General features: G+C 42.2%; 4 protein-coding genes across 6 annotated transcripts in view; 2 read left to right on the top strand and 2 right to left on the bottom strand.

The window, feature by feature from the left end:
• TCP11L2 (t-complex 11 like 2) overlaps positions 1-19,576 on the bottom strand; it is a 27,063-nt gene extending 7,487 nt beyond the window's left edge. The window contains exons 1-7 of one of the 2 annotated variants that reach the window (XM_063447236.1): positions 19,254-19,575; positions 16,832-16,973; positions 13,350-13,505; positions 11,588-11,720; positions 7,970-8,090; positions 7,173-7,393; positions 1,588-1,724 (exon numbers count right to left, since the gene is read on the bottom strand). In XM_063447236.1, the coding sequence (XP_063303306.1) occupies positions 1,588-1,724; positions 7,173-7,393; positions 7,970-8,090; positions 11,588-11,720; positions 13,350-13,491 (754 nt within the window). In that variant the 5' untranslated portion in view covers positions 13,492-13,505; positions 16,832-16,973; positions 19,254-19,575. Of the gene's footprint in view, positions 1-1,587; positions 1,725-7,172; positions 7,394-7,969; positions 8,091-11,587; positions 11,721-13,349; positions 13,506-16,831; positions 16,974-19,253 lie in introns of both variants that reach the window. The other variant, XM_063447238.1, reaches the window with a different exon arrangement.
• Positions 19,577-35,174: 15,598 nt separating this feature from the next.
• Positions 35,175-47,990, top strand: ACTR6 (actin related protein 6). Its single transcript, XM_063445192.1, has 12 exons — positions 35,175-35,339; positions 35,799-35,989; positions 38,059-38,176; positions 38,656-38,724; positions 39,367-39,490; positions 40,068-40,203; positions 40,292-40,348; positions 43,441-43,539; positions 43,622-43,700; positions 44,218-44,389; positions 46,959-47,097; positions 47,749-47,990. Exons 2-12 carry the CDS (start codon positions 35,823-35,825, stop codon positions 47,876-47,878), a joined length of 1,290 nt encoding a protein of 429 aa, XP_063301262.1. The 5' UTR covers positions 35,175-35,339; positions 35,799-35,822; the 3' UTR covers positions 47,879-47,990.
• Positions 47,991-63,312: 15,322 nt separating this feature from the next.
• On the bottom strand, positions 63,313-94,289 carry DEPDC4 (DEP domain containing 4). The gene is made up of 9 exons (XM_063445191.1): positions 94,195-94,289; positions 90,921-91,308; positions 90,157-90,305; positions 87,650-87,830; positions 74,535-74,761; positions 69,467-69,609; positions 68,802-68,927; positions 64,411-64,489; positions 63,313-63,526 (listed from the first exon to the last, which is right to left on the bottom strand). The coding sequence occupies exons 1-9, from the start codon at positions 94,262-94,264 to the stop codon at positions 63,333-63,335; spliced, it is 1,557 nt and encodes a 518-aa protein (XP_063301261.1). The 5' UTR covers positions 94,265-94,289; the 3' UTR covers positions 63,313-63,332.
• A 729-nt stretch (positions 94,290-95,018) lies between these two features.
• SCYL2 (SCY1 like pseudokinase 2) lies at positions 95,019-140,070 on the top strand. 2 transcript variants are annotated; one of them, XM_063447235.1, is made up of 18 exons: positions 95,019-95,115; positions 109,853-110,048; positions 111,114-111,271; positions 112,322-112,466; positions 113,787-113,936; positions 115,493-115,714; positions 117,710-117,826; positions 118,498-118,623; positions 119,888-120,064; positions 121,413-121,535; positions 122,820-122,933; positions 124,571-124,703; positions 126,010-126,128; positions 132,114-132,214; positions 134,071-134,134; positions 136,400-136,492; positions 138,035-138,154; positions 138,943-140,070. In XM_063447235.1, exons 2-18 carry the CDS (start codon positions 109,872-109,874, stop codon positions 139,585-139,587), a joined length of 2,784 nt encoding a protein of 927 aa, XP_063303305.1. In that variant the 5' UTR covers positions 95,019-95,115; positions 109,853-109,871; the 3' UTR covers positions 139,588-140,070. The 2 variants fall into 2 exon arrangements, with proteins under 2 accessions (XP_063303305.1, XP_063303304.1); XM_063447234.1 differs by having other exon boundaries at positions 119,888-120,076.
• Positions 140,071-144,179: the final 4,109 nt, after the last annotated feature.

Here is a 144,179-nt window from a genome sequence, read left to right as displayed (position 1 = left end):
TCTTTCCGCTTTATTGAAGCAAAATTAAGCATTTACATACAAAAGCAATTGTAATTCTGATATTTCAGTTTAGCAGATAGCTCCTTTTTTGTTTACGCATGGCAATCCCACAAGGATTAGGGAGCTATCTACTAAACAGCTCCCTAATTGGTTACCCTTTAATAAAGCAATCCCACAAGTGTACCAATTTAGGGAGTTATCTGCTTAACAGAGCAAAATTTAGTTGGCGCATGGATCGGAAATTTATTTGTCCGAATGAAATTCCGAAACAAAAAGAATATCCGAATTTCATCTGAAAACAAATGAACATTGGGGGTATGTGGCTGTTATCCCTACAGGATAAGAGAGTTAAAGCCATTGTTGCCTTCTGCTTCCAAGCACAAGTGTGTCCTGTGCAATTCTCACACAGTGTGGCTCTCTACCTCCATTACAAGGTAGTGGTGAGCAATTCTCAATCAGTGGAATTCCCTCCTTTCACTACCAGGAAGTGCTAAGCAATTCACATCCAGTAGTGCTCCCTCCATCTAGCAGCAGGTAGTGCTGAGCAATTCACATCCAGTAGTGCTCCCTCCATCTAGCACCGAGGAGTGCTGAGCAATTCACATCCAGTAGTGCTCCCTCCATCTAGCACCAAGGAGTGCTCAGCAATTCACATCCAGTAGTGCTCCCTCCATCTAGCAACAGGGAGTGCTGAGCAATTCACATCCAGTAGTGCTCCCTTCATCTAGCACCAAGGAGTGCTCAGCAATTCACATCCAGTAGTGCTCCCTTCATCTAGCACAAGGGGGTTCTGAGCAATTCACATCCAGTAGTGCTCCCTCCATCTAGCAGCAGGGAGTGCTACGCAATTCACATCCAGTAGTGCTCCCTCCATCTAGCACAAGGGGGTTCTGAGCAATTCACATCCAGTAGTGCTCCCTCCATCTAGCAGCAGGGAGTGCTAAGCAATTCACATCCAGTAGTGCTCCCTCCATCTAGTACAAGGGGGTTCTGAGCAATTCACATCCAGTAGTGCTCCCTCCATCTAGCAGCAGGGAGTGCTAAGCAATTCACATCCAGTAGTGCTCCCTCCATCTAGTACAAGGGGGTTCTGAGCAATTCACATCCAGTAGTGCTCCCTCCATCTAGCAGCAGGGAGTGCTAAGCAATTCACATCCAGTAGTGCTCCCTCCATCTAGTACAAGGGGGTTCTGAGCAATTCACATACAGTAGTGCTCCCTCCATCTAGCACCAGGGAGTGCTGAGCAATTCGCATCCAGTAGTGTTCCCTCCCGCACCACCAAAGGCTGTACAATAGTTACAATAGTTCCATCACGCCCCTCTCTCTCCTCAGCACCAGCAAGCTGTGTAGGTAGCTGGGAGACATGGGACAGATGGAAAACGCATGGGATTCAGGTGTTGGACAGATGGAAAGATCAGAATATGTCCTTTGTCCAGCCTGCAGACATTATATGCTTAATGTGTTCCCTTTCACTTGACTTTGGTATTATTGGACTAAAAGCACACCTTCAGAAAGAGAATTGCCTCTGAAAAGAAAAGCTCTAGAACACATCTTATAACACATTAGTTATGGAACAATCGGATTACCTGGTGTTTTTTCAAGTATCTCCTGAAACTTTACTCTTTCATATTCTACCAACTGCCGCTGAAGTTGTGGTCTTATGTTGGTGATAGTATAGTTAACCATATCCATTTTCATGAGGTCCAAAACATGAAAAACATCCCTTAAAAGAAAACAACAAGGTGTCATTAGGTACTGTGACATTAGGTATAGAATAGACAAAAACTGGTGGAATGGAAATACAAATAAAAATACAATTTAGGTTAAAAAAAATTTAAATAAAAAAAATGACAGTATAATGCAGAAAATTGTTTTATTTCTTTAAAATGCAGAAAGTATAATGCAATTTAATTAGAGAAAGAAAAACAAAAACCTAACAACAACATTTGGGATCTGTTGGCAATCTTATACTTAAAAAAAGGAAATACAAACCTTGATAGCATGTGACTTGTCACAAACTTTGTTAATATATCTCAGTTTAAAATTGTTTTAGAATAAGAAATGTTCAAGCCTGCTGACGGGTCTTTACAGAGATGTTTTTAACTCCAAATACAAAATGGACTCACATTTCTAGGTTACACTTATCACCAGGGCCGGTGCAAGGATTTTTGCCGCCCTAGGCAAAAACAATTTTGCCGCCCCCCCCCATATGTCCTGCCCACCATGTGACATCACAATGCCCCGCCCATATGCTCTGCCATATGGGCCAACGCCAGTCTTCACAAAGTGTCTTTTATCTGAAAAGACAGTGTGTTTACATTAAAAAGCCTACAGGCACAGGCTATAGACACCAGAACCACTACATTATGCTGTAGTGCTTCTGGTGACTATAGTATCCATTTAATGTGAGGTAAATTAGAGATTAGTGGCACTAATAATATATTGGATTGCCTACTTACCACCAGATGAGGACAAGAGGCTGATGATGGGCTCAGTCTGGCTCCACAGGTCTGGTGTAGAAGAGACTCTCTGGAGACTGTTTTTAACAGTGCTCACAGCAATTAACGAACAGGAAGCAGCTCCATTTTTTTAGGGCCCCTTACACAGCTCAAGGTCTGGGCCCCCAGGGGGCATACGCCTACAATGCCCACCCATAAATCCACCTACATGGCCCATCCATGAGTTGGGGATGTTTTATGTGTGCAATTTGTGTAAGGGATGTAGTGTGTTTATAGGGGATGTAGTGTGTGTTTGCGTGTAAGGAATGCATTGTATGTTTCTGTGTGTGTGTGTGTGTGTGTGTGTGTAAAGGGTGCAAGGTTTGTTTCTGTGTATGTAATTGAATGCAGTGTGTGTCTGTAAGGGGTGCATTAATTATGTAAGAGAACGTAAGGGATGAATTGTGTGTTTTGGGTGTGTCTGTGTGTGAGTAGGAATGCATTGTATGTTTCTGTGTGTGTGTGGGGGGGGATGCATTGTGTATGTGTGTAGTGTAAAAGAGAGGGTTTGTGGGGTAGGATAGGGACTGAGATGGGAACAGCTTTCTTTTAAAAAAAAAAAATCATAGTGCTCTCCCCTCAATTATTGATTTCCCCTTCCCTTCTGTCCCTCCGTGTTCTCCCCTTCTGTCACTTAGTGCTCTCCCTTGGCCCCCTGTCCCTCTGCAGTCCCCCTTGGTGGTCTTCTCACTCCCCCCTCCCCCCTTAGTGGTCCTCCCTCTCCCAAACCCCTTAGTGGTCCTCCCTCTCCCAAACCCCTTAGTAGACCTTCCCCTACTCCCCCCCACCCCCTTAGTGGTAATCACCCTCCTCCCCTCTCCTTAGTAGTCCTCCCTCCTTACCCCCCTTTGGTGGTCCTTCCCCCCCCCTTAGTAGTCCTTATCCCCCCTCCCCTAGTGGTCCTTATCACCCCCTCCCCTAGTGGTCCTTATCCCCCCCCAACCTCCCATAGTGGTCCTTATCCCCCTCCCCTAGTGGTCCTTATCCCCCCTCCCCTAGTGGTCCTTATCCCCCCCTCCCCTAGTGGTCCTTATCCCCCCTCCCTCCCATAGTGGTCCTTATCCCCCCTCCCTCCCATAGTGGTCCTTACCCCCCCCTCCCTCCCATAGTGGTCCTTATCCCCCCTCCCTCCCATAGTGGTCCTTATCCCCCCCTCCCTCCCATAGTGCGCCTTATCCCCCCCTCCCTCCCATAGTGCGCCTTATCCCCCCCCCCCTCCCATAGTGCTCCTTATCCCCCCCTCCCATAGTGGTCCTTATCCCCCCCCCCTTAGTGGTCCTTATACCCCCCCCCCACCCTTAGTGGTCCTTTTACCCCCCACCCCACCCTTAGTGGTCCTTATACACCCCCCCTCCCTTAGTGGTCCTTATACCCCCCCTCCCTTAGTGGTCCTTATACCCCCCCTCCCTTAGTGGTCCTTATACCCCCCCTCCCTTAGTGGTCCTTATACCCCCCCCCTCCCTCCCTTAGTGGTCCTTATACCCCCCCCACCCCCACCCTTAGTGGTCCTTATACCCCCCCCACCCCCACCCTTAGTGGTCCTTATACCCCCCCCCCACCCTTAGTGGTCCTTATACCCCCCCCTCCCTCCCTTAGTGGTCCTTATACCCCCCTCCCTCCGTGGTCCTTATACCCCCCCCTCCCTTAGTGGTCCTTATACCCCCCCCCCCACCCTTAGTGGTCCTTATACCCCCCCCTCCCTTAGTGGTCCTTATACCCCCCCTCCCTTAGTGGTCCTTATACCCCCCTCCCTTAGTGGTCCTTATACCCTCCCTCCCGCCCTTAGTGGTCCTTATACCCCCCCCCACCCTTAGTGGTCCTTATACCCCCCCCTCCCTTAGTGGTCCTTATACCCCCCCCTCCCTCCCTTAGTGGTCCTTATACCCCCCTCCCTCCCTTAGTGGTCCTTATACCCCCCCTCCCTTAGTGGTCCTTATACCCCCCCCCCCCCTCCCTTAGTGGTCCTTATACCCCCCCCCCCACCCTTAGTGGTCCTTATACCCCCCCCCCTCCCTTAGTGGTCCTTATACCCCCCCTCCCTTAGTGGTCCTTATACCCCCCTCCCTTAGTGGTCCTTATACCCCCCCCCCCCTCCCTCCCTTAGTGGTCCTTATACCCCCCCCCACCCTTAGTGGTCCTTATACCCCCCCTCCCTCAGTGGTCCTTATACCCCCCTCCCTCCCTTAGTGGTCCTTATACCCCCCCTCCCTTAGTGGTCCTTATACCCCCCCCCTCCCTTAGTGGTCCTTATACCCCCCCCTCCCTTAGTGGTCCTTATACCCCCCCCCTCCCTTAGTGGTCCTTATACCCCCCCTCCCTTAGTGGTCCTTATACACCCCCCCTTAGTGGTCCTTATACACCCCCCCTTAGTGGTCCTTACCCTCCCCAAAAGCCCATGTAGCGTGGCCGGGCGGCGCGGAACGCGGGACAGGAACCTTTGTTTCCTGTACCCGGCCGCCGGCGGAATGACAGGAAATGCTCACTGAGTGGGCATTTCCTGTCATTCCGCCGGCGGCCGGGTACAGGAAACAAAGGTTCCTGTCCCGCGTTCCGCGCCGCCCGGCCACGCTACATGGAGAGACCGGCAGGAGGGAGCGCTCTGCGCTTCCCTCCTGCCGGTCACAAACCCAGCCGCCCTCCATGCAGCAGTGCTGCGCCGCCTGGGGCTTGCTAAAGCGCTCAGGCGGTGCAGCATGAGGAGGCGCAGCGGGGACAGGGATCCGGCGCCCCCTGGTAAGTGGCGCCCTAGGCGGCTGCCTAGGTCGCCTTACAGGTGGCGCCGGCCCTGCTTATCACAGTGAATCAGAGAAACATATCTATTATTGTACCAGACAATAACAGCTCAGCATGTAATAAAATAAATAATAACTTGCACACGGTGCTTCCTTATTTCCAAGAAAATGTATAAATTTAAAGCAATATTTGGTTTAAAAACTTGTATTCTTCTCTGTGAGCTTCTTCTAGCCCATTACGCTTGTGCCCTGCCTTTGAATCAGTATCTCTTAAACATGGAAATATGAAATGTTTAATGTGGAAACTCATTTTTTCCCCATAAGACATTGGTTGGATGTGTATCTTTTTCCTAGAAGTATATGCATATGTAACATTTGAAACATATTTTTCTACATAAAGGATTTGTGCTTTAATATTAGAGTCTCTGAAGCATCCTGTTTTCTATGGCCTTGAGCTCCAACTTATCATAATAGAACGGAAGCAGATACGTATTTATCGTGCAATACCGTCAGGGCGCATCTGATTGTCCCCATGTTTATTCAGCAGCAATGACAACAACCCTAAACATGCAAGTCATTAAGAACTCTACAAAACAACAGGGAGACCTGGTGATAGGACGGGCCTCTGAGAGCCCTTATCTCTACATCATCGTGTTGGTGTGGGCTTGCATAAAGACAGAAGCAATCGAGGCTGTGGTTAGTTCTAACAGATGTTGGAACCTGCCAAATTTCTTACAAAACTGTGTGCAAGTGTACCTAGAAGAACTGATGTTTTGAAGGCAAAGGGTGATCACAGCAAGTATTGATCAGATTTACACTTTTGTCTATTGTAATTTCGATGTGTGTCTGAAGTCCATGCATTTGATGTTGATGCCATTTTCTCTAACAAGGGTTGCGTTCTCTATTTTTCACCATACTAAGTCATACTTGTTGATGCTTTTTTATCCCTTTTTTCTAGACAACAATAATGTCTGCATGGTTAGGGTACTTCAATATTATGTTACGGTAACTAGATCCCTTCGTTCTTCTCAAATGGGTCAACCAACCACACCTCTCTCATGTCCAACTACACAAACAAGTATCAGTTGCCACCTTTGCTCATTGGATATGTTGGATTTTGTCCCTCGTGGATATTGACTCTTCTTTCCGAGCTCATTCTGTCCAGGCTCTCCACTTGGGAGTTTCCTTGGTCGATATTATACAGATGACCAACTAGTCACAAAAACGGACATTCTACTTTTGTGCTTCACCTCATGGTGCTTTATCGTTGTAAGAGCATTAAAATAGAAAAATATAAAGCCTCCTGTCATGTGGTATAATTGCAGAATGTCCTAGCTTTAGTGCAGTATTTCTAATTTTAGTAATGACAGGAAGCTAATATTTTCCCTCCCACCCAGGTGTTCATTGGTAGTATCTTTGGTTTAATTTTGTACTACTAGTATACTGTGATAGAATGTGTTCTGTTTGTAGCGCTACATTAATAGGTTATGCTAATGCTTCTGATATGATGTATTATCTGTGATATTATTACCAGATTGATTCTATATGCCTTAATATGGTATTGTTTGTTTTTTTTTCGTTTTTTTTTTGTTAATGTCTGCAAACAGTTAAAGTGCAATTTCTATCAAAATCGTTTTTGCTCTGTTTCAGTGTAATGTCACCAGAAACACCCCCAGCTACACTAGATGTTTTGCAAGATCTACATTTCAAGTTACAATTCAGTGTTAATTGTTATATTCTACGTTCCACCAAAGAAAGAGGATCGTGTTTGTTGATCTAATTGGTGTTTTTCTTTGCCACTATGGAAAGACAATAAAGAAAGAAAGGAAAATATTTGCCTCCTGGCATTACTAAAATTAGGATTATCACTGCACTAAGGTAGGATAATCTGCAATTACTATACTAAGTAAAACTGTATAGCAAGAGAAATTGTATACCAACCTTAACATTTGTACAACGTCACCGCTTGCTTTCAACTTTTTAATATCTTCGTCTCGGACCGGAGCACATAACTTAGACATTATATTAATAATATAACTTCCAAGCTTCGGAATATCCACTGCGTTATGCTCGGCTTGCTGTCTTATAAGGTCCACATCTAACACTTCACAGATTTGGGTTCGCAACCGGTTTGTACCGGGTGTTAGGAAGGAAAGCAAAATCTAGAAGAGTTACACAAACAAAAGACATCAGGTCAATAAAAATGAATAACAGTATAAAAAATACTATCATCAATAGTGTGACAACAGTAAAGATAAAAATCCTCAACAACTAAGACGGCAGATAATATTGCGCTGTTGGTTACATGGAGTCCTGCCTCGCAGGTAGGCGATGGGTTTTTTTAAATTTGAAATATGCCTCTTTTGTAAGACTGAACAGCAGCAAACAGATTTAGAGTTTATCTGAATTGTTCTGTGATGATATAGGCTTTTGCTTGTTAGAGGACTACAACTCCCACAAACCTTTCCTGAACGTTTTTTCACAACGTAAAAGTGCCCCAAGGAAACTTATCAAGGGTGCGGCCCGGTGGTTTCAGATGTATTTATATGAAACATGAATCTTTTAGATTTAAAAAAATAATAATAAAAGTCTGCTCATTTGCGCAATTTTTGAATAAGAAATTAATTCTGCTTATGTTTCATTTAAAAGAAAAAAAAAAAACACACAAAAAAAACAAAACAAAAAAAAACGTCTTTTGATGGAACAAAAAATATATATCTCGAAGTCCTGTAACTCACCGCTTTAATTTCATCAAATAGTTTGATTGCGTGTTCATACTGGGGGGGATTTTCGTTCAATTCTGACTCCAAGCAATCCCAAAATGCTTTGTGAACAATCTGCTTTACCTTTCCTTCTAAACTGTTGGAGTTAAAGAAAATAAGTAATTATCATGTATCAATTTAAATAAATAAGTTATGACCAAAAAAACATTTTGAATAACTATGAATTACACGAACATAGAGAAAATGTTCAATACACAAAGGCAAATCAAAAGCTAAAGTCAAGTGCTTGCTAACTTAAAACATGAACATGTGAGCATTTTCTACACATACAACAAAGAGTTTGATAATTCAGTTAAAAAAGAAAAAAAACTGGCTAAGCAAGTCCCCCTTATTTAACTAGATCTTTAGCATTTACAGTATAAACAAAAAGAAACAAGTTGCTTTTTTTGTTCAGAAACTGGAAAGGCCACTTTTAACATTGTGCCATCAAGAATAGCAGGACTGTCTGCGAGTTACATCAAACAAGGTTTTTGTATGCCTTCCAGAAAAAAAGAATTGCAGGCTTCAAAGCCTGACATTCAGCAGAGTCTGATCCCTCTACTCCCCTAGATTTGCTGTGCTACCTGTTTATCTGGCTAAAATGACATACTGCCTTATAATAAACTCCTAGCAAGTTACAAAGCAATAGTTAATGTGATCTTCATTCAGACAAATTCAATGTACGGAAATAGCTCAGGTTGGTATTCACAATTGAGTAAGGAGTCAGAGGTGCGGTAAATGCACGTTTTTAACTGTTGCACAATAAAATGCTATGTATCATCCCTGTAATCATTCAGTGATAAAACCAAGCTAAGGGTTAAATAATTGGACAAATATTTTGTGTAATAGAATGGGTTTCTTACAGATGGTGTAATATTTAATGATGGTTTGAATCGAGTTTGTGTTTTTTTTTTTACAGGAGTTATTTACTACACTGGGACCGGCCAAGAATTCACAAGGGAATTTCAGATTTTAATAGATATATATACACATTAAAAAAAAACAAAAAAAAAAACACATTCTCTCTTAGTCTGAGTTTCAGTATTTTTGACATCTCATATCTGTTTCTCTTGATTTTGCTTTCAAAACTTAAATTTGTTTGAGTGCAGGACTTAAAGGATCACTATAGTCACCCAGACCACTTCAGCTCAATGAAGTGGTCTGGGTGCCAGGTCCATCTAGTGTTAACCCTGCAGCTGTAAACATAGCAGTTTCAGAGAATCCAGCCACTAGAGGCTGGAATAACCCTAGTGTAAACATAGAGAAACTGTTATGTTTACACTAGGGGTAATCCAGCCTCTAGTGGCTGTTTCATTGAAAGCCGCTAGAGGCAATTCTCACTGTGAAAATCACAGTGAGAAGACGCTGGACGTCCATAGGAAAGCATTGAGAAATGCTTTCCTATGGACTGTTTGAACGCGCGCGCGGCTCTTGCGGCGCTGGAGAAAGGTAAGTGTTTAACCCCTTCAGGCAGCGGGAGTAGGACTCTAAAGGGAGGGGGGGGGGGGATGGGACAACACACCTAAAAACCCTATAGTGCCAGGAAAACGAGTTTGTTTTACTGGCACCATAGTGGTCCTTTAATTCTGCATGTTTGTATTTGCTTTTGTATTACACAGCCATGTTATAGTGCTGACGCTCACCCCATGTGTTCCCTATTAAGGGTTAATATGTATGTAGGGGTCTAAAAAATACCCCTCCTTGTCTCATTAGAGATTTTGTTTCATAGTTCAAAGAAGCAAGGTGAATTTTTGTGTAGGACTCGCCAAGGAGGTTTGCCTTGACGTGGCAGGTGAGCTTATACTTTAATGGCCATTGGAGTGGTACTAAAACCTCAAGTTACTTAAATGTGGACAGGAAAAGTTACCCGCAGGTAACTTTTTGGGGTTTTTACAACATTTAAATTGCCTCCCCTCCAATTACAGAACACTATATACTTTCGACAAGTATCAATGTTGAAATAAAATGGATGCTAAGAAGTGTTATAGGATGAAATGCTGTGGATTTAAACCTAAACTTAATTTGTCTTCAGTTATGAAGATAGGAGATCAACGAGTCAGAGTTCTTTGTTAGAAAAGTGCTAGACTGGACTACACTATGAATTTTTCAAACTTGCACTTGTCTCATAAGCCCAGAGGTAAAACATGTTCATTAAAGAGATTGAAAAGGGGGCGGAGCCTGACTGGCAAGCAGAACTCCTGAGCAACACCTGCTAAATAAGCTATATTTCTGTCAAACTAAAGTTTTCAGCTCCGAGAAGTTACTCATCGCATAGTGGGGAATCTGGCGACTCAGTTAGCACCGGACTCTGCACTTTCCTAAACCGGACTACACTCCCCTCACTTGCTGCAGCCTTAAAGCCTGTCAGGTGTCGGAGGGCTGGCCGCTCTCCAGACGCCACATCCTGACACTCGGAGCGGACATCTGAACTCCCCCCCCCCCGCTACCCCCTGGACCGGCGGGGGTCTTCCCAGTCCCAGCAGGTCTCCCACCGACACTCTTGGCAACAGGGACCGCTCTGCCCGGAAAGACCGCGTGGCTTCGAAGATGGCGGCGATCGCGGCCAGAGACCCAGCCGAGCCCCAAAATGCCACACTCATGACTCAACTGGATCTCCTGTTTCAGAGGTTCTGGGCCACAATAGACAGCAATCTGAGCAGACGACCAGCTCTCAAACATCACCACAAACCACGTCGCCCTTGAGGCCTCCTGGTAGTCCGACTAGTAGCAAAGCACCTTTGTCTCCACAGCAGAGACCAAGAGAACATGGCACTGACAAGTTCTCAAGCCCTGATGCTGAACCAACCACAGAGCGAAGCCTACTAAAAGCCCAAAAATCAGGGACACTCAGTCTCCCAACTCCTTAAAATGGCGGCTCCAGTACTAGCACGGATCCGGGGACATCAGCTGAAGGCTCACTGTACGTGCTCCCAAGAGACATAAGCCTACCCTCGAGGTGTCTGAGTGCCCAGCAGTCTCTAATCAAACTGGGGATTGGGTGAGAAGGCGGAGGGTTCACAGTGGCTGCCCCGAAGACACCTGTTCCTCCTCGCTTACTTTTCATATGGTGGGCTCCTGTAATTTTTGCTTTGAATCCATTTGCTTTAAATTTTCACTGAATCTACCTAGCAAGTTCATATGTCTCTCGAAACTAAATTGTCAGGATATGTACCCAGTTTTAACGCCGAGAATCCACTGACATACCCTGCATAAGCATGTTTCACTAATTTAACATTGTGCAGTAAAAGCCAGTTATATCTTACTAGCATGTTATATTTTTATTTTATTAGCTAAAAAGCATAGAACACTTAGCATGTTCTTGATATTTGTTAGCAATGTTATGTTATAAGTCAGTCTGTTAACCTGAATCGGTACCTAGTCTGACTCACCTTACAACTGACGTGTTGGTTTAACCATTGTTGAAACTACTTTAAAACATAAAATGTGCAATGTTCAGATATGCCAAACAATTGTCTTTAAATGTTGACCTAAAAAATGTCAATAGCTGTTTTGGCATTGCTTTGCCTCTTTGTATTTTTCGTGCACGACAAAATAAAGAATTTAAAGAGAAAAGTGCCAAACTGCAAAACATACCTGTTTTTTGGAGGATCGATGGTATCCAAATGGAAATTTTCATTTGTTACAATTTCATGGGCCAGCATTAAATTAGACATGTTTCTTGTGGTCGCCATGACTTCATCAAAGGTCACTGCTTTCGGAGGACTTGCTGCAGTAGACAAGAGGATAGATGTTGGTCAAAACTAACCAAATTAAAAAAGACACACAATTATACACAAGTATGTTGCAAACGCTATAGGCAGGGCTCAAAATTTACACGTATCACTAGGAAGTAGAAATTCACTCCTCCTCCTGTGAGTGGGGCCTCACTACCATGCTGACTGGTTGCATTACAGAGCAGCTCCTGAGACTGCCTTTTCAGCTTTTACATTGCGGCTAAGATACTTACCTCTATTTTTTATTACAGCAGCTTTACAAGCTTGGCGGGTCCGATGATATTAAACTTTCTTGCCTATCCATCTTACTACTGTGCATGTTTCACTTGCTTCTTTTTAGGCTAGTCTAACTCGGTGGTTTACAGCTAAAAGTAGAACTATATCTGAGACAAGCCATTGTGTTTTTTTTCTTCTTATTATGTGGTTAAGCTTCATTAATATTTTTATAATTTACAAAATTGTGCAGATATGCTGACATGTACATTATCCTTTCTCAGATACCCCTTCTTTGTTTCAAGTTCACATGTCTATACGTGTCTGTGCTTTTGTCGCTGCACTACAAAAATAAAAAATAAAAAAGGAAATTCATTCTCGGGGGATAAGATATAGCTTGTAGTGGTGAGCAACATTTAAGGTCTGGCTAGTTTCATAGGACTTTACATTTTAAACCTAGATTATAGGTAATGTGGGTTTTCAAATGTATTCTTCATATACAAATTAGTCTAGCATTACTAGTTAGAAATCATTCCTCCCAACAAGTATGGCACTGGGATGGGGAGAGGATAAGTGATCCTGAAAAAGGAGGTATGTCAGCCTTACGTGAATGCGTGCCAGGATGACTGGACACGAGTTGGTCACACCCACTGAGGCCATTGATGTACTATCGCTATACCTTATGAGGACTTGCTGTCTTGCGTCACCTGATGCAGGACGCCAGAGAGCAAACCTGAGAAGGCTGGACAGGATCACAGATTTGAGACTGTCCCACCAAACCCAGTACTGTTGAAAGATATTGTTAAAATGGGCACCTCAAGCAATGTAACCATTACAGTGTACTGCAGTGGTAACTGTGCAATGGTTTTAGAGTGCAGTGCCTTGAGTCTCTGTCAAACTGTATGAGCAGTATGATTAAAAAAACAAACAAAAGAACTGGGCTCTCCTGGAACCCAAAGCTAAGCCCTTCTGCTGCTGATGCACAGATCATTCATATTTTAATAGCAATGATAGACTGTGATCGCTTGGCTAAGCTGCTAAAATATGGTTTGATAAAAACTGGAGTGAGATTATTGGGTGCCTTTAAATTAGTGCTTCCCGTCATTAGATAGCTATGCATTGCAAAACATTTGATTCATGATACTATACTGCGAGTTTTAACATATGTATTAAAGAGGCATTTCCTGAAGCTACTACAAGTTTGTGACCAGTCTTGTGTGCGATCCCAGAAGACTTTCCTACACGTGCAATCATAATACTGGAATGCTAATTAAGCATCTGCACATTCCATTGCTGTGTATAATTAGTACTACTGAACACATATGAAGATGCCATAACAATATGACTCGATCTGGAATCGCAATTATCAAGATAGACATGATTTGAAATGAAAGCCAAATCAGACTAACAGACTGGGGACGCATGCTTGCTTGAAGAATCACTGGTAAAGCTATCTCTTGGAGAGTCGCTCATGCTTTCCGACAGGCGTGATGAGTCAGAATCACTCAGTTGACCATCGCTACCGCTGCTTTTATCATTACCGAATGGCATTTTTTCCCCAAACTCTGCAAATTAACAAACATGAGCTTTAATTTGAGCGCAATTCCATTACAAATACTCACATTCAACATATAATCACATAAAGCCATACATTGCAATAATGCAGATAATACAGCCATTTGTTTAATTAACACAAAATTATAGTAAGTTGAATATCCATCTACCAAAAACTAGCACTTTTTCCCTACATTTTGCATTAGCCTAACTGGAGATACTTTTCAGATGTGGATATTTTGGCCTACAATAAAATATAAATATAATTCTTTTGTGCCTGTTTAGTGAACACATTCCTGTAAATAGACAAGCTATTCTCTATTTACAGCAGCATTATCACACCCACTTCAAAAGGAGTATTGCATAAGGACAGAATCTTTATGAAATTCTCTGGTTGACTAAAATTCACTGAAATTCCAAGCCAGTTAAAAGGGACAAAGTACAGATTACTTTGTCTCAGTATTTTTCCTCCACTTGACAAAGCTTGACACTGGGCGGAGAGGAGCCTCCGCCTAATTGTCATTTCCCCCAGCTGTCGTCAGTTTTGGCTGCAGGGAAATGATCTCTTTATTTGGTGGACCCCTTGTTCTCGCAGGATCTTTCACAGACGTCAACATTGTGTTCTCTTGCATGCATGAGCGTACAGCAGGTACAAAGGCTCCTGGCCAGGGCTGTGGCTTAATGCATGGGCAAGCTTGGCAATTGCCCGGGGGCCCCACAACGATACGGGCCCCAAAAGCTTATCAACGTTTCAGTATATTATTCAGGTAGACTTATTTAGAACCTTCAAACCCTCCTTATTAAAACGTTTTGGTCTTGCTGTTGTGTATCTTGTCCTTGATGAAAACAATATACACATACTAATTGTACATAAGCCAGACAAAATCAACACATATAATTACCTGAAACCGCAAAGCTATAATAAAGTTCTTCTAATAATTTTAAAAGTCCATGTCAGTTGCCTCCCCCTGCTAACTACTAAATGTTTGTGTGGATTAATCTCTGCTGTACAACATGTTTTTTTAATGTTTGAACACTGATTTTTTCGAAGGTACCAATAAATATAAGCTTAATTTTTTCGATAATTTAAATATTCATTCTTGTGAGTGGTTGTCTAGGCACGGCCACAGTGCAGTGCTTTGCCCAGGGATTTATAATGCTGTTTAGACGTCCCAGCTCCTAGCAGCTGAAGTGCCAGGAGCAGACAAAAGATGATGGCGGCGACTGCAAGGGAAAGGTTCAGGTAAGAAACCTCACCCTTTGTCTGCCCCTATCCCTGGCCAACAAACCCCCAGCGTCAATGTCACCATTGGGAGTCTTTGCAAATCGTGCAGAGTGCCCAGACAAAGACAGATAAGCTTTAAAAAAACAAAACAAAAAAAACAACGCATCAATGAATTATACCATTACAAATATGTAATGATAATGGTGTGCCAAGAAGATTCCTTGGCAACCTGGTTGATGTGAGGTCAGACAACACTCAAGTTGCACTTCTTCACTATGCCTGAAATTACAGAGAATTAAAGATTAGGCCAAAATAGCCAAACTGGAACAACAATTCTCCAACTCAGCTATATCAGCTTGACTGTTTTGGCGTTACATAAAAATTAATGACATACTGAACAAGTGCCTATTTGTTTTTTGCGTGTGCTTTATTGACACCAACTTTTTAATATGACAAAGTGATGCCCTATATAGTAGTATTTATTTGCTGCAGGATGGGAATCAAGGTAGATATTTTGGAACCCTTTCCTTATTAACTGATTTCCCTCCTGCAGGATTTGAATTGTACGTGGTACATGGCAACTTTTCTCATGAACATTTCATGGCATTTGTACATGGTAAATCGAAATAGGAGAACAAACAGACATGCATTTGAATACAATGCTACTTGGTACACTATAAAACTGGCAAATGTGTGAGTCATAAATGTATATAATTTAACAATTAGAATTGCAAATCTAATGAAAACTGTTGATGGAAAAATTTACTTATTTCAAGCTAGTTGATGATGCTGTGAATCTGACGCCTTTCTGCAACTATTCTCAGATCAATGTTCCATAACTTGATCTCATGCATTATTTTATAAAGCGCTTCTGTTCCTCCACATCTGAAGGCAGCTGTGCTACAAATCTACAACTGAAATGAAACCTTTTGTTTTCCCCAGCGCTGGCTGCTTTTAATAGCTATGGAAATCTAAGAGTTTCTATTGGCTGCACCATGATCTGTTTGACATGATGTGAAACCCTAGTCCTCTCGAAAAAGGTGGGGTTTACAGCAGCTACGAAAACATCTAGGCCCACTATCTTCTAAATAGTGTATCTCACAGTGCTAGCAGAAGAAAGAATCAGTTAAAATTAAGGGGGGAAAAAGTTTGTCTTTTTCTTTTTTTATTGAGAAAACGTTAAAATGCACTGATCTGTCGGTGTATATGAAGAGATTTAAAAATGCAATGTTATCAAGACAAAATTATGCTATTCTGGAAAAGTGTTAACATGTCTATAAATATTCTATTGGTTTCCATGGTGATTGCTTCTTATTTAGCACTCTGCTCCATCAGAGTACCTGTCTAAGCCTAACAAGTTTTTGACTTAAGAGATTTATCATGGCAATGCAGGTACTGTTTGCTAAATATGGTGACATCACCATAGAAAATAATAGCATACATCTTTACATTTAGCACTTTATACCCAAAATGACACATGCATGTCTTGCTACATCTGCCCCTTAGTCTCCAACTTTATTAGAGTTAGTTAATAAACTAATAGAATGCACAAATTAGAGGGTCGAACTAGTCTCACAAATTCCTGCACTGCAAACCAGATAAACATATCGGTTAAGTCCTTTACAGAAAGCGTAAGGCTTCCGTGCTGTCTATCCTATGTAAGTTGATAGGACATAGAGACCAGCTGGGAGCCAAGGTCATTGAATAAGTAGGGCTGGCCAATTAATCCAGACCATACAAGGTAAGGTGTCACCCTGCATTGGGAACATGATATTTACAGACATCAGGTCTTACTGAAAACTAAAATAAAACAGGGAACACTGCTCATCTGTAACATGGATACAGGATTAAGACATTATGAAGAATGGTACAATAAATAATTTTCTAGAGCATAATCAAAACATATCCATGCTGTATATTTATCTATTTAAATATGCTGACATTTATTTCTAAGGCATTAGCTGTTAGAATGCATACCAAGTAAAAATGTTGCAGGATGGAAAAACAAACAAACAAACAAACAAACAAACAAACATTCTCAGAGAGATTAAATTATTCTTTCTATGATGCAAAAACTTGGCTTTAAGAAACAAGTAACAGGTTTTCTCTTACCTTTCCTGTCGATTGGTCAGACCAGATGAAAAGCGCTGGGAAAGAGGTTTGGAGTGCAGGATCCAGATGTTTGCATGCAGTTCAAACCGTGTGCATGTAATTAAAAGTTCTGATCCTGGTGTTAATCTAATCCAGATAACGACTGCAATACAGAATTTAGATTCAGTGTATAGGGCTGTCCAAAATGTTTTTTTTTTTTTAAATCCCATGTTGTTCTATCTCCAGTTACGAACAGGTACCGAAATCAAATGATACTGAAACACACATTTATGTTATATATCTGTTTATTGCAAATTCGTCCAAAAATTATTTTAACTCTCTACTTGGAATCGGTTAGTGTTTTATTAAATAGTGATAACTAAACTAAGTACAGTGACCTTGACTTTAACACAGGGTACTAGTGTATCAATATTAACCAAGTGATCTCGGAGTAGAACTGGCTAATGTTTTGCCCAGTGCTTTGTTTATGTATGCATGTTGCTGTTTAGCTCTTCTCTTTGTTTACCTGTTGATATTTAGCTTTTCTTTTTTAGATGTCTGTATACTGATGTTTAACCCTGCTCTCCATATGCTTCTATCTACTGATATTTACCCCAGCTCTCTGTATTTTTTGTGTAGTGATATTTACCCCATCTCTCTTTAATTTTCTGTGTAGCGATATGTACCTCTGCTTTCTGTATACTGATGTTTAGTCTTGCTCTCAGTATATTTCTGTGTACTGATGTTTAGTCTTGCTCTCAGTATATTTCTGTGTACTGATGTTTAGTCTTGCTCTCAGTATATTTCTGTGTACTGATGTTTAGCCTGGCTCTCTGTATATTTCTGTGTACTGATGTTTAGCCTGGCTCTCTGTATATTTCTGTGTACTGATGTTTAGCCTGGCTCTCTGTATATTTCTGTGTACTGATGTTTAGCCTGGCTCTGTGTATATTTCTGTGTACTGATGTTTAGCCTGGCTCTGTGTATATTTCTGTGTACTGATGTTTAGCCTGGCTCTGTGTATATTTCTGTGTACTGATGTTTAGCCTGGCTCTCTGTATATTTCTGTGTACTGATGTTTAGCCTGGCTCTCTGTATATTTCTGTGTACTGATGTTTAGCCTGGCTCTCTGTATATTTCTGTGTACTGATGTTTAGCCTGGCTCTCTGTATATTTCTGTGTACTGATGTTTAGCCTGGCTCTCTGTATATTTCTGTGTACTGATGTTTAGCCTGGCTCTCTGTATATTTCTGTGTACTGATGTTTAGCCTGGCTCTCTGTATATTTCTGTGTACTGATGTTTAGCCTGGCTCTCTGTATATTTCTGTGTACTGATGTTTAGCCTGGCTCTCTGTATATTTCTGTGTACTGATGTTTAGCCTGGCTCTCTCTATATTTCTGTGTACTGATGTTTAGCCTGGCTCTCTCTATATTTCTGTGTACTGATGTTTAGCCTGGCTCTCTGTATATTTCTGTGTACTGATGTTTAGCCTGGCTCTCTGTATATTTCTGTGTACTGATGTTTAGCCTGGCTCTCTGTATATTTCTGTGTACTGATGTTTAGCCTGGCTCTCTGTATATTTCTGTGTACTGATGTTTAGCCTGGCTCTCTGTATATTTCTGTGTACTGATGTTTAGCCTGGCTCTCTGTATATTTCTGTGTACTGATGTTTAGCCTTGCTCTCTGTATATTTCTGTGTACTGATGTTTAGCCTGGCTCTGTGTATATTTCTGTGTACTGATGTTTAGCCTGGCTCTGTGTATATTTCTGTGTACTGATGTTTAGCCTGGCTCTCTCTATATTTCTGTGTACTGATGTTTAGCCTGGCTCTCTCTATATTTCTGTGTACTGATGTTTAGCCTGGCTCTCTGTATATTTCTGTGTACTGATGTTTAGCCTGGCTCTCTGTATATTTCTGTGTACTGATGTTTAGCCTGGCTCTCTGTATATTTCTGTGTACTGATGTTTAGCCTGGCTCTCTGTATATTTCTGTGTACTGATGTTTAGCCTGGCTCTCTGTATATTTCTGTGTACTGATGTTTAGCCTGGCTCTCTGTATATTTCTGTGTACTGATGTTTAGCCTTGCTCTCTGTATATTTCTGTGTACTGATGTTTAGCCTGGCTCTGTGTATATTTCTGTGTACTGATGTTTAGCCTGGCTCTGTGTATATTTCTGTGTACTGATGTTTAGCCTGGCTCTGTGTATATTTCTGTGTACTGATGTTTAGCCTGGCTCTGTGTATATTTTTGTGTACTGATGTTTAGCCTGGCTCTGTGTATATTTCTGTGTACTGATGTTTAGTCTTGCTCTCTGTATATTTATGTGTCCTGCTGTTTAGCCTGGCTCTCTGTATATTTATGTGTACTGATGTTGTATCTATGTACCTGGGGTGATCAGATTTACCACCTGTATTACAATGCCCCCCGTCCCCCCCATATACCTGTATAAAGGTGTTTTTATTCTCTGCTCTCTGTGTGTTGGATTGCAGTGCTTCTCTCTCTCTCTCTCTCTCTCTCTGATGTTTTTGTTCTGGAACAGCAGTTTCACAGCTGATCACCCATGGGGGAGGAAGGAATGTCTCAACTCAATCATATACAGCAACAGAAAATACGCCTTGCTAAAAGTCACCGTTTCCTTCTCCCGCTTTCACATCCGTTTTGTTACACAAAATACTCACTGAAACGGACTCCTTTTATTTTTCAGCATCGAGGCACCGGAGAAATACAATAATTACCCCCAGCAGACAAAATGGTACGGTCCATCTGCTGACGTCAGATGTTTACGGAAGTCACCCCCCCTTCCTTCGCTCGGAACGTTATGTTGGTGGGGGCGGGACCCACTCCAGCTTCTGACATAGCCACGCCCCAAAAGGGACTCAAATTACGATTAAGCAAGGGGGCGTGGTTTTTGCATTGTCAACAGAGCACCACGTGACGTCTCTGGCAGATAAAATATGTCCTCAGGCTGTCAGTGAGATTCTAGGTCCCCCGCCACAGGCCGCGCCGGGTTTCTTGCCGCCTTGTGGCATCCAGAGCCGCTAAAACCAGCCCTGCCCCTCCTTATTGTGCTGTTTTATGAGCCAGAGTTTAATTGTAAGAGGGATAGGGGGTCAAAGTTCAATGTTTTTCACAGCTGCTTTTATTTTGCAGGTCTTATATTATAGCACTTGTATCCACAGCTGCTTTGTATCACAGGGTTACCAAGTTCATGTATATCTCTGGGGTTGTATGGTTGTACGCTATATTTATTTATTTATTATTGCTATTTATAAAGCGCCAACAGATTCCGCAGCGCTGTACAATTAGTGGAGAAACGTACAATATACACAGACAAATACAAGCAGTAGAGAGAGCCCGTAAGCTGATATCTAGCCATTGGAGCTCTTTCATACAACGTGCTTGGCTAGATGGCCCGTGAGCTTAACGAAGATCTGCGTCGTACTCGCACCTCCCACGCACGCCCGCCTTCAAGACTTCTCTAGAGCTGCGCCGTTGCTATGGAACTCCTTTCCTGTCTCCGTTAGACTCTCGCCCAGTCTCATTTCCTTCAAAAGATTATTTTAAAAACTCACTTCTTTAGGAAAGCGTATCAATGAAACCGTTAGTAGCTATGCCTCCCCGCACCTTGGTAACCCACCATGCTTGCACTGTGTCATCCAAAATAATTAACCCTTCACTGGTCTTGATACCGGAGAAACTGACGGAAGCCAAGCACAGAGAGATGGACACAGGTTTCTTCAGGAAGGAAGAGATTCTTTATTGGATCACCGATCGGGACTCAGAGGGACTAGCGTCACCAAAATACAGCAAAGTCTGAGTACTGAATACATAGAGTACATTCCTTATATAGCACTGTAGCTCCTCCCACAATTAACTACACCCACACATACCCTTAACCTATTTAATGAATAGAGTCTAAACTCATCCATCCGGTCTAACCACGTGGCTCATCTGATACAAAGGAGAGGGACGCGTAATTCCAGTTCTTACATTCCTGCACCTGGTCAGTACAGTGATGACAGTATCTTAGCTACGTGTAATTAACCAACTGATACTACAAACACATATACATACATATGCCTTGTGGCAATCTTAGCCTGCTAAACTTGTATTTTACTGGAATTACATCACATTCCCCCCTTTGATGCCTCTGATATTTCACAATTACTTGAGGCATCACTTAACCTTGGTTTGCATATACCTCAGGTTACCATGAACCAGACCAGACTTTTCTTATGATGTGAATCTTTTCAACACTCATCTTCTTGCATAGTTTCTCCCTGATCTAAAGCCTTATACTTATATATGGCCATTATCTGTGCAGCAGCCTTCCTCTCTGCTATACTTCCTATCAGGCTTTGCACAGACCTAACTACTAAGGGTATAAGACACGGTAGGAGTAGACACAACAGTAAAATCAGTAGGACTCCACCTACCACTGCCTTAAGCCCTCCAAACCACTCATACCAGCTACCAAACCAACTACTTGGATTGTACCCTTTCCATACCTGAGTAGGCACATGCGCTAGTTTAACCATATGGCTAGTAAGCTCAGCTATTGCTTGCCCTTCGTCATCTATTTGAAGACAGCAATTACTTAGGTTAAACTTCCCACATACACCTCCCTCTACTGCCAAAAGGTAATCCAAGGCTAATCTATTTTGGTATACTGCTGTCCTCATCCTGGTGTTATGCTTCGCTAGAAGATTGAGCGCTTGTGATGTTTCATTAGTGATAATCTCAACCACCGCCTGTAACCTTATAATACGGTTGAGCATATAAATAGGGGTTCTATAACCAAAGGTACCATCCTCAGCCCACGTGGCTGGCCCATAATAATCTATAATACGCTGGGGAGGCCATTCATCATCTTCCCAGGCGCCTATCTCTATGGGTCCCCTTTTCTTCCTATGATTCACATCATACACTTTAACACCTAAAGTCTCACCTGTTTCAATCGGTAACAAGAAGAAGGATGGTTTGAGCATACCCAACACACATGCCCCTTCCCAGTCCTGTGGCAACTCCGAATAGGCTTTCTTACCACAGATCCAGTACAAATTTGCTGGGGCTCTCCAAGTAGATGTGATGGATAGATCAAACCACACATCCTTTAAATTGGCATATCTAGCAAACGGGTTAGATGGTTCTGAGACATTTGAAGCCGACCACCAAGTTGTATTCTTTGTATCATCATCATAAGCTTTTTGCCCTAGACAAGTTAATTCTCCTACAGAAGTATTATACATTATTCCTTTCCTTGCTATGCAAACATAACCTATGATGGAGGTCTTTAATCTCCACTCAGATTTACCTCTAACACTCATATGATAATCGGCTTGTGTAGATATTAATTGGTCAACTGCCTCAGAACCGGACATTACCTCCTTTGCTTCCCAAGGCCATTGGTCTCCCATGTTAGTACCTCCACACACATAGCAGTTGGTAACATTAAGACTACCGGCAATACTTTCAGCTAAATCGATGAACAGGTTTTTAGCATTATGGGGGATCTTATTATCTATACTCATCTCTTCGTAAAAGGAATGGTATACTTGATGAGTCTGGGAGGATACCGTATCAGTCTCTATCCCTATAAATAATATTGTCCCAGGGTCTAAACCCGTCCCGTATATTTGAAACCCAAATAAATTACCATACTTATCTAAGAACTTGTCGGGGTTATTAATGAGTATATGGACTGGGTTGCATTCCATAGACTTACAATAAGGGCTAGTCGGCAACTTAGTCACTATCATGTCTTTGTCTACTGTCTGTCCCCAAGTTGCCCACCCCACACAAGACCAATATGGGCAAAAGTTATAATCTCTATTTGGGCATCTAGGACTTACATATTTATTTTTGCTACTGGGACAAATATATTTATCGTTAGACCCATACGTCCTCTCCCATCTAAGATCCCCACATACATTCCACGGCTTTCTACCACTCGATATCGCTTTACACGCATCAAATAGCAGAACACCCGAAGAATGTACGGATTCTAACACCGTTTTATTAATTAGGGTCCCCTGAGGATCTCCATTCCTGAGAGTCAACCAAATTGTACGAGGTTGATACTCCGGACTGAAGCACTTAGGTTCTCCTACTCCTAAATGGCACACACTATAATCTATATTTAAGTATCTACATCTCGATACATCTCCTTTACACTCGTATTGTGAATGCCAAATTAGGGTTTGGGAAATATGGTTACCTGTTCTCGTAGTCTTAATGCATACCTCACAGCTAGGAGTGTCGGTACCTCTACCTTCCTGAATATAAAAACACATATAAATAAACACTATCAAAAGCACATCTTTCGCCGTCATCCTCAGTCTTCGTCCGTGCGATGGCGCCTCAGCTTCCAGGATGTGAGGGGCTGCAGGGAATGGAGTTCTGCTCATCTTCACAGGTGTCCCTTCGAGACTTTCCTGGCTTATACACTATGTGATGGTAAGCGGACAGGCTTTATTATGGCCTTCTCACTCACACCTGTAACAATAAAATTTGTAATCCACAATAATTCCTCGTTACTCCGACTGAGTAGTGCGTTTTAACCGGATCTTGCAGGGATTCTCTGGATCTGCTGTAACTTGCCAAGAATCGACTGCTGCTGGTTTAACCCTGGAGTGATGTATCCACGGAGTCACTTCTGCTACTTTTATTGCTGTAGGGGTAGACAAAAGAACAACATAAGGACCTCTCCACTTGGGCCCTAACGGTACATTATTCCACTCTTTAATCCACACTTGATCTCCTGGATGATAACTATGAACAGGGGGATAAATATTCACAGGTAATCTATCTTGTACCCATTTCTGTACCTCCTCCATAGTCTTACCCAACTCTACAACCTGCTGCCGGGTAATTCCTTCTCCCAACTGACTCAAGTCCCCCCTTAAGTTACCAAGTACGGGAGGTGGTCGCCCATACATGATTTCAAAAGGAGAGAGGCCCATCCTTCTGGTAGGGGTACTGCGGATTCGCAATAAGGCTATAGGTAAGAGAACGTTCCACTTAAGTTGGGTTTCCTGACACATTTTAGCCAACTGGTTCTTTATAGTTCTATTCATTCTCTCTACCTTACCAGAACTCTGGGGTCTATATGCAGTATGAAGCCTCCACTTTATACCAAGCATATGAGTCAGTTGTTGTAGGCACTGGTGAACAAAAGCTGGACCATTGTCCGATCCTATAGAACAGGGTAGTCCATATCGGGGTATTATTTCTCGTAGCAGGAATCTCACAACTTCTCCTGCTTTCTCTGTACGAGTAGGACATGCTTCTACCCAGCCTGAATAGGTGCACACAATTACCAGCAGGTAACGATGTCCACCCGATTTAGGCATCACTGTAAAGTCTATTTGTAGATCGGACATGGGGAGTCCCCCCATAAACTGAACTCCTGGTGGCTTTACTGGTCCTTGTCTTGCATTATTCTTAGCACACGTTACACATCTGCGTACAATGGCCTGAGTCAAGTTGGACAATCTTGGTATGTAGAAATGTTTTCTAAGAGATTCTTCAGTACTGTCTCTCCCAGAATGTGTCCCGTTGTGATAATTTTGGACAATTTCTACCGCTAGCGATGCTGGTATAACTATTCTTCCATCTTCTAGCTGATACCACTTGTTCTCCAGATACTTTCCCGGTTCAGTCTTTAACCACTCCTCTTCTTGAGCTGTATAAACTGGAGTCCATTGGGACAGTGGAGTTGGTATAAGAGCAGCTATATGCCCTACATACTCCTGTCTTCCTGATTCAGCAGCACGCTTAGCTGCACTATCTGCCATCCGATTTCCCTTGGTTACATCACCATCTCCTCTCAGATGCGCTCGACAATGTATGATACCGACTTCTTTCGGCTCCCACACTGCTTCCAATAGTTGTAGGATTTCAGCTGCGTACTTGATTTCTTTGCCTTCTGAATTCAGTAGTCCTCTTTCTTTATACAAAGCTCCGTGGGCATGAGTGGTTAAAAACGCATACTTAGAGTCCGTATAGATATTTACTCTTAAACCTTCAGCCAATTGTAACGCTCGTGTTAGTGCTATTAATTCTGCCTTTTGTGCTGATGTTCCTTTCGCCAGTGGCCGAGCTTCTATCACCTTGTCTATTGTTGTCACTGCATATCCTGCATAGCGGATCCCTTCTTTCACATAACTACTGCCGTCGGTGTAATATTGAACATCGGGGTTCTGGATGGGAAAATCACGAAGATCTGGTCTACTTGAGAATACTTCATCCATTACTTCCAAACAATCATGTTGACTTTCAGTAGGTTGTGGCAAAAGGGTAGCTGGATTTAAGGTGTTTACAGTCTCTAAATGCACTCTTGGGTTTTCACACAACATTGCTTGATACTTGGTCATACGGCTATTACTAAACCAATGATTTCCTTTGTAATCCAACAACGTCTGTACTGCATGTGGGACTCGTACATAAAGTTCTTGACCCAGAGTGAGTTTATCGGCTTCAGCTACTAGCAGGGCGGCTGCAGCTACGGCTTTTAGACAAGGTGGAAGTCCGCTGGCCACTGCATCCAGTTGCTTAGACATGTAGGCAACAGGTCTTTGCCATGATCCCAAGTACTGTGTCAATACTCCCACAGCCATTCTTCTTTGCTCGTGTACATACAGGTAGAATGGTCGTGTGTGATCAGGTAGACCTAATGCTGGGGCACTCATCAAAGCCTTCTTCACATCTTCAAATGCCGTTTGCTGTTCTTGGGTCCATAGGAAGGGGTCGTGCTCTGTACCTTTGATAGCTGCGTACAGAGGTTTTGCTAGTATCGCATAACTGGGAATCCATATCCTACAGAAGCCTGCTGCCCCCAAGAATTCTCGCACTTGTCTTCTATTCTTGGGTATTGGTATTTGGCAGACAGCTTCTTTTCTCTCTGGCCCCATAATTCTTTGACCTTCAGAGATATGGAATCCTAGATACTTGACAGTTGGCAAACACAACTGAGCCTTCTTTCTAGACACCTTGTATCCTGCCTTCCAGAGAATGTGTAGTAGATCGTGCGTTGCTTGCTGACAGATTTCTTTTGTAACTGCTGCTATCAACAAGTCATCTACATATTGTAACAATACACACTCTCCTGGGATGGACTCGAAATCCAATAGATCTTGACTTAGGGCTGAACCAAATAGGGTAGGTGAATTTTTAAACCCTTGGGGCAGTCTTGTCCAAGTCATTTGGCGTTTTGAGCCCGTTACAGCGTTCTCCCATTGGAAAGCGAAAATACATTGACTTTCTGCGGCAATTCGGAGGCAAAAGAAGGCATCTTTGAGGTCTAAAACTGTGAAGTAAGTAGCCCCGCCCGGAATTAAAGCAAGCAGGTTATATGGATTGGGTACAACTGGATGTATGCTAACAACCGCATCATTGACTGCTCTTAAGTCCTGCACAGGTCGATACTCATCTGTGCCGGGCTTTTGAACAGGCAGCAATGGGGTGTTCCAGGGGGAAGTACAGAATTTTAGGATACCATACCGTATGAACTTATCCAGATAGGATTGTATGTTCTTCTTAGCCTTCTGCGGGATGTGATATTGTCTCAGGCTCACTGGATAAACCCCATGTTTAAGTTCAATTTTTATAGGTGGAATATTGCGGGCCAGTCCTGGTGGGTTGTTCTCTGCCCAAACTCCTGGTATGTTAAATAATGTCTCATCACTCCTAGGGTTTTGGCTAGTCAACACTGTATAAAGTCGCCACTCTTCTTCCTTTGGTACGGATAAAGTCATAATACCTGAAGGTCCATTAAACTTTAAAGATGTTGTTCCATCTGGTAGGAACGTAATCTGCGCTTGTAATTTGGATAGCATATCACGTCCCAGCAATTGGACTGGACATTCAGGCATATAAAGGAATTGGTGTTTTACTACGTGGCCTCCCAATGTACAGAGTCGACTTTTAAGAACCGGTCTTTCAGCACTTCTTCCAGTTGCTCCTATCACAGTAATAGTCCTTCCAGATGGAGGAGCAACTAGATTAGTCACCACTGAATGTTCAGCACCAGTGTCGATCATGAACGCACTCCTTTTCCCCCCTATTGATACATCGACCATAGGCTCCGCTCGACCAAGGGGGATGGAGCCCGGTCGGTATCAATAGTCCTCCATAACCGTGTCAGCCAATCCTACAAAGTCCCTACCTTCTCTATCGCGAGACCTTTGCGCTGCTGGAATATACCTGTCTTCCCTCACACTTCCTCTGTTCCCATTACTCCCTCTATAACCATTACTCCCTCCGGGACCTCCTCTACCTCTCGCTCTGCCTCTAAAGTTTCCGTAGCCTGCCCTGGGTTGGTCTCTCTTGTACTGCTCTCTTTGCGGACATTCGTTCCTCCAATGCCCTTCTTCCTTGCAATACGCACACTGATCCCTACTCAAAGGCTCCCTACTCCATCTATTATTGCCTCTATCTGGGCCCCGTTTATCTACGCCTGCGATCGCTACCGCTAGCATATCAGCCTTTTTACGCATCTTGCGCTCCTCCTCTTTCTTGCTTTCTGTTTCCCTATTCATATAGACCTTATTAGCTACCTCCATTAGTTGGGAGATTGACATACCTGCAAACCCTTCTAACTTTTGTAGCTTGCGCTTAATATCTCCGTAAGCTTGGCTGACAAAGGCGGAGTTAACCATTCGGGAATTGTCTGCGTCTTCCGGATTAAAGGGGGTGTACAAGCGGTACGCCTCCAATAATCGGTCATAAAAGACACTGGGCGCTTCATCGCTTTTCTGGATCACCTCAACTGTCTTCGACATGTTAATGGCTTTCTTTCCTCCGGCTTTCATGCCAGCAATTATAGCGTCTCTATAGGCTCTGAGTTGAACCATATCAGCACCATTTACGTTCCAATCGGGATCAGTGTTGGGATAATGTGTTGCGGCCCATGCTGCTGGATTAGCTTGGTTCAAAGCACGGGCTCTATCCTCTAATGCTTTAATGGCTGCTTGATTTATTCTTGTCCTTTCCTCATTGTTAAATAAAGTCATTAATAACTGCTGGCAATCAGCCCATGTCGGATTATGCGTCTGTACTATTGAGGTGAACAGATCAGTCATGGCTTGTGGTTTCTCAGTATACGAGGAATTATGGGTCTTCCAGTTTAAAAGGTCGGTAGTGGTGAAAGGGACATATACGAAGACAGGGTCAGCGTGTGCCATTTGACCTGCGGCATCGATATAAGCTGACCCGGGATTTAAGCGAAGAGGCATCTGATAGTGCTTTAATTGTTGGGCACCAGTCAACTGTCGGGTTTGGATGGGGCTACGTAGGGAAGCGTCAGTCATGGGTTCCGGTCGGGGAGATATAGGGTATGGGGATGTGGGAGGTTGGTTTTGGGAAAAGGTAGTGAATAGAACACTTCGGGCCGAGCTAGATGAAGCTTGACCGGAAGTCTGAAGTGGCGCCAAATCAGGATATTCGTTTCTAATGGGGGTGGGTTCTGGTTCCGGAAGGGGAGATTTAGTACGAGGGGGGGTGGATCCTGTACTGGAGGAGGAAGCGGAAGTGGATGAGGGTAATGAGGGAAGGGTTACAGGACTTCCTGTATTTGCGTCACTTCCTCTTACCGGAAAGTAAGGGGGCGGCAAAGGGATCTCGGACTCAGGGGGCGTGTCCAAAATGGGCCTAACACCAGCCCTAGTGGACGAACAAGTCCTAGCTACCATGAGGCGACACTGTTCCTCGTGGCATGTCCGGAGCCATTTTGGCGAGTCATTTACGGCCTGTCTCCAACAATCAATATAAGGAAACTGGCCGTAAAGTTCAGGCCTACCTGATACAGCCACGTGTAAGCGCTGTACCAGAGTTGGATCCAAACTGCCACGTGGCGGCCATGCCGCAACCAAAGTAGGCCACTCCCTAGTGCACAAAGTAACCAAACGTACAGGGGACATCTTAACCCCAAAATCACAAACTTTGAATCCCTTTTTAAAATTCTTAACCATACATCCTAAGGGATCCGGAATCGTTGACTGCGACGCACCCATATTTAACAGTGGAACGTCGTCGACAACGATTACTATACACGCGTACTATTCAACAGTCACACCCGTTTCCTCTGGCAACAGCACCACGTGGTATGGTTACCAAGTGAAACGTACACAATAACAATAAACACTCAGGGAATTCCCATACACACACAGCTGCTACACCAGTCACTATATAATCAATATTATGCCCTTTGGCGTAACTACACAGTCACCCACGCTATAATTCTCTATATACGAATTACCCGTCTATAACACACCCCAGTAACATCGTCTTTTACAAATAGCGGTTACAGTACGGTTAGCATAGGTCAAAGCACAAGTTAAGGTCACAATACAATTATTAGTGGTTATGGTGTTAAACATGCAATGGACGACAATGATTAGTACTTATTATACAGTGTCAGTAAATATACAGGGTTATGGTACCGTGCACTATAATACAGCAACACACTATTAACACTCTCGCTAGACGGCTGAGCTCGCGCTATCTAACAAGATATACACTTTACTAAAACAATCGTTAACACATTTACAATTCCCAACTAAACTATTGGCCAGTACCTTGAATGGACTACCTAAAACTATATACACCCGTTTTGGTTAGCCACACTGCCCAATCACCACATATACATAGCGAGCTAGAGATCCGAATTTACACAGGCGCCTCTTAGTCGCACTATACAACGAGCTAGAGATCCGAATTTACACAGGCGCCTCTTAGTCGTACTATCAAAAGTCTAGTGGGTTCCAAATTTACACGCCTTCCCACTTAGCCCAGATAGGATGAGAACTAGCGAACCGAATTTACACAGGCGCCGCTTAGTCTCCCGGTCCCTCCGACCTAGCGAACGTAATATACACCCTAGAACGCTAGTCTAGACAAGACACCGGTGTCCGGCTAGGGCTATCTTACACCTGGACCCCGCCTGACTAACCAAATCAAACGGTCTGACTAAAGAGCGTTCGATCGAGCGGTGCGCCTTCGCTCCTTCCCTCCGACAGAGGGGGCAGATACAGATTCAAAAACCCCTTTGGGCCTACCGCACAATCGGTATACCCCTAGCGGGTCCTGCCGTCTAAAACAGCAGTTATCTTACCTCCTCGTTCCTGAACCTGAGTTCACACTCATCGACGGGGACACCCCAGCACTTCTCACGTAGAGGCCGATGATCTCCTGGACAACAGACCAGTGGCGCCGAGACGAAGGGAGGTCCACGCAGAAGTTCAGGGGTGCAGCCGTAGAGAACGTGGGCAAAGATAGACCGTCTCACGCCTCTGCCTCTCAGCTACCGTTGAACGATGAGCTTCCCGGCCAACGCACCAAATGATACCGGAGAAACTGACGGAAGCCAAGCACAGAGAGATGGACACAGGTTTCTTCAGGAAGGAAGAGATTCTTTATTGGATCACCGATCGGGACTCAGAGGGACTAGCGTCACCAAAATACAGCAAAGTCTGAGTACTGAATACATAGAGTACATTCCTTATATAGCACTGTAGCTCCTCCCACAATTAACTACACCCACACATACCCTTAACCTATTTAATGAATAGAGTCTAAACTCATCCATCCGGTCTAACCACGTGGCTCATCTGATACAAAGGAGAGGGACGCGTAATTCCAGTTCTTACATTCCTGCACCTGGTCAGTACAGTGATGACAGTATCTTAGCTACGTGTAATTAACCAACTGATACTACAAACACATATACATACATATGCCTTGTGGCAATCTTAGCCTGCTAAACTTGTATTTTACTGGAATTACATCACAGTCTAGCAACTAACTTTTTGCTGTACATGAAATACATCCTTCCCTTACCTCAGGGGTCCTCAAACTCCGCCCCTTCCAGATGTTGCTAAACTACAACTCCCATGATTCTTTTAATTACATAGATAGCCAGAGAATCATGGGAGTTGTAGTTCAGCAACATCTGGGGGGCCGGAGTTTGAGGACCCCTGCTCTTACCTCCTGTGTCCCTTTACATCACTCCCTCTAGAATGTAAGCTATTTTGAGCAGGGCCCTCAACACCCACTGTTCCTGTGCGTCCAGCTTGTCTTCCTGCAGATACATGTCTTTTAAACCACCTATTGTAAAACGCTACAGAATTTGTTGGCACTGTATAAATAATAATCACCATTCTGGTGGGTGGTGTATGAAAAGGACTGGGTTGCACTATGTAGGGTACTAGGACAAGAAGCAAACCAAAAAATAGAAATTCAAAGGATTTGCCTTGCTTTGTTGCTTTTGTCCCTGCAGCATCTGTGTGTTATTAGAGGGCAGCATTTATTCCTGGAGAACTGCATGGTTTATTATTATTTTTGGCAATTATATAGCGTTAACTTATTCTGTGGCGCTTTACAATAATATAAAAAGGGTAATTTAATAATAAATGAGACAAAATAAATTTTTTTACCGGAACAATAGGTTAATGAGGACTCTACGTAAACAAGCTTATTCTATCTGACAACTTTCAGGGGTTTATTTACTTATTTTAGAAATCTGGATTCTTCTGCTCCATAGCAACTACAGCGCGTTAAATGTTTGTGGGAGCAGGAGTGTCGAGGTCTGTCTTACCTTTAGGGGTTACTGTTTTCTAACAGCTTGACCCTGGAATTGGTCCACTGTACCTGAGCCCACTGCCCTCTAACTTCCTTTCACCATGATACTATAATATCAGTCATCCCAAGTCTCGAGGAGGTTACGGAAGATTCACACATTTTGAATGTGGCTCCCTGACACCCGCAAATCATATATAATCTTCTCTAAATCACACACTGTATACAATGTATGTCAGATCATGTGTGAGTGATTTCCAGGATATTGTTTAAGACCCAAAGGTGGCAGTTTAATTGTTGCGCCTGGCCAGTCACACCTTCCCCATAACACTTACATTGAGCTGAAGTTGTTATGGGGATGTTCCTTTAACCCCTTAAGGACACATGACATGTGTGACATGTCATGATTCCCTTTTATTCCAGAAGTTTGGTCCTTAACCCCAAACTTCTGGAATAAAAGGGAATCATGACATGTCACACGTCATGTGTCCTTAAGGGGTTAAGGGGTTAAATGCACCAGAATGCATGGTTTGTTAAAAATGTTCCAGGTATCCTGGATCCAATATGCTGGGTTTGGACTGGCATATCACTGTCCTGAATTATTAATCTGGTATTCTACTTTTTGAGGATATTACAGGAAATCAGAAAAATGGTCATGCTTACTGGCATGTTATTTTTTTCTTTAAGTTCTTATTTAGCTCTGTGCTCGTGTGTAGATTGTTGGGGGACATACTCATGGATTAGCAAAACAACGGCATTTTCCTTATATAAAACCAGTGATTTTCAATAAAGGTTCACAACTGATTTAGAAGATTCCCGTGTCCAGTAGAAAACCAATAAAACATAGGTGTGAATCACTTGGAAAGTAAAAGTTTTGCAAATTTAGCAAACCATGAACTTAAGCAGATTCACTGCAGTAGAATGCACATTTGCAAAATAAGTGAACCTGTTTTTGCAGGTGAAAGTACAGGAGTCTACACTCTTACAGTACAAAATCCAAATTGTAAAGGAAAACAGGAGAAATCAGATGTTGCTTTTACTCCCTTACATCATAGACAGCAGTGTAAAGGTTAGTAATAATAGAGCAGATAGGTAGCCCCTAAGGCCACAATCACATTAGGATTACCCCATAGGAAAGCATTAAATCAGAGTTTTAGCTGATGGTGAATGTCCTCATGCAAAGCGTGAGGGCATCCAGCGTCATTTAGCAGACCAAAAGTCTGCTAAGGACCTGGAAGTGCCTCTAGTGGCTGTCTGCTAGACAGCCGCAAGGGGTGGAGTTAACTCTGCAAGGTAATTATTGCAGTTTATCAATAACTGCAGTAATTACAGTTACAGGTTTAAGGGGACAGGGGCACCAAACCCAGACCACATCAATGCGATAAAATGATCTGGGTGCCTATAGTGTCCCTTTACATGATAAATTGCTCTAAAATGGCTTAATTAATAAAGCAGTCAACGTATCATAACAGTAATGATGCCAGGAGTCTCCTTGCATGGTTGAACACTTATAGATAGAAACGTTCATCCTCTTAAGGTTTCTTTCCATCCAGCTTATCAGCATTCCCCCCCCCCCCCCCCCTCTCTCATAGATACAGGTACTGGTTGCTGTTTCTTTGCATTTTATCCCATTTTATGTTATTGGATATAACTGAGTTACCTGTACAATGTGGGGTCTGTGAGATTATTTTGTTTGCTATATGGAGTAGTCGAAGTACCATAACCATGGAAATAACAATTGCAGGAGTCTCCTTGCGCTGTCCCACCGTTATAGGTAGAAATGTTTTTAAAGGGTTTGACACAAATAGTGGGTCCAGCTTGTCCAAGTTTGTCTGGATCAGAGTGTCAGCTGTGAAGCTCAGCCAATAAACTCCACCCAAAACATAGCCAAAATTGGTAATGCTAATGCAGATGGGGAACTTCCACGTTAGCTTTATCTCTAATAAGCAGCCAGACTGTGGGTGCATGTAATTGGTGACGATCCATTTGAAAACATTCTGATGTAGTGGCTATAATGCTTAGTGTGTCCCTTTTAACCATCACACTGGTACATCAGGGTTAACCCCTAAAGAGCAGCAAAATCTGGATGCCAAAAGAACACTGTAGGATCAGGAATACTAAGGAGTATTTCTGACCCTATAGTGTTAACAACACATTTTAGACACCCAGTCACCCCTTGCCCCCTTTAAAATAAAAACTCTCCTTTATCCCGCTGCCACTGGCCCCACCACCGATCCACCTACTTGGCTGAAGTAATCTAAACTGATGATCTCAGTCAATCCAATGCTTTGAATGGATTGACTGAGGTGGTTTTGGCGATTGTCTATCTCTTGAGTTTAGCTCCACTAAGCGAAATAACCAGGATGTAACAGGACTTGTTGGCTGATTGACAGATGGGGGATATAACAAGGTTAAATGGAAACTATAGGCATCTAGACCACATTATCTCATTGGGTTTTAGAGAAACTGCAATGTTTACAGGGAAACTCCTTTCAATCCCTTCTATCGCTTACCCGAGCCCAGCGCCGATATCCCTCAGAGCTAGTTTAGGTTCCTCCTTTTGGTGGGGGAACCCTAATGCGCATGCATGGCGATCGCATTGGAACTTACCCCATAGGCAAGCATGGATAATGCTTTCCTTTTGAGGTTTTAGGTGACGCTGGACGTGTCGCACACTCGTATTGAATGCTCCCTCCGCTGTAAAGTCACAAGAGGAGGAGACCGAAGCAGCTCAGAGCTGGAATCAGGTAAGAGAAAGAAAGAACACATTCATGGCCGGGGGTGGGGGGCATGGAGGCAGAGGGACACAATAGTGTTCCTTTAGTTTATAAAAGTAGCAAATTCTATTTAAATCTGCACTTTTTGTAAAATGAAAAGAGGATGCAGCAAGCTGAAGTGCTTTAGGGTTCTAGCATGTCCTTTTAAAGGAACACTCCGGTTACCATAACAACTTAATCTAAATGAAGTTGTTATGGTGCAAGGAAGCCCCCAGACTCACTCTTACCCTTTCTAAAACAGTTTAACCCCAAAGTTTGCCTCCAGCACCAGTGTGCTGATGCCCCAGGTGGCATCTGGCTTCTGAATCTCACTTAAAGGAAGCGTGGAGTGCTGCAGGGTAGATGCATTGCTGTTTATGTTTCTTTTTTATCAGTGGGAAACTACTGATTGGAAGCTACCACTCTAAGTCAATCAGCAACGCCCCTGCCTGGCTGCACTCCGCATTTCCTGTAACTGATATTCAGAAGCCGGATGCCTCCTGGGGGATCTGCAGATAGGCACTGGAGGCAAACTTTGGGCTTAAACTGTTCGAGAATGGTTTCACCCTTATGGGTAAGGGTTGCGACTGCAATCCTCCTGGCACCATAACAACTTAATTTAGATTGTTATTATGGTGACCAGAGTGTTCCTTTAACATTTTTCCAGAACGCATCTTGATAAAAAGGTGACACTAAAAATAGATTTAGCTACAATGACGCCACTTTGAAAATAGTGCAGCAACGTTATATCACTGTAACATCACTCGCAATATTACAGTGCGGTGTAAGATATTGAGATCAAGTGGTCTGGGTGCCTATAATAACCCTTAAACTGTGCTGAAACACCATTGGAATGACGTTAATCCATTTAATGGACGCAGCTTGATTTTTACATTTTACTAAACAACAATAGACACTAACAACCTACATTTAAAAGCATACTGGAGTTAAGAATTTACAAATACTTTTCAGTCAGCTTATAAAAACTAAATGTAACTTCTTTTGAGTGCTGACCTACATACCCCCATGGACTTGTGCTATCCAGGGATTTATTGGATCTACTTAGCTTCCACTGGAAACAATTGGAAAGCTAGGATTGGCTGACAGATGTCAGCTACTTCCTGGTTTTGATGAGAGCACACTGCAGGAAGCAGAAAACCCTGGGGACTTGCAGCAAACAAGAGAAACTTCAATAAGGCAAGTATCTTTTTATTATTTATTTTGCCATTTTTAATGCATTACCTGTACAAGGCATTTAAATAAGGTTAATCACCAGAGTGTACTGTCTCTTTAAGTACTGATTTGGTGGATACAATGTGTACAAAGTGCACAGATACACTCTTTAAACACGCTTCAGCATGCTTGCGACTCCACATTGCAATGTAAAGTAGTAGGCTACCCTATAAACTTCAACGAAAGCAATTTATTTTGCAAAAACATCTCTCAGAACTTACAGCAGAGAAATAAAAGGGGCAGGTGAAATTTTTTAATATAAAGTTTTGTGATATGCTAATTTTATATGCATAAAACATTTTTTTAATTGATCCTGATAGCAGTCACGCTATATTGTGGTCAGATCTCCCTCTATATCCTATTAGCCATAGAATCTGATAGAACGCTAAACACATTACTAATATCTCCCCGTCCTCCTTACAGAGAACCACGCTTCCCTATCCCACAATGCACCGGAGGGAGCTGCGCCGCTCTGGCACTCTGCAGACCATCGAGCTCCCTGGCTCGGGCTCCTCCGTGCACGATCTGTTCGGGGTAACCAGAGAGATGACCACGCTGGTACTGGACAATGGCGCGTACACTGCCAAGCTGGGATACAGCCACGGGCAAGCGAGGTGCGGCCATTAACCCCTGCATTGCCAGTGCTAGGGGAAAAAAAAACACACATCTGTTTTGGATTATTTACTAAACGTCGAAATGAGGGGGGAATTGGGATCTGAATGTTAGATATTGGGATAAAATGACCATGTTTGGTTGTGAACTATTGCAGAGTTGGATAATTTGACCAAATCAGCATTTTTTTTTTTTTTTTTGTTCAGTAGAATTCAGTGTTTAGTAGATCAACCTCAAAGATGCATTTTAGGACGAATTGGGAATCTTCATCAAGCCCGCTATGTTTCCAGATCCGATATGGTGGCCCAAAATGTGATATTCACTGTGCAATTGTTACAATTCAGTGTTTTGTTGTTGACATAAAGGGACACTATAGTCACTACAGCTTAATGTAATAGTAATGGTGTTTATAGCCTGTCTGATTTTTAGAGAAAAGGCAATGGTTACATTGCTGCCTAATAACAACATTAGGTGCCATCACGCAGACCGCTACTAGAGGTTTTTGGAAAAAATTAAAGGGACACTGTAGGCACCCAGACCACTTCAGCCCATTGTAGTGGTCTGGGTGCAAATTATCATCACCCTTAACCCAGAGCATGTAGTGTTTTTATAAACTGCAATAATTACCTGCTATGGTTAACTCCTACTCTAGTGGCTGTCTACCAGACAGCCATAGAGGGACTTCCAGGTGCTTAGACGACTTTTGGTCGTCTAAACGATGCTGGACGTCCTCACGCTATGCATGAGGACTTCCAACATTGCCAGAATCTCCAAAGGAAAGCTTTGAATAATGCTTTCTTATGGAAAAATCCTAATGCGAGCGTGGCCATTGCCGTGCATGCGCCATAGGTCTCCCCCGCTGGCAGCAGGGGAGGTGCGTGGGCGTAGCTGAGCCAGCACCGAGGGACATCGGCACTGGACCCAGGTAAGTGACAAAAGGGGTTATTAACCCCTCCTGCACCATGGGGGGTAGGGGGTAGAAGGGGCTTGACAGAGGGGTATAGTGCCAGGAAAACAAACTTGTTTCTCTTTAAAGCTAAAATAGCCAAGCTGTTATTATCCTTGACTCTTCTTGTATTTCAATTGGCTACAGTTTTTGTAGTTTAGTAGATGGTGGCACTAGTGACGGCTGCATGGATTGACAATTCTAGAGGGCGGTAGCTCCACCCAGTGTCAAGAAATATCAAGGTGTTGGAAAATTACAAAAGAAAAAGACAAAGTCCCTACTTATTTTCCGGTATATCTCTAGAATGGGTTGGAATTTCAACACAGTCATTCTAAGTATTTCATAAAGATTCTGTATTTATGAAATACTGATTTTTCAGGTGGGGGTGACCAAAAGTCACCAAAGGACCTGGAAGTCACTCTGCCTGATAGACAGCCACTAGAGGTGGAGTTAACTCTCAAAAGTAATCATTGCAGTTTTTTTAAAAAAAATCCTCCTGTCTGAACCCAGTCATCACATGTCACAATTGCTCAGATTTGACAAAAGTTGACAGTGGAGCTCTGCCATCGTCAACTTTTATCATCCCCAGATTTACCATAAGACAAAGTAGTTCTTTAGGATTGTGTTGGAATTGCAGTAAAATTTCAATAGTCAGGACCAGTATTTCAAAAGATTGTATCTTATGAAGTACTGAAAAGTGACAGTGTTGCTTTAATTGTAAATAATGTCAAAAAGTAATCCAATTTTTGGATTACTTGTTTGGTTTAGTCAAAAGCTCTGCCCTTTTTCTAAAGTCCCAAACGTTATTCTTGTCCTTGGTTTCCACTAGAGAATGCTAATTTTTTTTAAATTTTTTCCCTCCTCACTTCTGATTGAGTTTATTCCCTGAACCAGTGACCCTGAGAGTGTTTAAATATTAGAAAGTGATGTGAATGTTAGATTTGTGTGGAAATATTCTTTAATAATAGGCACACGAAACTAGTCCATAGATATGTTGCAATGTGTAACATTTTTGTTCTAATGTACAAAACGTACTGCTAAAATATTTGTAATTGTTTTGAGATTGTCTTGTCCTGTACACTTAGTAAATTCCTTTTTAATCTTACTAAAACTCTGTTTTTACAGCATCATTCCTAACTGTCAGTTCAGATCAAAGACAGCTCGTTTGAAAACATTTACTGCTAATCAAATTGATGAAGTTAAAGATCCATCTGGGCTCTTCTATATTCTGCCATACCAGAAGGTATTATTACTGATTTCTAATGTCTAATTCACAGTAACAGATGCATGCATAGTGCCTAGGCAAAAAGTCCTCAGTACAGCAAGAGAGGGGAGCCAGTATACCAGGTGCCCAACTTTGGTGTTAAACTGTTTAAATGAAATTAGTTATTAAATACAGTATTTAATTGTGTGTGTGTGTGTGTATATATATATGTATACACACACACAATTAAATACTGTATCTTTCACAAGATACATTGAGTTGTAATAGGCTTCACAATGTTCCTGTGATGTTTTGATTTAAATATCTTGATCTAACTTTATCTAATTTCATACGTGAGGCTGCTGTGCACTAGCAGGCAATTAAAATCAGGAGATGATGCCATGAAATATTATCACTAGATGTAAATACTTCCCTACTATTGCGTTTTCCCACAATGCAGCTGTGATATTATTTTTATTTATTTTGAATTAAACTTTAACTTTTTAACATTATTGTAGGGTTACTTGGTGAACTGGGATGTCCAGAGACAAGTTTGGGATTATCTTTTTGGAAAGGAAATGTTCCAGGTAAATGATGTTGTTTAATATTTTTAACCTTGAAGAAAACATCTTGTGATGTCCGACATCAATAAGACACGTGGAATAAGAGGAAACAAATCCTATAGTGTAGTGAATTATTATATCTAGCATAAAACTTATTACTCAAAAATAAAATGCAGCCCAACCTCCGGTCGCAAATATGGACAGTTCCTCCATGGGCTTAGTTGCAGGACCTCCCTGAAGAGTTACTGAGCCTCATTGCTCCTGGCTGAATAAAACTCCAAACTCTTCATGGTTTATATGTTTTCTTTATGGACTTTGGCAAGAGTGCAAGCTACTTATTTTTCTTGGAGAGGTTCTTTAAATATATGCATGTGCTTATAAGTTAGGTAGCAGGATGTATAAATGGCATAGCATGTTCTCTATGTAGAGCTTACCATGTACATTTTCATGAACAGTGATCTTCACATAGACTATGTTTAGCATGCACAACCGATTGCTACTGGCTTGTTTTTATGTAGCAATGTTATTGTAATATCAGCTGGTGCTGTTTAGACTCCCCTACATTTAATAAAATAATACCATGGTTTTATTTGTAAAGATTTTTAGCTTTTTCTCCTGTTAATAAGATTTCAAATATTTTTTGTGAATATGTCTTTGAATTAATAGGTGGATTTTGTAGATACCAACATCATTATCACCGAGCCCTATTTTAACTTCTCTTCAATACAAGAGTCGATGAATGAGATATTATTTGAAGAATATCAGTTCCAGGCAGCTCTCCGAATTAATGGTGAGCGTCTTTTGCCGTGTGACTTTGTAGACTGTTCCACCTATATGTACAGTCAAATTTTAAAGATACGTGGCAGGATTCTTAGGGAGGTATATGCACTTTGAGGTCTATTTTGTCAGTATGACACATCTATCAAAATTAAAGCTTTAGGTACAGAACCCTAGCACCATAAACGCTTCCGTAAGCTAAAGTGGCTATGGTGCATAGACTGTCCCTATTAACACTGGCAATTGAATAGCATGTAATCCTTTGAAAGCTATTGGAAATACTCTATCCACATACCAGATATATTCTAATCTGCAATACAATCCATCGTTTAGCCTGCAATCCTGTAACCATGAATCTTGTTCTGGTACGTCTGTTTAATTTCCACTAAAAACTTATACAACCTTAAATGCAGCTGTGAATTAGATTGGTATTGTGAGTCGCTTCCACATTTCAAGTCTTTTTCAGTGTTTTTTTTTTTTTTTTTTTTATAAATATTTGAACCTTTTTATCATGTTGTTGTAGTTTGACTATTACATTTATTTCTTGGTTTTGAGGTATCAGTAAAGTTGGGTCCGATTTTTATTTGCAGGTGGAGCTCTAAGTGCACACAGATATTTTCGGGACAACCCATCAGAACTGTGTTGCATCATTGTTGATAGTGGTTATTCCTTTACACACATTGTGCCGTATTGTCGAAGTAAGAAAAAGCAAGAGGGTATAATAAGGTAAGTTGGGTTATGGAGACGCATGCATATAAAAAGAGGCTTTTACCAAGTTTGACTCCCTTCATCATTTTTTTTTTTTTCTTTCTAGAATAAACGTTGGTGGAAAACTATTAACTAACCATCTAAAAGAGATAATTTCATACAGGTAAAAACGTGTTTTGTACTGCAGTAGTCTTTTGTGACATCAATTGTTAAATCTTTTTAATGTACTTTTGAAAAAAATGCATCATATCACAAGTAAACACGTATTGTGCTTTTCAGTGTTTTATTTAATGGTGTAAATCTCACAGTTGTGACAGATCCCCCTTTAATAAACTCTTATAACGGTGTCCCTTTAATAAAAATAATGCAGGCAAGTGAATAGATGGCTGATTATTGGCAATCTATTCTTGTTTGACAAATACTATTAATGATTCCATACCCAGAAATACTAGTTCTCTGTTATTGTTTATTTGTTGTTGTTGTTGTGCGCGTTTGTGTTTATTATTATTATTATAATAATAGGATTGTACAATAATCTCATGGAAAAATAACACTTGCGGCGGAGTCCAGCGTCTGACCTGAAGGGCCACAATCCTGCAGAGCTCCGTACAAACGACATAAAATCATGCCAATCTAGGACCCCTCAGCGCCATCGAAACGCATAACCACTTCCTAGGGTACCCCACGAAGACAGGCAACCCACTAATGCAAGGCACCACTTTCACTCTCACCTCTCACCTCACTACAGGAGGCAGAACCATTCCTGCGGGTACTGGGGATCCTCCAGTGACCACAGCAACAGGCCACCCCCTCGATGTCGCACTCCTGGGTCCCGGAGAGAACAACGCTCTTCGTGCGCAGAAACACAGAGAGAAGAAGGGCTCGGACTTGAACTGATGCATCGATATTATGCTCACACTGGGCGCAGTACCGATAGGCCCTCGGTGGCTTCAATGGCATACCGCAAGCTTTTACCATCCATGCGAGCGTCACAAGCACTCACAAGCTCCAGAATACCACCCCCCTGCAACACCATGGTTAGGGGTCACAATCCCACCCAGCCGACTCCACAGCAGGTCTCCCGGCTACCCGGTAATAGCAGTACGACTAGAGACGCGACTCACACACACCACTACACCCACTCACAACCAAGAGCGGACCTGCTGGCCCCGGATAGCCTTACCCTAAAAACTTAACAGACCCCAACTAAGAGGAGACACACTCACACACTACCTGCTACCCTCGGTCCCGGCAAATCTGCACTATTGACAACTGAACAACAGGCAAACCACTGACGACCAAATGCGGTCCACTTACATTCTGACCCACTGTACTGCAATTTTTTTTTTTTTTTTATATCTTTATTTTTCTTGTGCATGTAAAAACAATGAACATTTTTCTTGCAATGCCACAACAGCATTGACAAGATAATTAGAAACAATGGGTTTGACCTGGCATTGCGGCTTGACGGCACATTTTATAATATCAGGCTAGAGCTGGAGAAGTGTAAAAACATGAGAGATTTTTTAAAACTAATATAATTTGCATCAACTTCTGTTAATATCACTATGGGTCTTTAAGGTGAGAGGACTTAAACATGTTAAACTGCGCTAACCGCAACAGCGTTGTTAGTCCTAATTGTGCATGGGTGAGAGGTCTGCATTGTATAAACAACAGGTCTGATTTGAAAAAGCACAGTTTAGGTATAGCCTTGAGGCTCATCACATGCGCGCCTAGTCTTGGTGCTGGGTTTGCATTTATGAGTTATAGCGATGCACGGCATGGGAGACCCAAAGCACAGCTAAGTTAGTGCGTGAGAAATGTGAGCGTAAGTGGTGAGAGGAGAGACAAAGCATGAGCTAGCCAAAACATTTAAACATCAACTGGTGGCTAATAGACATGGGTAACACTGCCATGCATCACTAGCAATGGAGGAGTGATCTTTTACAGCAGCAAGCCTGGCATGCCAGCACAGTCCAGCAGTCAGTTAACCTATACCCCGGCTGGGCTGTAAGCTTCCAGGTGAAGCCACTTCATGCAGGGCTGCCAGCGGCCCATCCGGCGACAGGTTGTCAATGCTTGCTGGTGCGTGCTGGTTCTTCTGGAGGACCAGGGCTTTGGCTGCGGTTGTGGCCTTGTGTGGATACCTCTTGGTGGTTTCCGTGTTCTCGCTTTGAGTGAGGTGTGCTGTTTGGTCCATCGCCATATTGGGACTTTCCCCGCTGATGGAGCTGAGAGCTTAGGAGGTGAACTCTGCGGCAAGCAGTAGGTGTTCGTTGGTGGAGGAGCAGGGCGGCTCATCAGCCGCTCCAGTCGCTTCCAGAAGTTGGAGAAGTGCCGGTCCAGCCTGGAGAGGATGTCTTCTCGGTCAGTGCTGGTTTGTGGCGACCACGCGGTGTCCGCCATATTGGGTACAGTGCCGCTTTCTCCTGTCGCCCGGGGCACCCCTGTTGGAGCTGGGTATTGCTCCTGGTGGGGACCGGGATCACCCCCCCGGTCCATAGGGGGGGAGTAACAGGGCCCTGGTATGTACTTGGCAGCTTTCTGGCTTCTCCGGTTCCGGGGTTCGGCCGCGTCCCCTGTCTGGTCTACACCAGGCTGCATCTGCCACGCTGGAGTCATAAGTCCGCCAACAGGTCCTCGAGCGATTCTCAGCTTGGTTGATGTGTTGGGTATAAAGGGCTTCGCTTGGGTTCCCCCATTTTGAGCAGTAACAGGCTTAATCATGCGTTTATTCAGAGTCATGGAGGAGCTCTTCCAAGGCACGTCTGTTCTCCATGGCGGTCAGGCCCCGCCCCCCTGTACCGCAATGTTATCGTTGTTATAGTTAAATTTGTTTTCTTTTTTTTTTTCATGTACACTACCGATAGAGCAGCGTGCACTATCGCAGGTCATGCGCTTACACACGACCGCACTTGCTAGACGAGCCTGCTAACGGTAACAAGCCACTAGTGGCCTTAGTTGGGTACTGACCCTGTCTTAACCAGCCTGACTTTCACACCACACCACTAAAAACAATGTGCACAATTAGCTGATATCACATAATGTACCTGTATGATGCATATTTTCCTGACTGCTCTGTGTTATCAAATGTTGATCGCTACTCCCTGGTGGCTGTTGGGGCCACACAGGCTGTACCTTGTATTATCATGCACGGCAAAAAAAAGAATGATAAAAATATATAATATATATATTATAATTTGCTTGAGCCAGTTGTCCATTTATGTAATTGTTATGAATTTGTTTGTTTTGCAGACAGCTACATGTAATGGATGAAACCCATGTAATTAACCAAGTAAAAGAGGATGTGTGCTATGTATCTACAGACTTTTACAAGGATATGGAGACGGCAAAGTATGTGATTTAATGGTGTCAGTATCATAGACATTTAATGTCATTATCTATAACACTTCCTAATAGAACATATTTCTTTCAGACTGAAAGGGGAAGATAACTCTGTTATGGTAGATTATGTGTTGCCCGACTTCAGCACAATCAAAAAAGGGTATGTTAAGGTAAGTAATTGTACTATATTTTATTTATCTGTCTCTTTTCCCTACCCTTCTGCATTCCTTCTTTTTATTATTTATTATTATTTTTCTGTGAATAATCCTTTATAGTACCTGAGCTAATTAAGATATAGAAAAGCACAGTAATGTTTTACCGATGTCCGAGGAAAGGCCATCAACTCAAAGATGGCAAATTATCTTTAAAGGAACACTACACAAACATAAAGCACTTCAGCTTTCACATATGGACAGTTTATAAAACCGATGAATAGAAATGTGTGAAAACATACAGCTGCATTGTTGGACTAAAAGCAGAACTACTGGAGATTGAGAGGAAGGAGTGCTCTTATGGAGCAAAAGTAATATAAAAGAAAAATAATCAAAAACCAAAAACGCACTACATAAATATCTGACCTTTTCTCCACTCTTCAGTGAACATATGACAATGCAGTGAGTGTAATATATATATATATTTATTTCATGTTTTTTTTTAGTTAAATGTTCTGTTTTATGGTTTTAATAGCCCAGGGAAGAAATGGTGTTTAGTGGCAAGCCCACGGCTGGGGAGCAAATACTACGGCTGACAAATGAGAGGTTTGCGGTTCCTGAAATCCTTTTCCATCCTTCAGACATTGGGATTCAAGAAATGGGCATTCCAGAAGCCATCGTACATTCCATTCATAATCTTCCAGAAGGTATGTTGGTAAATTAATTTCTACCCATACACAAAGCCTTAATAAAATTAGTAGTCCTTGTCAAACTCTCATTTTAATATTATATATTCATTTCGGCTTCATTGGGTTCACAACAATACTTCAGTTCTTGTACTGTGCAGTTAGACACAATGGGAGGAGAGTCATAGATGTTTCAAAAAGAATAATGCTGTATGGTTCTAACCAATGGTGTTTTCTAGAATCAAAGTTGCTAAACTCGCATTATGTCAAAGGAGCATTATAACCGCTACAAGCAGCTGTAGTAGTTATGGTACTAGTAGCCTCCTGATGCCATTCCTAAGGAGTAAAACCATCTGTGAATGGCTGAGGACTTCTGGTTTAGCTTAAACAATCACATTTTGCTTTAGCTATAATCGTTTTATGCCAAGTTCCAGAATATTTGTTAGCAGAACATCATTGGATGGTTTTACTCCTTACCCTGAGATGCCACCAGGCTACTCCTGGCACAAGAGAGACAGTAGTAGTTATGGTGTTAAGCTTTTTTTTTTTTTTTGTCTTAAATGTTACTCTAACCCTTTCCTTATCTTATTGGGCACTAGCAAGTAGGCATCCCCTTTATAAATATCGATAATGAAGTTAAAAACCTAACTGACAGGCAGCGCCGTGTGATCTGTGCCCCATCTGGTTGCGCCACTCAATTGTTTTTTATTATAAAGTAAACTGTCCAACTTCTCCTCTATAGCATTTTCTTTTCTGCCTTTGGTAAATAGTAAGGTTATTACATCTCTTGGATAGTATGCCTTGCTCACCCTGCAGAGGATTTTCTATAATCTCTGTTAATATAAAACATATACACTAGATTCTGACTTAATCTTTTTATATATGATTAGCTCATGTTATCTTCCATTGATTTTTTTTTTTTTTTTAAAATAAACATTCCTACGATTCACTGGCTGACTGATCAGTCCCTATCCTCTGCTTAGTGCAGGGGGTAGTCAACCTTTTTATACCTACCACTCAGTAACTAAATTTATAGCGCAGGCGCGATTTTTAAAATGTATTTGTGAAGGGTGCTGTGTGTGTATAAAGGATGTAGTTTGTGTGAGTGAGGGGGGGATAGTGTTTGTGTGAAGGGTGCATAGGGTCTATGCTGTGTGTAGGTGGGTGAGATGTGAAAATCTTAGTTTCTCCCCCTCCCTTCTTACCTTTTACCAGGGAGGGGGGGACATAACGCTGCAAGCCCTAGTGGTCCAGTGGTGGCATGTTCACTTTAGCCTGCAGCACCTCCGGCTGCAGCCTGACTCTCCTGTCCTCCTGCGAGCAAAACACTGTATTGGAACATTGCCATGGTAACGTGTAGCAACGCTCCAACCAGTCTGCTTGCGAGACAAACACAGAGCCTCCAAGGCCCTTCCCTCCCTCTGGTGGAACTAAGTGCCAGCGGGCCGTTGAGGGAGTTCTTTGATCTCCTCATCACCCCGAGATCGCCTACAGCAAGGCTTGCTCTGCATGGGCTGGCAGGGGAGATGAAATCGAGGCCCACTGGGTGTTTTCTGCAGAACCCACAACCGTCCTACTGAAATTCCAAACTGCCCACTAGTTGGTGGTATGGACCGGGTTGACTACCCCTGGCTTAGTGGATCACACCTCTCAAATCTTATGAAAGGTTAACAACCTTTGTCATCAGGTTTTAGGGAATTTTGCCATCTTGTTGTGGCAGATCTATCCCAGCTTGTATTTCCTTGTTTGGTGCTTTTAGACACTGAAACATTAAAAGGGAATTTCACATTTACGGTCAAAGTAGCCAAAATTAAAGCATACCTGGCTGAGAGACTTTTTCAAGTTCAGCTATTTTCCACTCAAATATGAACTTTACTTTTAATTCCCAATGAATAAACCCCGAGTGTGAATTAGGAATCCAAACTGAATTTCAAATATTAGGCCAATATAACTATTATCCTAAAATTAATTTGAACTTCACAAATTTTTGACAATTCATACTTTAGTGAATACACGTCTGATTTAATCCTTTGTGGGATTTTTTATTTTTAAACAAAACTTTTTTTGAGAAGGGACACCTTCTCCACAGAACCCAATAGGACACATTACACCAGGACGATCCTCCCTCTCATAAGGGTTATAGTACCTCTTTAAAGAAATTGTCAACAGTGAACTCCCCATAAATCCAATAGGGAAAATACATTATATCTACAGAACATATCAAAGAGCAGTACCATTAAAGGACCAGTAAAGTCACCTAGATCACACCATCTAAATGAAGGGGTCTGGGTGCAGTGGTCCTGTCATTTTTAACCCTGGAATGTAAAACATTGCAGTTTCTCTTTTTCTCTTTTCTTATTTACATGACATGCCGGTCTACCCAAATACAGACATAGCACACTTTGCTTAGCCCCAGAGTGCCATAGTATAGTAGAAAAACAAGTGTGTACTTGCCACCACTGTACTATTCACCCTAGTAAATGTTACAACGATGTCTACTGTGGTGAAAGGGTGAGGAACTGTCACTTTTAGAGGCAATGATTGTTAATGTTTAGTAATTGGTAAAATGCCTTTATTTCCCATCTCCTAGAAATGCAGCCTCATTTCTTCAAGAATATTGTTCTTACTGGTGGAAACACCTTGTTCCCGGGGTTCAAGGAGCGGGTGTTCCAGGAGGTTCGTAAACTCACTCCGACAGACTACGACGTTTCAGTATATTTACCGGAGAAGTGAGTATTGATCCATATTTGAATGTTACATATCACTGCACAGCAGCCATCTCCACCTAGTGTCTTTCATGCATACCTACATGGGATAATTCACTAAATGTAACCTAAAAAAGCAAACCATCAAATACATTTTTCAGTCTTTGAATTTAACTCAAGAAGGGACATAAATTTATACTAGAATTTAAGTAGTACACAGAATAGCTCACAAATGCTTTACTTTAATCGTACTATTATCTAATATATTTAATATATATCCCTTCAAGTTGTATTGTAAATCCTGCTTCCGAGGAGGCCTGCCCAGATCAGGTAAGAAGGAAAACTGTAAAATGGTTTGCCGCATTACCGGAGAACGCACTGGTACAACTAACATAACCACTACAATGGTCTGTACTAATTATGATGGATGCCTAAACCCTTTAAGTTAACACTATTCCTCCCCTCAACCTACAGTTTTCCCGTTTTGCTTCAGAAATATTGCCGTATATGATACCACTGCTGAAGTAAAATTCCTTGAAACCCTGGTTATGCCTATGCTTATGGGATAAGCTTAACCGAGCCACATGATTTTGTTTCACTCCCTGTTTTGGTGAGAGCCTATTGCAATAAATTCAGACGATGTCCATTTTGACACACAGCCATTTTTTCTTCCAGCCCCATTACGTATTCTTGGGAAGGCGGGAAGTTAATCTCTGAAAATGATGACTTTGAAGACATGGTAGTAACCAGAGAAGAATATGAGGAAAATGGACACTGTATTTGTGAAGAAAAATTTGATATATAGTTTGTGTTAAAAAAATTAATCTGTAAATATTTCCGCACTGGCTAGCGTTTGTAAACTCATTTTTTAAGTATTTATTTAATGTAGGTTTCTATTAAAATGTACAAAAATTGTTCGCTTTTGTTTTTGTTTTTTAAGGGACACTAAGCACCAATAGAATAGAATGTTACACACAAGAAAAATATAAGTGGAGCTCTTGTGTACCTGAATGATGAAATTGGAGATGGTACAGATTGTTGAAATAGAAAATATAAATCTGTAAAAAATGCAAAACAATAGTGCAGATAGTATAAAGACCATAAAAAAGGAGCTATGGATGAAAAATTTCCAGCTCACAAGGAGAGAGCCAATAGGTCACCTGGCTCTAGTGTAGAACATCCTTGGATCCTTTGGGGAGATCCACAGTCCTCTTCCGTGTTTTTGAAACCCAGATAGTTGTCCGCAGGGAAATTGAGGGTACTAGTAAATAGATAAATTGATTGGTTAAAAATTAAAATAAAACTAAATCTGATCAATATACTTAAAAAGCAATGGAGTATTCAGTCCAAAACGCGTTTTGCCACAAGCTGGATTCTTAAGTTGGTGAATACTGTGTGACCGAAGGTTCTCTTTTAAACCGTCTCGACTGCAGAATCACCGGCATCTGTCATTTTCGGGAGTTCCATCTGTGCCTCCAATTTTTTCATTCCGGTATACCAGAGCTCCACTTATATTTTTCTTGTGTTTGATTTCATTGTGGGGGTTACGCATTTCTGTGTAGTTTTCCTGCAGTCCTCTAAAATGTTTTGTGGATTTCAGCAGTGTAACCCAGCCTCCTTAGCCACCCACCTCTTACATTTCAACATGTTCCTGATTCCCAGTTTCTAAAAGAAACATACCTTTTGCAGCCAATAAAAATAGAGGCATGCTCACAGCACAGACTGCACTGCAGCTACAGCCAATATGTGCTCTACTCCCTCCCCGTAATGCAAATAAACATTCTCTGTCAGCCAGCATTAACCCCTTCCCTGCCAGCCAACCACCCTACTTACGGTTAACCCTTTTCTTGCCAGCCAACCACTCTACCCAGTGTTAATCCTCCCCTGCCAGTCTCAGTCAACCTCCCTATTACTGTTAACCCTTTTCTTGCCAGCCAACCACTCTACCCAGTGTTAATCCTCCCCTGCCAGTCTCAGTCAACCTCCCTACCCAGTGTTAACCCCTTACCCTCCAGCCTGTTAATTAACCTCCCGAGAGAGAAACAGTCAGACATAGATAGAAATATATTAAACATTATCCCAGATCTAGACTGTGCTGTTTGAATTCTTTCAGTCTGAACTCCTACAAATTTGGAATCTGCATGCCCCGCTGCATAAGGTGAGGGTAAAAGGAGCACATATGAACTGGATCCCAGCTGACCTCATCCAAATGTACCAGTTTCGGGATTCTTTGTGGTTAAAATTTAAGCGTACTGGCTCTATGAATGATCACTGTGCATATAGACAATGGCGAAATATATGCACAAAACAAACAAAATTGGCCAAGGCCCAATATTTCTATGAAAATCTGAATAACATCTCAAACCCTAGAAACTTTTGGAAAGTCATAAATAAACTACAAACTCCCCCAATCCTCCACTGTCAAAGTGGATAACCAAACCCTGCAACTTCCCTTAGATGTAGCAAATGCCTTTAACAATTATTTTGTCAGATGCTCTACTGCCCTGATTGCCAAGCTAATAAATGGCACACATCCTGAAACTACAAATGTGGATCAGGTCTCACTAAATGTGCAAACGCCCAATATAGACAAGTTCATTTTTAGACCTGTACCTGTTAGTGTCATTGAAAAACATCTTAATAATCTAAAAATGAAAAACCAGTCCGGACCTGACCAAATCCCAGCAATGCTGTTGAAGCTCAGTGCACCGGCAATTGCTAAACCCGTCGCAACTCTAATTAACGAATCCTTGGTGTCTCGTTACATACCCAAACTTTGGAAGACTGCGAGAGTAGTGCCGATCCATAAAAGTGGTGACACTACTTTGGTTTCTAACTATCGCCCTATATCAGTGATGGCGAACCTATGGCACGCGTGCCACAGGTGGCACGCCGGGCCCTCTGTGGGCACGCGGCCACAGGTCCGCCATCACTGCAGAGTAGGCACCTGCCTGCCCGAAACGGCAGGCGCCTACTCTGCTTCCGTGTCGGGAGGCAGGGGGAGGGATCTGTGAAGCAGCTCCCCTGTCCTCCCGCGCGATGCTGTGTGGAGCGTTGCCGAGCGTTACCATGGCAACGCTCCACACAGCATCGCGCGGGAGGACAGGGGAGCTGCTTCACAGATCCCTCCCCCTGCCTCCCGACACGGAAGCACTGCCTGCCGCCACCGGACCACCAGGGATGACGGTACCACCACCGGACCACCAGGGATGGCTGTGTGATACTGACACACAGCAACCTTACCTCCCCCAGAAGTACCCTTACCCCCCCAGCACCACCCCTATCTCCCCAGCACCACCCCTACCCCCCCAGCACCCCCCCACCAGCACCACCCCCCCCCCAGCAGCACCCTACCCCCCCCAGCAGCACCCTACCCCCCACAGCAGCACCCTACCCCCCACAGCACCACCCTACCCCCCACAGCACCACCCCACCCCCCACAGCACCACCCCACCCCCCACAGCACCACCCCACCCCCCACAGCAGCACCCTACCCCCCACAGCAGCACCCTACCCCCCACAGCACCACCCCACCCCCCCACAGCACCACCCCACCCCCCCACAGCACCACCCCACCCCCCCAGTAGCACCCTACCCCCCACCCCCCAGCAGCACCACCCCACCCCCCAGCAGCACCCTACCCCCCACAGCACCACCCCACCCCCCAGCAGCACCACCCCACCCCCCAGCAGCACCCTACCCCCCACAGCACCACCCCACCCCCCAGCAGCACCCTACCCCCCACAGCACCACCCCACCCCCCAGCAGCACCACCCCACCCCCCAGCAGCACCACCCCACCCCCCAGCAGCACCACCCCACCCCCCAGCAGCACCACCCCACCCCCCCAGCAGCACCACCCCACCCCCCAGCAGCACCACCCCACCCCCCAGCAGCACCACCCCACCCCCCACAGCACCACCCCACCCCCCACAGCACCACCCCAGCCCCCAGCAGCACCCCACCCCCCCAGCAGCACCCTACCCCCCCAGCAGCACCCTACCCCCCCAGCAGCACCCTACCCCCCACAGCACCACCCCACCCCCCCAGCAGCACCCTACCCCCCACAGCACCACCCCACCCCCCCAGCAGCACCCTACCCCCCACAGCACCACCCCACCCCCCCCTAGCAGCACCCTACCCCCCCCAGCAGCACCCCACCCCCCCAGCAGCACCCTACCCCCCACAGCACCACCCCCCCAGCAGCACCCTACCCCCCACAGCACCACCCCACCCCCCCCAGCAGCACCCCACCCCCCCCAGCAGCACCCTACCCCCCACAGCACCACCCCACCCCCCAGCAGCACCCTACCCCCCACAGCACCCTACCCCCCACAGCACCACCCCACCCCCCAGCAGCACCCCACCCCCCACAGCACCACCCCACCCCCCAGCAGCACCCTACCTCCCACAGCAGCACCCCACCCCCCAGCAGCACCCTACCCCCCACAGCACCACCCCACCCCCCAGCAGCACCCTACTCCCCAGCAGCACCCTACTCCCCACAGCACCACCCCACCCCCCCCAGCAGCACCCTACTCCCCAGCAGCACCCTACTCCCCACAGCACCACCCCACCCCCCCCAGCAGCACCCTACCCCCCCAGCAGCACCCCACCCCCCCAGCACCACCCCACCCCCCCAGCACCACCCCACCCCCACAGCACCACCCCACCCCCCCAGCACCACCCTACCCCCCCAGCACCACCCTACCCCCACAGCACCACCCCACCCCCCCAGCACCACCCCACCCCCCCACCCCCCCAGCAGCACCCTACCCCCACAGCACCACCCCACCCCCCCAGCAGCACCCTACCCCCACAGCACCACCCCACCCCCCCAGCAGCACCCTACTCCCCAGCACCACCCCACCCCCCCAGCAGCACCCTACCCCCACAGCACCATCCCACCCCCACAGCACCACCCCACCCCCCCAGCAGCACCCTACCCCCACAGCACCACCCCACCCCCACAGCACCACCCCACCCCCCCAGCAGCACCCTACTCCCCAGCACCACCCCACCCCCCCAGCAGCACCCCACCCCCACAGCACCACCCCACCCCCACAGCACCACCCCACCCCCCCAGCAGCACCCCACCCCCACAGCACCACCCCACCCCCACAGCACCACCCCACCCCCACAGCACCACCCTACCCCCCCAGCACCACCCTACCCCCACAGCACCACCCCACCCCCCCAGCAGCACCCTACCCCCACAGCACCACCCCAGCAGCACCCTACTCCCCAGCACCACCCCACCCCCCCAGCACCACCCCACTCCCCCAGCAGCACCCTACTCCCCAGCACCACCCCACCCCCCCAGCACCACCCCACCCCCCCAGCAGCACCCCACCCCCCCAGCAGCACCCTACTCCCCAGCACCACCCCACCCCCCCAGCACCACCCCACCCCCCCAGCACCACCCCACCCCCACAGCACCACCCCACCCCCCCAGCACCACCCCACCCCCCCAACACCACCCCACCCCCACAGCACCACCCTACCCCCCACAGCACCACCCTACCCCCCACAGCACCACCCTACCCCCCACAGCACCACCCTACCCCCCACAGCACCACCCTACCCCCCACAGCACCACCCCACCCCCCCCAGCAGCACCCTACCCCCCACAGCACCACCCCACCCCCCCAGCAGCAACCTACCACCCACAGCACCACCCCACCCCCCCAGCACCACCCCACCCCCCCAGCAGCAACCTACCACCCACAGCACCACCCCACCCCCACAGCACCACCCCCCCCCCACAGCACCACCCCACCCCCCCCCCACAGCACCACCCCACCCCCCCAGCAGCACCCTACCCCCCAGCAGCACCACCCCACCCCCCCAGCAGCACCCTACCCCCCACAGCACCACCCCACCCCCCCAGCAGCACCCTACCACCCACAGCACCACCCCACCCCCCCAGCACCACCCTACCCCCCCAGCAGCACCCCACCCCCCCAGCACCACCCCACCCCCCCAGCACCACCCCACCCCCCCAGCACCACCCTACCCCCCCAGCACCACCCTACCCCCCCCACCTCCCCAGCACCACCCTACCCCCCCAGCAGCACCCCACCCCCCCAGCACCACCCACCCCCCCAGCACCACCCACCCCCCCAGCACCACCCTACCCCCACAGCACCACCCCACCCCCACAGCAGCACCCTACCCCCCACAGCACCACCCCACCCCCACAGCACCACCCCACCCCCACAGCAGCACCCTACCCCCCACAGCACCACCCCACCCCCCCAGCAGCACCCTACCACCCACAGCACCACCCCACCCCCCAGCAGCACCCTACCACCCACAGCACCACCCCAACCCCCCCAGCATCACCCTACCACCCACAGCACCACCCCACCCCCCCAGCACCACCCTACCACCCACAGCACCACCCCACCCCCCCAGCACCACCCTACCACCCACAGCACCACCCTACCACCCACAGCACCACCCTACCACCCACAGCACCACCCCACCCCCCCAGCACCACCCTACCACCCACAGCACCACCCCACCCCCCACCCAGCACCACCCTACCCCCCCAGCACCACCCCACCCCCACAGCACCACCCCACCCCCCCAGCAGCACCCTACCCCCCACAGCACCACCCTACCCCCCCAGCAGCACCCTACCCCCCCAGCAGCACCCTACCCCCCAAAGCACCACCCTACCCCCCCAGCAGCACCCTACCCCCCCAGAAGTACCCCTACCACCCCAGAAGTACCCCTACCACCCCAGCAGTACTCCTACTCCCCCACAACAGTACCCCTACCAGCCCCAGCAGTACCCCTACCCCCCAGCAGTACCCCTACCACCCCAGCAGTACTTCTACTCCCCCACAACAGTACCCCTACCAGCCCCAGCAGTACCCCTACCCCCCAGCAGTACCCCTACCACCCCAGCAGTACCCCTACCACCCCCACAACAGTACCCCTACCAGCCCCAGCAGTACCCCTACCCCCCAGCAGTACCCCTACCCCCCCAGCAGTACCCCTACCACCCCCACAACAGTACCCCTACCAGCCCCAGCAGTACCCCTACCCCCCAGCAGTACCCCTACCACCCCCACAACAGTACCCCTACCACCCCCACAACAGTACCCCTACCACCCCCACAACAGTACCCCTACCACCCCCACAACAGTACCCCTACTCCCCCACAACAGTACCCCTACCACCCCCACAACAGTACCCCTACCCCCCCACAACAGTACCCCTACCCCCCCACAACAGTACCCCTACCCCCCCAGCACAGTACCCCTACCCCCCCAGCACCCCTACCCCCCAGCACCCCTACCCCCCAGCACCCCTACCCCCCAGCACCCCTACCCCCCAGCACCCCTACCCCCCAGCACCCCTACCCCCAGCAGTACCCCTACCATCCCCCCAGCAGTACCCCTACCCCCCCCAGCAGTACCCCTACCCCCCCAGCAGTACCCCTACCCCCCCAGCAGTACCCCTACTCCCCCACAACAGTACCCCTACTCCCCCACAACAGTACCCCTACCCCCCAGCACCCCTACCATCCCCCCAGCAGTACCCCTACTCCCCCACAACAGTACCCCTACTCCCCCACAACAGTACCCCTACTCCCCCACAACAGTACCCCTACCCCCCAGCACCCCTACCATCCCCCCAGCAGTACCCCTACCACCCCAGCAGTACCCCTACCACCATCAGCAGTACCCCTACCCCCCACAGCACCCCTACCCCCACACACAGTATCCCTACCCCCCACAGCAGTACCCATACCCCGCCAGCAGTATCCCTACCCCCCACAGCAGTACCCCTACCCACCCACAGCACCCCCCCCACACACACACACACACACACACACACACAGCACCCCCCCCTCACACACAGCACCCCCCCCAAACACACACACAGCACCCCCCCAAACACACACACAGCACCCTCCCAAACACACACACAGCACCCCCCCCCACACACACACAGCACCCCTCATACACACACACACAGCACCCCTCATACACACACACAGCACCCCTCATACACACACACAGCACCCCTCATACACACACACACAGCACCCCTCATACACACACACAGCACCCCTCATACACACACACAGCACCCCTCATACACACATACAGCACCCACACACACGCACCCCTCATACACACATACAACACACACACGCACCCCCCCACACACACACGCACCCCCCACACACACACGCACCCCCCCACACACACACACACGCACCCCCCCCCCCACACACGCAATTGCCGTGTTGGCACTTTAACCCCTTAAGGACACATGACATGTGTGACATGTCATGATTCCCTTTTATTCCAGAAGTTTGGTCCTTAAGGGGTTAAGGAAAAAAAAGTTGGCATGTATTGCGGTTTGGGCACTCGGGCTCAAAAAGGTTCGCCATCACTGCCCTATATCATTGCTCCCGGTATTGTCAAAAATCTTAGAAAAATGTGTCCATACACAACTATGTGAGTATTACCAACAATCAAACTATCTGACCCCTGATCAATCGGGCTTTCGCCAGAATCACTCCACTACAACTGCCCTCTTAAAAGTTTGCAATGACATCCAAACTTGCATGGAACAAGGAGACCTAACTGGAGCTATTTTCCCTGATTTTGCTAAGGCCTTTGACACAGTAGACCACGACATTCTACTGCACAAACTCAAAAACTCAGGTATTGGTGATCATTTGCTAAACTGACTGGTTTTGATCGTATGTATCGGATCGCTCGCAATATGTGTCCATTTCTGACAGCGACTCCCTCCCTCTCCCAGTCACGTGTGGTGTTCCCCAAGGTTCCATTCTCGGCCCCCTACTATTTTCATTATTTATAAATGATCTGCCTAATGTCTGCAAATCCTCAAATGTAAACATGTACGCAGATGACACGGTAATCTATGCGAGCAATTCTGATCTACCGCAGCTTGAGGCTGTGCTCCAAGACCAGTTTACAGAGGTAGAAAAGTGGATCGCAAAAAACAAACTGTTCCTGAACACTGACAAAACTGTCACAATGATCTTTGGAACAGTACCTAAATTACACAAATTACACAATTCCCACCTATCCTTTAAAACAATTTCAAATGGCACACTGACCGCAGTCCACTCTTTCAAATACTTGGGTATGATGTTAGACCCCAATCTATCTTTTGGCCTGCACATAGAAAAGCTTGCACCTAAACTTTATCCAAAACTAGGTGCCCTGTACAGAAAAAATCCTGCCTAAGCCCTTCAGTAAAGGAAAAATTGTACAGCAAATGCTGATGCCAATCATTGATTATGGGGATGTAGTATATGCATCTGCATCGCAATCCCACATTAATAAACTCAACACATTATATAACTCATTCTGCCGATTTGTGCTACAATGTAATTACAGGACCCACCATTGTGACATGCTAAAAGAACTAAACTGGCTGTCGCTGGAATCCATACGCACCCTTCATCTTTCCAGCCTTGTGTTTAAGACCTTTTCTGGGAAACTCCCACCCAACCTGAACGCAATGCTTTCCCCGGCTGTTCCCACTTCCTATAACCTCCGATCCAGTACCAACACTTTACTTAGTCTACCTCAATACAAAAAGAAAGCAGCCCAATCCTCCTTCTCCTACAGAGCACCGCATTTGTGGAACGACCTCCCGCACAAATTAAAATCTTCCCTAAGCTTAAAGTCCTTTAAGAGATCCCTCTCTACATACCTCAAAACAGAATGCACCTGTCATGGTTGATTATATATTTCCTACCTGTTCTATGTTAAATTTTGTATATATTGTATATTAATATTGTTTTTGTATTTTATTGTACACTAACTGTAACAATGCAATGATTTGTGGACACAGGACATACTTGAAAATGAGAGAAATCTCAATGTATCTTTCCTGGTAAAATATTTTATAAATAAATAAATTATATATATAGATAGATAGAGATAACACAAAACTCTATAGGTCTTTGAGTTTGTCTCTTTATATTTATTTAAACATATGACACTGTATAATATCTAATGTGGTTTTTAAGATCTAGTGTCTGAATGACGAGGAGGCATGGGCTTGTGTTTAGCTGAGTGATACTCAGGCACACCCAGTAAGGCGTGTCAGTGCGGATTCTCATAGAGAATCACTGGAGCATGGCCATTGGTGGACAGATATTGTTGGCGTGTTATTACGGATTCTCATAGAGAATCACTGGAGCATTGGTGAAATACAGGAAGCAGGGAGATATGACCTGAAATCAGAGGAGGAGGAGAGAATCTGATCATAGTAAAGGTTAAAACTTCTACAGCTCATTTTTACACTATTTAGGGAATAAAGCATTTATAGTGACACTAGTCTTACTGTTAGGTAAGGATATGCATTTTTTTTGTTACCTGTACAGTTCCTTTAATGAAGTGGTTTATGTCAATATATCATGCCCCTGCAGTGTCACTCCTCAATTCTCTGCCACACTTCCTGTAAGATAAATCTAATTTTAAACTCCCTTGATTGCAGTGTTTTATTTTTACAAATTCTTAGCTCCTGCTTTATTAGCATGCTAGAGCCTTTAATGGCCTGCTATGTATAATTTAAAGTTCGATTAACCGGGCAGAGCTAAAAACACACTGTGCTGTAAGATCTGTTCAAATGAAACTAGTTAATGGAGGCTGTGAGAGTCATGTATAAACATGAACAAATTATTAAAGGGACACTAGTCACAAACCATTTCAGCTCTGTGTATGTTATAGTGTCTGCAGTCTCCTGGCACTATACCTCCATTCAGAGTTAAAGGATTTTTGGCCACCAACAGCCTAGTCTAGTGATGGCGAACCTTTTTGAGCCCGAGTGCCCAAACCGCAATACATGCCAACTTTTTTTTCCTCAAAGTGCCAACACGGGAATTAAACCTGAATACTGAGGTTTAAGTTTAGAAAAACCAACATGTACAGTTGCCCGAACTAATTAAATTTTGTTAAAATTTTTTTTAAAAAAACACAACAGAGTTCAATGATACAAATTTAAAATAATAATGATATAAATAGATAAAATTAAGCTTGTATTTATTAGTATCTCCAACAAATGCAATACATACACACACAGTCTGCTGAATACACATACACACAGACCGCTGAATTCACACACATACTGCATTGAGGGGTGCAGTGTGTGTGGGGAGGTTGGGGTAGGTGTGCTGGGCGGGGGTAATGGTGTTGTATGTGTGGGGGTTGGGGTGGTGTGTGTGGGGGGGGGGGCAGGTATGGTGTGGGGTACGGTGTGGGGGGTAGGGGTACTGTGCTTGGTGGGGGGAGGGGGTGTAGGGGTGGTAAAGGTGGTTAAAAAAATAAATTTAAAAAAAAGGTATGCTAAATCTGTATCCCCCCTCCCTCCTTCTTACCTTTGATGAAGGGGGGGAGGACACAGCCATCCCTGGTGGCCCAGTGGTGGTAAGTATTGTAGGGTGCAGCTCCCCTGTCCTTCACAGATCCCTCCCCCTGCCTCCCAACACAGAAGCAGAGTAGGCGCCTGCTGTTTTGGGCAGGCAGGTTCCTACTCTGCATTGATGGCGAACCTATGGCCGCATGCCCACAGAGAGGGCCCGGCGTGCCACGCATGCCATAGGTTCGCCATCACTGGCCTAGTCCCTTCTGGAGGTGTGACTAAGGCAGAGACTATACACTTCTTTTTTCATACCCATTCTTGACTTGACAAAAGGTACAGGTTAGTGCCAAAAAGTTGTCTCTTTCTCTGAACTCCAAAAAAAAAAGACTGCCTGTTAATAAGAAACCAGTGGATATGCCCAGACATCTGTATTTGTTCTAAATAAGTCTAGGCAGTGGTAAGCCATAATTACCTCTTTTTGAAGCAACTTTGGCACAAGAACTGTTTTACTTAAGAGCGTTTGATTCCATTTTCACAAGTCACAAACAAGTCTATAATCAGCATGCACAATGCCCTGGGTTTGGAAATGGGATATAGTTCATCACCTTTTACACCCAGAGCAGTGAATCTTTACCATCTTTACCACGTAGACATCTTTGGATTTGAAGGGTTCCAGGAAGCAATATGCCTCAAAGCATAATATCACCAATAAGTTCTTCGAGAAAAGTAATAGTCATGGCAGGGGCGTACCTGGAGCATATCCTGTATTTAGCCCCCCCCCCCCCCCTCGAGCTTAAAAATTTAAAAAACACCCACACATTTTTTTTTTTTAATATATTTAGCAATGAGCAGTGTTTGTGTGTTTGAATGTAAGCATGTTTTTGTATGGAGTATGTGTGAGTGAATGTACGGGTGTGTTTGCACGTATTGGCATTTGAATGCACGGGTGTGTTTGCACGTATTGGCATTTGAATGCAGGAGTGCATTTTTCTGTAGTGTGGTTTTTGAATATGGTGGTATGCTTTTATGTAGTGTTGGCATTTGTATTTGAGTGTAGTGTAAGCGAAATGCTGAGATGTATGCACACATACACACACATGCAGTTACATAGAAACAGCCATACACACAGATATACATGTGTATCTGTGTGTGTCAGTGTGTAAGTGTGTGTGCTTGTATAGTGGATAATGGTGTGAGGGAGGGAGGTGATGGTGGGAGGTGATGGAGGAAGGGAGGTAATGGAGGGTACTAAATTAAATATTTAATTCCTTGGTGGTCCAGTGGTGATATCCCGTGAATCCAGTGACCACGAATCTCGCGAGATCCAGTCAAAGTGTCCCCGTGGTAACTCGCAGCAACGCTTTGATTGATCAGATCTTGCGAGACTTAGGTGTCTGCGATAGGCACAGGACGGGCATCACACCTGGCGGCATATCGAGCGAGCCGCCAGGCCCCCTCCTGGTGCCGGGTCCTCGGTCAGTGATCCAGGACCCGACAGTCTGCCACGGGCACCCCCCTAGTGAGTGGCACCCGGGGCGGGCTGCCCCCCCGCCCTTAGTACGCCACTGAGTCATGGTAACCTTAAGAAAATGTCAACTCCTACCTGGGAGTGACCTGTTAAAGCCTAAAATTGAAATAAGACTTTCAATGAGCAGTAATCTACAAAACCGCAAAGGCAAAGTTACATAGTTTCTATATAGAGGCAGGTTGTCATTTGCCTCTATCACAGGAAAGATCTGCAGGACCATGGAAGATTTCAGATTAGCATGCATTATTTCTTTAGATGTTTTGTAATAAGAATACACAGTAAACTTTTACCAGCACAGATGGTAATTATCATTTCCCATGCATGCAGTAAAATACACGGAGATGGAACAGTTATCACATATAGAGCCATGAACCTTATCTGGATGTAACAGCTAAATTCTGCAGGGTTCTGAAACTAATCAGTAGTGCAAGAAACCAGCATTAGTCAGGTAGGCCTGTTACCAAGCACAGAGACTCACAAGAATCTTTTATTGCATTTGTTTCAGACTGAAAGAGTTATGCAACATTTACAAATATTACAGAAGATGTTCAGTAAATTACAAACTGTAAAAACAGGATATGAATGATAGTGTTTTCTGTGGAGATTCTTTTTAGCCAATTTCAAATAAGCCATACCTTTTTTTATACACCGCACATCCCACAAATTAATGTTGGCAATTACAATTCACACCCACCATTTATACACGGGACCTTAAGGGATGACATTTTTTTTCTTTGCCCATTATTCTTTAATTCCCTACATAAACGCTAGAAAAATATCAACTTTTCCCACTCTTGATCAGACCTCATGATACACATCCCGAGATTCAATCAAAGGCTTGTCATAGAGAAGCCTTCGATTGGACAGTTTAACTGGCGCTAGACGCATGCACTCTGAGTCAGCGAGGATAAAGAGAGGGAAAATAAAATAACCGAATGTGTAACAAGGCTTAACTGACGGTAGAGGAACTGGAGACAAATTACATCTGTTGCCAGATGGGAAGACTAAAATTTTTGCACAAAATTTACATTTGGGAGTCCACACCGGGCTGCCAAAGACGTGTGCCAGGGGTGCCAAAGCCCCCAGCACCCAAGCAAAACTATATCTATATACGTAGTGCTTCAAGCAAAAATGCTGCACATACATACTCTAACCACCACGACCAAGTCTAAAAGCAAAAGTGGTCATGGTGGTTAGGATAATCATTTAATATGAATTATTCTGTTTATTTTCAAGAACTTAGTGGACTAATACATCACAATAGTCTAAAGTACTACTAGAATACCTTTTAGCACAAAATACTATTCTGGTAAGAGCTGTGCAAAAATTCCCTCTTCTTCAAATAGTCTGTACCAAACTTATATGTTAGTTAATTGCAGTTTCATTCAGTGAAGCTTTTCATGGTTGCTACCCCCAGACATGTGATGTGAAATTCTTCATTAAAACGCAACTGGAGTAGAAAAGGGGAGTTTTGGGTACTAGGAGAATCCACTCTTGTCAAACCACAAGAAATGGTTTGACAAAACCCAGAGGGACAGCACTCAAAAACTCAATGCATAACAATAAGCTGCATGGGTTATGGTGCCTAATGCCCCTTCAATATGCTGAACCCTAAGTACATCAATTGCTAGCCGTGAAATCATAAAAATTAAATTTGTCACATACGTTTGATTTCAGAGAGAATGCATCTGCTTTTGTAAAATTGTGTTCTCTACCAAAACACAGCTTCTTTAAAATACATTAATTGCACAATTCCCACATAATTATTACATTTACACAGACCATTCGATAGCAGGCAATCTTTCAAAATCTACTAATTAAATTAATTATTAAAGTTGAATTACAAATAGTTAGAATTTATAAAAATTAAGACACACTAAAAATTCAATAGCAGCTAAGGCAGAAGCCAAGTAATTCAGTAGTATTATGCACATTGGACCTAAACTGTACCCTATTATAGAAGCAGTAGGATTCCTACAGATGCCAATCATATGTAATGAAATTTAGTTCTTCATTAAATATGTAAAAACATTTTCAAATTATTTTTAGTGGCTGTAATATCTGATCCAGTGTGAATTTAGCACCTTTTAAAAAGACCCACGTTTGCAGATTTTCCTATAGCTTCTGTAGTTAATATCAACCAGTACCTGAAATAGCTCATTCAATCCATTGCCTCATATTGATTCCAGCAGTAAGACTGATTTACAGTGAGTATGATATTACAGAGTTGGTAATCAAAATGAAAAATTGTCTAGTAAAGTTCATCTAGGCAGCTATTCTTCCACTTCAGTTATCTCGACCTTAAAGTAACACTCCAAATAAGTAAAGCACCTTTAGCTTGCTGAAGATTGGGGTCCTGACTGTTTAACTGCAAGATTGGGGTCCTCTTTTTTATTTTACGAAAAGGGCAAATTTTAATAGAAATTTGCACATTTATAAATAAATCTAGTTACACCCCCAAGGATCAATCAGATAACAGTTCCTGGTAGTTTTTGCCCAGGGCATCTGCCTTGCAAGGACTTCTTATTGAGCTGCATTGGGAAGTCTGTGATTGGACAGCAGCAAAAAGTCTGGGCTGGAGAAGAAGGCGAGGACTTACAAAGGCCGCAGACAAATATTCGGCAGCTTTTTCAATCTGTATCTAGATATAGCCACAATGGAAATAATACAAATTAAATCCATGCATGCTTTCATTGGGAGTAGATCTACTAAATGATGTTTTTTTTTATTGAGCAGTGAATTGTCCCTTTAAATTCCAAAGCAGTCAAAAGATACCATAAAAAAGTAGGGGTGCATTTTTCCTACGCTAGACAAAATTTGATCAAATACAGAGCGTTGCCTCGCTGATTGTGAGACAATATCTATGGCTCCAGGGCTTTTGCGGGTTTATCCACAGACATCATCGTTGTACTATCACGCATGCAGTTAAACAGCCAGTAGCTGAAGAAAGAATATGGCAGTGCATGTGGGGGACAGCATCAGGTAAGTATAGCTCACCTGCACTGCACACCTGAGTCACTGCCCAGCAAGAGACAAACATTTGCCATCAATGGTCTTTTCAAAATATGCAGAGACCCCTGAAGGCGACAGAGCTGCTTTCAATGTGAAATTCACCTTGCATTCCTTACAATTCTCACTTTAGAAAATAACCTTGTCAAACACACAAATCTCTGATTGGATTATCAAGAAGCACAGATTATGCAAAATAATCAAAATGATGGTTAGAGTGACTGTGTTAGTCAAGTCAGCCCTGCTACAGTTAATCAATTTAAACATATAAAAAAAAAAAAAAAAAAAGAAAAAAATTCTACCCCATCACAATTCTCATTAGTAGTGCAAATAGGAGAAAAGTTACAAAACCATAATTAAGGCAAGAAATGTTCATTTAGGGCTGAAGGGTGATACTTCTTAAACTCTTTCATTATTTTCTTTCTCTTCTTCTCAGGGAATGCATTGTCCTGGTTGATGATCTCTACTAGAAGTTGCAGTTCATTTGTTGTGCAACGATATCTTTGCCTTTCAAATTCATCCAGGGTCAAAAGCTGGCAAAATGTAAAGCCTTTAACAGATAAACGTAGTGATGGTCAGCTGTGTTACAGTGTATTTGTGCAGCAAGAAGGTAGAGATTGTAATGTCAACATGTCAACAGAGGTTTATGGGAATGGGTATTTTGGTTTGCCCTATATCCAATTTACAGAATATGTACCGTATTTTTTCTTCACCACTTCCTTCAGATTTGCCCATCTGTACAGGTAATTCCACTCCTAAACCGAGAAATAGCTGGGGTGGACATTAAACATAGTTGCTGACCCCACAAATTACTGTTCAAAGCACGGGCTTGATGGCTTTCTCACACTGATCAGTCATGGTCCTTGTTTCACTGATTAAAATAAATATTTTTCTTCCATGCGGATTAAAAATTGAAGCATAAGAGGGGAAAATTGAAGTTTAGTACTGATTCTCCTCTGTTTTAATTTTAGAACTAGATGCATAATGAAATATTGTAGTTTCTAGTAGAACCTGCTTTATTGAACAGAATTTTGTAATGGCGAGCTTTTGGGAGAGTCTCCCTTTATCAAGTTTGAAGATCCAAGTCCTAAAACCGTCACTACACATTTCTGGTAGTCCCGTAAAAAGGGTATTACTGCAATACTTCATTATTTTGCATCTACATTACATTACTGGACTAATACGTCAACTAAAATACATGACTACTGTGGAAAATACGGATTTTTTTTTTTTTAAGGCTTCCTAAATAAAAATAAACATTTTAATTTATGCATCAGTGAAACCTGGAGTTTGTCTGCCCAACCGTTAGTGTGACCCAAGTGCAACTTTCTAACACTGTGATACCTGTGCTACAGCTAGTTTGATGCTTGTGGAAGTGATCATATGTCCAAACACACGCTTTCATAATAAACGAAGGAACGTTTTCATGATTACCTGAAAAGGAATCGGGGTCCACACCATTCTGCAAGCTCCTTAGCTTTGTACTGATAAGGTCCAATAAAGCAAGCGGTGTCTGTATTATAAACAAAGACAGGCATGAACAATATGAATTTATCCAAGATACACATACTTAAAAGAACTTTCTGGTGCAACTGTAAAAGGTCATGCGAGTTGACTACACCTGTTAACGTTTACCAATAAAATTAAACTGGCTCTTTGGCTCATTTGAACTTCCAGTTTGTTTTCTTTTCTTTTAAATTCTTTATTTTATTTGTGCAGATGTTGAACATAATAGTTGCACTGCCACAATCGCTGGTGCCAAACATTTTCATTCACTGATATACATATGGCTTTGAAAACATTGCACTTTTTATATTATGACATAATCATGCATACAACAGAAATTCACGATAATATTATGTTAACAGTAGCTTGGCAATACGATGTGAGTTATAGTAGTTGTAGTGGTCATGCTAGGGCCCTCGCTGGGTGACACTTAACCTGCGTATATGGTTGGCTTAGTCTAGCCTATGCTCTCGTCTGGTCTGGGTCGGGAGAAGGCAAGGCGTTTCTGTCTGTGGCCTCTCGTCTGGTTAGTAGCTGTTGTGGTGCGTAATGAGTGGAAAAGGCAGGTGTCGTCCAAGGGAGGGTAGTTTTCCGCTTGTAAATGCTTATAGTGGAGATTAGTGGGTGACCCCTTTTGTTAGGTATTCGGGCGCAGGTGGGCCCGAGGATATGACGGTTGGTCTGTGTGTTGGCCTCGTGGCTGTGGTCAGTGCGCTGTGTGGCCAAGGGGGGAGGGAAGAGGGGAAGGGAGCTAGTTGTGGATGCTTCTGATGGTCTACACTTGATGTGTGGCCTGTGCCATGTTAGCTTAGGAGGTGAATAACAATCAAAAACAAAGTTATAACTTGAGAAATCAATCTAATGCTAGTAGCAAAACAAATTGGGTTAGCGTCCGTCTGCTGGTCTTTGGCCATTCGGGATTCAGGTGGTTGCGGCCGCGTGGGCCTCCACGGAGGGTTGGTGTGGAGTGAAGGGAGTGACCCTGGCTGGATCCCAGGAGTGTGGTGTCTTGAAGGCAGCATTGGAGTCCAGCTGTGTTAGGGAATCTTGTGGGAGACCTAGGTCCCGCATGAGCGTTGTTGCACCCTGTATGTCTTGGAGTGGATAGTCCATGCCCCCATGCTGCACCAATAGTGTGCGCGGTATGCGCCAGCGATATCGGATGCAGCGTTGTTGTAAAAGCATGGTGAGAGGTTTGAACGATCGTCGCCAGGCCAGTGTACTGCTGGATAGGTCAGCATAGAATTCCAGTGACGTTCTCAAATTGGGTGAGGGGTTTCCCTCTGATTGCTGTCAGGACGGCCGCTTTGTCTGTACTGCTCTGAAAGTGCACTATCAGGTCTCTGGTGGCAGTGGCTGGTTTGGGAACACGGAAAATTCCATCCAGGGTCACTGCCTTGGCTTGTTTTGGTGGGAGCACAGCTCCTATCAGTCTCCTTAGCATGTGCGGCAGTTCTGTCTCAGGTACCTCCTCCGGGATCCCCCTTATTTTTATATTGTTCTGTCTGCGGCGATCTTCCTGTGCTGCAAAGTGGGTTTCATGTGCTTTATTTTGGCGTTGCAGTTCTTGTATATCCTGCTCTAGCTTTGCCATTTGTTGGGAGCTCCTTTGTGAAGTCTCCTCCAGTGAGTCCATGCGGCCCGTCAGGCCTTGCAGGCCGCCGTTGATTGCCGCTATGTCCACTTGTAGGGTGCTCTGTAAGCTTGCCAGGAGCCCTTTCAGGGCTGAGATAGTGACTGGGGAGGAATCTGGGTCCATCTGTGTCGGTTTAGCTGGTGTGGGTAGGTGTGCGTTTTTTTTTTTTTTCTTAATTCTTTATTTTTTCGTGCATATAGGTTCAACAGAAAAGCTCATGGTACCCCAAAGGCAATCCACTCGCTTACGTCATTGACATTTCTTACATGGGGGTTTAAAATTACATGAGCACGTTTTTATAGTTATGGTGAACATCTGTAAAAATACAACATGAGATTCAGTGGAACATGAATAGGGAAACCACGGCTGTTAGTACAAAATAAGTGTTAGTCTTCGTTCGCCTACCTACTCTGAGTAAAGATGTGTTGCTTTCTTCGCAACTGTGCGCTGCCCTGCTATGTGTGGCTCGTCTTATGTTATGCCACCATTCGTAGCCACTCAGGCTAAGCTACTGAGAGGTGGTTTGGTGGTGTCACGATGCGGCCGAGAATTTAACAAGCAGGTAAGTGTCTCATTGTGTCTACAGTGTTACGCTAGGTGTGTGTCTGCAAATCTCGGGTGTGCCGTATATGGCCTGAGCTAACGCTAGTGCTGGTGGAACGTGGGGTTATTTACAAGTCGTGGTTAGTTGTAGCCTTTGCATCGTTTTGGTTAGATGGTGGTTTCAATGGTGTAATCAACACATCTGTTACAGGGTAAGGCAGATGAATTCTTGGTACAGATCAGCATATTGACCTGGTAAGGTGTTAGCGTTAACCGCCTAGTTAACCAAGGTACATTTTGTGTGTATGAGATGAAAACAAAAAGAAAAACAAGAACACTAGGTAAAACATTGCCAACAAATAACATAAGATGCCTAGAGATGGCGTTTAGAGTAAAGGGATGGCTGCCTCAAGTGCCGTCTATCAGTCTTGGTTCTAACTCCCTGGAGTCCATGTGTAGGGCCAGTCACTAGCAGCTGCTTCATGCAGTAGCCCACTTGTCAGTCCCTATATGTGTCGATGTGAGATCCTAGCTTAGAGGGCGAATAGTAAAGGCCCATGGGCGTCATACCATAGGGGTATGTAAGGGGGAGCCTTCGGCAGCTCTTTCAGCGTTGTTATTTATGAGTGTGCGGTCAGCGTGTTGGATGGCAGATCTGTGTATGGGACCTAGAGGATATGGACTAATGGGTCCTCTCGCTTAATAGCCCTGGTCGATTCGTGGAGTTTAGGGTGCTCCCTGTGACAATTCAGGAGAATGTACAGCACATAACGTGCAACAGGACAATGAGCTGTAAAGCCCACTTTACAGTGGAGTGAGCTGTGTGTAATGGTATCCTATGTTGCCGACCTGTGGGACCGGCCTGTAAGGAGAGTTGGGTCTCTCACTCATAGAGTAGTTTAAGTAGCAGGCTGTCCGCGCCGACCCGGGTCCCAGGCATTAAGTGCCGAAGGGGTGTTCATCGGTGCTATCTAGGGGTATGAATACAACTGCCCCGTGAAGTGTATATATTCTTGTGTAGTCTGATTACGCTAAACGGTAATGCCTAGAACAGGAGGCTAAGGTTTATGCTAGTCAAGGTACGGGAGAAAAAAGTAGGTTAACATAACATCTAAAATGAATACTCTATTTTGAGCATAACTCATCAATTTCAAAGTTGGAGTCAGTTGAGCTCCAGCAGTCAATGGTAGGTGGCAGGATGCCTTGTTTCGTCCCCTCCAAGTGTGGAATGGCAGGCAGCGAGCCCAGCCGGCAAGGTGTGCGTTTTCTTCCTCGATGGAGGCGTCGTCCGAATAATCGGAGCAGCCTCCCGAGAATGCGGCCATCTAAGGTCCGCTTGCGCCATGCGCCTGTCTCCACATTTCGCCTATGTTCATCTTGTGGTTCAGTCTGTTCGGTTTTGGCTTTTGGGACTTACGTCCCATGGTGACCGGGTTCTCTGGTGAGTACCCCTGGGCCGGGTCTAGCTGGATAATTGCCTTTATTTGTTGCTTTTTCGTCGCTTGCGGTCCGGAGTATCAGAAGTGTGCGACCGTCCGCCCAGTTTGTTTTTTTAAAATCTATTTCCAAGAGAATTCTAAGGGAGAATATTCAGCTGTAACAATCCTATAAATGTATGTTTTGATAGAGTGAATAGGAATCATACACAAGGTTACCCACTAAACTATTTGTTTTTGAGAATTGTCCCAACTCTGATGGCCAAAATCGCAGAGCTGAGAAAAAATAAAAACCCCACCATATAAAAAATTGGTTATTTTGGTACAAAACGTGAAGTTCCCAGGTCGATTCCCAAGTTAAAGAAGAACACTGGCACCCCTGTGAATGTATTATATGAGAGAATATTGAGCAAAAGTAAATAAAAGCGACGCTGCACTTGTCATTCACAAAAATAATAAATGCGTTCATTTATTTTTGACATAATCAACTACTTCCAATGATCCCAGTAAAAACAAAGGTAGGACCAGGATTGTTCAAAATGTCTCAATAGCTTCCTGGATTCTGCACACATCAAGTTAGAAATACTTGTGCTCGGAACTTGTTTTGAACAAGTGATATTCAGATGTAACTATCTTCAATTTAAAAAAAATATATATATATTCTGAAATGACTGCAGTGTATATTTGAGATTTTTGAAACTTACCTTAAATAGATCACAGTAGTTTTCCAACAAAAACACAGTAAACTGCTCAGTCTGTGTTCTTGATATTGAGGGGTTCTGAAGAAGGATTTTGCTTAATGTCCTAGTCACTACTGTCTTGTTATCAAACTGAAAGACAAAAATTGAATGTCTTTTTTCATAAAAATATTATTAAAATAGATTATAGGTAGTACGTATGCAAAACATTGTACATTTAAAATTAAAGCAAGAGGAATAAATTGATAGCGCCACCAAATTGACATAATTTATACTGGTATTCATATTTGGCAAGTAAATGTCCTGGATCGGGTACTAGAGAGGCAACAAGAGTCATCACAAGTGTTTCGTAAGGATGTGGAGGGTTTCACTACCACCTATCCACCCGATCAGAATTGTCATTATCAAACTTTTAAATACCAACTCCCCTGCTATCATGCTCTCAAAGAAATAAGCATCACAGATAAGATCGTAATGAAACTTGCTTTCCAAGCGATGTATACACAGCTTAAAAGAATTATCCTGGTTATCCCACGTTCACTGAATACAAACATTGTGCATGTGCACAGCCTATCAAGCAAGGGAGAGCAGAGGGAAAGGCACAAGTTAAATGTATTTTAAATCGCAAACAGGAAGCAAAATTTCTCTTTTGAAGTATTTTTTTTATATACCTGTTTTTGCAGTCTGCAGCCACAAGTTTCAGATGCCGTTGCCATAAACACCACTAATCTGCGGAACTCCTCTCTGGTGCTTGGAACAAGTAATCTTAAGTACAGCTGTACCGCTTCTAGTGCATGGGTCTCTTTTCCACTTTCTGCAAAAATAATATTTTTAACCCATCATTTGTCTGTCTGTTAACCTGTGGCAACGTATGTTCGCAGTATTTAAAAGTTGACTGATAAATCATCTAACCACACCATAGAAAATGTAGCTGTAATTGTTATTTCATTGAGAATAGAAGTGCCCATCTTGGGACTTACATTTTTTTTTTTTATAATTCTTATAATTCTTTATTTTCGTGGTGCATTGTAAAGACATGTTTGGCATACAGCAAATGTATAAAATGCAGGTAGAAAAATTATACATTGAAATTGCTATAACATGGCACCTTTTTCATAATTGTGACGAAGTAAGCCTCATCACATGTTCTTGTAGGGGCCTGCTGGCCAGCCTCTTACCAAAAGACTATGGGCCCTTAAAAAAAAAAAAAAAAAAAACTATGTTAACAGACTTGGTTCATGGGATTTTATATTTGGATTGGGAACCAAACAGCCACATGAACCGGAGACCACCCTGGAGCTTGTTAAACCTAATTGCTTTTTTTTTAAAATTCTTTATTTTTCTGTGCATGAGGAGTTACAAGCATATATCAAGTACCACAACAGCACACATGGATTAAGCACCAGTATTGACAATGTGGTACTCAGAAAACTGCACTTTTTTTTTTTTTTTTTTTAAGTACGTTGTAACAATCTAGCAACAATTTTGACATGTATTGAAAATTATACACGTTAAGCTGACACCCATAAAGCAATGCTAAGACAGCAAGCGCATCTGTATTTCAAGCTAAGTTCACACTCATTATTTATGAAGCGCAATGAAAAGATAACCACAGGCGTGTTATAGTTGCTTATAGTCTCCTACATGAGTTAACATATAGTGGAGCGATCACCTGGAAAGCAGGGATAGTAGGCATAACATACAGGCATATACCACTGGAACAGGTCACATAGTTAGCTTTAGGTACCTAGCGCAGCGGCAGAGCTTGCCAAGCTTAGATGTACTGGGGAGAAGTCGTAAGCATGGTATTCCCACAAGTCTCTCTTTGTACCATCAAGCAAATTGACATGCAAATAAATCAGCAGTCACCTATTGATTATTAGTCAGGCTTAGGTTGCCACAATAGGTTTTTAAGAGTAAACAGCCCCTTTTTCTTTTGATGAAAACCAGAGGAGGCATAGACAGTTGGTTGACATAGCATAGGGATTGTAAGCATGTCTAACTGTTCGTGCTGATAATGTATGTTAGTGTTCTACATTTGTGGTACTTGCTAGCAGGATTATAATTTCAACACTTATTTGTATGAGCCTGCTAGGGTTTTTCCTACGTTTTTAAGGTATGCTAGGTGTATTTTATTATTATTTTTCTTTTTTTTATTATAATTCTTTATTTTTGTAGTTCGTATATTAGTCACAGGCATACACATGGTACCCCAACGGCATTCCATATGCAGGTTTCAATACATTAGTTACAGTAGGAGGTAGATAAACAATGCACTTTTTTTTTGTGTACATATATTAATGTACACAATATATATATATAACTGGAATCAAGATTATATAAACATGCTTGAAGTACACATCTAAGCTATGCTTCCGACATAAGTTTGCAAAGGATGAACGATCTAGACATGTATATAAACAGGTTAAATTAAATAATTAAAGCAGGTTTAACGAATCTGACACAAAATAAGCTATATTAGCTGAGTCGCAGCAGGATATTAAAGCTAGGCATAAGTAGTAGGCCAAGTTAAAGGCTGTGTGTCGTTTTAAGCTATACATTGCAAAAATGTGGGCTATATTTAACGTTGGGTCAGCCTTGATATATTTAATTAAAGAGTACTGAAGCTTAAAATGTGATCAAGGTGGGTCTAAATGTGTAATGTCACCCTGGCTGGTCTAACTTGCGCGGACTGGTATAGGCCCTGGGAATCATCCGCGTGACGGGCAAGCCGCCTCTCCTGTATGCGCCGCTTCATGATTAGCCGATGCCCCGTTTATCGTGATAGTGTTGCTGGGTATAATTATCCACCAGAGTGGGGATTCGGGCAGAGTCCAGTAGTTGGTGTCCTGTGGGCCGCCCAGGTCGGGCATCAGGATGGCAGAGTCCGCTGGGGTGAGTATAAAGTCCAGGAAAGTCTGTCGCTTGGTGTCACCTGTGTCCCCTCGCTAGAGCTGCCGCTTTGCAGAACTTGTGGTCAGCGGGCAAGCATGCAGACGCATTGCGGGAGCATGTCGTTGAGTGAAAAAGTCCCTGTTCTCCATGGTGAGTAATTGCAGTCAGCGGTTCTGTCATGCTACTTGCCCTGCTTTCCCTTGATGTTTCTCGGTGGTGGGATAGTGTAGATCTCTCACGATGGTCTATGTTGTGAGGTATGAGGGTCGCGGGCTTCTCCAGAGGTCTCGTTCATTGCTGAGGGCTCGTTATGGTGGTAGCCCGTCTCTTTTGCCGCGACGCACACGGCGTCCGCCATTTTATGTAGTGCGCCCGGGTCCTCAAGTGAAGTGGTAGTATCCCTGGGCCTAGCTTGTTTAGCCGCTGGGTGAGGACCGGGATCACCCCCCCGGACCATAGGGGGGGGGGAAACAGGGCCAGTTCCGCCCGGGGTTGGGTCTCTGGCCGGGTGCTGTCTGGCAGGATAGTGGGGCAGCGGCTGTCTGCTCCACTCACCGCCGGCGAAGGCCTCAACCGGTCTGTCGGCGACCTTCCCTCCAGGGGACTGAAACTCATAAAGCCGGCCTCACCCTGGATCCAGCATCTCCTCTGCACTGAGTACCGTTGCCGTCGGTCCAGAAGTAATATTTTTTAAACGATTATTTGCATTAAAGGCTGGTGAGTAGCAGGAGCTGATCTCACATGCGACCTTCCCGCTCGGCGGTCCGGCCCCGCCCCCTTGCTAGGTGTATTAATGATGTCTTTGCTATACGTATACCAGCTATAGTAAATAGTAATACAGAGTTGTCAGACTAATAATTAAGGCGTCATCATGAAGCTTTAGTCCTATGCGGGTTTTTCCACCCCCGGTTAATCCCTCTTCAGCCAGATGGGAGTCAGTGGCTGTGTGCTATAAAGCTCGCCCGTGAGGTATAGTGGAGTGCAGTGGCAGCAAAGGTACCAAAAAGCTTAAATACTGTCACAGTGAGTGCTGTCCGGGGAAGTGGTAGAGCAGGGAGCTGGATCCCTTCTGCCGCGCTGTGTCCATGCGACCTTTGTATTTGTGGGCTGTCGCGGCATTTCCACGATGCTTTAAGAGGGTTGGTGTGCAGGTCTTAGTCTCTCCCTTCGAGGACACTTTCCGTAGGTGCACGTGAGTGCGGTAGGTCGCTGGTGTCTACCTCCGCAGCTGGCTTGTACCACTGCCCGAAAAGGGTCAGCGTTGTCCCGGCTTTTCCGCCGTCGTTTAGCTTGACCTGAGTTGGGTCTTAACAGGTCCTTGCCGGTTCTTTCTTGGCCCTTGTCAGCTTGCCTCCAGTGTGAGGTGTGTGCCTCCGACTTTCCGCTAACTTAGGTGCTTCGGCACGCGGTCTCCGCCACCTTGTTTGCAGCCTTCGAGTTTTGGAGCTCCATCACGGCCAGTGGTGCTGGTGTTGCTGCACGCTGGCGGACCTAGGGTGGGGACTGGGATCAACCCCCAGTCCAGAGGGAGGGGCGGGGGGCAGACCCCCTACTGTCTCTTTAATGGCTTTGATGTCTGTTCTGGCATCCAGTATGTCCTCCTCTGAGGCCCGCACCCGGTCAGGGATAGCCTGTATGTCTGTTCTTAATCGTGTTAGGTCAGATGCCCATAGTTTGTGTATGTCTGCAAGCAGGATTTTCAGGTCATGTTTGGTAGTGGGAACTGACCTGTCTGCAGTCTCAAGAGAGTGTATCAGGCTTGCCTGTGTGAGTAGCGTGGTTTCATTCTCCCCCTGCGTCTGGGTGTTCGCATTCTGACCCTCTGCAGTGAGTGTTCTGGGCTGTGCAGGCTGCCTCAGCATGTCGCCTATGTCCCTGCTGTCTGCCACGGGATTCGGCTTTTGGGAGCGGTATCCCATTGCGGGCATGGAGTCTTGGGGAGTCGGTGATGTGGTAGGGACCGTGTTTCGTAGGCTATGGGATGCGGTGCCGCGTAGGAGAGCCTCCAGATCCGGAATCGCCGGCGTGTAGTAGGCCGCAGTCTTGCGCCGCATCTTGGAGTGCTTTGGCGTGTGGAAAATCGGCATCAATCAGGCAGGTCAGGTGACGGGTTGAGGATGTCGGATGGGTCTCGGTTGGTGAGATATTGGATGGGTTTTGTATGATTTTAGATATGGCGTCTGCTCTGGTCTGCTAGTAGGCTCCGCCCCCCGGGACTTACATTTTTAAATCTTTCAAGAAGGTTTAAGTTAAAAAAAACAAAAACAAAAAAAAACCAACCTGCTAAGGGCATTTAATGCCACCAGCCAATTACAACATAAGATTTCACAACTGAACTTATTTAACTCCATTGTGCAAGATAAACAGGGTTATTCATGAAGTGAATTCCAGTTTTAAAGGCCAAAATAACTAAATTGGATCTACGTGAGCTACGATGGCAGTTCGGCTATTTTGGTTTAACATTTGAAATTCACTTCAAATTCATAACCCTGAAAGGGTTTTATCTGTTTAAAATGGCATTGCCTAAACGGACTGCTGTAGAGTTGGTGTTAACAACCACAGTAAGATCATTATGCAATCAAAGAATAACAAGGTACCAAGAAGGCATAAAAACGGTTATTTCATTTAAAACAATGCCGAACATCAATTAATAAGACCCCCCTTTAATACAGTTTTGTTATAGTAAAATAATCTGCCATGGGCACATTTAATTAAACCAGCAATGGCTGTATGAACAAGCAACGTATTGTAGTTCACAGTTTAGCAATATTGATTTGACGCCAACCTAAATCCGTAGGGACAAGAATTAAATATGGAAGACATGCAGTTTAAAAGCACCCTCACCTAAGAGTTCAACAATTCCCGAAAGTATTTTAAGAAGTCGACTATCCAAAAAAGGATCCCTCTCTTGGGTGTAATATTTTGCAATAACCTCGTATAACATTTTCTTGTACAAGTCCAGGTCTTCGGTGGGATTGTTACTGGGTGGAAGCTGTTGGCTTAGCATCACTATCTGCTGATCCGGAAAATGCTCCAAACATTCAACAGCTGCAGCAATCCATCGGTCCATCCTGGAAAGGAAATACAAAACGAACATTAACCTGAGCCGAGATGGAAGGTCTCTGTGCTCGATTAAAAGTAATTTGTAAAGGTCATTTTAAACGTGTGTGTGTTTTTTTTTTGTTTGTTTGTTTTTAAAATTATAAAGTAACACTGGGTACTAAAAAATTGTTCATTCTAGTGTTCCTTAATTGAAACAAAGAGAAGGAAAAGCAAACTCCGGAAGACTTTATAGTACTCCTGTTAAGGGGAAAGCGTTAGTTTGAACTTTGTCTTATTGCAGCTACACCAAAGCCAACCTTATTGGAAAAAATGTGTTGCAAGTGAAAAGATTGCCAATATAAAGCAAATGGCCATCAGAAATCGCTTGCATAGAATGTTTACTGCACTGTTGATAACAAAATGCAAAGTTCATAACCAAGAGCTATAAACTGCATAATTTAGAACTCTGACAGGTGAAAATGAGTCTCTATAGAAAACCGAGTATAAAGAATTGTTAGAATTACAATTTCTTGCTATGGACAAGATGTTACTTTGAATAATTCATGCTAAATGGAAATCTCTATCCATCTATTTTGTATGGAATCAAAGAAAACGTGTCATTTATATCAATCACTGGGTTTTATAGTCAGTCATTACAATGTCTAGTCAGCTTCCTACATATACTCATCATATCATTTTTAGGTTTATTACTGGATCCCGACTTACTTATTCATGACACCTGATCACCTAAACCGTTCCCAAAGCTGCAAAATGTTAGCTGCAAAATTAGCTGCTTTTACATAAGACTCAATTGTAATCCTTTATGGTACAGGTTTTACGGTACTTATTTTTTTTTTTTGTAAATATAATTTTTATTTGTTTTTGTTCAGGATTTTGAGACACGCAGGTCTCTAATTATAGTAGAACACGTAAACAGATTTACCTTACAATGAAAGAAGTCATCAGGCACGCAGGCCCTCACGGGTGAGTTGTCAGGCGTATACAGTTTCTTAGGTGCTTGTGCGAGAGCATACTGTGCGCTATGTCTTTTGTTAGGGACAGCAATATGCATGCTTAGTTGGGCTCGCAGGCCCCCTTTAATGTCGGACTCGCAGGTCCCGTGTAACATATGGGTATGTAGCTTTGTGTGCATCCTACTCGATGCGTGTGGGTTGGTTGCGTCCCTACTGCGTGTTAGAGTCTCGCGGTGGCTTTCGCCTCCTGGGGAGGAGTGCTGCAGTACTTGGTTGTGGGTCTCGCTCCCGTTCGGGCTCTGTTGGCTATGTGTGCTGCATCTAGACGTAGAGTTCGTCCGCTGCGGTAGGTGCGTTAACCTGTGTCTAGAAGTATAATGTGGTGAGTACGTGCTGTATAAGGGAGCAGCGTAAAGTAATCGTTTCATTGTAGTGGTGGATTGGAGGTGCGCATTGGAGCTCTAGAGTGGCTCAGTCATGGGTTCCAGTCTCGAGTCGCGTTCTTTCTAGGCAGTATTAGGGGGGGGGGGGTCGGGGTTCGGTCATGTCTCTGTCCTTGAGTTTCTCTAGGAAGGTGTCTTTGGCGGTTTCGAGGAGCCACAATGTCCAGGTCTCAGCGTAAGTCTGGGGTTTGTCTGAGGCTGTCATGATCAGGTTTTCTATTGCCCTAAGTTCTTCCATCTTGGCGAACCATACCTTCAACGGAGGTGCGGTCTTTTGTTTCCAATAGAGGGGGACTATCTGTTTAGCTACGTTTAGTATCCTAACTGTCATGGATCTCTTGTATCTGGATCTAGGTACTGTGGTGTGGTGAAGGAGCATCGCTGCCGGTTCCAGGGGGGAGAACATCTTTAAGATGTCGTGTATGCCCTCCCAGTACGGTCTAATTGTTTCGCATTCCCACCATATATGAATTGCAGTTCCTGTTTCCTTCTCGCACCTCCAGCAGAGGCTAGTGTGTTCTGAGTCTATGTTGTGAAGGAGGTGTGGGGTGCGGTACCAGTTCGTCAGGAGTTTAAATGCCGTCTCTTGGGTCTTGCTGTGTGTCGAGCAGTGGTGAGTGAGGTAGCATATCTGCTCCCATTCTGCGTCTGTGAACGTCGTGTTCAGTGCCGCTTCCCATTTCCCCATGAATAGAGGTTTAGCAGTGGGTGTCTCAGTCTGTAACAGTGCGTATATGAGGGAGACTCCGTGTGGTAGTGGGTCTGGGCTATCGCACAGTGTCTCGAATGTTGTCCGATTTCTGGTGAGTGCGGTTCCCTGTGGTAGAGTGCGTATGAAGGTGGAAAGTTGTGCGTGTTTGAAGCATTGTGTGAAAGTGGGTGTCCTACCCCCTAGCATGTCTGCTAGTGGTGTGCATTTGCCGTTAGTGGTGATGTGGTGTAGTCTCGGTGATGTAGAATTATTAAAAATCTTTATTGAACTTGTATTGAATTATTGTACTAACTCCATTTTAACTGCATACTGTGAATCCTCCATTTTGTCCTCCTAACCTGACTTCTTCAATCCTCCATTTTGTCCTCATAACCTAACTTGTTCATTTTAAAACTACATTACATGACAGAATTTCCCAGCACATCTAATACAATAGACAAAGACTGTATTCTCTATAAAGACATGATTAACTCAGGAACTGCTGACTTTACTGACTTTCCCCTAACTTGCAACATAGTATAATTTGAAGGCCACAAGAACACAGTAGTAATGAAATGTTCTATTCATAAGAGACCTTGCACCTGGACATGAGGCCCGATATCACTGACTGTGTAAAATGACGCTCAAGCCCCCCTTTCCACCGAGTAAACCTCATGCTGGGAAAGATGGCGCCTGAGCCTTCTGTCCACACCCTTGTCCAGAACAATACCACCTCCCGGTGGGAGGACACCTAGCTGGTCACTCAAATCCCTGAGCCAATTAATAATATTGATGGGTGGACACTGATATAGTCACATAACGTTTAATCCAATTAATGATGTTTATTTGTTATTATCTGATATTCAATGATGATGTCATTTTGCTTTTAAAAAGATCTACACAACTGTTTTCCAACCAGATTGTATTAAATTTTCTGAAGTGCTTTTAACCTGAACTCCATGTGTCAGTGTGAGTTTACTTCTGCGTATACGCAATTTAATCATCTCAGATTTGGACAGGAACAGATAGACATTTAAACATATTTGTTTATTTCTAAATTAATCCACATCAATTTGGCGCATCCAACGTGGGGCATCGGGCTATGTCTGGCCGGTGAGCCGTCCTAAGGAAGATGCTGTTGGACGGGGGAATCCTGGGGGTAGGAAGGGAGACTGATCACCTCCAAGTACACGGTAGAGACTTCTGCAGAGCCACCGGTATGTTCCGGCCCCTTTGATTGACCCGTCCACGTGTCTGTGACTGCTTCCCGGGAGGACATCAAAGACAGGTAATATCTTGCCCGGTGTCTCGTTACTCACTTGTTTACCTGCAATTTTAGTCTATCTGTTGCCTGGGTGTGTTTGAATTGTGTTTGAATTGTTTGCCTGTTTCCCCATTTTGAGATAAAGGGGGGGTGGACCTGCAGGGGATTTGCCTGGGGTTCTGTCTTGCTTGTTTTCCCCTTTTTGGGATAAAGGGGGGTGGACCTGAGGGGACTTGCCTGGGTCTTCGGTTTGTCTGTTTATCTGTTTGTATTTTACCCCTTTTGGGATAAAGGGGGGTGGACCTGTGGATGCGTTCCTGGGGGTCTTCTGTTACCTGTTTTACTCCTTTTAGGAACCACGGTGCTGTGGTTGTAGGGAAAAAGGGGGGTTGACCTGTGGATGCGTTCCTGGGGGTCTTCTTTGCCTGTTTACCTCTTTTAGGAGCCTCGTGGCTGTGGCTGTAAGGAAAAAGGGGATTGTTGGAACTGTGGATTTTGTGTAGACTCATAATTTCCTGTGATCCTTCTTGTGACACTTTGAGAGCCCAGCTAGCCTCATTGTGCACGTGGTAACCCACAGTTTCGAGTACTGGGGCTAGTGGAATTCCAAGTTTGGTAACCACTGCCCCGAGTGCTGAGGCTGGGGGGGATTCCAGTTTTGGTAAACCTCAGCTTCGGCTGGGGGGATTCCAGTTTTCTTTTGGTAACCACAACCCTGAGCGCTGGGGCTGGTGGAATTCCAGTTTTCTGTTTATTTGTGGTAGGGGACTTAGTCTTGTGGCAGGGGACTCTGTTTCCTGGGGGGATTCAAGTAGGCATTGCTTGTTTTCCGCATCACGTGGTAGTGAGACTTATAAGTGGGTTTTATAGGGGCACTACGGGAGTGAGGATAGAGGTGGCCACATTCTTGTGGACTGCTGTGCAGAGGGAGGCTGACGGAACTCGGACCGGTGTCAGTTGTTTTCCGTGGCCGCTGGTAGTGAGACTTATGAAAGTCATTCTCCGAGCGGGGACACTACGAGGTTGAGGGAGGTGACTTTGGAGTAAGCACACGAGTAAAGGAAAGGGATTACTGTTGATTTCATTTGAACTGTGATGCATGCACTGTATTTCAACTGTATTGTTGTCTTGTCTGTTTAATTAGGAGTCTCATGAACTCCTGTGTCTGTCCCTAAGGATTTTTCCTTACTCTTTACCTTTTCTATACTTCCTATATTATTATTCTATCCTCTCCTATTTCTATTGTGAGAGAAGTGATTGGTCACACACTTCTCACCTCCAATTAGTGACTAGTCTACGTTTTGGGAAGACGCACTGGGGGGGGACCCACCCCTCTCGAGTGTCAGTCCACCATTGTAGACACTGTTTAAAACCTTTTCCCCCTATATCTGGGACGCCTGTATAGGAGGGGAATGGAACAGGGTTAGAAAAGCCCAATAAGGGCTGGCTAGCGCGTGTGATCTAGTTGAAGATAGAGATTGCTAAAGTGTGTAAAATTGCTGTGCCTTCATGTGGTAGATTACTGACAGAGAAGAAAGCAAGCTTACTGGTACAGAGTAACAATGCTATTCAGCAGGAAGGTAGGGTTGAGGAAGAACTAGATCACAAAGGGTTAAGAATGTATGTATATTATAATAATTGTTTTTGTATTTTGTGTTAGCCATTACCCTGGTAGAGGGTGGGGGTTTTGTATTGAGTTTCACTGAAGAGTATTAAATGTTGTGTTTTTGTGTCTCTTTGCTTGCAATAATTGTAACGTAACTGTCCTTCCAGCGCTGACATGGTTAAAAAAACTTCATGCTGGCTCTCTCTCCTCACCCCTCCCTCCTTGCCTTCTGTGAGACGCTAGGGGGGAGAGGGAGGGGTGACATTCCTGGTTTTTCAGTTCTGCGTTCAGTAAAATTATTCAGAGGCTGCTGTTAAGACTTAACAATGGAATTTTTTGCTAGAAAATATTCTAATTGTGTAGTTTGTTATTTTAATTGAAGTTGATAGGATCGTGTTGGAGTACAGCTCAGTGTTTATTACGAAGGTTAGGAAAGTGAATCTGATGCAGGGATAGAGAATTATTTGGACGAGTTAAAAATGTAAAGGCAAGTGTGATTTGTTGCAATACTATGCAATGTGGATAGAGGGAATATGCAAAGTTGTTACGTTAGATTATAAAAAAAAAAAAAAAAAAAAAAATTGGTAACATGATGGAAGAGGGGTTATCTTAAAGAATATTTACTAAAAGAAAGTTCTAATAAACCAAGATTTCTTGAACAAATGGTAATACAATTAGGGATTGGTTTCAAAATGTTTTTACTGGATAATGTTTGCCTCCAGATTAAAAGACTGACTAACATAATTTTTGTTGTAAGCCCAGATATTTTATTATTGCATATGCATAGGAATTGAGACTTTGGGCATTATAGTATATTAATTCTAGATCTGTTACTAGCAGCAAGTGCTTAGCCTTATGCCTATCCCACGCATGCTTAAACACTTCTACTGAGTTAACCTCTACCACTACAGTTGGAAGGCTATTCCATGTATCCACTACCCTCTCAGTAATGTAATGCTTCCTGATATCATTTTTAAACCTTTGTCCCTCTATTTTTGAGACTATGTCCTCTTGTTATGGTAGTTTTCCTTCTTTTAAATATAGTCTCCACTTTTACTGTGTTGTTTCCCTTTATGTATTTAAAATGCTTTTATCATCTTTTCACCAAGCTATACCTGTCAAGATCCTTTCACCTTTCCTGGTGAATTTTACCCTGCAATCCATGAACCAGTTTAATAGCCCTTCTTTGAACTCTCTCTAAGGTATCCATATCCTTCTGAAGATATGGTCTCCAGTACTGTATCCAGTACTCTGCACTTCCCTCTTCCTACTGCTAATACCTCTCCCTATGCAACCAAGCATTCTGCTAGCATTCCCTGCTGCTCTATTACATTGTACATTGTCATTAACAGCCAGAAACTGGAGAACAAGAAATGTGAATTAATGTATAGCCATTTATAAGCTTAACAAAATCTCCATTATCTTTTCCATTTATTTTGCAGAAGGCAATGTTATTTGTCTATTTTGTATGTTTTAAAAATACATTATCAGTGAAGAGTAGAATAAATTTTATCCCATTTACGAGACATAAAATTGTGATAACGTATATTTGTGATATAGGTGGGAATTACATTTTGAGATGTTAGATATAAATTATTAAATTAAGAACGAGAGTTAGGGATAGCGTCTGTCTCCGCGGGCACAAGGCCCCGTGTGGAGAAGTGGTGGGCAAGCCATCATGGGCCACCCATGGGAGTGAAACGTTCGAGGCTTGTGGAGACAAGATGAGCATGTTAGCCTTTTATTATTTTTCTCTAGGGAAAGCTTAGGGCCAGTTAATAGTTGTTGTACATGGGCTATTTGCAGCCTCCATTGCATTTCTACCTAGTCTTGATTTCTGATGTATCCTCCATTGCTACATCACCTGTCTGCTCCCTTACCTGCCCACCCCCGCTTATTCCTCCCACCGATCCCTCCCCTTCATCTACAGTCCCCCACTTTCCCCTACTGCCCCTCCCTCTACTCCACCTTCTCCTCCTCCTACTCCTTCTTCCTGCTCTTACTCCTCCCTCCTCTTCCTACTCCTCCCTCTACTCCACTTTCTCCTCCTACTCCTTCCTCTACTCCACCTTCTCCTCCTCCTACTCCTTCTTCCTGCTCTTACTCCTCCCTCCTCTTCCTACTCCTCCCTCTACTCCACTTTCTCCTCCTACTCCTTCCTCTACTCCACCTTCTCCTCCTCCTACTCCTTCTTCCTGCTCTTACTCCTCCCTCTACTCCACTTTCTCCTTCTACTCCACCTTCTCCTCTCTCCCCCTACTTCTCCTCTATTCCTCCTTCTCCTCCTCCTACTCCGCCTTCTCCTCCTCCTACTCCACCTTCTTCCCTCTCACTCTATCCACTACTCATTCTTCCATCTCCCCACCACCATATCTATATCCTTTATATGCTTCCTCCCTTCTTATTTCTTACCAATTTCCTCCACTCATAGACGACTCTGCCTCTACCTGACAACATTATATTTTGAAGAAAAGTTGCTCTGGCCACTCTTCCGCCACTTCCCAGGGGGGAATACCACACTAACGAAAAATTAAAATTATTCAGACATGAAAGAACTGTTTTGGGCACTCTCAAAGAAATAGTGCGGTCCTGACCCAGATTCCCATGGAAGTAAGACACCTGTAAGGGAGGTGGCTGTCCCTCATGTTTTTTTCTACACTAAGTCCCCAGAAATCTCATGAAAGGAACCTGACTCATTAGAACAAAACATGAACATTCAATTTACAGATCTCTACAGAGGGGGGTCAGCAAGAGAACTGTGAATAGAAAGACAAATACCCCCCAATCTCACACAGAAATAGGTGAGGAAACCTCTTCTACTGCTCCTCATGGTTGCTTTGAACAGATGAAAGAAGAAACAAGACACCTTTCAACAGAGCATGCAGTAGCTTTACCAGATCCTGACTCCACTCTGTTTGCGGATAAAGAGGAAAGGTACCATACTGGATTTGCTGTTGCTACAGAAGATCAGGTACGTCAAGCACCTTCACTTTCCTCACTCACATCTGCTCAAGACGCTGAATTGACAGCCTTCTCAGTGGCATACAAAATGCCTGAAGGAAGACATGCCAATATCTACACTGACTCAAGACATGCCCTGGGTGCAGCACATTATTTTGGATCAATCTGGAAGATAAGAAGCACCACTCAGCTGACTAAAAGCTGCCAACCAAGCCACAAGTGCACCAAGGGAAGTGGACAGAATGGTGTCCGCTAAAGAAACTTCTATACTCACCATGTAGATCCTACCTACAGATCTCAAGCTTCTGAAAGAATGACAAGCAGCTACTGACCCTGAAGAAATACAAAGCTGGAAAAACAGAAAGGGGCAACCCTTGAAGACGGGCTGTACTCCAACGCTCTTAAGCTCTGTTTACCCAAAAACATGTACTGGGCAGTGAGCCCATGGAACTTTATACCTATCCAAGACCCTCATGAACTCTTTGATCTCTAAAATACCCCTAAGCACCTAGCTAACTCTCAATATCCCTTTCAAGAATCCAGATGACAAAGAGCTACTGGGTCAAATATGCACTAGTTATCATAGACATTTTGTCAGGATGGCCAGAAGCCTAGCCGGTCATCAATGTGACAACCAAGACCATATACCCAATAGTGCATTGTGAAAGTTGCAGAGATCACTCAGTGGATTCATTGTTCCAGATTCAAGACTCTCTCTGCAACATGAGAAGTGACATTTGTTGATTTTGACACACTTTTGACTCTAAAGAAAAAAATGACTTGTTAAATAAAAAGATACCAGCAAGTAGGTGTTTGATGGCCATAATAATGCCTGACCACCTGCCATCGATGGAAAGCCGAGGACCCCAAAAGGAGACCTCGTGAAGCTGAAGGGATCCAAATGCCAAGCTTCCTCAGGATTATTTGCCCATCCTGAGTTTGTGGTGATATTAATATTGACTAAATGATCCGAGTCCACCTACGCTGATGTAGCGTGGGACAGGTTTAATACTACACCCTAGCCAAGGTTATTATGTCAATACACATAATACATGACAAGGTACTCTTGACACACCACATTCATGCTTCAGAACATAAAAAGGAGCACCCCTCTAAAGGGAAAGTTTGATTGATATATATATATATATATATATTGATGCCATAGGTGTGCCAAGGGGGGTACCAGATGATTTTGCAGTAAAAGGAAAGTTTGAGTCCATTTTCCCAACCGTCACTGCTAATAATAATAATAATATTTTGATTTGCATTTATTATACCTATTGCAACCAACAACGTTTACCTGTCACCATGACTACTTGTGCCTATATTCCAGATAACACAAGTCCATATGGTAATGTAAGCTTGTCTATTTATGATGTCCCTCTGAAGAACTAAGAAGACTTTAAGAACCGTTACTTCATAGGGTTTCTGTGCCTTGGGTTAACACGTCTTCCTGATACTAACTTAATAAAGTTTTTATCTCTTAGAATATTAACATTTCATAGGGGGGACTGATGTAGAATTATTAAAAATCTTTATTGAACTTGTATTGAATTATTGTACTAACTCCATTTTAACTGCATACTGTGAATCCTCCATTTTGTCCTCCTAACCTGACTTCTTCAATCCTCCATTTTGTCCTCATAACCTAACTTGTTCATTTTAAAACTACATTACATGACAGAATTTCCCAGCACATCTAATACAATAGACAAAGACTGTATTCTCTATAAAGACATGATTAACTCAGGAACTGCTGACTTTACTGACTTTCCCCTAACTTGCAACATAGTATAATTTGAAGGCCACGAGAACACAGTAGTAATGAAATGTTCTATTCATAAGAGACCTTGCACCTGGACATGAGGCCCGATATCACTGACTGTGTAAAATGACGCTCAAGCCCCCCTTTCCACCGAGTAAACCTCATGCTGGGAAAGATGGCGCCTGAGCCTTCTGTCCACACCCTTGTCCAGAACAATACCACCTCCCGGTGGGAGGACACCTAGCTGGTCACTCAAATCCCTGAGCCAATTAATAATATTGATGGGTGGACACTGATATAGTCACATAACGTTTAATCCAATTAATGATGTTTATTTGTTATTATCTGATATTCAATGATGATGTCATTTTGCTTTTAAAAAGATCTACACAACTGTTTTCCAACCAGATTGTATTAAATTTTCTGAAGTGCTTTTAACCTGAACTCCATGTGTCAGTGTGAGTTTACTTCTGCGTATACGCAATTTAATCATCTCAGATTTGGACAGGAACAGATAGACATTTAAACATATTTGTTTATTTCTAAATTAATCCACATCATCGGTATCGGGGTCAGGAGGATGTTTTGAAATGCTTTCGGGTCGAGGCCCGGTTTAAAGTCTGCGTTGTGTACCAGAGGTGTCAGGGGGAGGGGTAAGGCGCCAAGTTATGCGTTTTCGCCGCTTTGCGCCAGATGTCCAGGGTGGATCTAATGTATGGGGACATGGCTCGGGTGTCTGGGTCCTTCCTGCCCCAGGGTATGGCTGCTAGTGGCATGTTCGCCTCCGACTCCTCCGCCACTTTCCACATTTTATGGACTCCGCTCTTCGTCCATTCCATCACCCTTTGGAGATGCGTGGCCGTGTGGTATGAGCGGAAGTCCGGCAGTGCTAGGCCCCCCATGTCTTTTGGTCTCATTAGAGTGGCGGTTTTCATCCTGGGACGTCTACCATCCCAGATGTACGTGATCATGGCAGTTTTTAGTGTGGCAAAAAACGCCCCGGGGAGTTTAATTGGGATGGTTTGGAATAAGTATAGCAGGCGTGGGAGGAAATTCATCTTAATGACTTGGACCCTCCCGAGCCAGGATATATGCGGGTGCGCCCATTCTTTCATGTCTTTTTGGAAGGTGGTGAGTGTGGTGGCGAAATTGGCTTGGAAGAGGTCTTTGCTGTCCTTGGTCAGCCAGGTTCCTAGGTACCTGATCTTTTGGTCTGCCCATTGGAATGGGAAGCTCTGGCGTATGGGGTCGGCGCGTCTGTTGGGGACACTGACGTTCAGGATATGGGATTTAGCATAGTTTATTTTTAGATTAGAGATCTCTCCGAATTCCTTAAAGGCCTGTTGGATGTTGGGCAGGGTTATTTCTGGGTTGGTGATGAAGAATAGCAGGTCATCTGCGAAGGCGGCCACTTTATGGTGGACGTCGCCTGTCGTGATGCCTGTGATGTCAGTGTTGCTTCTGATGTGCGTCAAGAACGGTTCTAGGGCTAGGACGAACAACAAGGGGGATAGGGGGCAGCCCTGTCTGGTGCCGTTGTGTATTGTGAGTTCGGGGGTCAGCGCCCCGTTGACGAGGACGTGTGCCGTCGGCTCGTGATACAGGGCAGTGATCCATCGCATCATGTGTGTTCCCAGGCCCGCATGTGTCAGAGTGTCGAAAAGATATGTCCAACCGACTCTGTCGAAGGCCTTCTCCGCGTCTGTGGACAGCAGGAGAAGGCCCCCGGCTCCCGCCCCCCTGCCGTGCATGAGGGTGAGTGTTCGGATGGTGTTGTCCCTGGCTTCGCGACCTCCCACAAACCCCACCTGGTCTGGGTGGACCAGTCTGGGGATGTGCGACTGCAGCCGCGTCGCCAGGATCTTTGCAAGGAGTTTGACATCGCAATTGATGAGGGAGATTGGCCTGTAACTCCCGCAATGTTCCCCATCTTTACCCTCCTTGGGGATTATGGTGATGTGGGCTGTCAGGGCTTGCTTGGGGATGGGTTGGCCCTCCCTCACCGCATTAAAGGAGTCTACTAGTGGCGGGTATAAGCTATCCGCGAAGGTCTTGTAATATTTTAGCGGGAGGCCGTCAGGGCCCGGGCTCTTGCCCGGTTTAGTTTGTTTGATCGCCCGTGTCAGCTCTGCTAGTGTGATTGGTTCGTCCAGCAGCGATGCCGTTTTGTCGTCTATAGTCGGGGATGCGTGTGCGTTGAGGTATGTGCGTATTTTATCCCGTAGTCGTGTTTTCGCCGTCTCTGTGTGTGGTTGCGGTAGGGAATATAGGTCGGCGTAGTACGTCCGTATTGCGGTTAGTATGTCGGTCGGGAGGCGATGGAGTTTGCCACTTTTGTCTCTGATTCTGTCGATGTATGTGAGCTGTCTCTTTTTGGCAAGCATGTTGGCTAGGAGTTTTCCGCTCTTGTTCCCGTGTATGGAGAAGAATGCTTTGTGTCTTATCGCGTCCCTGTGGAACTACGGTACTTATTTATTAAATTCTAAGTAAAAATGTGAAAGATCAAGAAAGCTATAGTTGCAAATATCCAGGAAATAGATGGATTGTAAGAAAAATCTAAAACAAAATATAATAAAAAAGTCCTGCACTCAAACTACCACTACTCCTGGGCGGCGGCAACAACCATAGTACACATCAGCCCCAATACAGACCGTAAAAACCAAAGAAAAAAGTTACCTGCGCTCTTCCCAAATCCCTATGCATATTTAAACAAATGGAGATTATTTAGTAACTCCAATGGCCATTAGAGGGATGCTCACCTGCCACGTCAAAGGATTGTAAGACAAAGCAAGAGCACACTGACTATAAACATCAATGGGCAGCTCACTAGCTACACGACAGGGGCTGCAATATTCATCAACGGCCATCTACTTAGTGGCTGGTCACTCTACATCACGTGACAAAGGATGCTTTATTGGGAATTATCCCCATATGTATAAGGATGAATATTAAAACACTAGCAATGCTTCCTGCCATGTTCCCAGTGGCACGTCGCTGACCCCCCAACGGGTAGAGGCAGATTCACTCAAACCCTGTTCCTTACCAACAATCACATGTGTATATTTAATTCACAAAGCATCATTTATATATGGTAAATACCATTCAGCACTGAGACATTTAGAATGCTCCCATTAATTGAACGATGAGGAATGACGCCTTTCAGGAACGCTTGGAAACCAGCAAGGAGTATTTATTTTTAAACACATAACTTACTTAGGTAAATGGAGAGTTTGCAGAATCTCTCTGTCCAGAAACGTGTTTGAAACAATGAGATCACTGAAGTGTGTCTTATGCTCAGTTTTAACTGGAGACTCCAGGATGTCTTCAAGGAGAGGGATGTGGATTAGCTGAAGGAGGCGCACCATGACCTGCTGTTTCCATACATTCTCGGTATCTACAAATAAAGTTATGACATGTATGCACATGCTGTGTATGCTACATATTACTGGAATTGTCATCAAATGTATGATTTATACTAATAAAACATGGAAAACTTAATGAAACTAACATTTATAAATGTCATCAAACTACAGATTGTGGATTAACAGTGAGAATATCTATTTTTCTCATCCTGCCAGTTCTAAAATTGCAGCAATCACCATAGAAACCAATGAAATGTTCCTTCTGCTTGTGCCACTTTATAAACGTTCAAGAAAATGACACTTTATGTATGATCCCCATCTAATACAAACAGGCCAGATACCATACAGGCTTTGCAAGGGGATAGTCTATAGTGGATGTTTCACTGTAGAGTTATATGTACTTGGATGTTCTAATGAAAACACAACAAAAGGCAAAATTGAGTTGTTTGTACTGGTTTAAAACTTGTTTTACATATATATAAAATAAAAATAAAAAAATATACTGAAGAACAACTGACAATGCTATTTATATAAAGAAAATATTATAATGGACAATTAAACTGTTTGTACTCAGAACTGCAATTCCTTTTCACTGGCACAGCTGGTTAAGCAGACCTTTACTTAAAACTAAACAGGAGTTGATCAAGGAGATTTCTTGGAATGCTGGTGTCATAGCTTCTAGTTATGGCAGTATATACACAACACCGACAGTGAAACAAGCTATAACTGCACTCTATACGCAACATGGAGAAATATTAAATTGAACCCAATATATGCCAGAGCACAAACACATCAAAAATCCCAAAAGCAAGAAAAAATAAATATTTCTCCAAGTTTGAAAGCGGATTGCATGCTAGTGTTATGGTCAGCATCTACCTTTAAAACCAATACTGTTGTTCGCTGAAAGTACAGCATTAAAACTGCTGAGTGTAACAGTGATTGCACATCGTTAAAAGCAATCACTGTTATAGAGACTGAAATATGTAGTCCAATGGTGCTCCTCAATCACATTAAAGCACTGAAGTCATCAGCTCACAGCATTTATCCTAAGTGAAGCCAAGCATTGGTTCCTAATTTCAGCTACACAACCACCATTAAACTGCGCAGGAAATCTAGGGCTGCAATATAGACTATCCGAGAATGTAAACATTCCATTTATTATGTTGCTTAGTGTAAACACAAGACTGTGAGCATAAGCAAAGGCTATGAGTCACACTGGACGCCGACTGCATAATGACAAAGCATGATCACACTGCACAATATGTGCATGAATGGCCTTAAGCGATCAATTACTTATTTCACCTCCAGTGTAAATACTGCAACCATAAACATTGAAGTTAATGTCCCTGCACCAAGATAGGTCCCAGCGGTTTGTATGTTTTAACCCTGGAGCCGTTACGGTCAGCTTTGGCACTTAAGGTACACAGTTAAATTGTGCTTTCACTGTAGAATGCATGCAAAGATAGAGTTACTATATAGGTCATAAAACAAAAGACGGATTAGTTCGCAGTGCTAAAGCCGCCTCTCCCTACATAAGCAGAGGCATTTGGGACTCGTCCAGGTAACTCCAGGTGCTCTGGTAAATGGTATGCAACTACATTGGATTGCCATGTCCATGCTGCAAAGACAAAATCGGCATAGACTTGGAGCAATGGATGAGAACGAAGGCTTCCACAAGCCAACTTTAGCATAGATTAAGCTTTAATAAAGTTGGCTTGCTGAAACTTTCATTTTTGTCCATTGCTCTAAGTTTGCATCGGGTTTTTCCTTTAGATTACCATGCTGATTACTATATATGTGTTTTCCTCCGCAACACAAGAAAAATAGATAAGATCAAGCACACCTAAGTACTTTTTAAAAAAAAAAAAATTTATTTAACTACAGTTTTTTTTCTTTTTCGGAGAACATTTTGTTCTGGGTAGTATGGATGTAGACATGTATGTATGTATTGTATTGTACATGTATGTATGTATTAACAATCTATGTCAGCATTCTTAAAAGAAGAAGAAAAAACAAAAACTAATGCATGTTGCAGTGACATACTTCTTTCAGATTTATCGTGCTATTTTAATAATACAATGGCCATTAGCAAACAAACAATTCTGGGGATGCTATTATAAAAAAACAAGAAACAGGTGAATAAACAAAGTTAGACAACATCGCGTATAATGTTGAATTTGTACCAGTGCAGTTATTTAAATCATATTCTATTATTCCGGTTAGAAGGAGATATGCTCATGAAAGAGGATACTCACTCAATGATTTAATGCAGTTTGTAGGATACATTTTCTACAACCTCACAATTGCCCCTTCCTCTAACCCAAATAGGAACCATCTGCAATGTCTAGACCGCTTTACCTTTCTGTGAAACGATGCTGGGTAATTTATTGAGTACGGGGTTCACATGTGCGTTGGGATGTTCACAGATGCAGTGAAGAAGCTGATTTAACTTTTCATTTGCAGTGTCAAGGGCTGACGGGTTAGATATCGTTGCGGCGTGTCCAGATCTATTTGTATAATATTTAATAAACAACAAGGTAACAAAAACATGCCAAGTTATATTGTGATTCATTCATTCAAAAATGGTTGAATATGCTCAATGAATAAAAGTACAAATAAAAACTGATTAACCAATTCAAAACAAACAGATTGCAGAGCAAAAGGATAATCTTAAATAAACACACACTGATCATCTACAAGATTAAAACCACTGACAGAGCACAAGTGAATAACACTGATTATATTGTTACAATGACATCTCTCACGAGGTGTGATATATTAAGCAGTCAGTTCTTCAATTTCCTGTGTTGGAGGCAGGAAAAATGGGCAAGCGAAAAGATGTTTAAAGGGCCCCTGTCATGCCCCAAACAACCTATACTCATTAGTTTGAGAATAAGATTTTATCTAGTGATTGCATTAGTAGTTTTACTCTGCAAATTTCTTCTAATCAAGCTTTAAACTGGTATGTTTCTGATATTTCAGTTGCATTTTATTTACACAGAGTATTTCAACTATTCCATTAACATTACTGGAAAAACATACAGCCCAATACATTTGTTGCTGGTCCTGCTTGCAAGTAAAGTGTGTAGTCAGAATAATAAGGATGAAAATTAGAAACCAACCTGGAAAATCTGTCCTTCCCAGTTGTACTCTCTTTTGAACTGAGGTCGGCGGTACTTTTGGACTCTAAAAATCTATAAAAATGACTGTTGCTGTCCTCAAAGACAAAATCTGATTCACTCTTAAAGAGCTTTAATCCAACTGGCTCAAATACTTTGTGATCCATAAGTGCTTGGCATAGCTGGACACCTTTATTCCTTGAAATGTCGTAGCTGCTCAAATACATATTCTGCATGAGGTGACATAGCACTGCGTCCACTGCATCAGATCCTGTGAAGCAGCAGGAATAGGTCCTAAGATGCTGGCGCCGATTCTTTACTTCAACATTCTTTTTCAGTGACTGGATGATGCTGTTCCATAGCTGAGTTGCTTGGAATGGTCCTCTGTGACCTGCAAAAAAAAAAAACAGGAATATCAGACACATGATCTGTAAATTCAGTGAACAAATACAACTTACAATATAAGTTCCCTGCCATTACATTGATTTCTGTCTACCCCCTTTGCTGTAGAAACATTTTAAGTTACATTTATTTTATACACCTTGTTTCCAGTGCCGAGACACCACGGTTGCTGCCACCCATTCCACCTCATTCTTAATCAGCAAACATGTTGACATCTTCCACGTTCTCATCCAATCCTTCAATTAAAGAAGCAATGGGATGGGAAACGAATGCTCTCTATGAGAAGCATCAAAGGAGGTGCTAAGATCAAGGATACAGTACAGTCCCACTTAGCACAAATTGTTACCACTATTTTTGAAATATTGATATCATTGAATATCAACTCTGGTTAGCTATATATACTGCTACTCTCATAATTTTTGAGCGCAGGTTACACTGTATCTCCGGCACAGTAGTCCATATTAATTTGCTAGTGTTTAGTGTGTTTATCTAAACCAATTCTTTGCACAATACTGTGTAAGTGGTCTGACACCATCACATATTTCTACTATTTAGTGTTCTAAAGAGAGCGTTATTTAGGTGTCAGCCTACACTTCTACTAGTACAGCCATTACGTCTCACTTTCCATTTAATGTGCATTTGTTCTTTTATTTTTATTATAGTACTACCTTTTCTAATTTATTTTTTGTGGTTAGTTCTTGTTTTTTTCTAGTCCACATTAGTTGGACTTATTAAATGTTAAGTTTTATTATAGCGTACAACACCATTTAGTATTCCACTCCCATTTGCTTCATGTTGCATCTTTCATTTCTCTCTTTTTTTAATATTATTAACACAGGGGTTAACACCCAACTAGGAGCTTTTGCAACCGTAGGCTCCAGTTCTTTTCATTTTTTTTCCCCAACAAGATACACTTCTCATGTCAGCCAAGCAGGCAGATCGGGTCAAAGCCAGCAGAAGACTGGAATAAAGGTAAGATTTTACTATATTTAGGGTAGTAAGCTGGGGCCAGGGGGCTAGATGGTGATTTAACACTATATTGTTAGGAATACGTGTTTGTGTTCCTGACCGTATAGTGTCCCTTTAAACTAGAAGTGAAGGTTTTGAATATTTCTGAAGTCAGGTAGTAGATTTATGACATAATTCGTAAGATAATTGTTCCAGTGCCTGAAATGGTTTAAAAATTGAGAAAGCAATATCAGTGGTCCACAATTACAGCTTTCAAATACTAATTTATGTCAAGGAGCACTTGCCTTACATCAAGCATGTAAAACTCGCGGCCCACAAGGACCATCTTTGCGGCCCAGCGAGCCACGAGTACATGCTGGTGTTATGGCAGAGTAGGCACCTGCTTTCCCCACTTTTCAGGTGCCTACTCTGCTAACACTTACCCGGCCGGGGAGGAAGGGACGATGGATGCAGCGAGGGAGCTCAGTGTTCCTGCTCCTTACTCCCTCGCCCACCCCGTCTTTAGTGAAGCCGGGCGACGGAACAGGACATAATTTTCCGGCACCCAGCATCACTAAACCGTGCGAGGGAGCAGTAAGGAGCAGATAGAAGGACCCCAGGGAGATGCCCCACATCGGCTCCAAAAGGTAGGGAGCAATAAAGAAAAGTATGTCTGAGTGTCTGTCAGTCAGTGAGTGCGTCTGTCTGTGACTTTATGTGTATGCCTGTCAGTGAGTATGTTTGTGTGTCTGTGTATGTTTCTGTCAGTGTGTGTGTGTGTGTGTGTGTCAACAGGAGGATCAGATTTGGCACAGGGTGGTAGAGGGGGTTGCTGTGGTTTAGTACGGGGGTGGGGAGGGGCTGGGATGTAGTAGAGGGGATGCTGGTTTTTTTTTATACTGTACTTTTTAAAATAAAGCTACCTTCTATGAAAATGTAAGGTGTTTTTTTGCAGCAAACATGAACTTAAACCTGGTTTATGTGGCCCGTGCCAGACTTTGAGTTTGACATGCTTGCCTTACATGGTGATTTCTCAAAATTGTCAATTTCAGGAAATTACAACTTTGGCTATGTTTGCAGTACAGCTACTTTTACAAAGTATCTAAAATTAATTTTGCAATCTCAACAATTCACACTTTAGATTCTAAGCTCTTTTGAGCAGCATCCGTAACAACCTATTATTCCTGTAACAATCTGTAAATGTTTCATTTATTGTTAAACTTCCCTCTTTATAATATTGCAAAGCTCTGAGCCATTGGCTTATGCTATATAAATGGAAATAACAATAACCCTGTTACAGTATACTCTAAAATCTAATCGAATTGGCAGCTGATTACTCCAAATTGTTCAAAACTGAGAAACACAACCTGCAACTTTTAGGGGCAAACAGATGTTTTAAATACATTTTCCAACCCAGCTAGAGTCACTGACTGGCGTATTTAGTTTCACTATTTTTTGCGAATAAGCCCTGATAGAGGAGTACAAGGTGAACCATGAATGGTTGGACCTCTAGAATGTAAGCTCATGGAGCAGGGCCCTCCACCTCTCTGTTCCTGTACGTCCAATTGTCTGGTAAAAGTCAAATGTCTGTTAGTCCACCCATTGTACAGCGCTACGGAATGTGATGGCGCTATATAAATAAAATAATACTTAAAATGGGTGAAAAGCCATTTTTATATAAAAATATGAATTTGCCCAATGCAGCTATTTCCCACCACCTTTATCGTTTCTTTGCAGTCCCTACTCTCATTAATAAACCCCTTAGTTTTACATTTGCCCCAAATCCCTCCTATTAATATTCCCATTGCCATGTTATTAGCCCCAGCTGGCAGGTGTAATGGGAAACCCAGCAGGTCCCGGCAGTTTACGCCAGGTGTATAGTAAATACGTGTAGCTTTACTACAGCCGGTATTCCGGGCTCCCTCACCCTTCCTGCGGGCCCTAAGGTCCCCGACACTGCGGATCCTACGGAACCTAGGAGTCAAATCTGCCGCCATGCCGGCACGTGACGTCACGCACAGGCAAGAGCCAGTCACGTGACGCCCGCATTGGGGAAATCCGAGTTCTACGCACTAAAGCCAAAAAAGACCGCGCGATTGGAAAAACTGGTTTAACGAGAAAATCTACATTGAAGAGGGTCCATACGAATAGCTTCAATAAGTGGGCCCAGAAGCAGGAACTTGTTTACAATAAAGACATAGCAGAGGCTCGGATGTGTACTAAGCCTTGATGGTCACGTGACAGGAGAGGCACTCACACAGCCGCCATCTTGGAATTGGGAAACACTATAGCTAAGCGTTAATAATACTAAATGTATTAGCCTCCAAAATTAAACATTGTTTACATCATTACTGCTGTATTTCAACGGAGAAAACCAAAGACATTGATAATTATTTGCATTTTAAAAAAAAATGATAGGAGTCTCAGTCTCACAATGTTACATATCTCCAACACATTTCGTGTATTTGTTGTTTTATTTTTTTGTAAAATAGAAAGTATATGCCTGGCGTTCTACTACTTTGCACTAGAGACTAAATCCCCTTTAACATAGTCTCCTGTGAGCGAAGCCATCAGGTGGAGCCAAACAGCATTAACCCTCAGTTAGAAAGAGCTTGGCCGAGCTACGAAACCAAAACACTAGAGATTTAATTGTTTTAAACCATTTCCTGGTTGGTTTCGACTCTACTGCTTAGAACTCTGCTGCCGTGGTCTGGGTGACGCCATGAGACCGGAAGTGACGCAGATGTTTGTCAGCTGCTGTGCGATGTGGAGCCGCCTGGCAGTGCTCTGACAGGTGGAGGGCCGGCCCTGTCTGCCATCTGAAGGCTGTCTACAGTGAGTGGCACAGGTAGGTAGGCAGGGAGGGAGAGCACCCCCAGCCCTCCATTATACCCTGGGTATGGGGGCTATGACGTCACACTCTGTGCCAGGCCTGAAGGAGGGGGTCGCACTGTAAGGGGAGCTAGGCAGGTGTCTAGAGATCATGTCCTGCTCACGCATTACTAAAGCAGCCAGGATTGCAACATCTCCCATGCTTTCCTGGACACAGATAACTTGTTCACAGTGATGGGCAGAGCAGGAAATCATTTAATTTTCCCTTTCTGTGACCTGTGCATTCCATACACTGATCTGACAAACCCTAAGCAGCAGATACTAGGTGTTAATATTAAAAAAAAAAAAAAAAACATTGTCTGTTTTAGTAATGTGATAATGCTGTGTATTCATCATTGGATAAATCACTCTTACTCTTAAAAGCGATTCTTGAAGGGTAGGTTATCATTTTGTAGGCATGGATTAACTTGAATATTGGTTTGGCTAGGTTTGATTGTTGTCATGCCTGCTTCGCTTTCATAAATTACTGTATAGAGTTAGTCTTTTCAACCCATGGAGAAAGAACCACATAAACCTGAAATACATTTTACATATGTAAACTGTTAAGATAATCTATATCAAACATAGAAATATCAGTTATTCTTACTAAATGCCAGTTTTAAAGGACCACTCTAGGCACCCAGACCACTTCAGCTTAATGAAGTGGTCTGGGTGCCAGGTCCCTCTAGGATTAACCCTTTTTTTTAAATAAACATAGCAGTTTCAAAGAAACTGCTATGTTTATACTGAGGGTTAATCCAGCCTCCAAAACCTCTAGTGGCTGTCTCATTGACAGCCGCTAGAGGTGCTTGCGTGCTTCTCACTGTGAAAATCACAGTGAGAGCACGCAAGCGTCCATAGGAAAGCATTGTAAATGCTTTCCTATGCGAGCGCGGCTCCTGACGCGCATGCGCATTCAGCCGATGTCGCAAGGAAGAAGGAGAGGAGGAGGAAAGCTCCCCGCCCGGCGCTGGAGAAAGAGGTAAGTTTAACCCCTTCCTCCCCCCAGAGCCCGGCGGGAGTGGGTCCCTGAGGGTGGGGGCACCCTCAGGGCACTCTAGTGCCAGGAAAACAAGTATGCTCCAGCTTCTTGGAAAAACAAACAAATAAAAACTAAAGTATTACTACTTTGTTCCAATGTTCAGGCTGAATCAATGAAGGGACACAGGATAAAACTCCTGTAGCTTAAAGGAACACTTCACATATTCATATTCATTGGGGCTATATCTTAAAACAGTTGACAAAAGCTGCAGTTCCTATGAACTTAGAAGAACTAAAAGTTGGATACCCAGAAGGGAAACAATTAAGTGTGTGTCAGGGGCGACCAAAGCAGGGGATAACCCTCATAAGTGTATAAGTAGAAAAGCAGACCTGGTGGGTCAGAAAAAATAGGGCGCCCCCCTAATAGATGACTATATATATATATATATATATATATATATATATATATACACACACAAAAATAAAACGTAACTTTTAATAATTACTGCAATAAAATACTCATATCTATAATAGAATAAAAAATAAATGAAGATATAGATAGGTAAATGGAAGTGCGTGGGTGGGATATATAACTTAGGATATCACCTAAGGAGTATCAATAAAACCAAAATCAAAAGAAGATCCCACTACCATGCTTGATCCGTTTCTAAGTGGTAAAAGTACCTCAGGATAGTGTTTATATTCTAAATATGAGAGATATCACTAATGTTTCTATTAACTCTCCCTACAGAATCCCCTAACAGTGACCAAGCAAAGAATCTAGTGAGGTAGTAAGTAGCAAATTGTTGCCACCTTAGAGGGAGAAAAAAAGTGATAAATCAACGAGGTCTATTACTAAGTAGCTAAATTGCTAGTCTGGAAGCAGAGCTTAGTGGATACAGTGTTGCTTGTACCTTTGCTGCTGTGATAAACATAGCCTCTTCTGAGTGGGGAATGAGCGCGAGGTGGAGAATAAAAATAAATATAGAGCAAAGATAAAGCTGAGAAAATTATCTGACGAATAAATCAAAATTTCTCGTTGCCCACAACCTCCCCCAATCTAACAAGCCGCACTTCAAATGAATCGACTAAGAAATAAGCTGATAGCTAGCTAAAGAGACAGGACCAGCTGGTAACCAAGCTCCTATCTAACTTTTCTGCCTGCTACCTGACACGTGTTTCGGCGCTACTAAACGCGCCTTCTTCTGAGGCTAAACAGGTATTACGAGCATCGGGGGTTCTTTTTATAGCCCTATTCACATGGTTAAAGCAGGGGCGTGTACAGCATGTTCGCGCCAAAAAGACCCGGTCACGGACATGCCACGCCCCCAATGACGTATCGTCATAGGATAGGTTGACTCCTATTCACGAATCTCGGCACTCTTTAACTATGTGAGTGCCAATGTCTTGCGGCTATTGAGCCAGTCGCAATGTAGTCACATAGATAGTCCAAGAGTGATGAAATGCACACAGTAATTAAAGTAAATGATAGATTCAACCGATGTTTTACATCAATAAGACACCTTGATCTAGGATAGGCTGGAATAGAGACCAACATGGACACAGTTAGGCATGGTAAAGATAAATGTGCTGACGTAAATTAATATGTATGGTCCTATTAAACTGGTATACTGTGTCATTACTGTAAATATATATCTACATGAACTTGGGGAGTAAATTAGATTACATTTTTATACTGAATAAACCCATATGTCAAGGAAGAAGCTGGTTTTAGCCCTATCAGGCTCTCCACCGAGACTCCAGCTTCTGAGTTGGTCTCATATCCAGATGTATTTTACAGGTGCATGTTGATGTGTACAATGTATACTTGCTTAGTCATAAAAGAGTGTATATGTTTAGGGTCAACTATTAAAAAAGTGTAAACCACCGATACTGCAATCAGATGAATAGGGCAATCAGATGAATAGGGCTATAAAAAGAACCCCCGATGCTCGTAATACCTGTTTAGCCTCAGTAGAAGGTGCGTTTAGCAGCGCCGAAACACTTGTCAGGTAGCAGGCAGTAAGGTTAGATAGGAGCTTGGTTATCAGCTGGTCCTATCTCTTTAGCTAGCTAGCTAGCTAGCTAGCTAGTCAGCTTATTTCTTAGTCGATTCATTTGAAGTGCGGCTTGTTAGATTGGGGGAGGTTGTGGGCGACGAGAAATTTTGATTTATTCGTCAGATAATTCTGATTTATTTGTCAGATAATTTTCTCAGCTTTATCTTTGCTCTATATTTATTTTTATTCTCCACCTCGCGCTCATTCCCCACTCAGAATAGGCTGTGTTTATCACAGCAGCAAAGGTACAAGCAACACTGTATCCAATAAGCTCTGCTTCCAGACTAGCAATTTAGCTACTTAGTAATAGACCTCGTTGATTTATCACTTTTTTTCTCCCTCTAAGGTGGCAACAATTTGCTACTTACTACCCCATTAGATTCTTTGCTTGGTCACTGTTAGGGGATTCTGTAGGGAGAGTTAATAGAAACATTAGTGATATCCCTCATATTTAGGATTTAAACACTATCCTGAGGTACTATTACCACTTAGAAACGGATCAAGCATGGTATTGGGATCTTCTTTTGATTTTGGTTTTATTGATACTCCTTAGGTGATATCCTAAGGTTATATATCCCACCCAGGTACTTCCATTTACCTATCTATATCTTCATTTATTTTTTTATTCTTTCTATTATAGATATGAGTATTTTATTGCAGTAATTATTAAAAGTTACGTTTTATTTTTGTGTGTGTGTGTGTGTGTGTGTGTGTGTGTATATATATATATATATATATATATATATATATATATATATATATATATATATATAGTAATCTATTAGGGGGGCGCCCTATTTTTTCTGACCCACCAGGTCTGCTTTTCTAGTTCCTATGAACTACAGCCTTTGCAAGGCCTCCGCTTTGTCTCCAGAAGAGACTTTTAATCTCCTCACAGGGGAATACCATTCAGAGGCTTCTCATTTAGACGCCTCTGAAGGGCGCACAAACTTGCAGCATTCTGATTTGAAATCTGTGGATGCTGGTCTCAGGTCTGATCAAGGGGAGCTAACGTAAGTAGGAAGAAACCTCTCTGGGTGTTTGACGGTCAGGAAATGTTTATTTATTACAGTGCCAATTTCTCATAGAAATCTGCAATTTTATAAACTTTCATTATTATGGGATGCTCCTCACCCATATAGCACTATAACAAGCTGAAGTGCTTTATGGGTGTGGAGTGGTTCTTTAAGGCTAGCTTCCTGTATTCTTGAGCAGGTTTGTAATCTCCATTTTCTTTATCTAATAGAACCTGGCCATACTGGACAGGTTCACCCAATCTATGATGGATTTATAGCATTACTTTGTTAAAGGGACACTGCCTAAATTAAAAAAAAAACACCATTTAGTAGATATACCACTGATGAAAACATGTATGCATTTAACTATGCATTGTTTTCATTAGGGGTATATCTAAAAGCAAGTTACAAATGCTGCAGATCTCCTGTCTGAAGTCTTTGCAAGCCACCCGTCATCTTCCCTAGCCCAGACTTTCTAAGGCTGTCCAATCGCAGACTTTCCAGTGCAGCTCAATGAGAAGTCTGTGCAAGTTAGGTGCTCTGAGTATTTTGCCGCCTCTTGACTTTAGCTCCACTGAGCTAAACAACCAAGAAGTAAACAAACCAGATGTTTGACAGACAGGGGGGTGGAACCAGATTAATTTTTAAAAGGACCAATTTCTGTTTGAATTTGCCCTTATAGTAAAATGAAAACAAAAACCAAACACTCTCATCACAGCTAAAGCACTTTATCTTGGCATGCAGAGTGTTACTTGAATTATTGTGCTTACTACACTCAGACATAACACATATGTATTTATGTAGCGCCAACAGATTCCGTAGCGCTTTACGATATTATAAGAGAGAGTGATTAACTATGAATACAAGGATTACAAGAAAACTTACAGGAACGATAGGTTGAAGAGGACCCTGCTCAAACGAATTTACAGTCTATAGGACATATTTATAATAATTATGTCAGGAACCGTAATTGACATACCTACCACTTACACGTCTGCATACATCAAATTCAAGCTGAAATAAGAACACTGATGGTAGGTTACCTCTGTATTGGACATGGTTTAGGGTTATTCATGTCTGGGATTGCTTCGGTTATTAATTTGTCTGGGACATGTATCTATGCAGTTAATATTAACTATTTATTAATGCAAACAAATGCTGAATGTCACTCTGACCCTCCGAATTGCCACTGAGGTTCTGGATATGTTGTTGAAAATAATCTCCGTGTTGGGCCTCCTGCAACGTCACAATGTATAATGCGTTTTCCTAAATGTGATGTACTTCACTTGGTGGTCCTACAGTGGATGCTAGTATTATCCATGCATATTGTACAAATTTCTCCATATATGTGAACAAAGATTCCCTAATGTTATCATCCCCTTACACACCTTTTGCTCCATCTGTGATTTCCTGTATCCCACTTCTATCACCTTAGGGCTTCCTGTCCCCAGCTGGGTACCATCCTGTGTGTGTGTGTGTGTGTGTGGTTTCTATGTCCAAGGAATAGAATATGTGTTTGCTGTATTTTCTCAGTGCAAAATATATATATATATATATATATATATATATATATATATATACACTAAGTATCACAACCACTGCAGTTGATTGGTTAAGAGGCTAGAAAGCAATGGGCTCAGGTCTTCATTAGAGTGTTTTCGGCTGGTTTGATAAAATTAAGCTATTATTTTTATTGCCAGTATGCTATATTGAATATAGTCTAAATAAAATGTCAATGCTGAAAAAAAACTGCTGCATAAATTTGTTTAAAAAAAAATAAATAAATCTATATTCTTGGAATTAATTCACACATTGAGAGTGTTTAGTATTGCATTGCTATTTATAAAAGTGTTATCCTGGAGAGTTATATTCTTGGAGCAGAGCTACATTCTGGAAGGCTATGTACTGGGTGTTCTAGAGAGTTATATGCTAGGAACAGCGTATTTTAGTAGGTTTCGCAAAGGACTCAGTCAAGCAAAAATTGATCATTCCTTTGGCCAACAAAAACAAAGTTTTGCACCAAATATTAAAACAACTTTGCCATAAAGTGTCTAAAACCTATGTTTCTTTTTTTTCTTTTGAAATGCACCGTTTTTTTAGTCTGCAGAAGTGGCGGTATTACTTTATAGAACTTCTGTTATTTAGTTCATCATGGTTGCATTTTCACTCGTGTGAGAATACAGAACCTTGCTCTGTGAAAGAGGCTTTGAGACCGCAAACATAGTGGGTTCTTGCACAGATATTCTCATACCTGTTTACAGAGACTCCGTATGGAACCTTAGAGGAATGCAAGGAGATACTTGTGAAACTTTGAGTCAATGATAGGTGTCTGAAATCAGTCCTTCGTGTTTTACACTTCTACATAAGTCAAAGCAGAATTAAATAGATTTTCTACGATTTTCCATGTATCATAAAGCCATTATTTTTTTTTTTTACATAAACCACCTGTCAATTTCTCAGCATTGGTCTGTGTTCTGACACTTAACCATTACAGAAAAACTAAAGGAATCTAAGAATTTAAATGGGTTCAAAAACCTAAATGTCTGTGATCTCCTTAGAAGTATAGGTTTTGTAATCACCAAAGAAACAATAAAAACTTCAGGCCTAGTAGGTGTTACCACCCTCTAGGTCTTCAGTCTTTAAGAGTGCAGCGATGTATAATATGTGAGGAATGGTTCAAAGACACTTACCCTCTATGTTTTTCCAGTATAATGTACATACAAAAGAAACAGAAAAAAATATACAAATAATTGTGCAATATATTAAATACTATGGTGAAAGGTGTTGTGAGTAGCAGATGTATCTAAACTCACATTTTCTAGAGCCTTTTCTAGTTTATTAGGCTCTAAACTTCCAAACGTCTGTGTCTTTTTGGGTAGATCACACGACCCCTCTCTCCAAGGAAAAGTATGGATGTTCCTCTCTACAACGTATGTAAAAGACACAGATATTTCAAACTAAGCGTAGCATCCTTGATAATAATTTCAGATTAATAAAATTGAAATTGAAGTGCTCACCTTGTTTAGAGACTTTTGATAACTGGCTCTAAGTATGTAAACCTAGTGTCAATTTGTGGGGTGACACTACCCCTTCCCTGGAATCACTTGTGCAGGATACAGTGGATTGAATAAAATGGGGAAATTTATTACAGAATATATAAAAATACTATAAAAATATATTTCTAGAAAATAAAAAACAAATATATAAAAAACAATATAGTTAAAATATTTGTGGTCCAAAATGATGAGTCCACTTGAAGCTTCAAGTGGACTCATCATTTTGGACCACAAATATTTTAACTATATTGCACTCTTAAAGACTGAAGACCTAGAGGGTGGTAACACCTACTAGGCCTGAAGTTTTTATTGTTTCTTTGGTGATTGTCGATGTATGGTGGGTTTTGAGGAGTACCCATAGAGTGTATACAGCAGCTTAAACTTACTTCTTCACAGATACGTTTACTACACAGCGCCATTTATTCCACAATTTCTGTAAATATATTCAGTAGGTTTTGTAATGTTCTTGGGGTTTGACACCAGAAGACAATGCCATCATCTAGTTTACCCCATTTTCAAATCCACTTATAAACATGATCCTATCTTTATCTCCAGTGATATTCAGGAATTTTTTTCCCCCCATCATTTATCTTTGGCATCTGTTAACACCATTATCATAATCATCATCATCATTAGTATTATTATTATTATTGTTCTGAGTTCAATAGTAGATAAATAACTTTTTTTTAAATGTGTGCTATGGATTTTGCTTATTTGGACTCTCTTATTATGCATCGTCGTTAATAGCCGAATTTTACTTTGTAAAGAAACCGGAATTTGTAGTACTTTGTTTGAAAGTGGAAATTATAGCTTTTAGTGTAGTCTCTTTATCTATATATCGGCACAATCTTCTGACTGATAATACTTGATTCACTGTATTTAATATTTTGTTTTGTCTCACTTTATTTTTTTATTTTGTCATAACTCGGTTTGCTTTTCCTCCTATTGTAAAAAATGCTTGTGGCTTTCCTTTTTATAGAGTAAGTGTACTCCCTGCTCTTAGTCAGTGTCATGTTCAGCTTTGTGATTTCAAATGAGTTGTTAGGAAGGTGTGACAGTGATATATAACTATATGTCTGAGTTTGCATTGCATTGTAGTTCATTTGGTTACAGTGTAAGTGCACACACCAATCTCAGGGATCCCTCAACCGACTAGTCTCCATTCGCAAGGTCCTGGTGTGAAACCCAAACAAGGGAAGCGTCTCCTTTCCGGGTACGAATGCTCCCCCTGGATGGCGTTCGTCTGTACAAACGGCGGCCACCCAGGGGATCACTCATTAATTACTTCCCTTGAGGTTTCCCACTTTGCTTCCAAGTGAGAACTGATTAATTGGTGTAAACGTTCTAATGGGGCACTGAAGAGGTCACCATTCGGGAGGCGAATTAATCATCTAAAGAAGGGCAATTCATGGACAGGCTGCGGTCCCGCCACAGAGAGATTGAGGGCCCTGCTCAATGAGCTTACATGTGAAAGGGACACTATAGTAACTTGAAGCAGTTTTGGTGTATAGATCATGCCCCTGCAGTCTCACTGCTCAATTTACTGCCATTTAGTCACACCTTCCTGCATGTGACTTCACAGCCTTCCTAAACACTTCCTGTAAAGAGTCATCTAATGTTTATACTTCCTTTATTGCAAATTCTATTTAATTTACAGTTTCTTACCGCCTACTTTTTTAATAGCTTGCTAGATTCGGCAGGATCCTTCTGTATATAATTAAAGTTCAATTTAAGGAGCAGGAGATAAAAACTTTTAAAGTAAGTTACATCTGAGTGAAAGTGAAACTATTTTTTTTTCATGCAGGCTGTGTCAGTCACAGCCAGGGGAAGTATGGCTAGGGCCGCATGGGCAGAACAAAAGTGATTTCACTCCTAAATGACAGAGAATTGAGTAGTGACACTTCAGAGGCATTAACTATAAAAACAGTTTTATTAAACTAAAGTTGTTTTGGTGACTATAGTGTTCCTTTAACCCTCACTTGTCGCTCAAATGGACAGGTCAAGAATGTCTGCAAGAGTGGTGGACAGGTTGTTACAGAAACCTGGAGTGGTCATAGTTCTTACAATATACAGTTAAAGCGATGCATACTGTTTTAAAGTTCCTGTATATATCCATCTTGTTGGGCTAAGGTAACATCTGCAGGACGTACTTGAAAACCAAAGTAATCTATATGTACCTTTACTGGTTAAATAACTTGTTGTTGTTATTAATATTATCTCCACAGCATTTGACAACCTAACATATATCATATTTTAATATATTAATATCTTATAAACCCCAACTGAACAAGGGTTTAATAGGATATTGTAGACGAATGCAGCTGTTGATGCACTAATGTGGGAGAGCTGCGACACATGAAGAGGTCATGTCACCTGGGGGGAGGTCTTTCAAAATTATGCCAAGCATAATCAACAATGAGCGAGCCACTTAAAAAAGAAATGCAACATAATGTTAAAGGAACACTATAGTCACCTAAATTACTTTAGCTAAATAAAGCAGTTTTAGTGTATAGATCATTCCCCTGCAATTCCACTGCTCAATTCACTGTCATTTAGGAGTTAAATCACTTTGTTTCTGTTTATGCAGCCCTAGCCACACCTCCCCTGGCTATGATTGACAGAGCCTGCATGAAAAAAAAACTGGTTTCACTTTCAAACAGATGTAATTTACCTTAAATAATTGTATCTCAATCTCTAAATTGATCTTTAATCACATACAGGAGGCTCTTGCAGGGTCTAGCTAGCTATTAAAGGAAAACTCCAGTGCCAGGAAAACGATCCATTTTCCTGGCACTGCAGGTTCCCTCTCCCTCCCACCCCCCCAATCTCCAATTACCTTAGGCAGCGACAATGTTCCTCATCTAGTAGACAGCCACTAGAGGTGGAGTTAACCCTGCAAGGTAATTATTGCAGTTTATAAAAAACTGCAATAATTACACTTGCAGGGTTAAGAGTAGTGGGAGTTGGCACCCAGACCACTCCAATGGGCAGAAGTGGCCTGGGTGCCTGGAGTGTCCCTTTAACATAGCAGGGGATAAGACAATCTTAATTAAACAGAACTTGCAATAAAGAAAGCCTAAATAAGGCTCTCTTTACAGGAAGTGTTTATGGAAGGCTGTGCAAGTCACATGCAGGTCGGTGTGACTAGGGTTTATAAACAAAGGGATTTAACTCCTAAATGGCAGAGGATTGAGCAGTGAGGCTGCAGGGGCATGTTCTATACACCAAAACTGCTTCATTAAGCTAAAGTTGTTCAGGTGACTATAGTGTCCCTTTAAAGGTGAACTTCTACCTCTCTGGAATTTACACTACTACATTTATGAGTGCAGTGAATTAAAGTATATACATACCGGTATATCCTACTAGACTCAATTTTAGGTTTAGCAAAAACCACTGACCGGTGAAGTGAATAACATTAATTATATCGTTACAATGGCACTTGGCAAGGGGTGGGATATATATATGGCTAGCAGAGGAGTATAGCTGACAGAAAGAAAACCAGAACTATAGTGTAATACTGTAAATGTACAATGCCAATATAAATTGAACTCACAAGATGTAGATAGATAAAATCGCCTTAGGGTTCCTCCCCTTTGATGTTTGGGGGGTATGTCCAGAGCTCCCTCTCAGCTGGTTGGTGGTATCGCCACAATACGAAGTCCGGACTCAAGAGATGGTATAAAATAACCTGTTTTATTGTATGAAAGCTAAAAAACAAATGCTGTCCTATGCGTTTTTGTACATATAAAATATCCTAACAAAAGGACAAAATGGCAGCATAACCCTTTCCTCCCCAGTCCTTCCTTGTATGTAGCTTTCATCCATTCTCATTGGTTGTCCAGCTGTTTCAGGGAATCCCATCATATATTTTCGCGGGTACATCCGGGTGAAGTATATGTTCCAACTGGTGGTCATTATGCGTTCCACCTTCGGTAGTGGATATTGCTGGTCATATGTTGATGTAAGCATAATTGAGTCCTTAGTAAATCGTAAGGAAGCCTGCAAGGCTCAAAAGCAATGTGTATAAATATACATCCAGCACATTTGAATTCAATACATAATATATCGAAAAAGATAATAAAATTTAAACAGAAACCAAAAGACAAGGCAACTGTATGGTAGCTCCCATGTATGAAAAAAAGTATATAATTAGATATAATTACCTTAGATGTTTGAGGGGGTGGTATGTCCAGATTTAATATTCAAATCTTTTACATAATTAAAGATGATATTTATCATCTTTAACATTTCTTCTATCTACATTTATATTGGTGCAGTTTTATTGTACATTTACAGTATTACACTATTGTACTGTTTTTCTTTCTGTAGACTGTCTATACTCCTCTACTATCCATATATACATTCTATTTTGTACTGGATACGGTCTGGAATATCCCGAGAGGAAGCTGTTATATCCAACTGGATAAGTTATTTTCTTTGACACTATTTGTAAAGGTTTGGGATTAGACACAGTCTGTCCTTTTTTGCCACATACTAAGGGGTGGGATATATAAGGAAGCAAGTGAACCGTCAGTTCTAGAATTTCATGTGTTCAGAGCATGCAAAATGGGCAAGCAAAAAGATCTGAGTAACTTTGATGAGGGCCAAATAGTGATGGCTAGATGACTGGGTCAGAGCACCTCCAAATGGCTTGTGTGTATGGTATGCAGTGGTTAGTGTCTACCAAACGTGGTGCAAGGAAGGACAACCTGTGAACCAGCATTAGAATCCAAGCCTTATTGATGCAAATGGGGAGTGAAGGCAAGTCCATCTGGGCTCAAATTGCTAAAAAACATAATGCTGGCCATAATTGAAAGGCATAAGAACACATATATGGGCTGGGTGGGTAGCCATAGACCGGTTAGCGTGCTCATGATGACACTATCCACCGCCGAAAGCACTTTCAATGAGGACATGGGCGTCAGAACTGGCCCATGGAGTAATGGAAGAAGGTTGCCTGGTCTGATGAATCACGTTTTCTTTTAGATTAGGTGGCTAGCTGGATGAATGTACATAATTTACCTGGGGACGAAATAGCAGCAGGATGAACAACACGTTCGAAAAATTCCAGGTTGCTGTGGCGACCAGGATTTTAGGACTGGCACCCTAGATTTGAGATCCTGTTCCCTCTGAGGCAGACGGCCAGCTATGCATTGGGAGCTGTGATCTCTGTGCTCTGCTCCATCGTGCGTCGCTTAGTGATGCTGGAGCCGGAATATGTTGTCACTCCGGCCCCAGCATCACTTAGTAGCGAGGGAGCAGAGCAGGGACATCACAGCTCCCTCGCCGCCTGCTTACAGAATTCGTAGCCAGCCTCACACCTCCACTGTTCATCAGCCTGCTGCTGGCCTTCACTGCCCACCAGTCGACCGCTCACTGGACCCCAGGGAAAACAGACCCACTTCAGCACTCCCAAAGGTCGGGGTACTGGGTGGAATAGAATTGCATTAAAACATATAATAATGTGTGTGTGTCTGTCTCCGTGTATGTATGCGTCTGTCAGTGTGTATGTGTTTAGGTGAACAGCCCCCCTTCGATTACATGGGAATGGTGTTATACTCACCTTTTTTTTTTTTTTCCACGCCGTGTCGGTCTCGCTGCTGCTGGCCCCATCTCTATGGCTGAGATAATCACGAGTGATGATCTCTGCCAATCCAATGCTTTCCCATAGGAAAGCACTGCGAAACTATTGCGCATGTGCTGCAAAACTCTGTGCCAATCAGCATCTGCATGGAGGCACTAAATGTAGGTAGATAGGAAGCACTTTAATGGCTATCTTAGTGACTGCCACTAGAGGTATCACTAGGCAGCAATGTAAACATTGCATTTTCTTAGGGAAATCAGTGTTTACATTGAAAAGCCTGCAGAGACAGGCTATGGACACCAGAACCACTACATTAAACTGTAGTCTTCCTTGTGACTATAGTGTCTCTTTAAGAATTGTATTTTTGTCGTTGAAAACAAAGCTTTGTAAAGTGTGTGTTTTTTTGTTTTTGTTTTTTTAAATGTGTTTATTTATTGATTAATCTGGCTCCTAACATTTTTTTTAGCTGGCTCCTAGATTCAAAGCAAATTTGTCCAGCCCTGTACTATGGGAAGAAGGCAGGCGGGCGGAGTCAGTGTTCTGCTCTGGTCAATATTCTGTTGGGAACCTTGGGTCCTGGCATTCATATGGGACAGTACTTTGTCATATGCCACCTAGCTAGAGATTGTTGCAGATCACCCACACCTTGTTATGGCAGGGGCCTGTTTCTGCAGTATAACGCACCCTGCCACACTGCAGAAATTGTTCAGGAATGGCTTAAGAAACATGACAAAGAGTTCAAGGTGTTGCCTTGGCCTCCTAATTCCCCAGATCTCAATCTAATTGAGCATCTGTGGGATGTGCTGGAATAACAAATCTGATCCATGGAAGCCCCACCTCTCAATTTACGGGACTTTAAGTGTCTGCTGTTAATGTCTTGTTGCCAGATACCACAGGACATTTTCAGATGTCTTGTGGAGTCCATGCCTCAATGCATGAGAGCTGTTTTGTCAGCACAAAGGGGAACCTACAGTGCTGTATTTAGCGCAAGGCTGAAAAGGCATTTTGCCTTGGGCAGCCCTTTCAGGGGGTCGGCAAAAAAAGCTGCCCCCCAAATGCCCTGGCAAATGCATTGCCAGTCTCTTGCCCTGGGGGACCAGAAAACTGGCCAACTAGCCACCTCAGGGCCCCCCCGAGGCTGGCATGTACTCATGTAGGAGGCTGGCGGCGAGGGAGCTCTCTCTTGAGCTCTTCCTGCTCAACTCATTCTCGCGCACTGCAGTAATGCCGGAGCCGGAATATGACGTCACTCCGGCATTACTGAGAGGTGCAGGAGGATCAGTGCTGCCTCGCCGCCCGCCTCCACTGCTCACCGTGTGACCGCCCGCCCACTGAGCTGCAGCCAGCCCCACTGAAACACAGGGAAAAATCCACTAAAATGTAAGCAAAAATAAAAAAGTGTGTGTCTGTTAGTGTGTGTCTGTTAGTCTGTGTGTGTGTCATTGAGTGTGAATGTGTGTTTCCAGATCTGTCAGTGTGTGTATGCGTGTCACTGAGTGTATATATGTCTGACACTGAGTGTATATATGTCTGTCAGTGAGTGTGTATGTGTCCCAGTGTGAGTATGCATGCGAGTCTTGTCAGTGAGTGTGTGTGTTTGTAACTTTTTATGTCTGTGAATGTGTATGTTTCAGTGAAAGTGTGTGTTGTTTAAACAGTTTGTGTGACAATGACTATGTATCTGTAAGTGAGTGTATGTCTGTGCATGCATCAGTGAGGGTGTATGTCTGTCAGTAAGAGAAATTTGGAGGGGGGGGGGGTTGAGTTTTGTCATGCTTAGGGCAGCACAAAACCATAATACACCTCTGGGGACCTATATGATATTAGGTAGGTGGTTTTAATGTTGTGGCTAATCAGTGTATACATTAAACATTCCTATAAATTTTAACCTATCATTTTACATAGAACAAGTCCCTAATGTCTATTGCAAGTAGGCTTGAAAACTAAATCCTGGTGTAGCAATTGTCCACGTTTTCTTATTATATACTTTTTTCACTTTGTCTTTTATTCAAACCAGATCACACAAAGAAGCAAACATGGAGTCCATGCTGAATAAGCTGAAAAGCACGGTCACCAAGGTAACAGCAGATGTTACAAGTGCTGTGATGGGAAATCCTGTTACTCGGGAATTCGATGTGGGGAAACATATAGCCAGTGGAGGCAATGGGCTTGCATGGAAAATATTCAATGGCTTTAAAAAGTCAACTAAACAGGTATGCTATCTTTTTCCCCTAATTGTGATTTTAATAAGTTTTCTACATGCAGTGAATTTGTTTCTTGTTCCCCAGAGAAATGCTGGTGCAAGGTACGATACTTACACCAGATTTGTAGTCTATAAATATATACATATAGTTTCAATTGGCAATTCAAGTACAGTATAGTGGTGATTGCTATACTGATAGAATAGTCCATAGTGTGATTGCACATTATAGATTACTCCAATATTCCTTTTTCTGGAAGAAAGTTTGAGGAAACAAAAAGCCTCTTCAAATGGTTACTCCAACCACCATGACCACTTCATTGATTTGAAGTAGTCATGGTGGTAGGAATATATATGTGCATTGTTTCAGCTTGAAATACTGTATATACTGAGCTATTTTTAAATGGGCTAGTTACGCCACAAACACACGGCTTGTTTTTTTTATTTGGGAGTGGGGAACCAACAGGGCATAATACAAGGAAAAACACAGCATGAAGAATAGGGTTTGAGAAACCCTTTTATATCTTAGACGTTTTATAAATAAATATCCCCCACCCTAGTATTGGCAACAAGACAGTTTTCCTTACATTATCAGACTTAAGGTTTGATGAATATTTGTGGAGCAAAGGCATCTAAGGCTCTTGTTCTTTTCCTGGACCTATCACATAAACTGCTTACCAGCAGAGATTTGTGGGATATGCAGTTAAGTATCTAGCTGCAGATCCGTTCATCACATATTTTAAATGGAACCAATTCCTCAACTGATGGCACTTGATGAAGTTTTGTGAAAGGATTACTATTATACTATTAGCAAGTGCTGTTTTGTGTTTGCCAGAATTGTATTTGCCACAGGAGATTAGAGGCAGTGCCCGGGCCCATGCATTTCCCAGAGCCCAAAAGTAGTTCTCCTGGGTAGGATTGGGTGTGCTTGGAGTATTGCGAGTCTGCTGAAAATTATGGTTGTTATTTTTAAAAGCAACAAAGTTCTAAATGTGGGTAAAATACCATAGAAACCGATGGAACCTTCCGACTTTTAGAATATTTTTTTTATGTATTTGCTTTTTGTTTCCCTTCCCAGGAAGTGGCTGTATTTGTCTTTGACAAAAAGATAATTGACAAATATCAGAAATATGAAAAGGATCAGATTATTGATTCTCTCAAGCGTGGAGTTCAGCAGTTAACACGGCTCCGACATCCTAGGTTACTTACAGTACAGCATCCACTGGAAGAGTCCAGGTATGTCAGTGTATTGTGTTCTTGTGACTCCATCGCACAGTTAGGTGATGTTTTGTTGGTTTTTATTTGGGGCAGAAATAACAATTTATGGACTATAGGTACCCTTCTTTCCACCTCCTTTGGCATTAATAAAATGAAGTTAATATTAACTCACCTCCTTTCCAGCACTGAGACTTCTCTGCTGAACCTGTCCTCTCAACCTTTGAAGATGACAGCATGCCTGCTAATGTCTTCTGCGATCTAAACTCAATCCATTGCTTATCATATCCATTGCTTCTCCAATCACACACTGCCATCAGCAGCATTTGATTCCAGGACAATGTTTCTCTCAATTCTGGAAGAATAAGCGCCTGTAGTGGCAGTCAGGAAGACAGCCATCAGAGGTGGATTTAACGCTGCAATGTAAACATTATAGAACTGCGATCTTTTACATTGCAGGGTTAAAATGACAGGACCATTGCATCCAGACCACTTCATTGACATGTTACACGGTCTGGGTGACTTTAGTTGTCCTTTTATTACAAAAACAACATTTTTGTGAGAGGTCAACTGCTGATGACAGTTCCATGTCAGACAGCTGAAGTATAGTTAGCATTGATGCCCTTTGCTCTGGCCTGCACCTTGATAAGCTGTCAGTGTGAAGTGTCATACATCTTCAGATACATTTTGCTCTGCACAAGCTGCCCAGTGATTTAATTATTTGATCCATTGCATTTCAGGTGACCAGTTTTACAATGTATTGATACAGCCTCTTATTGTTATTGTACTATCTGAACTGAAAATACAGCTGACTTTATACTCTATTAGTATTTTTCCAATTCAGCTATTTCTCCCTAAAATATGAAATTCACTGATTATTTGCAAGTTTTTAATAACCTTGTTCGCTTTCCAGATGTTTTTTTTTTTTAATTTAAGATGTGTCAAATGTCTGCTTAACATGCAACGTAATTAAGTTGTTGTCTAAATACCATCTAATAACCCTCAAGCTATCCTTCTAACTAGATACCTTTGTTTTTATTGGCTAATGTATTACTTGCTTGTTCCGTACAGGGATTGTCTTGCATTTTGCACAGAACCAATATTTGCAAGTTTAGCCAATGTCCTTGGGAGCTGGGACAACCTCCCGTCTCCAATTCCTCCTGACATCAGGGATCATAAGCTGTATGACGTAGAGACAAAATATGGTTTGCTGCAGGTAAGAGACTCATTTACTCTTCATAACCAGTAAAATCTCATGTGATTATACCGTATAAGGGCTTTAACTGACTGAGATAAGGGCATATCCAATGTATACTTCTCGGGCGATCGTACACATTATTTATAGAGATTGATTTTTTATTTCGGCTTGGGAGGCATAATGTTTTTTTGTTGTTGATCGAAAACTCCCAGGATGTTTACCCAGCTTTTGACATCACCATCTAAGGTCAGCTTGCTTCTCATCCCTGCTCTACGCTGCTACAGCCCCTTTTAAATAATGTGTGTGTGTGTGTGTGTGTGTGTGTGTGTGTAATATTAGAAGAACTGAATTAATTTTTTTTACATTTTGTTTTTCTTATTAATAGTTTATAATCCTCTTACACATTCTACTGTCAGTGAAAGATTGCATGCAAAGTAAATTTACTTTGACTATTATTATTGGTCCAGTCATAACTAATGCATTTTAAGCTGTGGCCACCTGTCTTATCCCTGGTTATTATCTGTCCCAGAGGAGTAGTACAAACTGCGTGCAGATCCATTCGTTATTCATCCAGCCTGCTGTGGCTGAGCGCTTTGCTGTGTAATGTTAATCTTATGTAAACAACATTTTGATTAATGTATGAGCAGGCCTCCAATATAATTAAATGCAATATGTCTTCTGCCTCCCCAGCCATTGTAAAGCTGTGTAGTTATGTATGCTGCTCATTGTAACATGGTCTTGAGAGCATTTTCAGGACATACCAGCTTTAGCTTAAGTTGGTTACTCAAACTAGACACCCAGCTGTTGAGTAAAATGTTAATGAAACATTTTGGCCACATTTTGTAAACTACATTTTTCAAGATGTGGCTACATTTCCTATATATACAGTGACTTTCCCACGTACACAATCTCTGACTAGAGTGGTGATGGCCAACGTGGGCAGCCCAGAGCTTTGTGAAGTACATTTCCCATGATGCTCAGCTAGCCCTTTGACTGGCTGAGCATCTTGGGAAAAATCTTGGACTTCTCTACTGGGAGGCTGAGTGCGTGGAAATGTATCTGTATGTCTAGCCCTAAGTATATATGTGTGTGTGTGTGTGTGTTTGGCTTTTTTGATATTCATTCCTGCTCCCACCACAACGAACATTTGGCAGATACAGTTTTTCCCAGCATGAATAACTCCATCCATGAGCAGTTTTTTTATTAGTAGTGAATCATTTCTGAATGTTCTATTTGCCATTTGCGTGGAGTTTGTGGTAAAATTCTATTTTCATGGCAGGTTTAGTGTGTTTAAACATAATGTTATTATACAATGTAACGCTCTGTATCTCCCTGCAGGTTTCTGAAGGACTGTCGTTTTTGCACAGCAGTGTTAAGATGATTCATGCAAATCTTACACCGGAAAATATCATTTTAAATAAAAGTGGAGCATGGAAAATAATGGGCTTTGATTTTTGCAATCCATCACTAAATCCAAGCGAACAAGAGGTAATTTAGATTGGGTTCTTCGTGGTTTGTGTTTATATCTAACATTCCTTTTCTTATCATGTTCGTATTTACAGCACTCTTACATTGAAAATATGTGCTTCTTTTTGATGTTATTGTATATTGCAGCTCCCCTTTGATTAAAAAAAATAGAGAACTATAATAAAAAACACAAACCTCACATGTAATCCAAATTTACTTATACTCACTGGAACCCGATCTGCCCATGTTGAGGTCATCAGTCCTGATAAAGAAGCAGTGAGGATCTATGGTGCGTTTTTGGCAGTCTCTGAGATCTATCAATCCAATGCTTCTTATAGAGGATATGTGTTAATCCAGATAGAGAAGACCTTTGTAAATCAAGAGTCTTAAAGAGGCTCCGTCACCATTTGGGGTCTTTGAATAATTTGCAAAGACCCTTCAGAGTGACATCGTCACTGGATGTCTGGTGGACATGGTGGGCAGAGGAAGGTAGGTTATACTTACCTAGACTTGTCCCTTGCTGGTGCCGCCATCATCTTCCTCCTCTTCTGCTCCTGGCGTTTCAGTTGCCAGAAGCCCACGTCCATTCTGTACTCGAGCATGGAGAGTATAACACTGATGTCTAATGAGGATCCCATGAAACCACAGGAGCCTCCATAGGTATTATCTAGCGACAGCTGGAGGAAGTGATGAAACTTGATAGCGGTAAGTATATCTTTTGACTGGGTTGGTATTCCAGTGAAATACCGACACGGTCAATATGAGATTTCATCTTAAGGAAATACTCATTTTTGATATGGGGGTGACAGAGCCACTAAAATGTTTTTTTTTTTTTTTGCTACTATATTTGCCACTAATTTGCACTATATATTCTTAACTTAGCTGCACAAATAAAATCGTAGCCAGCATTCAGTGAAATTTTTTTTTTTATAATCCTCATTCAGCTTGTGGCCAGACATGACCTTATTGAGGTTCATGGGCACTAGCTGTTAAGCTGTTGCTCTGAACCCCGTCTTTCTCTGTAATTAATGGTTGACTTGCGTTGCAATATTTGAAGTGACTTTCATCTTCTGTGGTCTTTGCATATTTTGCATAGACCCCTATGGTGACATCACCGCTTGGGGTGCAGCTATAGTGCGGTACATCTACCTAATGCTGTCTCTCACATGTGCCACCATAATCTTTCATCCGCCAGGTGCCCACGTCAGAGCTGTACTCACACATGTACGAGAGTATGGCACTTCTCTCATAGATTCATTTTTGATGGGTTATCTGTGAACGTGTGATACATGTATTTTTTTGTTCACTAAACCATGAATTGCAGAAAAATTCTCCAACTTACCACTTTTCCTGCTGTGCTTTGTTCACTCTAAATTCCCTTATCAATTCTCCTCCCTTCCTCTTTGAGGTTAAACACTTTTGTGTGTACTAGCAAAGAGTGCATTTATTTTTTATTTATTTATTTATTTAATGGGAATTCTTACTTTTTTTTTAAGGTGCAGTACTTTACGAATTAGTTAGACCTTTATTATGCTAAAACAATGTTTTTTATTTTTTTTATTTTTTTCTTCTTACAGCCCAAGTTTGTATGTAAAGAATGGGATCCTAACCTACCACCGTTGTGTCTGCCGAATCCAGAATACTTGGCCCCTGAATACATATTGTCCGTGAGCTGTGACCCAGCCAGTGATATGTACTCACTTGGTGTTATTATCCACGCAGTTTTTAACAAGGGGAAAACTATCTTTGAAGTAAACAAGCACGATATTTATAAAAGCTTCAGTAGACAACTAGACCAGGTAGATTATATTGATAACTAATTTTCCGTCTTCATGCATTGTGACTCTTCCTGCTGCTTAAATAGGAATTGTTATGTTCTTTGTATGGAAGTAAACATCCTGTTTAGAATTTGTATGGTTAATAACAAATTAAATGTTACAACTCCACCTAGTGTTCTCCATAAATATATACAGTATGCTTTTATAACACAAATGGGAACATTTTAAAAGGAATGTTCTAAAAGTGGAGAGATCACATTAGAAACAAATGGAATCAACAGACACTTTCCTTTTGGTTGTCATGGTATTTACTCCAGTGTTAGAACCTAAACCATCTTTTCTGTTTACTTTTATGGAAATTGAATGGGGGGGGAGGGGGAACTGTTTTAGGTTAACAAGGCTTCTCATTTCATACATTGCATGATGTAGTCTAAGTGAAAAGTGTGTTCATTTTATTTTAACAAAAGGAAAGATTCTATAATTGCCATGTTGAAAACTGTAGTTCATATACAGTCCTTTGTGATTTGAAAAAAATATTTGTGTTCAGTTAAGCATTAATGGTTGTTGGTCAGCTTTTATTTAGGTCTCATTATTGATAGGTGTAAGGTGTTTTTGAGATTTATCCAGATCATGTGAAAATGTAAAACATATCTTATATTTTAAGTTCTTTTCAGGGCAAATCCTAAAATATAGTACACATACCCTGGATTATGAATTTTAATTTAAAACCTCTTCCATCTTGCAACCCTTGGGATTCTTAATTTTCTACATATTCTACTTTGTCAAATACGTTTTATGGAATATCTACTAAGATATTATATTCTCATGTCCAAATGAATGCTTTCTAACATTAACCAATGTATGTATATGTAAAAGATTCAATATGTATACAGCACAAGTTATTTTGAGTTACATTATTGGTCCGCAACCTGGGGCAGTCACTTTTCCAACTGCTCGTAGGCAATAATGTAGGTTATGTGTAAAGTGCTCCATGCATAAAATTAGGCGCTTAATAAAATATAAATGTCCGAAATGCCAATCTAAAAGCCGCTACAACACTGATGTGGGAATCTCTCCTATCCACCAAATCTTAAATATTGTGCAAAGAAGGGAGTTGAAAGGTGACATCCACCATCAATACCTTAAGTGGAGCGCTGTATGAATACAGGGGTATAGATAATCCAGTATACATACATACATATATGGAAGTGATAAAAGTCTAATGATGAAGTATGTATAGTACTTGAAATAATATGTAGAATTGTATAAAAAAAAAACTCACAAGTTAAGAGCCAAGTATAGGACTGGCTCAAATCACGACCACTTTGGTGTATTTGGGTGACACCCTTCCCTCTTCTTAATAATGTAGGTGAGGTGGAAACAGTTTTACCCCATTGATGGGATACATAAATGTTACCTAGTCCTTTGTTTGGCCTCTAGTATTGTACAGCAAACTTTCTCTTTATCTATGTGTGTCCTTCTTTCTCTTCCACCCATTTTGTGTGTGTGTGTGTGTTTCCCCTTCTGTCACTCCTCTCTCTGTGTGTCTCTCTCCACTGCCTCTTTCATTCACAGTTTATTAAATGTCCCAGATTAAGTAAAATTATTTCATCGTTCTCGTTTTGTTTTCTCTTTTATTGCACCGTGCTAAGCTGTAAGGAATTATTGTGTTTCCCTCTTATTGTTTTATGCAAACATCTTTCCTATGTCCCACTATTTTCAAAATCTAAACATTTTTTGTACATCACACACTAATAATTTCTCTTCATTTGTAAATAATAAGCATGATACTTTCATATTTGTATTCGCGGTCTTCAGAATTTCTCTGTAATGCTTTTCTTAGAGATGGTGGTAGCCATGCTGAATCCCTGTTTTCATGCGTTAATGAAACCTCTGCATGAGATATAATTCTGTTTCAAATTACGCACTTACCTTACCAGTGGGTTAACTTTGTTTAGTTTATTTGCTGCTTACGTAATTAATTCCCCCTGCCGTCTTATTGTTATTTTTATGCAGTTAAGTCGATTAAACCCTAATGTCTTGGCAAACATTCCCGAAGAAGTACAAGAACATTTAAAACTTCTCTTGAACGTGACACCTGCTGTTAGACCTGATGCCGATCAGATGACAAAGGTATATCTGAGCAATGCATTGAAATCTTATTTGTGACCAGATAATACGTCTAACACATAATGTCCACTGGCCGACAACACGACGCAGTTGTATTTTATTCCAAGTGTAAAGAGAGATCCTAGCCAGAATATTTAATCGAAATAGAGCGATTTCAATTCTTCAGAGCGATCACTAAATATGGTTCATGGTTACAACAAATATTTATAGGATGTATAAATTTGATCCACTTCTTTTCTGTACCTCTTGGGCTACTGAGGAAGCATTAGCAGGAATGGGTGATTTGATGAGTGTCACTGCCCATTTGCTGGTTTGAATTGATATCGCTAAAGTGTTAGCTCTTACTAAGCCAAACCTCCGGTTGGGGGCCAGGCTGTGGTTGCAGGGATCATCATTCAGTGTTAAACCGCTCAAAAATGGTTTAACATTGAATGAAGAGATGGTGCTAGGGAACTCCATTTAGTATAGCCAATTCCATTAGATGAAATTCTTATAGTTCCTAATGCGTTTTTTAAATATGCAATAAAGCTTGAGTAAATCTATATAGTAATGAATCACATATTTTTCATACTAAAGACCCACAATTCTATATTGACAATTCTAACTGTATGTATTTTAGTAATCTCTTTAAAACTGCCATTACGTCACTAGACTTTTTGGTTTTCATCTTGCAGATTCCTTTTTTTGATGATGTCGGGGCTGTGACGCTGCAGTATTTTGATTCCCTTTTTCAACGAGACAATCTCCAGAAATCTCAGTTTTTTAAAGGGCTACCAAAAGTTCTACCAAAACTCCCAAAGGTTTGTAAGCACTAATGGTTGAGCACAGTCAAAGCAACTACAATGTATATCCCTGAGTGGGCCATGACAGTTGTTAAAATAAAATTCACATTAAGTAATTTTGATTTGTAAAAATGCAAATGTCTTCAGACATTGCATTCCGTGCCTAAATATACCAAAATAGAATACACTTAGCCAAACTATAAGTAAATAAAATTAAATGGACTATGTTAGGCTGGAAGTGATATGATATAGATCAGAGGTTTCCAAAAGCTAAATCTCCCGATGTTTTAAAACAATTGCATGATGCTTTGCCATTCAATATCTGGAGATCTGTTTTGTATATCATTTTGTATCACAGGCAGGCCAAACTTTTCCCATGATGCTTTTTGTAAAGTCAAATTGAACTTGCCTTGCCAGCAGTGTTTCCCAAAGTGCCGTCCACCGAGAAAACACGATAGCTAAAATCTCATAAATTTTGGTAAATTATGGATTTGGTGCTGGCAGGTTATAGAAAAAGTAAAACATGGTCACACACATTCTAAAATCATCAAAGCATTATGGGAGACTTAATTCAACTGTTTTGAAATACCCTGTCAGACACATTAAATGGCCTCTTTAAAAAATGTAAATTAAAAAAAATAAATCCAGATCCGAGTTAAGACACTGAATAGTTTTTCTACTTACCCTGACAGTGAAAAGATAGCCCAGTGGCATACAGAACATTCTACTCCCCCTGAACAAGAATATGTCCCAAACTAAAGGGCCACTCTAAGCATCATAACTCCTACAGCATATTGTAGTGCTTATCATACAAGGTTTTTTTTGGGGGGTGCCTTCTTGTGTAGTTTTTGTCATACCACTTTTGAGCAGTTTGGCAAAAAAGATTCCTCTGCTGCTACTCAAATAGCATTGAAAGGCACCCAGTCTTTGACAGCAATGATCTACTCAGAACCCTGGGCTAACCCATTATCTATTTTTGCTCTCCACGGTCTGATATCTTTGTATAAATATAAATTTGAACTTTGATATTATCTGTGCAGAAAAGGGAACAGAAGGACGGGCTTTGGGTGCCAGGAAAGCCTTATTTTCTTTTCTTTTTTGCAAACTGTGTGAAAACGGTTTGACAGTTAAACAGGGGACAGAACCCAAGTAGTTATTGTGCTTAGAAGGCCCATTTGAGTACTAGTCCTGTTTTTAAAATTGTATTTTATATATTATCTGCCTTTCAGCCATATGTTGGCAGCAGGATGTCTAAATTGATCTATGTTGCTTGTGTTTTTAGCGTGTTGTTGTGCAGCGGATTTTACCATCATTGACGTCTGAATTTGTAAACCCTGATATGGTGCCATTTGTTCTTCCCAATGTTCTCCTGATTGCGGAGGAGTGCACGAAAGAGGAGTATGTGAAGCTTATTCTACCTGATCTGGGACCTGTATTCCGGCAGCAAGAACCTGTGCAGGTTTGTTTGCTTGTGATTCCAGACTGCTTCTCCCACTCCAGCAGTTAAAGCAGTAGGCACTAAAATACAATTTTTCAATGCCCATCCAATCTGTTATACATGATCAGCTCTGCTAGTACTTTCCTGTTAGAGAACAGAAAATGTTAGTGAAGACAGGGTTTATGTCAAGATTAAAACATTAAGACAGAGTTAATATTTACCCCCTTGGTCAATATTAAAACAATATTGCCAATTGTTCAGAATGTAATATATATATCACTTCAGACCTGAGGAAGAGAGGGAACTCTCGAAAGCTTGCCTTTGAAATATTATGTTAGTCCAATAAAAAAGGTAACATTGCATACTGCAATACTCTGGTATTTTTGATATATATACTCCCCCTACCAAGAAGATGCTGACATTTTTCAGTATTTGTTTAGTCTGCCACATGCCATATTTTTTTAACCGTTTGTATATGCTGGCAAAAAACAATTTAATAAACGTTCTTTCAGCTTACCCATAGCTAAGCAGCAACAACAGAGAGCCCTTTCTAGACTGGGAAGATACTCCACTAATCAGGAGCCTCTCATTTGAGGATATGTGATCTGATCCTATTCCAAAAGCCCCTGTTTCATATGGGTATTTTAAATAGGCAGTTCAACTAATAAATCTGATATGCATTTTGCAGGCATACCCTGGCTGCTATCATATTGATTAGAGAGTTCACTGAGGTCATTGAATGTCACAAGCACAACCACGTCTATAGCTGTCTGCATAGGGAACATCGGAAACTGCACCAGATTTGAGACCTTGTTGCTAAATCTTTGCAATAATGGCTACAGATACCAACCACTCTCATATTAGTGACTTGTGTGGCAAGTAGTGACAGGTAGTAGAAGTTAGCCAGTAAAACATAGGGACAGGGGTTGAACAAGAACCATTGGAAATATAGAGATTTAGCTGTCGTTAATCTCTTCACACCAGGCGGTAAGCTTATTCCATCTTTCACATCACCAGGAAAAGGAGCAGGTTTATAGCTGCTTTTCTTTGCAGCTCTATGCAAGGAGACCGAGACAGGGGACCTCCTTGTATCCTATGCAATGAGCATAACTTGTTATGATACTTTGAGTGGCTAGTTAATAGCCAGGACACTTGTTTTCTTGCTTATTGTTTCTGAATTATAAAATCTTTATTTGAAACACTAGTTGTTATTAATGTCCTTACTCTTTTAATTCCATGCATTCAGGCTAGCAACATGGTAAGTGAGTGTGATTGTACTTTCCTACAGTGTTGATGTTTTTACATTTGTTTTTAAATCATTTGAAATGTTGTGCATAATGCTTAATTACGTGACATCCTTCACTTTCAGATTCTTTTAATATTTCTACAAAAAATGGATCTTCTTCTCACCAAGACCCCACCAGATGAAATCAAGAATTCCGTATTACCTATGGTTTACAGGGCTCTGGAGGCCCCATCAATTCAGATCCAGGTATGACATTCTCTATTTATATCGTTTGCGCTAATGACATAGTATCACACTTATATTAATTAAGAATTTTTTATATGCATTAATATATTAAACTTCATTTTTTTTAATGTTTCCAAATATATTTGGTAATGTTTATGGAGCAGTAGTAAAAGCTACTATTGTAATCGTGACAAACATTTATAATTTCTTTGAAAGTTAACCTATCCAGGTGTTAATATTCTTAATACATTGTTTTGTCCTCTGTATATTTCTTTCACAGTTTAGGTGAAATAATCTGCTTGCTACATAATGGCACAGGTTAATAATTGTTACAGAAGACATGAATCCCTCTCACAAGGGCCCTGTACTAACCTAAACCTACAGTTTGATTGCATGCACGCAATAACCTTGCAATGAACCATGGTATATTTATCAAAGCAGGAATTTTGAAGAGTTGACAAGAGAATTACAAATGTTAATCCAAACTATCCCAGATGGAAAATTACCAGAGTTGGCCAACTTTATTATTAATACCATTTTGGCCTAAAATTTTCTATTCCCTAGCATGCCATCCTTTATGGAAAGATTTTGTTAACATCCACTTGATCTTTTGTTCCGTACACTCAAGGGGCCTGCCTTCCAGCACATATTTTAAAAGTGGTGTGCAACACTTGTTAAATTATTCTTTGTCTACTGTTCTCTGACACCGGAGGAGATCTCCTCCCTTCACTGGATTGTGGTCTAGTGAGCTGACATATGACATAACAGGCAAGGATCCTTTACCAAATCTACTCTTTGATTACTGACAAAAGTTGGTGATGCCTTGGAGGACAGTGCACAAAAAATTAAAGAATACATTTACCAAAGATCCTGCAATGAGACCAAGTTCTCCCTGCAACCCTATCCTTCTTTGGTGACGTTACTTACCTCACTGCAGGTGGAGGGACCTCCCGAGGGCTGGCTAGGTGATGACACTTTTTATGTACTGAATTATCATTAGCAGGTGCATAACTCTAATACTAAGCTGCTAATGACAATGCCAGAGGTGTACTAAAATAGTTGGAGGATTCTTTTCGGCTAACTTGACTTTAGCTTTGCTGTTCCTATGACAAGATGTAAATGTAACATGTTTGATTGACCAAATAGCGTTGGATTTGGATTGATATGATGAGAATTGCAACTAATATGTCTGATACTATTTGGATATTTTAAAATGTTGTCTTTTTTTTTTTTAATAGTGGTTTTACATTTTGCTAGAACCATTGGATGTCTTCTAAATACAAAACTATGGTTTAATTGTTTTAGGAGCTGTGCCTAAACATAATCCCCACATTTGCAAACCTGATAGATTATCCGTCCATGAAAAACTCTTTGATACCAAGGATTAAGAATGCTTGTTTGCAAACATCATCTCTCGCTGTAAGTATGTGTGTTTATTTTTTATTTATTTTTTTTGTATGTGCTTCTTTACCCCTCTCTCTCCCTTTAAAAGCCATGTAATCATTTTACCATGATGCTTTTAATGGATTGTCTAGTTAAAAACTTACCTTGTAATATTTTATTGCGTTGTACAGATAAAGTATTTAAAATATTGCTGCAATATTTCAGAGATTAAAAGAAAAGTTACTTACCTGCATTGTCCCTGAATGCAATGTTAAGTGCTTCCCACACCAGAATGAAACACTCCAATCTCTAATTTTAGTCTATGGGTAGTGATCTTATCCCATAAAACTCTGTCCAGCAGAGTGGGGGTTAACTAGTTATAAGATAATTAGCATTTTTTCCTTGTCCGCAGTTCAGTTATCACATAGGATGATTAGAACTGCATTACCAACTTTCAGTTTATACACAGACCAGCTTGATAAAAACCTTAACAGGTCGAAACGTTGCAATAAATCTGCCTGGAGACAATCGCAGTGAGTGCCTGGGATTTTTTCTATTTATACACAGACCAGATCACTAATGAATTCGGCTGTCTTTTGGTATTGGCAGAACTTTGAACCATTAATGCAGGGAGGTAAGAGGGAGAGAGCCTTCTCTATTGTGCTTTCGGCATGTCCACAAAGCACAAAGGGTGCATTAAAGGACCACTCTAGGCACCCAGACGACTGCCAGGTACCTCTAGGATTAACCCTTTTTTTTTATAAACATAGCAGTTTCAGAGAAACTGCTATGTTTATAATGAGGGTTAAATCCAGCCTCCAAATCCTCTAGTGGCTGTCTCATTGACAGCCGCTAGAGGCGCTTGCGTGCTTCTCACTGTGAAAATCACAGTGAGAGCACGCAAGCGTCCATAGGAAAGCATTGTAAATGCTTTCCTATGCGACCGGCTTTATGCGAGCGCGGCTCCTGCCGCGCATGCGCATTCAGCCGATGACGACGCGATCAAGATGGAGAGGAGGAGGAAAGCTCCCCGCCCGGCGCTGGAAAAAGAGGTAAGTTTAACCCCTTCCTCTCTCCAGAGCCCGGCGGGAGGGGGTCCCTGAGGGTGGGGGCACCCTCAGGGTACTCTAGTGCCAGGAAAACGAGTATGTTTTCCTGGCACTAGAGTGGTCCTTTAAGCACTGTGTACTTAGCGCATGGTGTATATTCTCCCTTTTTCAAGTGAACCTATTATCCACCAAATATGACAATGCAGTCTCCAAACAGTGACTGCGCATTGGAAGGTTAGGTGGGGGGGATAGTTTTGTTGCACACCTCCTGCCTGGTTAAGTGTGAAGCCTAAAACTATACATTTCCTTTCATTTTCACTTCTACTACAGAAAGAAATAGTAAAAACTAAACCATGTGACTGATTCAAAACTATATATAATTACAAACTGATCAAATTAAATGTTTACATGCAAATAAAACAAATATGAAAAAAACACATATTTGTAAGTTAAGTATAGGGTTTTGAAAACTAGTATTATTTAGGTGGCCTTTGGAAGAAATTATTTAGTGTCGAATTACATCATGTTGTGATTTCTCAAGTGACATAAACTGAGTATTTTAAATTGTGACCTTGTTTTGCTTATCCTTAAAATAATTTTAAATAACTTTTTCCTGTTCAATAGGTGCGGGTAAATTCATTGGTATGCTTAGGAAAGATTTTGGAATATCTAGACAAGTGGTATGTTCTAGATGAGCTTCTGCCTTTTTTGCAACAGATTCCATCAAGAGAACCTGCAGTCCTTATGGGAATTTTAGGTATAAGATCTTTTAATTTGTTATCAATGCAAATAATGTTTTCCGTTTACTTTTGTTTACCTCACTACCAACGACACTGCAGAGTGAGTGAATGAGAGAGGGAGAGAGAGCTGGTATGAGTACGAGTGCATGCAGTGGTTACAGCTGGTGAAGTTTAAAGATGTCCCACGTGCCAGTGTCCCCTTAAAGGGACACTATAGGCACCCAGACTACTTCAGCTAATTGAAGTGTTCTGGATGCTGTGCCCCTGTCAGTTTAACCCTGCAATTATATTTATTGAAGTTATTAATAAACTGCAATAATGACCTTGCAGGGATAACTCCACATCTAGACAGCCATTTGAGGCGCTGCTGTGACATTAGGTGACTTTTGGCCGCCTAACTGATGCTAAACATCCTGCCCTAGAAGACATGACAATATGCAGGTCCGCCTTTTAAAGCGTCCTGCCCATTGCATAATGTTAGAAATTTTGCTAGAGCAGACTTAAGGACAACTGTCATCTAATTTTCCCTTTTTTGTTTTTTAAACGTTCATTAAATTTATTGAAACTTAAAGGGACACTATGGTCACTAAAGCAACTTTAACGTAATGAAGCAGTTTTAGTGTATAGATAATGACCCTGCAGTCTTATTGCTCAATTCTCTGCCATTTATGAGTTAAATCACTTTGTTTAATGCAGCCATAGCCACACATCCCTTAGCTGTGACTCACACAGCCTGCAGCGGGAAAAAATTGTTTCACATTCAATCAGATGTTAACTTACTTTTATCTCCCGCCCTGTTTAATAGAAGGTTAATCACACACATGAGGCTCCTGCAGGGTATAGCAAGCTATTAACAATGCAGGAGATAAAAAAAAATCTAAACAGAATTCGCAATAAAGGAAGTGACTCTTAGATGACTCTTTACAGGGAGTGTTTAGGAAAGCTGTGCAAGTCACATGGAGGGGGTTGTTCCTATGGCTTTATAAACAGAAACAAAAGTGATTTAAGTCCTAAATGCAGAGAATTGAGCAACAAGGCTGCAGGGGCATGATCTATACACCAAAACTGCTTCATTAACCTGAAGTTGTTTTGGTGATTATAGTGTCCCTTTAATAATATATAAATTTTTTAAATAATGTATATTGATTTAAAAAAAATAATTTTTTTTACAAACTATGCTCATCCTAAATTGCTTGTTCCTGTTGATTTCTCTTTATATATTATACACACATATGTATATCTATCTTGCATAAACATCATGTGTTTTTGCAAAAACAAACCAGTTTTATTTCTATTCTAAGGTATATTTATTTCATTTGACAGGTATATACAAGTGCACATTTACTCATAAAAAGCTTGGTGTTACCAAAGAGCAACTGGCTGGAAAAGTGTTGCCTCACTTAATTCCACTTAGTATTGATAATAACCTTAACCTCAACCAGGTAAGTACACTTCTTTGAAGATCATGTTTTTATAATATTAAAGCTGGTTAGGATGAAATGCCTGTACAGTTTTACCATACATTTATGAAAGAGGTGTGTCTGTCATTTTTGTATTCATCTTTTATGCCACTTTCAGTACAGCTGTGTAGTTTTTAAATGACCAAATTATACAGATTAATAACTGGGTTTGTTATTGGTGGTCAACTTTAATAGTGATGCACTGTGTTTTGCTTTGTTCTCAAATTCCGTAGGGTAGGTAAAAGAGTAATCCAAACATTGGCTCCTTGGTGGGATCAGTTTTTCATCTCTCAATAATGGCACAAATGGAGCTAAAATAAGCTTGAGAATTCAGCAGATGAAGAGTTATTAGTTGTCCATTCTTAGTATTGAAGGGTTGGTAGGTCTGAAAGCTTACTACCAAGACTAGTTCTAAGTATCTGTGTATGCTGCTTGTTAGAGATTCACAGACTGCATCTCCCCTGTATTCCTGGATCAGAGATAAAGAGTGCATTGTGCCCATATCGATAAAGCTTTGAAAATGACAATTATGCCATGTTTTTTCACTATAACAGTGACTGCTATTGTTGCTAGTATCATGGAAGTTTTTGTGGATACACAGCCAGCCCGAAAAATATGTTCCAGTGACCAATGTTAATTTAGCTTTGCAGTATAGCGTTAAAAATACTTTAGTCTACTCTAATATACAGTGGACAGCGCTTTGTTTTAGTTTATTTTAACTTCATTAAATGTGCGACACCTCTAATAGATGCATACAGTTAAGTTCCTAATTAAGGTGTTGGCAATGGTGCGAGAAGTTTTATATATTAATCTGTAATTACATGTATTACTCTTTAAGTGCTGTTAGTTATTCACCAAAGCAGGAATGTTTGAGAATAGTGATGTCGCGAACATAAAATGTTCGGTTCGCGAACGCGAACTTCACCAAATGTTTGCCAACGGACGGACCACCATAGACTTCAATTGGCAGGCGAATTTTAAAACCCACAGGGACTCTTTCTGGCCACAATAGTGATGGAAAAGTTGTTTCAAGGGGACTAACACCTGGACTGTGGCATGCCGGAGGGGGGATCCATGGCAAAACTCCCATGGAAAATTGCATAGTTGATGCAGAGTCTGGTTTTAATCCATAAAGGGCATAAATCACCTAACATTCCTAAATTGTTTGGAATAACCTGCTTTAAAACATCAGGTATGATCTTGTATCGATCGGGTAGTGTAAGGGTTACGCCCGCTTCACAGTGACAGACTAAACTCCCCGTTTAACGCACCGCAAACAGTCCATTTGCACAACCGCAAACTCCCCATTTGCACAAGGTTGGATACCAAGCTAGCCATGTCCCGTTCCTTGTCCTCACTGATGTCATTGAAGGTCTCTTCCTCCACCCAGCCACTTACAACACCAAGGGTCCCCGAAAGGTGACAACAAGCCCCTTGGGACGCCTGCTGTGTTTGGTCTTCCACCTCCTCAAAGCCACCTTCCTCCTCTGACTCCTCTTCTTCAGACTCCTCTCTCTGCGTTGCCTCTCTCTGTTATTATAAGGTGTGTAGTACTATTCCTATCAGTTTAATCCCTGTTACGTCCCCTATCAGGGGACGTGTATATAAGGCATCGATTTTAGGAAGCGGGAGATGGAAAAACATGCTTGGTCGGTCCTCCTACTTCAAATTTGGGGCACTGCGCGTGCAATCTAATGTGCCACCAGATAGGAGTGGTGTGTTAAGTAGTCCCCCTCATCAGGCCTTTTTAAGTTGAATGTATCGCCCACTGTCAGTCCCTTCGGGATCAATCCCTCATTCATCTTAATAAAGGTGAGGTAATCTAGACTTTTATTGACCGAGGCGACTTCTCTTCTCAGTGACAATACCTCCTGCTGCACTGAAGGTCCTTTCTGACAGGACACTTGAAGCGGGGCAGGCCAGAAGTTCTATCGCAAATTGGGATAGCTCAGGCCACAGGTCAAGCCTGCACACCCAGTAGTCAAGGGCTTCATCGCTCCTCAGAATGTTGATATCTGCAGTTAAGGCGAGGTAGTCTGCTACCTGTCGGTCGAGTCGTTCTCTGAGGGTGGACCCCGAAGGGCTGTGGCGATGCGTAGGACTTAAAAAGCTCATCATGTCCTCCATCAACAACACGTCTGTAAAGCGTCCTGTCCTTGCCGGTGTGATCGTGGGAGGAAGAGGATTACTTTCACCTCTTCCCCTGTTAGATTCCCGTTGTGCTGTGACATCACCCTTATACGCTGTGTAAAGCATACTTTTTAATTGATTTTGGAACTGCTGCATCCTTTCCGACTTGCGGTAATTCGGTAACATTTCAGGCACTTTCTGCTTATACCGGGGGTCTAGTAGCGTGGACACCCAGTACAGGTCGTTCTCTTTCAGCCTTTTTATACGAGGGTCCCTCAACAGGCACGACAGCATGAAAGACCCCATTTGCACAAGGTTGGATGCCAAGCTACTTATGTCCTGTTCCTCGTCCTCAGTGATCTCTCTGAAGGTATGTTCTTCCCCCCAGCCACGTACAACACCACGGGTACCAGATAGGTGACAACGAGCACCCTGGGATGCCTTTTGTGGTTGGTCTTCCTCCTCCTCAAAGCCACATTCCTCCTCTGACTCCTCTTCCTCACAATCCTCTTCCAGCGTTGCCGCAGGTCCAGCAAGCGATGCTGATAAGGCTGTTTCTGGTGGTGATGGTGACCACAACTCTTCCTCTTCACGCTCATCTACAGCCTGATCCAGCACTCTTCGCAGGGCACGCTCCAGGAAGAAAACAAATGGTATGATGTCGCTGATGGTGCCTTCGGTGCGACTGACTAGGTTTGTCACCTCCTTAAAAGGACGCATGAGCCTACAGGCATTGTGCATGAGCATCCAGTAACGTGGCAAAAAAATTCCCAGCTCCGCAGAAGCTGTCCTAGCACCCCGGTCATACAAATACTCGTTAACGGCCTTTTCTTGTTGGAGCAGGCGGTCGAACATTAGGAGTGTTGAATTCCAACGTGTCGGACTGTCGCAAATCAAGCGCCTCACTGGCATGTTGTTTCGCCGCTGGATATCGGAAAAGTGCGCCATGGCCGTGTAGGAACGCCTGAAATGGCCACACACCTTCCTGGCCTGCTTAAGGACGTCATGTAAGCCTGGGTACTTATGCACAAAGCGTTGTACGATCAGATTACACACACGTGCCATGCACGGCACATGTGTCAACTTGCCCAAATGCAATGCCGCCAACAAATTTCTTCCCTTGTCACAAACCACTTTACAGATCTCCAGTTGGTGCGGAGTCAGCCACTGATCCACCTGTGCGTTCAGGGCGGACAGGAGTGCTGGTCCGGTGTGACTCTCTGCTTTCAGGCAAGTCAATCCCAAGACTGCGTGACACTGCCGTATCCAGGATGTGGAACAGTACCTGGGGAGCTGGGGGGGGGCTGCCGTTGATGTGAAGCAAGACGCAGCCGCAGAAGAGGACTCAGCCGAGGAGGTTACGGAAGAGGATGGAGTAGGAGGAGTAGAGGAGGTGGCAGCAGGCCTGCCTGCAAGTCGTGGTGGTGTCACCAACTCCTCTGCAGAGCCACGCATTCCATGCTTGGCAGCCGTCAGCAGTTTTACCCAATGCGCAGTGTAGGTGATATACCTGCCCTCACCATGCTTTGCAGACCAGGTATCAGTGGTCAGATGGACCCTTGCCCCAACACTGTGTGCCTGACATGCCATTACTTCCTTTTGCACAATCGAGTACAGGTTGGGGATTGCCTTTTGTGCAAAGAAATTTCGTCCGCGTACCTTCCAATGCGGTGTCCCAATAGCTACAAATTTTTTGAACGCCTCAGACTCCACCAGCTTGTATGGTAAAAGCTGGCAAGCTAAGAGTTCAGACAAGCCAGCTGTCAGACGCTGGGCAAGGGGGTGACTTTCTGACATTGGCTTCTTACGCTCAAACATGTCCTTGACAGACACCTGACTGTGGGCAGATGAGCAGGAACTGCTCAAGGCGAGAGACGGAGGGGCGGATGGTTGAGAGGGGCAAGGAGGACAGCAGTGGTTAACGTGGCTGAAGATGCTGGACCAGGAGGAGGATGGCGGCTTTGAGTTTGTGTGCTGCTTGTACTCATGTGTTAATCCCATAGGCGTTTGTGATGTGCGATCATGTGCCTTCGCAAAGCAGTTGTACTTAGGTGGGTGTTGGACTTCCCACAACTCAGTTTCTTTTGGCACAGGTTGCAAATGGCATCGCTGTTGTCAGATGCAGACACACAAAAAAAATGCCACACTGCTGAGCTCTGCAATGACGGCATTCTGGTGGTGGCAACAGAATGCGTTGATTGGCGTGCTGTCTGGCTGACCCCTGGTGCTGATGCATGCTGTCTGACTGTGCCACTAGCTCCTTGCGACGACCTCCCCCTGCTTCCAACTCGTTTCCTCCTCCTCCTCTCTGTCTCCCAATCTGAACTTTTCCCCTGTTCTTATTCTCTTCTAGCGGGCACCCACGTGACATCCATGGACGCATCGTCATCATCAACCGCTTTACTTGTATCTGACAACTCAGCAAAGGAAGCAGCAGTGGGTACATCATCATCATCATCACACCGTACATGTGTAATGCTGCCTGACTGAGACATATCCCTGTTATCTACATCCTCTGGCAATAATGGTTGCGCATCACTCATTTCTTCCAACTGATGTGTAAATAACTCCTCTGACATACCAAGTGAAGCGGCTGTGGTGCTAGTGTTGGTGGTGGCGGCAGGCGGGCGAGTGGTAACTTGAGAGGTGCCCGAAGCTAAGCTGGAGGAGGATGGTGCGTCGAGGTTCCGAGCGGAAGCTGTAGAAGATTGGGTGTCCTGTGTTAGCCAGTCAACTATGTCCTCAGAACTTTTCAAGTTCAGGGTACGTGGCCTCTGAACACTGGGCATTATTCTAGGGCCAAAGGGAATCACAGAACCACGACCATGACTGCCCCTGCGGGGTGGCCTGCCTCTGCCTGTAATTTTTTTTTCGATTAGTGGTACTATGCGTGCAAGCTACTGTTACACCAGATATGAGTTGCACTGGTGTGACACTGTGCCCTGGCAGGCCCTGAAACGCACACTCGTGAAGGAAACTGACTGCTATTATATTACAGTCCAAAAAGTTTTGTTTTTGTTAAATGCAAGCTATTGTTTCACCAGATATGAGTGGTGGCACTGGGCAAGTGGGCACAGTATATGCTGTGAGCCTGACACACAGGCTGGCTGGCAGGCAGGCAGGGAACTGCAATTACATTACACAGAAAAAAAAAAGCAGACTGACGTTCTAGCCCTAAAAAGGGTTTTTTTGGGGTGCTGTCCTTACAGCAGAGATCAAATGAGTCCTTCAGGACTGTAGTGGACACTGAATACACTATCCTAGCTATCAATTTCCCTATCAAATCAGCAGCAGCTAAACTGTGCCTACTCTCACTAAGAATGCAGCTTCACAATGAATGTAAAATGGATGCTGTCCAGGAGGTGGGAGGGTCTGGGAGGGAGGGTCTGCTGCTGAATGGCTGGAATGTGTCTGCTGACTGTGAGGTACAGGCCAGGGTCAAAGTTTACTCAATGATGACGAATAGGGGGCGGACCGAACAGCGCATGTGTTCACCGTCCGTGGCGAACGCGAACAAGCGATGTTCGCTGGGAACTATTCGCCGGCGAACAGTTCGGGACATCACTATTTGAGAATTGACTAAGGATTTGCAGATTGTAGGCCTAGAAATACAGCTTGTTAATTTGGAGAATTTTTCCATCACCGTTTTTTGGGGCGTAGAATTTGTACTTCCCGTTTCAGTTCTGTTCATCTAGTTTATTGAATATTATTAACAGTGATTTCTTACTCTAGTGTCTGTTATCTTTCCATACCCAGGCTTGCGTTTTATATTATCAGGCTAAAACTGTGCAACAGAAATGCATTGAATGATATAGTTATTTTTTTTTTTTTTTATAGTTTAATTCCTTCATGTCCGTGATTAAAGAGATGTTGAACAAGTTAGAGGCAGAACATAAAACAAAACTGGAGCAACTTCATATCATGCAAGAACAGCAAAAGTGAGTAAATTAGTAGGGGTTTATTTGTTTAATAAAAGATTGTGGTTGTAAGTATACAATTGATATACAAAAAGAACAACTTCTGCTGGTAGTGGTTGTCTAGAACCAGACTAATCCACTAAACCAGTAGAAGATAACACCTTAGTAGACACTCCAGAGGTGTCATGGGGCATAACCCCTAAATCTAGAAACTACGAACAAGATGCTCAAAATACTGGATCCAAGGACCCTATATTTGAGTATCAACTGGAAATATAATTGCTGAAAATAATAGTAATGAATATGAAAATAAAGATAATGTAGGTAAATAAGTTCAAATAATAATAATAATATTAAGTGGTCAGTAAAGAAAGAAAATACAAGCCAAATGGCTAACCTCCTCTCCTAGTGTCTCCAAAAATTAGTCTCTAAGGTTCTCAGTCTTAGACTTTAATGTGATACTAGTTTTATCAATGTCTGAGATATGATATGAGCTATAAATCAAAATAGATATAATGGGAGACCTAGGAGAATGCCTTAACCCTATGGTGTTCAGAGATACTTGGAACAGCGTGGCTATAATCAAAATATCATACAGCGTAGCGCCACTTTTAGTGGTCTGAGTATATGAATCACCTTAATAGGGTGAATAGGAGTATTTAGCAAGATTCAAAGCTATGTCAAAATATATACATGTTGTTGACAAAGCACCAATTCAAAATGACTAGGCATTGGATAATGAATAGTCAATATTATCAAAACGTAATAGCCAACCAGCAGCCTAGTGTAGTAATGTACTGAATAGTTTGCAATCAAGCTAAAAGTGTCACTACGCTGTATGATATTTTGATTATAGCCACGCTGTTCCAAGTATCTTTGAACACCATAGGGTTAAGGCATTCTCATAGGTCTCCCATTATATCTATTTTGATTTATAGCTCATATCATATCTCAGACATTGACAAAACTAGTATCACATTAAAGTCTAAGACTGAGAACCGTAGAGACTATTTTTTGGAGACACTAGGAGAGGAGGTTAGCCATTTGGCTTGTATTTTCTTTATTTACTGACCACTTATTATTATTATTATTATTATTATTTGTTTTTAACTTATTTACCTACATTATCTTTATTTTCATATTCATTACTATTATTTTCAGCAATTCTATTCCCAGTTGATACTTATATATAGGGTCCTTGGATCCAGTATTTTGAGCATCTTGTTCGTAGTAAGTATACGATTGACTTATCTGTGAACATGTTTTTGATATGTAGTAGAGTGTTGTGTTGATTGTACAAATTGTGTACTTGTGTTAGTGTTTTTAGATGGCTCACCATTTTTATATTCCTTCTATAATAGAACCTTACCTATAATGTGACTGGCTTTGAGCACTGCTTCCCAGTACACCCTGCTTCCTCTTTCAGATGATCTCCCTTCCTGCACATTAATGATTTTAGAAAGGCCAGTCTCCTATACAGTAGCGATCAATTGAGCAATCTTAGCCATTCTTACCCCCGTTATTTATTTAGTTGTCCGTAGAGAGTAAATGGCTATAGCAGGTTCCACACACCCATTTTGCAATGAAATAAAACATGTATCTGTAAGACACAAATGGGAAAGTATCATGGATAAGGAAACTAATTTTAAGCAGGATAAGTCGCCCGATCAAGATTAAGTTACTCCTACAAAAAGTTGAAAGTGGTGAAAAAAGCGAGTTATTCTCTTCTCTTTCATGTTCTTTTATATTTGATGTAGCTTAATTTACTTGCACATTACATATTGATTGCAAATAATGAAGTACATACAATGAAAATATACATTTTCTGAAGTTAAATTCTTTAAGGGTTTTTAAATTAGATTTGTTTTATCTTCCAGGTCTTTGGATATAACAAATCAACTACAACTCTCTTCAGAGCAGGCAAATAAAATGAGCAACCAGGTAATTAACTAAGCAAAGATCTAGTGTAATTGTCACATTGCTAGGTAGAGTGATTGAGGCTTCATATATTTATAGTAGCTGTTGCATTGCATGCTAGCTATTTAGCTATTACAATAGAGATGGAGGATACATGCACTGGTGATCTTTTGTAAATGTGCAAAAATGAGACTTTGGCATAAAATGTAACTTGCTAGGTGCTCTATATCACCTCCTTTTTTAAAAAAAATTGTTTGTTTACATTGTCTAAGAAGCAATGTTTGGCACGTTTGAGCAACAGTGAGGTTAACCTTTTCTTTTTTTTTTTTTGGGGTTCTTTACCTCTATTATTGGTTGTGTTGGTTAGAACAATCCATGTTTGGGTACATATACATTGAAGAGCTGCGTGTACCAGGCAGACAATCCCCGCCCTATGTCCTGCAGCTGAAATCGGCATATTTGATACAAACACAAAAGCAGCATTCTGAACCAATCGCTTTATATATACATGTCAGAGGAAGAGCCATTTTCTCGATTCCTTCCTCCCCCACCCCCCCTCCTCACTCCTCATTTATGTGGAAAGCCATTATCACAAAAACAGGTTAATCAAACGTTCGCTCACGGTAGTACCAAATCATCCAGTATTTTAAATTAGTATTTTATTATGTTTGTATGTGTAATATACAATATACATAGTTTTCAATGTATGTAGAAAAGAGTGTATATACGGCTCTCGTTAATAACAGTAATCTGGGACACAGAGTAAAAACATACAGAGTGCAGTAACCGTGTTAATCCTACGAATACACATGTGAAGCTTTATAGGTGTTATGTCATCTGGGTGAGTAATGGCTCGCCGGGCAAATAGTGCCTGTCAAGTTGCTCCTGATGATATTGCTAAATAGACAGCAGTGTAATTGGGGAATTATATTGACTGAGGTCTATGACCTGGGTACGGGTTGTTGCCACTTGGCAGCGTTCCCTGATGTCTTGCGGGGCCTATGTTTGCCGTTGTCTCCGTGCCCACCAGTCTCTTGTGGTGGCGTTGTGGCTACTACTTGTGTGTGGGCTGACAGACCTAAGTGCTTTATGAATTTTCATCCAGTATTTTAATATAGCTTTAAAAGCTGAAGAGATTAAGAGGAAGTAAGGAGGGATATAGAAAAGTGTGGAAAAAGAAGGAGCGAGACACACTATCTTTAGCAGGTCATGGCCATTGGACTTGTGTAACCCGAAACCAGCTAGTTGTTAATTGCGTAGACTTTTTACCCTGCTTCTGAGGAGGATTCCAAGAACATGGGGAAAACAGATTTGCTTGTCTTGGAACATAAAGAGGCCAACTGTGGTGGACTACCTTTTTTTTTTTTTAAACCTATATAGTTACCCAAAGTTCACTTTCCTGACCCCAATCATTGAGTGACTAAAGGTTTTAATGGATGACTTCATAAACCAGTAACCTTAAAACTGTAAATTGGTGCACAGATCTTCACCCACTAAGCTGCACCCGCACTTCTGTAGATACACTACTTCCGGGGTAATGTGGATCACGTCATATATTTTTTTTATTTTTGGTTTTGTGCATGAGAAAGAGAAACGAATATATACAAATCCAACATAAACAATCTATGTATATCAGCAAAGTTAATGTAGCAATCAAAAAGCACTGGTAACAACATTAGTTTTTTCTTTCGATTACCAGTAACTAAAGAAACAATGGTGAGTCATACACCCTCTTTCTCATTTAAAGAATTGTAAGATAAAAAAACATATACCAAAAACTGTTCTGATTCCAAAAAGTATCAGCAAAAACTTGATACTAAAAGAGTAGCTTAAATAAAATAAAATGACAGCATACCAACAACAATAAAATGAATACAAGATGGAATAAGACCAAAAAAAACACAGTGATTATAAAACAAACAAAAACTTACCCTCTGTCCAGGATTGAGAGAACAGGAGCCTTCTTGCTATTAATCTCCTAATAACCTCACATTAAGGCATTCATAAGACAATATAACTGCATTTTGAAGGGGCATTTGTTTATCACCTGGTGCTAACCTCCAGGATCTGAAGCTTGGTATATGGGCAGTGGGCAAAGAGTGAGAAAATCTGCTTTTTGCTTTATAGTTTTCTTTTTTTAAACTCCTGTTTCCAGGACCAATAGATGTGTAATAAATTTAAAAAATATATATCTATATATCACATGAAATATATTACACGTGACCCTTTAATAACTGAATGTACAATGTACTCTCGGCAGTTATCTGATTATTATATGTTCTTTAACAGCCAGACAAAGTGTTTAGTGACATGGGACAAGATTTTCTGACGGGGCTACCTGATAAACAAGAAAATGGACGAGTTCCCAAACCTCAAGCAAAGGTAAGTAGCCTAATGGTTTATACAGAGTCTAATATGGTTAATGTTTAATATAGCTATTGTTTCCGTTTTTAATTTTCTTATAATTGTTAGACACTCTAGATTTAAAAGTGAATTTTTGAGTTATTTGCACGCCAAGCACTTATTGATACCAAGTAATGTAAGTTAATACAACTTTACCCCTGTAAAAGTTTCTTAGGTTGTTCTCATGGATATTTTGGTTTCTTAACACTGTATCAGTAATAACTACGCTGTTTATTGTTTTGTAACTATTCGTTCTCAGTACACGTGGAATTTTCATTTTTCATGTGTGCAATAATTACACATAAAACATTACAGATATGGTGCTTTTTTGTTGTTGTCTTTTTAAACATATTTATGTTATTGATATTATCATGTTTAAGTGTTACTAGCTCTGCAGTAAATACTATCCAGTGTAATCTATGTTTAGATTATTAAAAAAGTGCTAAGCTTGCAAGTTTACAAAGTCTCTATTTTAGAAAAAATATTACAAATATTTTATATAATAAGTATTAAAGGAAGACAGTAGGCACCCAGACCACTTCCGCTCATTGAAGTGGTCTGCATGCCGTGTTCCTTTAGCACTCAATGTTAAACATTGCAGTTCCATAGAAAGGGCTTCTGGAATCGAAACGTACCTTTGGTCAGTCATCTGATGCTGGACGTCCTCACGTTCTGCATGAGGACCTCCAGCATCCGATTTGTTTCCCCATAGAAAAGCTTTGAATGCTTTGCTATTGGGAAATCCTAATGCAAGTGTGGGTGCAGTCTGACCCAGCACCGCACGAGGGAGGGGCTCACCTTAGAAATCTATAGTGCCAGGAAAACTGCTTTGTTTTCCTAGCACTATAGGATCATTTTAAATATATTTTGTAAATAAAAGGATTCCTGTTTTAATATTGGAGTCTATTGAGGAGCCACCTGTGCCTGTTAAACTGGTATCCAGGACCAAAAAGCGCTTACCTTGAGATTGGGGTGTGCTGCACAAAGATTTCAGGGTGCATGTCTTATAGGAATCTGCTGCATAAAGATGCTGATATTAAATATACATATGCATTTGTTCATAAACAAATTAATTGGTTTGACAATTAATTGATTTTGTTTGAAACAAACCTTTCAATAATTTTTTTAATGGATGAACATTTTTGTCTGCTTCGCGATTTGGATCTAGATTTCCTAACTATTTCCCTGAGCAAATTGATCTGTTTAAAACTATTTAAGAGGGTTTGTTTCACATGAATTGGTTAATTTATGGTCAAGTGCGACAGACGCACAAGCGTTTATTGTGGTTGTCGTCATCTTATACTCAATTAATCTTGAGTGGCTGCTATAGAATAACAGGGGGCAGATTTGGAGGTGAGTCGAACCATTTTCTGCAACACCAACATGGTGACCAAATGTATTTTGTAAGACATATTTTACTGTCACTAATGTTCTATAATTCTCAAAGCATGGGTGATATTACACTACAATACATATTAATTTGGCGGATTTGTTTGCTTTTTTTTTTTTTGCTCTCAAAAGGTTTCACTGACACTTGAAGAAAAGCAAAAGCTCGCAAGAGAACAGGAGCAAGTGCAAAAAATGAAGAGTCAACCACCACTCAATCCTAATCCCGTAACACCGGCCCCTGCTGTCAAACAGGTAATGATGGAGACATGCGCAGCATCAGCCAACAAACCAAAAACATGGCCAACAGAAATACTGTTTTGGCTAAGAATAGTTTTTTTTAGTGCGGCCGTGTTCCTGATCTGCAACATTAATCTGAACTATATGACTAATCCACAAAAATAATATTAGTTAGCTTTTTGGGTTCTTTTTTATTTGTTGGGCATTTTATATCCTGCGTTCATCAATCTCTGCATGAAAGTAAAAACTTTTTTTTATTTTTTTTAATTATTTAAATACCTGATGAACAGTGCCCACAGCCACTCATACCAATTTTGGACCAATGTAATGAGAATGTGTACTAGCTCATTATAGCAACTTCTGTAGAAGATGTAGGCTCTGTGTGCCGGGGAATCCCTTGGGGTTAAACCACTTGAAAATGGTTTGACAAAAACAGAGTGGGTGTACCCAAAGATGCTTAGCACGGTAATCTCTACAGTAATCTGCAGAGGTTCTGGCACTTGGACCATCCCTTTAACAGGTACTGTTACTATATGCTAGTTTGATTTATTATTGTATGTCCGTTAGATATTGCTGGATATCCCACTGTATAATTGTAAAGTATTTCAGAAATTATTGGAGCTATATAACTAATAAAGATGATATTATGCTAACCATTAGGAACTAATACATGTGGGTGTTGAAAAAGAAGGGGATATTAATTAATATTCTCAAACCATGGATCTATGTAGCAGTGTTTTGGAAATAGCTGCCTTTATAGCAAGAACAAACTTTGCTAATCTTTTACGGCATTATTTTTGCAGACGAAGGATCTCACAAAAACATTGATGGAAAATATGTCCTCGTTGAACAGCCTTTCAGGTGGTAGCAGTAAATCCAGGTTTCCTCCCGCTACGAACATGCCTAGTAATATTGGATTTCAGGCACCTATTGATAACATGAGTGCAAACCGAAATGTACAAAATGGGCTAAACTCTAACTCTGGCATTCACTCAACTGGATTCAACATGGGGCTTGGTAATCAAAACCAAAATTTCTTCAGTGGCACTGGTTCTGTCGGAATTAACAAAATGACTCCAATGGCTACCCCTGCCAACGTGCCAAACTTTAATGCATTAAGTAGTCCTCCCGGGATGTTGCCCCAGAGTCAACAGAACAAACCCACTGCCGACTTGTCCCCTCTGGACCAGCTCTTTGGCCCTCAGAAACCCAAAGTGAGTATGAACCAAATGTCTCAACAAATGCAAAGTCCATGGATTAATCAGTTCACATCACCACAAGGATCTCAAACCGTGAGCAGCCCAGTAACACAAACTGGAATGATGGGACAAACGGGTTTTGGGACCCAGTCCAACCCATTTTTCAACCCACAGAGCTTTGCTCAGCCTGCAAACACTATGAAAAGCAGCACCTCTGCTAGCAACGACTTAAAAGACCTTTTTGGCTAAACTTTTCCTGAGCTTGTTTTATAATAATGGTGAAATAGCTTGCATTCTGTGTCTTACAGTGATACCATCCAATGTTGATGTGACAATGTTTATTTAATTGCAGTTCTCCTCTCTCGTTGAATTTTTTTGATTGAATTTTCTCTGTATGTAAGTTACTGGCAACAATCAACAAATGGCAATATTTGCGTCCTTGCCATGTCACATTTTAGCAAAACAAGAATGTAATATCCCTTGCAGCTCTTTAACTATATTACAGCTAAGTGGAATGGGGTACTATCAGTATTGCATTTAACAAGGTTCTAGTTAAAATGTGCATGGTTAAATGTCCATTGTTTACTAATCAGGGACTGAGGCCCATATAGTGATTTTAAAAAACTGTTTTGGTAAGTACTGAATAATTATCTGGCTAGCTTAGAGACTTTGTTTTTCGTCACTGTTCAATTGTGCAAGGGACACAGTGCTCCCTTATTCCACAAGGTGCAACCGGACCTGAGGTAGGCCAAACCTCACTTTGCAATTTATGAAGTAGAAAATGATCCAGGTACTCAATGATAACCAAATATGCAGATGTATTGGAGCAAAAACACAGAGAAAGCTTGTTTTTTTTTTTATTTGATTTTTTTTGCTCCAATAAATCTGCAGATTTGGTTATCCTTGAGTACCTGGATCATTTTTTACTTTATTTTTTTTCAAGACATCCAGTTTTAAAGCTTGAAGTAGAGTTCCACAGGCGTCAAAGTGTAGGGTGAAGGCAAAAAATTATTGGAGATCAAAAAGGACAAAGAAAGACACAACGTTTCGGCCTAGAGGCCTTAGTCATGTATGACCGTTTTAAAATATGCTATGGGTAAGAATTTCTCGGTTATTGGTAATCACATGGTTAGTACATTTTACTAACATTTTGTGACTGTATCCTCAGGGCAAAAAAAAATATTATTGATTTTATTACTTTCCGGTTTTACAAGTTTTGTAGTTGATGTTTATTGAAAGATGTCAGAAACAAATCTCGTAGCAGAGAATAAAGGCAACAGGTAATTCAAGATCGGTGCATCCCATTTTAGAATTTTAACAGCATTGGAGCGCATACAAGAATAGACTTTACTTTTTAGTTCCGTCACAAACATCCGTTTCTCCAGTTAGAACCCTTCCATTGCTACCATGCTTTCCTAAGCAAACATTTATCGTTGCTCTAAAACACAGCGTTTACTTTTGCAACAGTTCGTTCACTTTAAGGATTACATTCCCTATGTCTTTCTGAATTCTCTGAAAATATTGAATGAGCCAGTACGTATATTGAATAAGGTAAACGAGGAATTTTGGTTTTAAACGGACTTCATTTTATTTATTTTTTTAAATAACGTAATTTGTAGGAACATGCTTGTGTTCTTAAAGCTGCTTGTGTTCTTAAGCACATTTTTTTGCACATTTTACATTCCGCTTGGTGTTAGAATGCTTACGATATTCACTGGAAACATTTGCAAAAAGGGGGCAGTGGCCAACGTAGACCCCAGATATTGCTGCAGTGCACCTTTTAGTTATTAATCTACTTTGCCTGGCCTGAGATGAGCCCATTTTTTATTCCTTTGCCCTTTGCCACCGAAATAGTAAAAACACGTTGTTACGAGGAGTAGTAGATAGTTTACAGTTTAACAACACACCCTTTTGATTATTCTTAGTAAATATAGATTATGTAGTGATTTACATTCACCATGCAGTGTTCCATTACTATGTGTAATCTAGGAGATTACACAAAATCTCAACATATGATCAATTAAATTAATAATTGGATAAGAATTAATATGATCAGTGTGTTTTTTTGGTTTTTTTTGAGCATTTTATTTATTAAATTAAATATCTCTGTAGCATAGGCCAGCAGGTATTTCTCCATGCTTTCGCAAAATGACCATTCCTCTAATCCTTAGTCAACCCATCTCTAACCAAATGCTCACTGAGGATTATTGGAGCTACATATTAGCAACACTTGTTAAACTACCCATTGGTTGTCTCTTGCTATAAACGATTCTGCATACAGTATCTGATTATTACTACGTTTCTATATACATTATTCTCTCTCTACTAATATCTGTGATATTTAAACATGTTACTGGCCTGGCCAGCACGAGACTAGGTTTTTGTTTGAAACTTTTTTTTTGTTTCTTTGTCCCAAAGAGATTACAGTACCATTATATTGCATGATCTATTGTCTTTCACATCCTTGTATGTTCTGGTTTTGTCCTCTTGGAAAATGCATTGCTGTTAACCCATTGTGTTCCAGAGGGCCTTTCCTATAATTTTGCGAATTCAGTAACAATGTTGTCAAGGACTCGTATTATCTGACTTGGAATACCGGCCCTCTCACTGATTAAAGGGACTGTTAGTTTTCTTCCGAGTATTTTCTGGCTTCTTATCATAAAAGCTTAAGACACGCAAGTGCCCCTTTCATGGCACGCTACAAGACTATCACAGAAGGGCCAAATAAGCAATATGGTCACCTGAAATCTTCAGCCTCTACATTCTGTTTATCCCAGGGGATTTTTAGATTCTTTGTATATACCGATCAAGTAGTCTGCTTGAGATTAAATCACCTGTATTGTCTGTCTGTTCCACTCTGTTGTTCCATTTGATGTTCTAGACCACGGGGCCTTACGGTGTAAATGGATTTGTTACATAACTGTTTAAAAACTTGATAAATATTCCTTAATTTCTATATAACTGTGAATCATAAATATTGTTTAACATATCTTGAAGGTTTGTGTGTGCGCAATCTAATTATTGTTAAACATTTTGTTGTTGGTAATTGCATTTTGAACAAACTGTTTATAAGGAAAAATGTTAATAAATGAACACTGGGAAAAAAAAAAAAAGGATCAGCCCGAAGATAATTTACGTATTTTCCATTTTATACAACTAATAGGCTTTCTCTTTGGAGGGTGCTTTCCAGAATACTCTGAGTGACTCTTTACATTATAGTATATTGTGGCACTTTTGACACTTAATTTTGTTGTTTTATTATTATTATATCTTTCCTGAAAGAAATACTTTATTTCAAATTCTTATATATCACATAGAGTAAATATAAAGTTAGAAGTACAAAGATCTTCCCACTTGCTGCTGATTGGCCAATCACAAAAAGCAGGAGGGGTCTGCCTTGTATTAGGTGCTATAAAGTCTCTGCCAAGCAGTGAGAAGGGTCAGGCAGCTCTGACAGATGCATCCCAACACACAGCTGTACGACTCCAGGGAATGCTCACGAACCGGTTTCTATCACCCATTGCAGATTGGCCAGGTAGACTGAGGAGTGTGTCATCTTCCATGCACTACCAAAATGCTTCTGGAAGTTTTCATGCCCATGAGGTCAAGGGAGAGAGTGACTATGAGAGATAGATATTGTCTGTGGGGTTTAGGGTGTGAGTGAGAGGGGGAGGGGGCTGTGCATGAGTAATATATCTGGGGACATTTTCTCTATAACCCCTTAAAGGACCACTATAGTGCCAGGAAAACAAACTCGTTTTCCTGGCACTATAGGGTCATTAGGTCCACCCCCCTCCCACGGGGCTGAAGGGGTTAAAACCCCTTCAGCCACTTACCTTTCTCCAGCACTGGGCTCCCTCTGTGCTGGGAAACTCTCCACCCCCTGCTGACGTCAGATCCGAATGCGCATGCACGGCAAGAGCCGCGCGCGCATTCAAACCGCCCATAGGAAAGCATTACTCACATTTATTTTATATCATTTTGTTCAGGAGAAACAAAGCTTTTAATTCCCATCAAATATTTATATATGAAACATTTATTATGAATAAAATCTGAAAAAGGGGGAGAAATTAAGAAATGTTATTCTGCACGGCATTTTAACTGTGAACGTCATCATAGTTAATATTTATTGCAATAAAATACACATCTGTATGCTGTGCTGTCCCGCACGTACATGAATTCCCCACCATGTACAGGTTTTGTCAAAGTTTTTATTAAGGCATTTTATAATATACATATAATGCATATATATGATTACATTATAAGTTTGAGATGTATGTGTATATATACCAAAGTACACTTATAATGTAATCATATATATGCATTATATAAGTATAATATATTATAAAATGTGTTAATTATTTTATAATATACATATATACTATATGTATAATATATTCATTTAATTTATTTTTTTTTTTTTACACACTTCTTAGTCTGGGGGACTGCCTGACAGCTCAAACAGTCCCCCTGCTGGCAGCTCCATAGACTGCTATTGTGGCCATGTGATCAGGGTGGATGGAGCTGCTGCATTTTTATTTATTTTTTACATTTGGCATAGATTGGTGGTAAAATGGATGCATGAAAATAGTAAAAAAAAAGTTCAATACCTTAGGTTGTCTTCTTTTAAAAAACATATACATGTGAAGGATTATTCATGGATTCCTGACAGATATCAGTTTTGCAATTTTCGTTAATTTTGGAAAAAAAAAAAAATGGTTTGGAAATAGCAAAGTGCTACTTGTACTTATAGCCCTATAACTTTCCAAAAAAAGCTAAGAACATGTTAACATTGGGCATTTCCAAAACTCAGGACAAATTTTAGAAACTTTTTAGCACGG

This window comes from Pelobates fuscus, chromosome 3, assembly GCF_036172605.1.
Source record: "Pelobates fuscus isolate aPelFus1 chromosome 3, aPelFus1.pri, whole genome shotgun sequence".
NCBI classification, from domain to species: Eukaryota; Metazoa; Chordata; class Amphibia; order Anura; family Pelobatidae; genus Pelobates; species Pelobates fuscus.
The sequence above is the reverse complement of the archived record's forward strand: the minus strand, read 5'-3'. Positions and strand labels throughout refer to the sequence as shown.

Excerpts from the sequence above, each read along its gene's own strand:
- ACTR6 (XM_063445192.1), top strand. The coding sequence starts at position 35,823 with ATGCACCGGAGGGAGCTGCGCCGCTCTGGCACTCTGCAGACCATCGAG. Across the intron at positions 38,177-38,655 it reads ATATTCTGCCATACCAGAAG|GGTTACTTGGTGAACTGGGA; the intron begins GTATTATTACTG and ends ACATTATTGTAG. Across the intron at positions 39,491-40,067 it reads GGCAGCTCTCCGAATTAATG|GTGGAGCTCTAAGTGCACAC; the intron begins GTGAGCGTCTTT and ends TTTTATTTGCAG.
- DEPDC4 (XM_063445191.1), bottom strand. The coding sequence starts at position 94,264 with ATGGCGGCAGATTTGACTCCTAGGTTCCGTAGGATCCGCAGTGTCGGG. Across the intron at positions 68,928-69,466 it reads GCTGCAGACTGCAAAAACAG|TTTGATAACAAGACAGTAGT; the intron begins GTATATAAAAAA and ends TTTGTCTTTCAG. Across the intron at positions 63,527-64,410 it reads GGACCCCGATTCCTTTTCAG|GCTTTACATTTTGCCAGCTT; the intron begins GTAATCATGAAA and ends TATCTGTTAAAG.
- SCYL2 (XM_063447234.1), top strand. The coding sequence starts at position 109,872 with ATGGAGTCCATGCTGAATAAGCTGAAAAGCACGGTCACCAAGGTAACA. Across the intron at positions 132,215-134,070 it reads ATCATGCAAGAACAGCAAAA|GTCTTTGGATATAACAAATC; the intron begins GTGAGTAAATTA and ends TTTATCTTCCAG. Across the intron at positions 136,493-138,034 it reads TTCCCAAACCTCAAGCAAAG|GTTTCACTGACACTTGAAGA; the intron begins GTAAGTAGCCTA and ends TGCTCTCAAAAG.